We start from the raw sequence: 121,896 nt of genomic DNA, 5'->3' as shown, positions 1-121,896 counted from the left end.
CCACAGTCAAACATAGTAGGGGTTGTAGGGAGAGAAAGAGAGAAGGCAAGCAAGATTGATGTCTGCACCTTATAGAATTTGTTGCCAGAGTGAGAGGGGAATGGGAGGAGGACTTAACACCAGTGCATTATGAGGAGCAGGGAGGGGAACTGCTGTACAGAGAGAAAAGTCCATTAAGGGGGGGCTGAGGTAGGAGAGATGGGAGTAGGAGCATGACTGGCAGGTGGTGCAGGATGGAATAATGGGTTGAATGAAGTAGAGGGTAGGGGTTGGGCAGTTGGAGCCGCCACTGAGCTATACTGGATGCCAGGGGATAGGAGAGACAAACGATTTAGTATGTCACTCGCTGGCTGAGCCTAAGGTAGGACGCCGGGCACACCCAGAGCCAAGGTACCAGCAGCAGCATGGGAAGAAAGATTGGAATCCAGGGCCGAAGGCACAAGTATTGGGCGCTGGAAATAGAGGAAGAAAAGAAGGAAAAAAGCATAAAGCAGATCGTTGTAGGAGGGGTTAGATAATCCTGGGACCTGAAGCTCAGTGGCTTTGGGGATAGAAATCAGAAAATGTTGTGGAGGAACTGGAGCGTGAGCATGGGCTGGAGGATGAGCATCAGAATTACTGCAAGTTGCAGCAGCTGAATTAGTTTAATTAGTTTGGCTGTCTTCATCCCTCCCACACTTTCATTAAAAACACCATAATATCAATAGGATAAAGGTGAAATTAATTTGAACTTTACCAGTGATGAAGTTTACATATAAAATATTAAAAGGATTATCTTTCTACAAAGAAAATGTCCACACAGGTACTTCGAAGACACAAATATATTCAAGCCAAACATGGCAGGCATTGTATTTTCTTGTGTTTTGGTGGATTTTCAAGGAAAAAATTGATGGTTTAAATGTCTTTCTCAATAATGTGCTGCCAGTACCGGAATTACCAGTAACAATGAGACATCCAACAGGGATGAGGTCGGGAACCTGGTGGAGTGGTGCCCTGATATCAGCAAAACCGAAGAGCTGCTTGTCGATTTTAGAAAGCTGGGTGGAGACCACAACCCTATTCATATCAGAGGGTTAGCTGTAGAGATGGTTAGCAGCTTCAAGTTCCAGAGTACCTTCATTATTTCAATGATTTTATGTGATCCCAGCATGTAACTGGAGCTACAAAGAAGGCGCAATAGCGCCTTTACTTCCTCAGACAGCTGAAAGAGTGCAAGAGTTGGTCCAATTATGCAAACCTGTCCATCTCTTCCTGTGCCTTCTCAGAATCCCTAAGAAGAGAAACAATACTTGAACATTGTCTATCCTTCAGAAACTGATAAGGCAAGTTGTAGTTTTAGGAAATGCCTTATGTGGTACCAGATATCTTTTGAGTTCAAATTTGACCCTAATGAACCATGATGTTTGACAATTAATTATTGTGATACTCTGAGAATAACAAATTATTTCATTTTTTGGAATCAAATGATAAATACACTACCAGAGTGTATAAAATATTTATTGCCATGGATGCTGTAAGAGGACCAGGGGAAGGGCCATTTATATTCTGTTTCCTGAAGCAGCTCACTTGTGCCTCATTGTTTTGCCACATAGATCTTTTCCAACAGTGGGTCAGCTGGTTATCCTTGGCGACCGTCTTGCCTAGGTCTATATCGAGTATATCCAGTGTTTCGTAACGGAAATACCAGTTATAAATGACCCTTCCCCTGGTCCTCTTACAATGCCTAAAACCACAGAATGTATTTCTGCTCTTACTACAGATAAGGGTCAACTGTATCTCTCATCTATGAGCTTAACATGGCTCTGAAACCCACTAGGTATATACGGCTACTCAAGAGCACAACTGTTCAGGTTAGCTATTCCCTGCAACAAACTGCCTAACATATTATTGAAGACAATCCCCTACAATCCACCTAAAAACAACTTGATACTTGATTGTAAGTTAATCAATAGCATTATTAGGTGCCAACTGGTGCTGCCAGAGCTCACTGCAGACACTGCAGACTGCAGGCACTCCTCAACAATATCTATCAATATTTGCATTATACTGGAGCTTCAGTCTAGATTGTCTTGAAAGACCCCAACAATAGTTTTAAGCTAAAGATAGATCTGGCATAATCCTAATTTAATCAAGAATGATCCACCAATGGTGAGGTGGAAGGCTGGTAAATGCGCAGCAGGGTCTGCAACCAATTGGTGATTACTATTGAGCGTCAATCTTCCTGCCACATAGACTGTCATGTCCTGGCTTGGCACTGTTGAACAATGTGGATGTGGATGGACGAAACTGGCAGAGTAAAAATGATTACAAAAGTAAAAACAATTGAACAGAAGTAGCTTCTGAAGCAGCTTGCCAATTTCAGTCTTGCTCTTAATGCTGCATGTGGAAGCAATACGTCTCAAGATAAACTGCTTGAACAGTGTGTACTACTGTGTATTGACTGGCTCCATACTGGGGTAAAGGTTAAGGGTTTTAAAGTTAAAATAAGTTGTCAATTATTTTTTAGACCAACTGAGAGCATGAGTGGAACAAAGGCAAAAAGACACCAGGCCCTCCAGGTACAGGACTTGGTGAAGGCATCTATTCCCCTTGCTAACGTGCTGTGATTTTTATTGTGTGTGTCTTGGCTTTTATAAAGCAGTACTCAATTGAGGTTAATGCCTAAGCCAACTGTGTATGCTTCAAACTAGCTTCTGTCCATTCATTACATAATTCAGCTACCTCTTAGTATTGGCATGAGGAAGATTAATTGTACTAGAGATGTCTTGCTGGTATTGGGCTGAAGGTACCATGTCTTAAGAGTGTCTACCTCCTGTTCTGCATCCTCACTCAGTGAACCTGTAAGCCTCAGCTGATATGTGTAGATGAATGATTGAGAGTGGGATGGTAAAAGTAATTACTGTCTAAATCAAAAAAGGTTGGGCTATAACAACCTTGAGGTAATACATTCTACAATTTTGTCCCTGCAATTATCGTCTTAACCATATGCACAATGAATAATCTGTAATTGTAATTGTAATTTCAATTACAGATAGTTAATAATTAAAGCTTCCTATGTTTTAAAAGCTAACTTGTTGTATTTATATTTAGATATAGTCACTCAATGGTGCAAATGTTCAACTTTGATTAGTCCGAACCTGGATAATGCAATAGTCTTATGGCAACTAGATAATGACTATAATAATGATTATGGCACATGACCAAAGCACATATCCAAGTCAACCAAGAAATGGCTAAAGAAAAGGAAGATCAAAGTCTTGGAATGGCCCAGTCAGAGCCCAGACCTCAATCCCATAGAAAACCTGTGGAATGACCGCAAGAGGGCTGTTCACAGGAGATCCCCTGGCAATTTAAAGGAGCTTGAACTTTTTTGCAAGGAAGAGTGGGATAAAATTGCAATGTCCAAGTATTCACAAATACTTACTGCTGTAATAAATGCAAAAGTTGCTTCCACAAAGTATTAGTTGGGGGTTGTGTGCACACTTATGCAACCAGGGTGTTGTAGGTTTTTTTTATTTCAATTCTTTTTCCTAATAATTATGTATTTGTTTTTCTGTTGAATTTTGTTGGTTGCAAGGTCACATTTAAGATGGAAAAACATGTCATGTCTAACATGATTTATCTTGAATTCTACGTCACAAAAACCTGCAATTTCAGTAAGGGTGTGTAGACATTTTATATCCACTGTATATAAAATCCCTTTGTCATTCATCACCATGGTGAAAGGAAAAGAACTCACAAATGAAAAGAATAAAATGACTGTTGACCTTCATAAATCAGGTAATGGGTTTAAAAAATAAATATACCTCTCACTACTGTAAGGACAACAATTACTGAGTTTAAAACCACTGGGACAATGGTAAACTTGACTAGTGTAGTGTAGGAAACAAGTGTTTTTGTCCCATGACTGTGAGAAGTATGGTTTGGGAGACAAAGATCCAAAGGCCACAGTTGAAGAATTATAGAACATCCTGTGATTACCAAGTACAGACTACGTAAAAATCTGTCCATGAAAATTACATATAATAATGTCTGTAACACTTCTGTTGTAAAAATAATTTTTAAAACTATGACTTCACAACAACTCTTGGTGCTGTTAAATTTAAGCTAACCTTCAATTTTGTGAAGCTTATTGCCACTTATCACTAAGAAATGATGATGAATTTCATCATAATTTCCTTGGTATTGCAAATGTTTACTTTACCTGGTATATCTCATTTTGTACATCTAAAAAGATAAATTAGATTCTTGTTAAATGCAAAACAATGTATACTGGTAAACACTGCAATGCATGAATGCATCAGCACTAAATGAGTCAAGGCAAAAAATAAATTAGCAATATACAAATATATATGGTGTTTTGATCATTTGTTCTACATGTGTATTCAAAGTAAAGAATGTAAAAAAAAACACAAAAAATGATCTCCGGGTGTACAAGTTTACTAGTTCATTTATAAAGATAATTAACAAGATCAATATTGAACACAGATTAAGGCAACTGCATAGAGAGGTATGCAGTAATATGTAAAGTCATTTACAGTCAAGTGCTACACTGCTGTTCAAATGCTAGTGGTCCTTCATTTCTCAGTTATGGGTACTTCAGAGGTCTTCCGGGCAGAAGTAGTATCTTACAGGTGGTCCAGGCAAGTCTTCATCTCCATTGGATTCAGGTGCAAAAGATACGGTCAAATCTACATACCTCTTCTCGGATGATGGCTTGATGAGTTTTTGCATTCTGTAGAAACGTATTCATTAAAAGATGCAGCAATGCATTTGTGATCTAGAGACACCCTGAGACTGAAATATTTTTTTCTGCTAGTAGACTCCTGTCATTAACAGTGAAAGAAGATTAAGATTGAATGATAATCTATCTGAAAACAGTCTATAAAGACTTATGAGTCAATTAAATTGTTGTTTAATGAATTTCTTATTAATGTTGAGAATATAATGGCAAGTTGATCCCCAAGGTTATTACTCTAATACTTGGATTTTATTAAAGTCATCCTAAAAGTGCACATGAGAAAAGTAGGAACACAGACTTGTTTATCTGAGAGACAATAAAATTATTGTTTCATGAACAGTTCATAAAAAGTCACTAAAAATAGCAAATGAGCTCTAGAACCAATAGCTTAAGAAAATACAATGACTACATGAGGACCAAAAGTTATATGAAGCTTGCCACAAATAATGTAAGATCTGTATGTTTCAGTGAAGATGTTCTACTTACGTGAGTTTAAGTCTCTTGTTGTGTCCTGGCATTACTGGAACATAAAGCATCTTAACACCGTGCACGACCATGGTTGGTTCTATACCATATTTTTCCTGAAAAAAAAGTACTTATCATGATAGATTAACAGGATAAGAAACTACACATCCTTGGTTACTGAACAGCAAAATACTAGTAGCTGTACCTCTAAGCTAAATAAAGCTGGACTTGTGAATACTTGGTGAGTCCTTTTGTAAACCTGGACTTAGATGACAGAAAAAGTCATCTAGTCAGATTGGATTAGCCTGGTGAAGCTGTTTGATGCCATGCAGCATGCCCTGGGGAACTGCAGGACTGCTTTACAAGAACCTGACATCTCTCTCAAAGTTGTACATACCATTCTGAGAATGACATTACTAGGACTTACAGTGAATATAAAATGTTTACACACCCTTATTGAAATTGCAGGTTTCTGTGATGTAAAGCCTGAAATCAAGATGAATCTTGTCAGACATATTTCCATCTTTAATGTGACCTTGCAACCAACAAAATTCAAGAGAAAAACAAATAGATAATTACTAAGAAAAATAATTGAAATGAAAAAACCTACAACGCCCTGATTGCATAAGTGTGCACACCCCCCACCAACTAATACTTTGTGGAAGCACCTTTTGCATTACAGCAGAAAGTCTTTGTAATCAACTTCGCACACCTGGACGCTGACTCTCATTGGGCCATTCTAAGACTTTGATCTTCCTTTTCTGAAGCCATTCCTTGGTTGACTTGGATGTGTGGTTTGGATTGTTATCATGTTGGAAGGTGAAATTCCTCTTCATATTCCACTTTCTGAGGCCAGCAGGTTTTGTGCCAAAATATCTTGATACAACTTTGGATGACTGGTTAACTCTGAACACAGCTATAGCCCCTATTATCAAAGGGTGTGCACACTTATGCAACCAGGGTGTTATAGGTTTTTTTCCATTTAAATTATTTTTCCTAATAATTATCTATTTGTTTCTCTCTTCGATTTTGTTGGTTGCAAGGCTACATTAAAGATGGAAAAATGTCTGACATGATTTATCTTGATTTTTGGCTTTACATCAGAAAAAAAGTGTAGACTTTTTATATCCACTGTAGGTAAACATGCACCTGTAAATACTAATGACCAAGGCCTAATTGATAAACAAATAGCACAGGATAACAACTTTTCTAAGGAAATACATTATCAATAACTGGTTAATGCTGTGCTTTCCATATCCTGTTATAAATTAAATACATTTTACTTTGGAAAGAATGTAGTATTGGCTTTTATTGTTATAAATAATAGACATCTAGAAGTTGGTATCTGTAAGTGGTTCTTTTACCTGCCACTCATCAAATAACTTTTATTACAGAAAACCAGTGCTGGGAATACTATACTGGTTTTAATGTCCATTTTAGAGAGGATTTTTGACTATGCTGCTCTCTACAATTATTGCTCTGGACAACAGGGGCTTTGAGTACATCTTGATTGTCTCCACTACAGTAATGCATTCAATGAATAACAATGAAAATGGTTAATTTTTGAATATTTGTGTGAAAATGGCATTTAACCAGTTCATAGTAACATGTCCATGTTCTGCTCACTATACGTGAAATAACTGTGCAGATTCCTAATCAGGCATCTTGTACTGTGACTGAAAGAATCATGTTCCTTCAGCTTGTCCTTCTTAAATCCTAGAGTATGTTTTGTCTCTTTTCTCTGGACTTTCTTGATACCTTTGAGTGGAAATCAGAATGATAGGCAGTACCTCAGATATGTTCGAATTTATGCTTGGTATGGTTTCAACATAACTTCTCTTGACTTTATATTCTACATTCATTTTCTATATAACCAAGAACTCTGACTTTTTCATTTCATTGACACATCACAACCTATACATTTTAGGAAGATTAACAGGCTCCCTTCCTTCCAAGTTTTAATTTAACACAGTAGATAAAAGACAATGCTTACGCTGGAAGTCCTGCTCTTATTAAACAAGAATAAAGCAAAAAAATGAAAAAAGAGGTCTTACCTTCACAGCATTAAAGAAGTCAGAAAGGGTAAAGTCTTCTTTTCCATAAATTGTCCATCGGTCCCAGATTGAGAAATAAATGTGTTCTCTGTAAAAAAATTAGAACTTTTTCATTACATGTATAATTCAGGCACGGGAACTGTAGACATGAAAAGTTAAAAAATACTATAAGACCTTAGTGCTAAAAATCGAAATTCTGGATTTTCTTTAACCCTAGCTTGGTCTGAACCACAATTGTTGAGAACTTCATTTAAATATCTTTTTCATATAACTGAAAAATAAGGAACATTGTTACATTAGACAAATTATAGTTTTTAACGTTTTTTTTTCATGATTTAATGGCCTTCTGAATGAAAGAAATGGAAGGCTTTGTAGAGGAGATAAATACACAACAAAGCATGAAAGCTACAGTATAACACTGTAGTTTGTTAACTACATTACTTCCATAATCAAAGCTCTCGGTAGTAGGTTTGATGTCCAGTTCTTTGTATACATTATTTCATTTTAAACTTGTGAACATCAACAATTTAGTTTTAAATTTGTTATTTTTGTGTAGGAAAACATTTAATCAATAAACTTATTTTTATGCTTAAACTGTTCTTATTAAAGACACGATGAAACAAAGGCAAACAATCATAAGTTTTGTGTTTTACTAACACAAAACCACGAAACACTGCACAGATTCCCTTAGAACCTTAGTAGTAACTGCTAATCAGCATAATACATATACTATGCTACAAAAATTCTGGGAAGAATTTACTTTCTGTATATCATTAATTATCTCAAACAGAATGCTCCTACCTAATTTTTGTCCGTTTCAATTCTGCAGGTTCTGTGAGCACTATGATTGGAATTGCTAGATTGAAAAAACAGTTCTTGAAAGAGTCAAAGCAGTGTCCTCCAACAATTTTAATTATCTCTAAAGCCACCTAGAAAACAGGATAAAGAAAAAACATCCTAAAATTACGAGAAATACAAAGTGCAAGAACATATAAGATGCGAATTACAGTGTTTGAAGAAGGTACCTTGTAAAAGTTTTGGGTGTCTATAATGACAATATTTTTTATGTTCCAGACACATGGAGAAGCAATAAGAAAGCAAGCAATGTTAAGATACAATGTACTGCTAGAATAATGCCTTAAGGCCTCACTTGGAATATGGTGTATAATTTAAATCTCTGTTATAAAAAGGTACTGTTGCCCTGAAATCACTCCAGAAAAGAGTGACATTAAAATCCTTCACTGAAAGGCTAAGTTAATTGAGTCTAAAACAGAGAAGACTATGAAAGGACCCAATTCAACAACACTCAAAGGCACTGACAATGTCAACTCATTGGACTTATTCAGGATCAGCACTGAGCACAAGATGAAATTACAAGGGAGTGCATTTAACTCAAAACAGGAAGCAATTAGTTTTATATAAATGGTGGTGGGACTCTGGAACAACTACAAAATGTAAATCAATATTCTAAAATGAAAACTGGTTACACTACATCATGAATGCAGTCACTGAACATTGGAAAAACAGTGCAGTTGCTTAACCTATCTTAACATAAACTGTAAGGGCATTACACTAGTTATGGTGTGGAATAATATTTTGAATGCATAATTTTTAAAAATATTATCAAACCACAAGCAAGAGATTTTGTAACCAAATGTGCTCATAAAACAAGAGATGAGAATACTACATTACAGTCCATGAAACAGCTCTTGATCTTCATACTAACCAATCCTGACACGGCTGCAGTAGCTGTTGCTATGGCAGGAATGATCTTGCCAGCTATTCTCTTTGTCTTCAACCTATCGGCTGGCTCAATGTTATACATTCTGGCTCTCAGGTTGGAAGCAGCTGTGATGAAATCAATGTGTCCATTGCTGTCATCATCCTTCTCAAAAAACACTGGTTTAATGTGGAGATGATCTGAAAAATTAGAAAAAAATTTCACCTCAATGAAAATTTGCCTAAAGAAGACAGATGATTGAAGAAGATTCTGAACTCTGAAATATGTTTTGGTACAGTATATGTTTAATGCATGTGTTTTCAAACTGAGACATTCAGGATATTTTTGTAGCCTACTTGTAGTAACTGTTTGTGGCTGTCTTTTATGTTTTTAAATAAAGCATTATTTTTATTTTTAACGTAGTCCTTATGTTATTAAGGCACTCATACATGCATATAGGATAGGGTAATTCAGAGATGAACTTGCACAACGTGTTCGGACTGTGGAAGGAAATCAGATGTCCACATGTGCACATCCCCGTGTGAGGATGCATTAAACAAACAAATGCCACATTGAAACTGCATTAACAACAGTTGTAAATGACATTCTGTTAGCTACTGACGTGGAGAATGCAACAGTTCTTGTGGTTCTAGATATTAGTGCTGCCTTTGACACGGTTGACCACTCTGTTTTGTTACACAGGTTTGAGTTTGACGTTGGTTTATGTGGAACCATCCTTAAGTGTTTACTTCATATTTAACTAATCGTTAGGGTTTTTTTTTCTCTTTACTAAGGAGTTTTTGGTTCCTCTCCTTCGTTGTCTTCTGGTCTTTTCTGTTCTGTATTCACATGTATGGTCACTTACATTGTTAAGCGCCTTGGGGCAACCTTGTTGTGAATAAATTGAATTGAATTGAATGATCATGTCATGTAAACATTTTTTTTCTTTTTTAGCCATTTGCAAAAGTACAATATGTGAAATGTGTGTTGAAGTTGCACCACCCATACAGAAACACTCTTATACTTGTGCCATTTCTTTTCATTAGAATGGTTTGCATGAAGTCATGGCATTTTCTCTTATATTATTATAATTATAATTACTTTAGGAGGATCTGTAGAATTTTGTTTTCACTTTAACATTGTGTTGATCAATGGCAAAAATGTAAATACCATTTACCATTTAAATACATTATCATTCCATATTGTAAAGCAATAAAATGTCCAAGGAGGGGGGGTGAACAGTTTTGTTAGCTACTGTATTTAAGTTTGACTACATATGAAGCATTTACTGACATAAATGTGCTGAAATTTCTAAGTAAATCCTAAAGGTATAATATAGCAATATTAATTAAATTATACTATGTACTATGTTGTGATTGACAAAGAATTACTTAAAGTGCCCACCTGCCAGTGTTGATGGTTGGATATCACAGTCACCAGAGAAAAATGTTTTTGTAAACCTCTGGTCTCGATTGTCTGCTTCTTCAGCTCAGTTAGAGAAACTTTTACAATTTTCTTTGAAAGATCATTTGAGATTCTGACACCATGTTTACATCTCCCTAAACATCTCTCTACACCATATACACTAGAAAAGTAGAGCATTTTGGGCAGGTGCAATATTGGATATTTTATTTAAAACCAGGGCCTGATTTGTTTAAAACTAATAAAAGCTTAAATGTGCTATAACAGGCAAATGGGTGTGGCACCCCAGATCTATAATTTCTAGAACCAAATACTGAATCTTAGTTTTAAAAAGACAATGAAGATAATTTTTACCACAGTTTTTTCTTTTACTGACGGAATTAGAGAGAAAATGTGTGTATACATGTGCGGAATGTAGGAACTGCCACAGATTACATCAAGTATATAATACCTTTTGTGACAGCATGAGAAGAGATGACATCCTCCAGCTGAGAGATAGCTTCCTGTTCTTCTTCACTGCTTACCACAAGCTTCGTCTGCTCTGGCTTCCTGGCATTTTCATCTATTTCAATTTTCTGTTGAAAAATTTTGACAAAAAGCGATAAAAGAAGACAGTGATGGTAAAATGTAGCCACAATTCTCATGAAATAGGAGTTACACATAGCCTCCTATTTTATATTACAGGAAATGTTTTAACATTTTCTTTTGATTCTTGATATTTGCATGTAAAACAACCAACTTAAAAATCACAAGAGGCCACTAAGAGCTTACAGTATGTTTTTAAAACAAGTTAAAATTTAACATTTCCACTAACTGGCACTTCCACATACTGCCAAAGATAAGAATTTGTTTCTTGGTTTCAAATTCTAAATTCTAGGAGATCAAAATGAATAGTAAAAGCAAGTTTCACCTCTTATTCCTACAAAAAATACATTTGAAATAGCAGTACTGAAGAATTTCTGAAGATATGAATGTGTTGCTCCACATCAGATGTCTGTTAAATGCCTAGTAAGGTGTTTGTTCCAGCCTGCACTATCAAAAATGAGCAGTGGGGAAACTTAAGTGGAAAAGGGATTATGGTAAATGATTCAGTTGTTCCACATAGTACACTGCATTACATTTAACAACTTGACCTCTTTTACTTTGCAAGATTGTGACAGGAGGCACTTTTGGAAGGCAAGTCCAGGCAGTGCAGTAGCCCAATTATGGTGGATTGGAGAGGTCCTCAGAGAGAGCTATCTCAGGTCCCAAACTGGGGAAGGCCAAAATACTGATGCAAGGGCATCTGGATGTAATGTGAAGACCCTAAAGCACTGAGTCTCTTTTCTTTTTCAGCATATTTAGGTAGAAGAACTATAGCCACCAGCTCACCCCGTTAAGTTCTCCTCCACTACTAGGCTAAAAATGTGACTATGTGTTATATGAGCATTCAGGAAAAGACCACTGTCTGGCCCTTATCAAGGAGCAGGCAACCTGTAGAGCTGTTTGGCTCATGAGTGTTGATCGCTGCAAACTATATCACACAAGTCAGATGGCTTTTCAGAGAGATCTTGCAGGACAGATGATTGGCAGACTGTCAGGAGACCAGCAGTGATTCTTAGTTGCATAGCCTGTGATCCTCACACATTATTCTATCTTGAGGTGTGACTCCATGGTCCTATACTGGGATAAATCTTTTGTTAGGACAGTGCTAGACCAGCACTGCATTGTCACCAGACCAACCACATGCCTACTGGAGTTGTGAGTGGAGGGGGGGGGATACCTGAAAAGGACTAGACAGGACTAGGATCAGAAAACAAAAACTGGATGGCAGATGGAATGGAAGCAATCAAAAGCAGCAACCAAGTTCTAGTTCCAATCCATAAAAGACCAGTAAGGATCTGGGATCTGTTGCTGGCATGCAGCGAGGGATTGCCACCATTAACTCCTGACTCATGAAGTCCATATCATTTTAGACACAACAATGGATAATATGACCCTGCTAGTCTTAAACCTGTTTCTTTTGAGGAAGCATATCAGTGAGAAATAGTATTATTTTACTCAATGGCAACATTTCAAAATGAACAAGATCAAAAGGCTGCTTCATTGAAAGTTAAAGGGTATTGGTCGTTTTGATTCTGTTCTAAACTGAAAAAATAAATTATTTAAAAGACCTTGAGAAACGTACTTTTTCTGCAGGCTTGTATTCTGGAATCGTTACGCCTGAAATGATCCGGATGATGGTTTCTGGTGATAGATCCTATTGATCAAATGAGAAAAGGAAAACATCTTTAGAAATTTTTCAGGAAAAGAAAAGCTGTGATACAGGCAGGCCATAAGTTTATGTCTGAGGCACTGGAAATCCATATAATTCACAAACAAATGCTAACAGTTATGGGCAGTTATAATGTGTGACCATCTTAAATCAAGACATTTTGCCCAATAGAGAATCATTTAGGGAGATATCTCTAAGAAAACACTCAGCATTTCTCATGTCATTCAAATGAGGAATATGTGCTACTCATCTCATACCGTAATACCTAAATTATTGAAGATGTTTATACAAATGTTCAATTTTGCTGTGTACAACTGAAATTTGTATTTCAGATCAGAAGATAAATATGAACAGATTTTATTTTTATTTCTGGATATTTTTGTGCATACTGTACAAGTGAATCCATGTTAAAACAAAAATGTTTTTCTGTACAATCCCCCAATTTCAGGTCAGCAACAGTATTGGGAAAAAATAATTTTCTTTTGGTTAAACTAGTTTCAAGTCAGTACTTGGACTTATACCTCTTTCAAGCAATGTCTCTTTTAAGACTGTCACCCATCAACATCACCAGACTCTTGATACATTCCTGCTTTGCCAACCCTTAACTGCAGCCCCTTTCGTTTGTGGTGTTTACTGATTTTAGTTTCATTTTCAACAAAGTAAATGAATGCTTTCATGATTCAAATCAGGAGACTGACTTTCTAAAGTTCTACTTCTTGTTGAATTGGAATTCTAAAGTTTCCACTTTCTGTTGATGAACTCCTAGGTTAAGAGTGTAGTATGGTTTGGTTCATTGTCTTGATGCTGGGTGAACCGGTAAAACTTTTATTGCATATGAGCTGAAATGATGTTTTTGTACACTTCAGAATTAATTCTGCTGCCATCATCTCTTACATTATCAATAAAGACTAGTGAGACAGTTCAAAAAGGCAGCCATGAATGACAGTATCTTTACCATACCATACTACCAATTATTTTAGAACTTTTGTGGCTCACCTTTGTACTTCTTTGCATGTTTTAACCTGACCTTTCTGTTTCTAGTGCTAATGACAGGTTTGTATCTTGCAGTGTAGTCTTTGTAATTCTCATGGTGAAGTGCAGTGAATTAAGATACTTTCACCTCTGCACTCAGGAGATTACAATCTACAGTATGTGTTACTGTATGTGTATAATCTATCCATCTGCTTGTTTGTCTGTGTGCATCATAATATTTCTATGCCAGTTTCTGCCTGTCAGGAGATTCTCTGCAATATATTTGACTGCTATTTGAGGGTTTTTCTTAACAGCTCTAATGATTTTTCCTTCATAAACTGTTGTTGTCTTCCTAGCAAGACTTGGTCTTTGCGGATTGCTTACTATCCACAAATCTCTTCTTAGTAATAGAAGAGTAATTTGTGTGTTGTACGTTTTGTTTTGTTGTGTGTAGTGTAGTTTGTGTCATTGTAATAAATATTTGTTTTACCAAGTATGACTGGATTATTACTCCTATCAACAAAGCTATGCCAGATAAAGAATTCACATGCCTCTAATTATACCAACTGCTCGGGTATTATCTGAAAAGGCACTTACCCTGTACAAGTTGGGGGTTATGAATAATAATTTTACTTACTGACTAAATCGCTAGGTCAATTCCTGATTTTCAACATTTTTTGTAACCCCCCATTTGTAACAATATAACAGGCATACACTGTATGTGAAAATCAAATTGGTGTATTGGTTCCTTTCTAAATTGAGACCAAGGGGCACTCATTGATTTCTGAAGGAACAACCTAACATGATCAGGAAATTAAGTTTTCACAATGAAACAATTAAAATTAAATTACTGGTTTTATAAGTACGATACTATAATAATCATCAAGTACATCTAGTTGGTCATTTTTAATTACTGTATTTCAGTGGTAAAATAAACCATACCCCTTAAGACAATAGCAAATGTAATTTCGATTTAACTGTTTATCACCTAATATTGTGAGTCATACACTACAAGTGTTGTTGGGTACACAGTACTACTAAAAAGAGTTAACTACTTCTGGTTTAATTATTTCAAAATTGTTTTAGAATTTGTATCTGGTTTAATCTCTTTTTTGGGTTAAATTATGGCCATAACATTCACTTAAGTTTTTCCTAAAGGTACATACACGCCCATTAATATAAGAACTAATAAAACAAATTAGTGAGTACAAACCAGCATCTTTAACACGAGATATAGTTTTTCTGAATTAAATGCATAACACAGAGCTATTTATCAAAGGAATGATCATAATTCATGAAGAAGATATTTAGATATTGTAAAAATATTTTTTTCTGTGTCCCTTTACAAAACTGGAATGTCTACATGAAATTAAATTTGGAATTATATGTGGGCAAGACATTGAGTATCACATTACGATAAACTGTTCCACCTAGGCAAACTTTGTTAGTAAGAGCACATGTGATATGTCATGTACAAGATTAAAACCTAAAACCTCCCAAGTCTTACAGCCAACAGCAGGGAGAACAGGTGCAAAAATACTTCAGAGCAGGCTAGTTCTTGACCTTTCTACATATTAGCGAATATCCAAACTATCACAACTCAAGAATACAAATCTAAACAAACAGCAAAATATCATACATTACTAAACATAATGTAATAAATCATGATAACATTTTAGGCTAACAAGAACACTGGTTTTTAAAGTGTCGCTCTACTGTTAAATTTCCCACTTTCTTTAAAGGGGAACTGCAGTCCTTTTTCTCAGACTGGGTATTAAATCTTGGTAACAAAATAAATTCATTAATAGTATATAAAAAATTATGAGCACAAAATCATGAATTTTGTGAAAGTTCTATAAATCCCCATGTTTTTGCAAACATCTAGTTTTGTCACTGGTGAGAGCAAGAGATGGCGCAAATTGTGATGTGAAGCGGACCTTTGTGCTCACTAGTCACTGTAATGACTTTACATTACTGGTTGTGCAGCACCCATTTCACTACAGAAACATTCAAATGCAATCTGCATGCAGAGATAAGTAGTATTTGTTTTCTGACCCATTTCGAAAGTAGAGAGCAATATTGCTATTGGATTGAAAGAGATGTGTTCACAAACCTGCTTGTTTACAGCGTAATAAGGCTGCTTTGTTTTGAAATCACAGAATATGGCATTGAGCATACCTACAAATTTTGTCTATTTTGTGATCTACAAGTTACTGTGAACATTTTACTTTTATTGTGGTTTGAAATGCACTCATCAATGTTGATTCTTTCTAACCCTGAAATATAAAAAAGTGTATCTGACACCATGGTTTATAAACTTTTTAATGCGTGAAAATTAGTGTTATGACAACCAGCTTTTACCATGTAGAAATGAATGCCATATAGATGCTTACCTTTTCTGCATGTGGGATGTTATACATCTCTGCAAACAGTCTTGCTGCACTAACAATAAAACTGAAGTGCCTTGAGGGACAGAAAGTATTACAGAGCTCAACAAATATTTAAAATATGACAAGCACTTATAATTCTGCTGTGGTGATTCTTTAAAGTTTAAAACAATATAGTCTTCATACAATACAATTCCATTCCACAAATACAGATTAAATTTGTTAATATGCTATTATTATGCTAAACATTGTATTTAAAATTGGTTGTCCATTAGGGTAAAGGAGCCCCATCAGCCCCACTACATAATAGATCAGGTGAAGAAGCAGGACTTTACCAATTGATTTGGGGTGGAAATTTAGGTACATGAGATTGAGGCCAGTGTGAAACAAAAAGGGCAGCTCTGCTCTTTATGAGCTATAATATATTTAGAGACCAAGTAGTTTGGACCTCGGTTTACCATTCCACTGAAGCACAGTACCTCCAAAAGCACACTGCCCCATCATCATATTGATTTGGAAATTCAACTCCAGACAGAAGACCATCTACTAGTCCACCAATGCCTATTACAATAGCAACTGGATTTTAGATGTCTTATAACCAGGTCCAGTCTTGGTTAGCTCCTGAGAGCAAATAGAAGTCACAAGTTCTTTTATTCACAGGTTCCCTCATTTACAATGTTATGTAAAAATGGAAATGAATGTAGTGTGTGGATTTCAATCAACTGGAAAAAGCAGGTTCTTAATATTGACAGAAATTACAACTTAAATACATTGTTCCAATTCCTGGCTTGTGTATCTCTAACAAAGTTATAAATGAAGTACATGCATTCCCTATTTAGAATGCTGGGTACACAATTACTGAAGTTTTCTGATATGATAGAAGTTACTTACAGAGGATCTTTGAAGTCAAAATCTATCGGAGAAGGTGGCCGTTTGGGAGATTGCCAGAATAAACCTAAGAAAAGAAAAACATATTACTAATCATGTCCAATTAAAAGTAGATTCCCACTCAAACCTCAGACATCTTTCAATGCGAAAAATAAAAAAATATATAATTTTATGTGTGGATGTAATGAAATTACTTTCAATGAAAATTCACAAAAATATTTAAAACAATAATTACCGATATATTTTGTTTGTATTTAATTTATACACTAGAAAAATGGGATGCATAAGAAGAACTTCAAGGAAACAGATCTTCAAATTTCTTTTTCACTAACCTTAACCCTTTAAGTGTACTATATTCTACTGAGCAAATGCTGCCATTTTAATGACCCCTTGCATTTTAAAGCAATTAATTTGGGTATGTAATGCAAATCATACATCATATTAATTGCTTCTATAACAGGTTACCTTCAGTAAAATAGTCATGCAAGAATGTCTTAAATGTAATTAGGCAACCTTCAACATTCAAACACATGATGGTTAATGTGTTTGACCCATGTCAGCTTTTTCAGATCCCTATTTACTGCTGTGGAATTAGGGTATTAAGGTTTAAAGTACAAATAGACAGCCAACACTGCCTTTGTCTGAACTTCTCAGGAGACGGCAAGGCAAACCTATGCTGATTTATCACACCTCAAATCCCTGTTTATGAAAGGTAAAAATAAAAACCACCTATCTGTGTACAGAATAGCTAATTAAAGGGATTATATCACTGCACAAGCATTCATAGACTGGTTTACCTTTAGTAGTAATGCTACTTGAATTCAAATAATTTAGTCTAAAAGTTACAGTGGTAGTCACCACCCTCTTTCAAAATTTGTACCTTTTGTTGTATGAAAACAAAAACAATTAAATTAGGCTTGTTCCATTTTTATTTAAACACAGTAACCCACTTCAGCCAAGTGAAAATAAAATTCTAAAACCTTCTGAAAATTAATTAATATAACAACAGTAAAATACTGTACCTTATTTGGAAAAGTGAACACCCTCCTTACAATTGCTTTTGTAAACTTGCTCAGGTATAACCATCTTACAGATCACACAACAAACTAACTGGCTCCACCTGTGATCAATTGTGGTGATTTTGAGTTCAGAATAAAAGCAGCTGTTTCTAGAGGATTCCAGTGATTGGAAGTGCATTTCAAAGCAAAGAATCCACTATGGGTGGAAAGGTGCTTTCAAAAGAACTTTGAGATAAAGTTGTGAAAAAGCACAAGTCAAAAATTACAAAGGCTTTAAGTATCCCATGGAGCACACCCAAGACCATCATTAAGAAGTGGAAGGCATATGGCATTACCCAGACCTTGCCTAGATCAGGCTATCCCTTCAAACTGGATGACCGAGCAAGAAGGAGACTGATCAGAGAGGCTACCAAGATGGCATATTTGAACGAACTACAGGCCTTAATGACAACGACTGGTCATTGTGTGCATGTGACAACAATATCACAAGTGCTCCACAAATCTGGCCTGTATGGGAGGGTGGCAAGAAAAAAGCCAATCCTTAAAAAAAGCCACATCAAGTCGCATCATTTGTGTTATGCCAAAAATCACCTTAAAGATGCTGTGGTCAGATGAGATCAAAATCGAACTTTTGGCTGGAATGCAAAAGGGTACGTCTGGCGAAAACCTAATACATCTTACCATCTAAAGAACACCATTCCTACAGTGAGGCATGGTGGTGGCAGCATCCTGCTGTGGGGGTGTTTCTCTTCAGCTGGGACTGGGATAGAAGTAAAGATGGATGGTGCAAAATACAGGCACATTCTTGAACAAAACCTGCAGCCCTCAGCCAGGAAGTTGAAAATGGGAAGATAGTTCACTGTTCAACATGACCTTTCAACATGATAATGACCCAAAGCACACCGCCAAAGCAACCATACAGTGGCTGAAGGACAGGAAGGTGAATGTGCTTGAGTGGCCTAGTCAGAGCCCTGACCTAAATCCCATAGAGAATCTTTGTAATGACATGAAGAGGGCAGTCCATTAATGGTCACCTCACAATTTGACTGAGCTTGAACAATTCTGAAAGATGGAATGGGCAAATATTCCTCCCTCTAGGTGTGCAAAGTTGGTAGAGATGTATCCAAACAGACTCAAGGCTGTGATTACCTCAGGGAAGTGTTCTCTTATCCAACTTCTTACAATTTGTAAATGAAAATGTCTTCTTTTTGGACTTTAGGGCAACAAAAGGTGAACATTTTGAAAGGGAGTGGCGACTTTCTACAGCCACTGTATGTTTATCCTAGATAATGCCCCAGTTAACATGTTTATTGTAATTTTATTTACAGGATCTGTATTATACTTTATTTCTTTTATCAACAACGTAAAACAAGTTAAGTAAATATGTTAAGTTGGGAAACCAGATTACATGTTGTCTTGCGTGTGTGCATCACAGATTCTCTAAATGATAATCTGCCTTATATAGTATGAAAGGCTGTGTCCTTATATGCACACTTGCGGTCCTGCGCCCTTCAAGATGCATGTTCTTGCATAGTCTGCAAGGGCTTACGGTGTCCCATTTCTAAATTTGTGTTTCAACAATGGTGCTCACGAGCACCCCCAATGAGCCCTTCTCTGAAGTCCACATAAAGGGAATTGCCCATAGTTCTATGCGGAATAATGATGTTGTATCCCATCAAAGCAGAGAGAAGTTGCCATGAAGAATAAAATATTCATTTTCATTCAAATTTAACTTTTTTTACAGTTTTAAAACTCATAATATTTAATGTAAAAATTAATTAGGCTACTTTAGATTCATACTGTATGCAATCTTGGTACAAAGTTTTGACATAAAGCCTATATTTGGTGACCTCATTTCGAGTGATATTTGTTTACCTGCAGAGTATTTTATACATTAAATATTTAATAGTACATTAATTTAACAGTACAAAGCTCTGAGGTATTGCCAAGTTTACCTTATTTAGTTTACTTTGATGGAACATGAATGAACGTGTTATGTTCCTCATACTGTCATTTTTGTACTGGGAGATGACATGAAATGCCTTTAGTAGTACAAAGTTTTGAATAAACGGAGAGTGGTATCGCCAAGTTTTCCTTTGTTTACTTCACCTGTTTTGAGTCGAGCCTGCTCAACATGAATGAACATGTCACAACTTTTTGCAAGGATAGACAAGATTAAATTAATTTTCATCAAACTTCGAAAGGAGAATGAAAAATTCTTCATTATCTGCTGGCATGCACTTAGCCACTGAAAAAGAAGCATCAACAGACAGCATTTTTAACCTTAAGCCGTCTAACCAGCAAGTGCCGTTATGCGAGGGTGTCCCATTAATCTTTTATTGATAATGATGCATCCTTGAATACTCACGCATTTTAAGTCCACACTCGTGCTACGTCACAGAAGTGTGGACTTGGAGGACTTATGAGTTTTTACTTAGGGCACAGTATGAGAATTGGGATACAGCATAAATATCAGTAGAACCTTGCTGTTTGTAGGTGATCCCTGTTCTTGCAAAGCCCTATAACCTCAATGTAATAGTGTGCAGGCAGTTATTACTGTAGAGCTTAAAAGATAATAGTGAACACCTATCAGTCTTAGGAACAAACTCACAAGACAAGCAAATAAATCAAATTTTAGTTAATAAGGACTAATCCTAATAGATTGTAGCCCTTTACATTTAACCCAATAATGTATAATTAAAACATATTTGTAAAAATGGTTTGACAATATAAGTAGCTGAGAAAAAATATACAAACTATTTCAAATTGATGTAAAATGATGTTAAGTCTTGTAATGCTTCTTTATGCGGAATAAGATAAAAAACTTCATCCATTTTGTGACCTCAGCAAAAATTTTCAAGTCATTTTGCAATGTGTGCAGTCTTGTATTTAACAGTGCTTAAGTGATCAATACCTGTTTTCTAGATTTTTATTTCTTCCTCCCGTAATACTTTTACTAGACAAATATCAGAATACTAAACATATTCAAACTGCTCATTTGCAAAAACTGTTGATGAAACTCCTTGTTAATCCTGTGGGATTTTGTTTATCTCTGAAACTTTAGCTTATCTCAAGGCTGTAAGGGAGGTAAGGCACCGTCTGGAATGCTGGTCAGACAACTTAAACTTCTCTTAATGGCTGATTGTTCTGAACATGATCTTAACCATAGCGCTGTCAAATTCTTTTTAACCATGGTACATCCCTACTATTGAGGTGTTCCCTGAATGCATACAATAAAGCCTATCTGTTTTCACTCTCATCATGGAGCAAGAACTCTTCTGTTACAACACTGTGTATAATTCTAAATAGTTAAATTACGCAAAATATACCAACTGTTCTCCCATGAATGGGACATCAGGCCATTACAACATGGTATTTTAACCCTGAACCTGGAGGACACTGTTTTGTCAGGAAGCCAGTCCAGGGATTCCAGGACAGGAGTAATGTGATCACTTGCACTAGACTTGGTCAGGATTCTGGCTGCCGAATTTAGGACATACTGCAGTTTGTTCAATGTAGAATTAGATACCCCAGCGAGCAGAGCATAACAGTAGTCAATTCAGGAGAACACAAACGTGCTGATCAGCTTTTCAGCCACAGTTAGTGATAAAGATAGTGATATTCCTGTGGTGAAAAAAAGTTGTTTTGACAAGATGCTGCACGTGTGGGTCGATTGTTAAGCCAGAATTGAATATCACCCCAAGGTTTTTCAATTTAGACTGAAGCTCAAGTACAGAACCATCTACAGACAGGGTTACAGGACTGGCTTTACAACGTTGATGGAGGTGCCAATAAGCATGACTTCATTCTTGTCACAGTTAAGATTAAGTAAATTTTGAGTCATTAAAGTTTTATGTCAGAGATGCAATCAGATAGAATAGAGACTGCCACATCAGTGTCAGGTTTGATATGGATGTATATCTGAGTATTATCAGCATAAAAAATGATAGCTGTGTCCATGTGAACTTAAAAGCTGACGAAGTGGAAACATGTAGCCCCGAGGAACACCAGACTTAACAAAACCAATTTCAGACCTATACCCATTAAAATAGACAAAATGACAGCGATAAGTGAGGTAAGACTTGAACCATTTGAGAGCAGAAACTCCAAACACAGTCTCAAAATGAGAAACTATGCCATGGTCAACAGTGTCAAAAGCAGTACTGAGATCAAGAGGGATGAGTACAGAAAGAGAACCAGAATCAGAAGCTCGTGACTTTGACCAGGGCAGTTTCTGTGTTGTGAAGTTGATGGAAGACAGATTGGAGGGGTTCAAAAAAGTTGACACGGGGGTAATGGCAGCAGTTTTGAGGACCACTGGTACAACGCCAGTGCTCAAGGATTCATTTATAATATTGAGGACAATGGGAAAGAGAGAAGAGAATCAGGACTGAAATAAAGTGGTGGGAATGAGATCTAAAACAGATGTGGTAGGTTTCATGTGTGTAACTAGTTTATTGAGTGATTTTGAGTCAGGAAGAGGGTACAAGAAAAGTTGGATAAGGAGGGAGGAGGTATGGAAATTATATGAGCAGTGGAGAGAATGTGATGTCAGATGTTGGCGATCTTGGAGCTAAAGAAATCTAAGAATGTGTTGCAAAGTTGCGATGAGGCAGGTTGTTGATGGTGGCGAAAAGATGTCTGGGTTTGTTATTGTAATTTTCAATGATGTGAGAGAAGTAGGTGGATCTAGCAGACACTATTGTAACCATATATTCAGACAAGCAATCTCTCCAAGCCTGATAATGTACATGTACCACTTTGATGTGAACTGAAAAAAGTTAAACATCTGGAAGCAGTACTGCCCTGCTTTCAAGTGAATAGCACATATCCACAACAGCAAAAGGTTAACTTCCAGGATCTTAAAAGAATCTTCAGGATTCTAAAATAATACCATTTAATATTCTCATGTTGCTATTAGCTATGACTGTGCTGTTATACTTACTCCCATCCTTCAGCTTTGTATCAAGAGGAAACGAATGCAGCAACTGAACTGCCTGAAATCAAGAAATATAATGAAATTGTACATGATCAAAACACACAAAACCAGCCACAAAATTTAAATATTTTTAAACAAAAAATATTATTGCATGTTATGCTAGATCCTAGGATTCAGTTCCACTATACATTATTGCACAAGCACCTATTCAAGAAAATGAGTCAAAAATACTAAATTGACAGAAGGCTAGGGAGGGATAAAGGGCTTAAAATCAGTTATATCTGGGAATACAGCATAGTAGAAAATGAATGAGGGATCCAAACATATCAGTCTTCAAATGTATTAATTCCCTTGATGAACTGCAGTGAAACGTTGATTTATCATGAAAATCCAGGCTGACAATTTTCAGTTTTACTATGAAAAACCTAAAGACTTGTACTCCACTATATATTTTGGTAAGGGCCAATTTCCAATTGGCTCTTACCAATCATGGCCTCCTAATAATCCCCTTCTATGAATTGACTACATTACTCTGCTCTCCTCCCCACTGATAGCTGATGTGTGGTGAGCGTTCTGGCGCACTATGGCTGCCGTCGCATCATCCAGGTGGATGCTGCACATTGGTGGTGGAGAGGAGTACCCATTACCTGTAAAGCGCTTTGAGTGGAGTGTCCAGAAAAGCGCTATATAAGTGTAAGCAATTATTATTATAATTATTATTTATTGATTATTCAAAGAGTAGAGTGTAATAAAGTGTGTCCCTGCTATGAATTTATAGGACAGTCCGTAAGTATTTAGACAGTGACACAATTTTTGTTGTTTTGGCTCTGTACTCCAGCACATTGGATTTGAAATGAAACAATGACTATTAGGTTAAAGTGCAGATTGTCAGTTGTAATTCGAGGATAATTATGTCCATATTGGGTGAACCATACAAGAATCACAACCCTTTTTATATGTAGTCCTCCTAATTCAGGGGACCAAAAGTAATTGGATATTTGGCTGATCAGTTGTTTCTTGACCAGCTGTGTGTCATTGCATCGTTAGTTCATGCACAAGAGAGCTAACAAAAGGTCTAGAGTTGATTCTAGATGTGGCATTTGCATCTGAAGTCTGTTCCTGTCGTCTCTCAACATAAGGACCAAAGAAGTGTCAACGCCAGTGAAGCAGGCCATCATGAGGTTGAAAAATCAGAATAAATCAATCAGAGACATAGCCAAAATATTTGGTGAGTCAAAATCAACTGTTTGGTACATTAAGAAGCAAGAACGCACTGGTGAGCTTAGCAATAGCAAACGAGCTGGTAGACCATGGAAGTCCGCGGTAGTGGATGACCGAAGAATAACTTTCAATTGTGAAGAAAAACCCTTTTCGACTGTTGAACAGATCAAGAACACTCTGCAGGATGTAGGTATAGATGTGTCAAACACCACCATAAACAGAAGAATACAACAGCATAACCTCAGACCGCAAACCACAGGCAAGCCTCAGGAACAGAAAGGCAAGGTTACAGTACATAAAAAAGCGTGGGACAAAGTCTTATTGACAGATGAGACAAAGATTAACCTGTACCAGAGTGATGGAAAGTGTGGAGAAAAAAAAGGAACTGCTCATGACCCAAAACATACCTCCTCATCTGTGAAATATGGTGAAGGTACTGTCATGGCTTGGGCATATATGGCTGCCAGTGGAACTGGCTTACTTGTCTATATTGATAATGTGATTGCTGACGGCAAATCTGCTAAGATCAAACCAACCTCAAAACTCATTAGACGGCACTTCACCTTGCAGCAGGAATGACCCCAAACATACTACTAAAGCAACTCTGGAGTTATTCAGGGCCAAAATGTGGAATGTTCTTGACTGGCCAATTCAATCACCCGACCTGAATCCCATTGAGCATGCATTTCACTTACTGAAGAGAAGACTGAAGGCTTAAAGCCCTTGAAACAAGCAGGAACTGAAAATGGCTGCATTACAGGCATGGTAGAGCATCACCAGGAAAGATACCCAGCGTCTGGTGATGTCTATGGGTCGCAGACTTCAAGCAGTCATCGACTGCAAAGGATTTGCAACCAAGTACTAAACATGACAATTTTATTTAAGATTATGCTAATGTGTCCAGTTACTTTTGGTCTCCTGAAATGGGGGGACCACATATAAAAAGGGCTACAATTCCTATATGGTTCACCCACGTAAACATAGATGTAAATACCCTTGAATTAAAGCTGACATTCTTGCACTTTAACCTCAGTCATTGTTTAATTTCAAATCCAAAATGCTGGAGTACAGAGCCAATAGCAAAACAACAAAAATTGGGTCGCTGTCCAAATACTTACAGACTGCATTGTATGTTCTCTGAAAAATTAAGACCAACCATGACATAATAACTACTACTTTTGAAATTAGGTAACCAGGGTATCACCATTATAAGTTGCCCCAATATAAATTTCCCGCACTAATGGTTAAAATGTTCTGCACTTTAGTACTTGATTTTTTGACTGGCTTTCACTTTGAAAATATGTTGTATCTTGTGTTTTGTATAGCTAGCGATGAACATAAGCACAAACCATTTTATTCATGTGTAGTGTATCCAAATGTGTCTTGAATGTAAGAAGCAAAGCGACATTAAAAATCAAGCACAACTTGTCAACTTCACAAGGTAAGACCATATGATTTTGTAATTAAAATAGGCTAAAGCAATAAAATGTGAAAACTGAATTTGAATTTGAATTAATTTGCACTGAACTACATACCACTCAGCAGCTGAGATCTGGGAAATATCCCCGCTGTACTTGTCAAGTATATACTCACTATACTTACAGGAGTACCAAACATTTAATTCATCATCACTGCAAAATACAGTAGTTCTGACATTCTGCTTACATAGCACTGTATTTGCAGCTGGGAATTTACATTGGTTGAATCTCTGAAGCACAACTTGTCCTGCTGCCTATTTCTCAATAACACAAGCACCTCAGCAACACTGTTTAATCTGCACAATTACTGTACAAAATGTATAAACAAATAAATTCAGTAAACAATAAGAGATTATATAATTTTAATACAAGAAAATGATATTCTAATTATATTACTGTCACTTCAGTAGGTAAAATCTGTCCAAATCTTGACCATATCTGTTTTGCAATGTCATTGTATGAAGGGGCTAGTGGCTATAAGAGGCATTATTCAGCAGATTCAGACAAGACAGCAGGCCTTGTCTAGACCACATTACTCAGAAAGCTGTAGGGAAAGAGCTACTGCCCATGGTCTCCTGATCAGTTTATTTAAAAAGTAGAAAGTCTTCCAACTATTGGATATATCTGCTGTTCAGAGGACAGAGAGCAGATCCTCTGTATGAGGGTTCACTAGGGAGACAGAGTAACTCACTCAGGAACAATAACTGTTAACAACTTTGGAAGATTTCTGAAGTTAGTCTTGGAGAGAAATAAAACTGTATGATTGAGAGTCTTGTGAAGATTCCCAGAAAGAGACTGGGTTCGGAAGAGTCTGTTTTGGAAACCAGTAAGCCACTTAGCAGTTCATTTTTGCATAAAGAGGGATTGGGAGAATTCAGTTAGCTGCTAAAAAAACAGCAAGTATTTTATTTTTTGGTTTTGCATTCCCTGACCATTTTTAATCCACATGGATATGATTGTTGTGTCTGTACTGACCTGCCCTTATCTAAGCATCCAGATACAGCAACTGGGACATGGGTCACAGGACATAGATCACTGTTTTCATGCAACCTTGAAATTATTCTTGAACTAAACTAACTTGCCATTGTAGGTAGCCATTGGGAACAATACCGGGATAATACAATGACAAAAGCAAATTTAATCAGTTTTTCTACGCTTCAAGTTAATCTACAAAAGCACATACAAAATAATAGGCTACAGGTTTTCATGTTCAGCTAACACAGAATACAAAACACTCCATTTGCTGAACTTCATTAGAAATATATAGCACAGAATCAATGAAAAGTTTGTTAGTGGTGGCAAATGCATGTAAAAATACTTTTAGTGTAAATTTAATCTTTATTTAAAGCTGTTGTCCAAGGTTTATTATTCCTTTCAATCTGGTCCATTGTGAAATTACCTTGCCACTTCTGATTTATTCATTTGAAGGGAAAATGCAGCCCCAATTTCTCAAACCAGTTATTAAATCTTGGTAACTAAATAAATTCATTGACATTATAGAAAAACAATTTTGACTATTTTGTGATGTAAAATGTGCAGAAATGAAAAATATGAAAATAGAGTTGCGGTTCTCCTTTAATTTGACATTATTTGATATCTAACTATATAAGCATTGCTTATAAGATCAAATTACACAATCATGTCAAAACATATCTATGGATATCTGTTTCTTCAATGGAACGCAAAAAACACTAAAACATTTGTGTTCTGAATGATTTTAATCACTTGATTTTACTCTGTTACAATTTACAGTATGTTCTTCACTTTACATAATATAAATTGAGCAGGAGGGCTGTAAAATAGAATATTTAATACCTCCATCATATCTAGAAAATAAAGATAATATGACATGGAAAAGCTTTTAACACTCCAAAACAATAAATTAAAAAAACAACTTACCTTTCTTTTAAAATATTTTTCAAATTTTAATCTAGCCAGTGTAACACAACTTGCCCAACTCATTGGTCTTCGGCTTAGTAACTTGATTACTTGAAAAGACCCATCTAAGGTTTCTTGTGACTTCATTCTCTGAGAAAAATTGACACCAAAGAGAAAGTTATTTTTGGACAGATGGTAAATACAGCAAATGTCTACAAATCTCACTATGTTGCAACTAATGCTGCATAAAGCATTATATCGTACAAGTATAGTGATATCATTACAGTTATATTACTGTCGTAATATACTATCGTACCTTACATAAGTTACAGATGCAGCCATTCAAAATGCGCGGGCGATACCGCATTATTTTGCGGTACGCTGTACGCAGTCTACCACGAGTTACCGGTAAATACCACTAGCAAAATAATAGTATCCGGAATTTCCGCAAGGTGGAGCTAATAAAGCTCAAGCTCTCATGTTTGAGCTGTCGCCATCAAAGTCTTTAACGAAGATATTACTAATAGTATTAATAATGAATGACCTTGGACAAGCTGTAAGTGTAAACTCAAAGTATTGCCCTGGTCCACATTCTTTTTTTCATTGACAGTCTTTGTAAAAGTAACACCACAGCATTTCGCAATCACGCATTTGTTTCCAATCATGCAAAGTACAGTAATTTTTGAGAATCGATTCACCATGCCTTTCACATGCTCATAAAAGAGATTGATTTAGGAACATAAACATATTACCGTATGCAAACTGTACTGTATACAGTATGTATATGTATATTTAATGTCTTTACTGTGCCCATTGTAGTATTGAATATTCTTATGGAATTTTACCACTGAAGGGAAATCTTAGTAGCTGAGCATAAAAAGAATAGGAGCATACTGCAACGCGTGTGAAGGCCATAAACGATATTAATTTTGGAACATAAACATACAGTATATGGCTGGTCTCGGTACTTTAAAGAAAACATACACGAAACATGGTTTCATTATGACCAGAATCGGTCTTGAGATATTTTTAACTTGATTTAGAGTATTTGAGAGGTATGTCTTGACACCGATATTACGTAAATACTGCTCACGTATATGTTTCTAGGTTTATGTTATGCATTTCATACGGTCAAATTACTTTTGAGCAACTGATAAGAAGCGCGAAACGGTATGCCCAGGGCGTTTTAGTTTTCGTTTTGTTTTAATGCAGTGCAGTAGATTGATTAGAGATATCAAGTACATACAAGTCATTTTTTAAATGTTGTAGTTCGTCTTGTAAAAATGTTAACATTATCTGTCAACAATTACACAGGTTCTGTTTCCATATTCCGGATTTTGGTTACGTAATATTATTTTCTAATTTCACGTTGTGAATATATGATTTGGGCAAACAGAGCCGTAAAGTACAATAGTAAACCAAACATGGTTTACATAAGACATTTTTCCAAGAAAGTTTATAATAATACGATGTATAGTTGATATCTGAGCCTAAATATAAAGAAAAAGCATTTTTAGAGAGCAATCACGCGTGTTTATGTAGAAAAAGCGATTAGGTTTATGAGCAATCGAATTACCTATTCGCTTAAAACGCTATATAAAATAAAGTTTATTTAAAGATGAATGATAAGTGTCGCAGTTTAAATAATTTTCGTAGTAGGGCTTGGACAGATTCCAAGTGCATTTTTGCAATTTACGTTGCATTGTCCAATGTGCTGCTGTAATACAGTTTAGAATACAGTAAGTCTAAACTGTATCAGCTTTATTTATGGGTTGCAATTTAGAAAAAGTCAAAAACCGCACTCAAAATGCAATTTAGAGCTTTCTGGAAAGAGGAGACACCCAAATTATAATGTAACATGCCACTGTTTGTGCATGAACAAAGTTATACTGCAATTTTCCTTAGATACGTGATTAAAAAAAATACATTTTTTGAATCCCCGGCGGAACACATTCCATAAGAATCAGCGCTTTTATACAGTATATCACCTTTAAACACATATATTTAAACACGCGTTTACGATTTAAATCAAAACGCGATTCAAATCAATATAAATGTTTATTTTGTAACGCATAGGTGACTATTCATTGTTATTAAAAAGACTTAAATTCGATCATGTTGTGATATTTAGAAATATAAATTTGTTTGGTGCGAGTGAGGTTTTATTTAATCTCTGACCAAGGGAAACGTTTCATTTTTTCAAAGAAATGTTTGTTAAAAAATAAAGTCATAGTTCCATGGGATTCAATCACAGGCCGTGTGACATGGGAGTCAGGAACCTAACACACAGCGCCACCGGCGCGGTCACATGCTGAGTGCTGAAAAAGCACTACAGAAACATTATCGACAGACAATGTACAGATTTGATAAAGCTATAAAATAATGTAATTAGGCACAGAACAAGTTTACAGCACAGTACAATAATAAATGCTGACCATGACTTTAGAAGCATAAATTACCTTACACTCAATTTAAACACAAGCTGTCTTTAGCCCTCTAAGCTGGTTCATACAGAAATGTAGAGAACCAGGCTCAGAACACACAGCTTCATTAGCGAATACATATGCAGGACAACTGGAGAAGATGTTTTATATTGGATGGATTTTTAGAAACATCCCATCAGTGACATCACTGAAGTCAACTCCTAGGTAACAGTCGTGTGGATAGTTTCACAAGAATCAGACAAAGGTTTAAGCATCGCTTGTTCAAGATAAAACTGCAAAAAAAAACCCAACAACCCATAATGTACTTCTTTGCGGCTCTGTTTGCCCAAATCATATATTCACAACGTGAAATTAGAAAATAATATTACGTAACCAAAATCCGCAATATGGAAACAGAACCGGTGTAATTGGTTGACAGATGATGTTAACATTTTTACAAGACGAACTACAACATTTAAAAAATGACTTGTATATACTTGATATCTCTAATCAATCTACTGCACTGCATTAAAACAAAACGAAAACTAAAACGCCCTGGGCATACCGTTTCGCACTTCTTATCAGTTGCTCAAAAGTAATTTGACCGTATGAAATGCATAACATAAACCTAGAAACATATACGTGAGCAGTATTTACGTAATATCGGTGTCAAGACATATCTCTCAAATACTGTAAATCAAGTTAAAAATATCTCAAGACCGATTCTGGTCATAATGAAACCATGTTTCGTGTATGTTTTCTTTAAAGTACCAAGACCAGCCATATACTGTATGTTTATGTTCCAAAATTAATATCGTTTATGGCCTTCACACGCGTTGCAGTATGCTCCTATTCTTTTTATGCTCAGGCACTAAGCTTTCCTTTCAGTGGTAAAATTCCATATGAATATTCAATACTACAACGGGCACAGTAAAGACGTTTACTGTAAATCTTTCTACGACAGACCAACGGACCACGAGTGCCCCTGTCGGTCAACCAATCACGTACCGCGGTACCCCGCGTCATCTTGCGTCAAAATGCGCGATGCCGTAGCCAATTACCTCCGGTACCTGTCTGTACCGCGCACTTTGAATGGCTGCATCTGTATATACAAAGAATGCTCTTAAATGCGTGAGGTGTCACTCAGTATACTGTGTTAGACAATGCAGTATCACAGACAACATCACGTCATGGTTTTTTTTTCAAATAATCTGATGCATGACTGTAGTACTGTGTAAAACTTCCAGGTGACACAGTGAATCCTTAAATTACAGCAGCTGTATGTGGTAGTCAGATTGGTACAATATTAAATGTTTATTAACCCACAACTCCAAATGAGAAACTGTATGTCACGATACTGTATAACTCGAACAGAATTATTATATACATACAGTATATAGAATTATTAGTAATTAGTAAAACTACATGCTGGGAGGAGGCTATTCCTGTTCCGTTATAAATAGATCCTTTAAAAAAAAACTTTAAACTATTTTAGAAATGTAAAATTAATAATTGACACTCAAAATCTAAAAGTATTTTAAATATTTGTCTATTGTTTTTGTTTCCTCATGTCAGAGCAAGTAGTCAAAATATATAATAAAGCTGGAGGGGGTTCTACAAGACAGCATGATTGAAAGGCTTGTTTTAACTTTCAGATTCACAAGTCTTTAAATCGTTTAACAGTATGAGGTAGGGCTGGGCAATATGACCTCAAATCAATATCACCATCATTTCACACATTTACCTCGATAATAATAAATTAGCGATAATATTTTTAAATTATATGTTTACATTATAAGCTGAAAGATCATGTTTTAATTATGCAAAACTATTTAAGCTGCACACACCTCATCTTATCTCAATGTCTTACAAATAATTTAAGACGTACAGATGCAGCCATTCAAAATGCGCGGTAAAAACCCGCGGTACGGTAACCTACCCACAAGCCACCGCGGGGCACCGGAGGGTACCGCAGGGCAAGTGATTGGCTGGCCAAAATGACCGACAGGGGCACTCGTGGTGCATTGGTTGGTAGTGCAAAGATTTAATCATTTAATGTCTTTACTGTGTACATTTTAATTCGCTTAGTTTTGAATATTTATATGGATTTTACCACTAAAGGGAAATTTTAGTAGCTGAGCATAAAAGGAAGAGGAGCATAACGCATCTGAAGGTCATAAACGATATTAATTTAGGAACATAAACATTACTGTATGTATGTAAACTGTACTGTGTATGGCTGGTCTTGGTAGTTTAAAGAAAAAAATACACACCAGTCTTCCATTTCTCCCTAAACATTTTAAGCATGAAAGTTTTATGAAACGGTACCCAAATATGCGATTGCTGTATAGAATGAATTTTAATTTAAAAAAATTATTTAACACGAACATTAAGCTGTTTACATCTTCCGCCTGAGAACAGTCACCCGTTGCTACCCAACGCAGAATGGTGATTGGCTGACACCATCTGACACCCCTCTGATTGGAGAAAAAAGACGTGCTGGTTTGTAAACATACTGTACCAGGAAGAGGATTTCTTTCTATTCAAAACGTGTATTTTAAAAGTTTAAGAAGTAAAAACCTTACAGCGTACACAGATTTCTAAACTGATCAGGATCGTTATCTTTGTCTTATGCATAATAATGTTCACCGCACTGTCCAGCAAATTAATAATAAACTTTATTTTATATAGCTTTTTAAACGAATAAGTAATTAGATTGCTCATAAACCTAATCACTTGCTTTTTCTTTTTATTTAGGCTCAGATTTCAACTATAGATCGTATTATTAATAACCATAATAACAACCAACCAACAAAAACAACCATATAAACATAATACCAACCAAAAACATAGATAACAACCACAATACAAAATCAAATAATCAAACCATTTTACTCTCGCAAAGTCCTCCAATTATCATAATCCCAACCCTTATGCAAAACCAAACCTTCCTCCCATCCCAGTTTATCCTGTTTATCATAAACAAAATCCACCTCAATTTTCAACATAAAGCATTACACAAAATCAATACCTCAACACTCCATACTCAACAACGATAATTCACAAACAGCCAGAACATGTAACTACACATTCCCAAACATACCTAATTTCCATAGCCCTGCCCCTTATGCAAAACCAATTACAACCGCCAGGGGAGAGAGAGAACAGGGGAGGGATGTTGTTTTTATTTTCAAATAAATTTTAGCAAAGTCATGTATTTTAAAAATCTTAAGATTTTTATATTTATGTCTTTATTTAGTGGTTTCATTAGTGACAAAGGCTAAACTTTCTTGGAAAAATGTCTTTTATGTAAACCATGTTTGCTATTACTTCATTCAGGGCTAAAATATGTTCATTGTCTTCTAATGAAAGAAGGGTTCCTTTCGCCGTAGTCGGGAGCCTAGCCTTTAACTAGTAAGTACTGTATTTACTGGGTTTTTGAGGGGGGGGGGGGGGGGTGTCTTTCGCTGGAAATCTCGCCTCCTACTTTGAAAATACCTGTGAAACCGGTTCAATTCGTCACAGCCAGCACTCCTACAACAGTACAACAGTAGGGTTGTACTTGCAGTGTATACAGTACACGCGTTATGCTCTTTGTTAATGTCTGTGAAGTTTTATTTAATCTCTGAGCCATACTGATTCTTCTGGAAGCCAGTTTCCGCCAGGGAGTAAAAAAAAAACACACTGTGGTATTCTCTCCAATGCAGTGCAGTTAAAAACATACCTCTGATGCTGCTCCTAAATGAATATCGTTTATGACCATCAGAAGCTTTATGCTCCTTTTCTTTTTTCCAGTGGATTGAACAGGGAGAGGCATTTCATGATGTACTTTTCTCTGATGAAACAACAGTGGCTCTGGAACAGTTTTCAACCAAGTCGTTTTATAAAAAGGGGAGATATGTACACGTTACTGAAGCTAAAAGTTTAGCCTTTGTCACTAATGTAAACACTAAATAAAGACATATAGAAATCCCTACGTTACAGACTGTATATGGCTGGTATTGGTAGTTTAAAGAAAAAATACACACCAGTATTCCACTTTCTCCCTAAACATTTGAAGCATCAGAGTCTTACATGTGGTTATTTCGAAAACGTTTGTACGTGCTCCTTCTTACCATTTTACTGTTTACTGTTACTGACCATATTAAGTTTAAGTGCCTGTGGGCACTTTTCCTGTCCGTGGGGGGTGGACTGTCTTTCATTAGAAGGTTAGTCTGTTCTACTCTGAGAATGTAGAGGGGGTGGAAAGTGCCCGCGGTCATTTAATTAGTATTAAAATCTTAGTTATCTTTCTAGTTCACAGGTTTGCATGCATAATTTAATTTTGAAAGCCACTTGAGACATCAGGTACTACTGTTGTATTTATGAAAAAGAAACAAAACAAAAAACATACTAACAACTGTGCCATCCTACTCCTTAGTTAATACATTTTATTATTCATAAACAGTTAACATTGTTAGCAAAATATTTTGAATTATATTTAACCCTATTTTTTCTTTAGTTTTGTATTTAACTTATTATATGATAGTCAGACTTAATGTATATTAATGTATATTTGAACAATGAAAATATATTTTTACAAGATTTTACATTAAGCACTTAAAATTAATATGGTTAATAATAGTAAACTGTAACATGCTGTAACAAGATCGGTTAAACTGCGAAGAAAATCCTTTCAGAGAAAATGTTTCAGGTGTGAAGAACATAGATCTCCAATGCAGGGTGTTCCCACACACCCTGCCCCCACTACCATTAGAATATACACAAACATTTTAGCGTTTCATTCTGAGCAGAAGACCCTCACACCTGAAGAGTGCTGGCTGTGACGAATTAAACCGGTTTTACAGGTTTCAATCACAGACCATGTGACATGGGACTCAGCAAAGTAACACACAGCGCCACTGGATTTGATAATACTGTACCTAACCAAAATCCGCAATATGGAAACAGAACCTGTGTAATTGTTGATAGATGATGTACTCGTAACATTTTTTCAAGACGAACTACAACATTTAAAAAATGACTTGTATGTACTTGATATCTCTAATCAATCCACGGGTTCCAGCACAAAACGAAACTAAAACGCATATTTCGCGCTTCTTATTAGTTGCTCAAAAGTAATTTGACCGTATGAAATGCATAATATAAACCTAGAAACATATACGTGAGCAGTACTGAAGCACTGTAGTATCGGTGTTAAGACATACCTCTCAAATACTGTAAATCAAGTTAAAAATATCTCAAGACCGATTCTGGTCGTAATGAAACCATGTTTCGTGTATGTTTTCTTTTTCATCTTGAAATAACTCATTTCTAAATACCTTTTTTACTGTTAACATCTTGTAGCAACTTTGCGACAAAATATACACTCTGACAGTTCATCCTGCTACCAACATTAAATAAAACAAATCTTAAGATTTCTATATTTATGTCTTCATTTAGTGGTTTCATTCGAAGCTTACAATGTTTAGGGAGAAATGGAATACTGGTGTGTATTTTTTTCTTTAAAGTACCGAGACCAGCCATATACTGTATGTTTATGTTAAGATTTCCCTTCAGTGGTAAAATTAGATATGAATATTCAATACTTAAACGGGCACAGTTAAGACATTAAATATACATATACATATTGTATACAGTACAGTTTCCATACGGTAATATGTTTATGTTACGCGATTAAAAAATAAATAAATAAAACTGAAAGGTCCAGCACCAGCTGGATTCGAACACACAACCTGCCAGTTGGTAGTCACGCACCTAGACCAGTAGGCTACAAGACAGCTCGCATAAGCAGGCAGGCGAAACAGCCCTACACAGCCCTGCCGCAGTACACGGATATAATCATACCGTTATTAAATTCTTGAGATACGCGATTCCATATTATATTCCCTTTTAATCAAATTCTAAAAGTATGCTTGTTGACTCCGGTATCACGTTAGTTAAAGACTTCGAAGCTTACAATGTTTAGGGAGAAATGGAATACTGGTGTGTATTTTTTTCTTTTCATGATAGGTGTCGCATTTTAAATCATTTTCGTAGTTAGAAATTATGAAACGCCCTGTTAAAAGCAAGGAAGTTTTTATGCCCGTTGAAGTAAAACAAAATGCCTGACAAAGTATGGCTTGGACAGATTCCAAGTGCTTGTACAAATGTGCTAAAGAAATTATACTTTGAGTATACAGCTTGTCCAAAGTCATCCAAGTTATGTTTAGACTTTTACTTTAGAATTTTAAAATGTGTATAACAGTATGTTAATTATTAAATTAATTAGATCAGTTCCACAACTTTTTTACAACAATACCAGCAAGTAAAGTTTTCTTATTAAGGATTTGTAGAAATGAATAAAACATTATATCTTTTTATGAAGTTACCATGTCAAAATAACTGAGTTAAAGACTTTCATGCATAAAATGTGTAGGAAGAAGGTGGAGTACCGTTGTGTACTTTTTATATTTAGCTACCACTACCATCTACCTTATGTATATTAGGTTTATATTATGTATGAGACCGTATGGCTTTAAAGCCACTACAGTACAGTATGTGTGAAATATATTTTTCATAATCAAAACTGATTACTTAGTGCAGAAATTTGCATTACATTAGGTACATTAAGTATATCTTACATTATACTTCTGTTTTTATTTTCAGCTACCAAAAGTTCCCTTTAAATGTTAAATTCCATATTAATATTGCATATTAAGCAGATTTAAACATGCACATTAAAGAGATTAAATGAAGCAATCATTTCACTGACATCTAACACAGCACAAATGCCATCATCTTTGGCCAGTGAATTGCATAACTCAACTTGCCGGGTTACAGGTTACACATTTGGAAGACGTACAGCATGTTCTTAGTGGCTGCATCTGTAAAAAGCTATAGAAAACTGTTTTATACAGCTCACACTTTATTTGCATAAAAACCAGGTGCTTTTTCTTTCTTACTTCTCCTTACACCAGGCACACAAGTGTTTTTTCTTTAAATGCAGAACACATAAAACTCTTATGTATTCAAGAAACACAAATATTTTTTCTGATTATTTACCAAGTACTTCTATAATTGCAAGTAACACTAAATTTTCTATAGCTTAATGTTATGGTTTCAATGTTCTTCTTACCTGTAATACTTCTTCTACAGATGAATATGTCTGCCAAAATTTGTTGTAGATTGAAGGCTTGTGTGTAAAAGCACTTTCAAACTGCACAGAGAAAATGGGCTTTAGTTAGAAGCTCTTTTAACAATGAGGCTTAGGTAGTGGACAAAAATTCAAACAACAATATAAAGTCATTTCATGAGGCATCACTACATGTGGCCAGTACAGCCTATAGGTATACAGTCTACTAATGTCTGGAATTCTGTACGGGGGTTGCAACACTGTTGTTCCATGGGCAATTCATGCCAAGTTCAAAGAAGTGTCAAGTATCATTACAGGATATCCCATAAATACTTGTTTGGGTTCTGTTGTGTTCTTTAAACATGACAACCAATCTGAAGACTTGCATAGGTAACCCTTTTGTTCAGGTAGAAATAAAAAGTGCAGTCCATGCAGAAAAAAACAGATGTTTGAAAGTCATAATTATTTTATTTAAATCAACTACATGTGTCTTAGATACAAAACAAGAATTATAAATCATATAATAGCTTCTCTGGTGTAAAATCTCCTGAAGACAGCTAAAGAGCTAAAGAAAACAAAAGGGAAAGGCATAAAGCAGCCAAAGTTGTTCACCAAAGGTTTAAATTACTTTATCTACCCTAACTCAGAACTTAAATGGGTCTTAGCCTAAACCCTACCCACTGGCATGCAAAAAGTTCAGGAAATTATTTTAAATTGGTGTCTGGCATATTAGACTCTTGCATTAGACAAACAAGCAAGCACTGCTCACCATTTTTTTCTTTTTAGGATTTTTATTCATGGGATTCAGAGATAAATACTTAAATATTTGACCATGGTAATGTGAAAATAAAAATCACAGCATCACAGATCACACATGCTTTGTGGATTTGGATAATGTCATCCTGGAAGACATCACTCCCAGCAGAAAAGAACTGTTACAACATGGGGTGAACATGATCACTCAGAGTAGTGCCATAGAGTAGCGATTAGCATTGACTTTAATTTCTAAGGAATGAGTACACTCACACCACACCAGGAAAATGCCCTCAAAACACTGCAGAACAACCATAACCCTTCACTTTCGGAGCCCAGCTCTCAAAACTGTAAAGTTTTTTATGATACAAAACAGTTGTAGGTTTGTTAGAACATAGTGAACAATCAATTAGGTAGCTGCGTCAGCATGCGTAGGCTGCAAAGTAATAAGTAAAGGTTTATTCCATGCAGAAAAGAGAAGAAACCTGAGGAAGACTCCACAGCTGAAATGCTGTGTCTCTTTTCATCATGGAATAAACTTTTACTTGTTGCATGGTGAAGAATAATTATTCTTCATTATCATTATCACATTTCTCCACGCTCAGCAGTTCACTGCCTCTGCTTTTAGCATCAGCTGACATGCGAATTTGCATTGCCAGGTGTGAAAAGCATTATGTGGACTGTAACCTGACTGTAAACTCCACTCTGCGTAGTTCTCAGAGGACTGTTTGAGGACACTGGCTGCTCTCACAGCAGGTTGAAATCTGTAGTTGATTAGTTGATTATAATTACAATAGTAATCCCTCTTTTAACATCACTGAGCTTTGCTCTTGTAGCCATGCTAGGTAACCATTATCTGTCCCAGCCTTTTTATATATCATCCTAAGCATGCTGGTATATAATTTGTTTAGTTAGCAAATAAGCCACACTTGTGTGGAAGATCTTGCTTTCATTATTCATTTACCTAGCTATTTCCATTTTTGTTCACTACCTGTAGCCCTTTAAAACACCATGTGAGGGGAGAAGCTCACCTTGTCTCTTGCCCACTGTATTGTGTGTTCTATGACTGCAGGAAAGGATTTCAATGTACAGAATGGTACCTCTTCTTCAGGAGGATCTCGCTGAAAATAAAATCATTAAATAACTTTCACAAAAATAAAATATTTTACAAATTTCATAAACATAACACATTTTGTTAATAATAATCACAAACCTCCCTTTTCAGAAGCTAAGGTACTTATCTGAAAAATCTCTAAGCTAAACATACTTAGAAATGTGAGAATTAGCTTTATCATGACCTCAACAATAATGTAGAAGGAACTGTGTGGAGCTCCATCAGTACAGAGGCTACAGAGGAGCTCAAGGTCAAGCTGTAGGGTTTTCTCCAGGCATAAAAAGAGAGAGCCTGAGGGCATAAATATGAGGAAAATAGGTGGGCAGGAAAAATGAAAGAAAACAAAAGAGATTAATTATCAGGGGAAGTGTTGATTTGTAAATGAAAAGATTGAAAATTAGATCAGTTGATTACAGACCATGGGATGGGGGGGGGGAGGATAAAAATCAGGATGTCCTCCTTTCACAGAAATTGTTTAATCCTACTGAAAGCCACAAACACATTAACGTGCTCTTGATTGGGAGCAGTAAGACTCTGAAAGTGAAGGAAACTATATGGATCCAAACATACAGAAAACTACAGATGAAAAAGGCCATAGAACAAATATAGAAAAAGAACAAAGCTAAAGGAAGTAACAAATTTTACTGAGAAAAAGTCTGATTCATTCCGGAATGATGAATCTATTTCTGGCAGTGGCTCATTCAGTGGGTTTGACAATGGATTTGTCTTTATAGGTAGGATTTGGAGAAGGAGGGTAAGAGGGGTTGTTTTGTTCTAGTTTCTGATTGCTTGTTTTAAAAAAAAAGAAATATTAAAAAAAGAAACCGAGGCAGACCTTTGCAGAGATAAAAACTACAAAGACATAAAAATCACACTTGATTCTGTGAAGTAAGAAGAGTGGTCATTAGCTGATTTATATTGTTACAGCCTTAGGTGACTGAGAAGTGTCTCTTAGATTTTAGATAAAGTTTGTGACATTCGAAAGAGTAAACACTTCTAACTGCAAAGCAGAGAGGATGTTTGCTGAGGTCTGGGGAGTCCCTGGAGTAGAAACAATTTTAAGGTTTACCTTAGTATACTAAGGTAAGTTGTGGGTTAATGATTGTCAAGGAGCAGTACAGACACACACAGTATAAGATCACATTAAGAACACAGAAGAAGAGGAGAAGGAAGAAGAAAAAGAAGAAGCTGGAAGAGAAGAGACAAGAGTCCAGAGGAGTTGGAACTTGAAGATTGTGCCAGTCAAGAGCCCCTACTTATGATCATCCAAACAAAACCTGACCTGAGCTAAGTATCTGAACCTTGTTAGAGAGAGCATACTGTTATGTTTTTGTAGGGAACTTGGGTTTCCTGGATAAGAGAGCATTTTTATGGCTCCCAGTCTGGGGTTTTCTGGGTGACCAGAATGTTAGGCCTCTGAAACACCTTGTTTGTAAGTACTGTACATAGAGTAACTGGTGTGCTGTATGTTTTGTTGTGCGTAGTGTAGTTTGTGTCTTGTCATTGTAATAAATATTTGTTTAACCAAGTGTGCCCGGATTATTACTCCTTTCAACAAAGCTGTCCAGAGAATGAAGAATTCAGGTGACTCTAATTATACCAACCACTTGGGTATATCGTTAGAAATCGCTTACAAGTTGGGGGTTATGAATAGTTATTTCACTTATTGACTAAACCGCTCAGTCAAATGATTTTCACCATTTTTTAACCCCCAATTTGTAACAAGAGATTTCTATAGTGTCCATTCCATAAAGCAGAGACATTGTTTAAAAGATAAAATCAAAATCATTTATTACAATGTGCTTTAAGAATGATTCAGAATATTTTAACATAAATGGTATGATAAAACAGACCTTTCCAAGCTCACAGTCCAACATTTTACCTTGAGCCAGTCTTCTTCCCCTTTCCCTAATTTAAGTGGCAGGATAAATCCCGTAAGGAATGAAATGCGACTAGATGAGCATAATGCCCTCTAAGTGATCCTTAGAATGTCAGAAAGATCACGCTTGTGTTTGAGAAGCTGGCCTCAAAGGTCCAGTTTCTGTGTATTTTCGCCCGGACAAGTCAATTCCTCTTATCTTGCACTGTTAACAATGGTTTCTTTGCAGCAATTCTTCCTGGTAGGTCAGCTTCACGCAACCTCCTCTGAACAGTTGATGTCAAAACATCTGTACTTCTAGTTGCATTGAGTTCAGCTTGTATTTCGGGGCAGTTATTTGCCAGTTTTGCAGACTTGTGGCTCTAATGAATGTATTCTCTGATTCTGAGGTCACCTTTGGCCTGCCTGATCTTTTTAGTTCTATACAGTATATAGACTGGTACTGTATATTTACAAGTGATGCAGTGAGTTCTGATGCAAGGGAAAGTGCCTGGTGTGGATGATTGCTGAGGACAGTCAAGGGTGCGGTGAACAAGGTTATGCAGACTAGGTGTTTGGCGATATGAGATGGTGGGGCGGTCAGAAAAAAGGGTACCAGTGGAGGGATCATCCCGTAAGATGGGGAAGTTGTCATTGATGGTCCTGGGGATAGAAATGGTGGTAGGAAAGCACCAATTGAATGTATTTGTGAGGCCAGGAGTTCCTAATTGAGTTGATGACTCAAGGGTGTTTTTGGCTTGGGAAAGGGCCCTGTCAAAAACATGGGTGGGGCATTCTCTGTTAATGAAAAAAGAGTGCATTTTGAGGGCTTGGTTTTGGAAATCCATGTCATCACTCCAAAGTTGTTGGGTTTCCTCTGTCTCTCACAACCGAAGAAGGTTCCACATCCTGTTTCTTTTCTTGTTTTCAGCATAAAATACATCTTTACTTTTTCCCTTGCATTCAAAACTTGCCTAAAAACAGGTAAAAGTTAACTCTACTTTTACCTGTTATGACTGTTTGACCTGTTCAAACTGCACAGCAAAACCCTGTAACGTGGAAAAAAATCTACAACCAACCGCGTTACATGTTTGGCTGGTCAAAATGGCAGACAGGTGGCACTTGTGGTGCATTAGTTCTTTGTGAAACAATTACTTCTTTAAATCTCTCTCCTGCATATGTTTAAATACACTTAATATGATATATTAATAAGGAAATTTACAACTAAAGGGAAAGTTGGTAGGTGAGCATAAAACAAGAGCACAACATATCTGAACATCATAAACTATATTAATTTTGAAATATAAATATGTAATAAAAACTGTATATGGCTGGTAGTGGTAGTTTAAATAAAAAATACAAAACAGTATCCCACTTTCTTTATAAATATTTTATGCATCAGAGTCTTTCACACAGTCACTTACTGTGGTTATTTTGGAAAAGTTTTGATGTGCTGCTCCTGACAATATTAAGTTTATATTTTTTATAAAAAGCTTTATAAAAGCTATAATGTTTTAACCAAGTATTAATGAATACTTGTTCTCGTTATCGCACAAAAAATGTATACTGTTTTGAATCTGCTTAATAGGGAATATAAAATGGAATCATATATCTAAAGAAATGAATAATGAATAATTTAAGGATCTCAATGTCACATATTTTTATAGTTCAAAGTATTACCGTATTCAATTTTCTTTGTAAACATCTGCATTGACTTCTTGGACTTGCTAGCAATTATGTTGGAAACATTTCAAACTGTTTCAGCAATCTCACCGAGCACCTGATTGGTATGCTGGATTAGGTGCCTGCCTATTAACCGGGAGGTCAGTGTTCAAATCCCAGTCAAGGCATGTGATTTTCTTGCAACAAGAAACACCATTTGAAAATAATAAAGTAGTGAATATTATGTACAATATATTATTTTTTTACTGTATAGTTTTAAACAGCTTGTGAGAAATAATAATAATAATAATAATAATAATAATAATAATAAACTTTATTTTATATAGCGCCTTTAAAGGTGGCTTCTCAAAGCGCTTTACAGGATGACAATAACAATAAATAAGAAGACTACAACAATAAATAAGAAAATTTCACAAGACAGGACACAATTATAATTACAACAATACAACAATAACAATAGAGGAGACCGTGGAAGATGGTATTAAGAAGAGCAGAGGGGTGAAGAATGGAACCAGTTAAGTAAAGGCTTTTCTGAAAAGGAGGGTTTTGAGTCTGGATTTGAAGGAGTTTAGAGAAGGTGACTCTCTAATATCCTTGGGCAAGGAGTTCCAGAGCTTGGGGGCATAGCAGGAGAAGGCCCTGTCGCCCATACAATGTAGACGGGCTTGGGGGACAGTAAGGAGGGCAGAATTTGAAGAGCGGAGGTTGCGAGGTGGGGAGTAGGGCGATAAAAGTTCAGACAGGTATTGAGGTGCCAAGCCATGTAAAGCCTTGTAGGTGAGCATGAGGATTTTAAAGTCTACGCGGAATTTGACCGGAAGCCAGTGCAAGGACTCCAGGATAGGAGTAATGTGAAAATACATTTATTTGTACTGTACCAAAGTGTACCTCGGTCACAGCACTTTACAGTACATACTATGACAGCTTCATTTCATTGTCAATTGCAACAGTATAAGCAGCAATTTAGTTAAAAGGAAAATGTCAAAACATTTCCAAAATAACCATAAGACGTTTTGTATATTACTTCATAGAAAAAGTTAATGTAAAACACATTATTTATTACTGTGTTTATTTCATTTTAGGGTTTTATATTTACTTTTATAATGTAGAGACCCCATTATTCCTAAGGGGCAAGCAGATTCGAAGACCTTTTCATACTATTTTTTACTTATTTTTGATTTGTGATATGCAAACGCATATTTAATTAAATGCTTGTATTGATTCACAATCTGACAATGCAAGACAGAACAAAAACATTCGTAAAATCACACTCCCGAATGTCCCACACTGCACTCAACAATCTTTGGAAGAACAAGAAAAAGTCTGTTAATAAAATAATTGCAACTTTGTTCAGTCAGCTCTTCCTCCCAGAACTTGTTAATCGCTCTGATGAGTTCTTCCTGTCGGTTTTGCCTTTTTTCAAATATAGTCTTTCAGTGAATGACAGACCATCTTTGGATTTAAATCTGGGGATTCAGCTCTAGTTTTCACCCAGTTTACTCGTGATTTTTTCTCATAATCTTTGCTTTATCGTTTATACAGTACGCCTATTCCAGGGACAACATTTCATTGTCATTAACTACGCTGAGAGAGCATGCAGATTCCAACACACTTCACGACAGCTGAAGTGTGCAATAACCTGCTTTTATGAAGTACAGTATGTAATCTTTATAATGTAAGAACAAGCACGTTATTACCACAACGTACTGTAAGTTACCAAGTTAAAGTCTTTGATGCATCATTAAAATATTTATGAAGAAGGTTGAGGGTTGTGTACTTCTGTCCAACTGAGCAATCTTGCTTTTATAAAAATACCTTTCAAAGTTAATTTTTAACATGCTGTAATACACTTAAAATTATTAAAATTTACACCGCAAATTCTGTAATTGGAAAAAAGATTATCCCTCAGCATTAACTGGGATTTGAAACCGGGCGTTTTCTGGCAACAGCCCAGATGTTGCACATGAGACTAAGTTTTCCAACTGGTGGTTTTGCAAGTTATTTCACCATATTTAAAAAAACATGCAGTATGATGTGGTACATGCAACGCGGTTAACCGCCACATCCCTCGCATTTTGAATGGTTGGATCTGTACCACATTTTAGCTGTCAAGCCATCTTCATGTGTCTTTTTTTAGTGTGGAATTAACCATTAGTTATTAAGATACATGGATGCAGTTCCCTGCTCAAATGTCAATACTTACATGGCTATTATAAGACTCTGTCATGTCTGGTACAATGACTTCTGTGTGTCCCTTTGTTCCCATGGTCCCTGAATCCAGGAGTGGCTTCCGGTTTGATAAACATCGGCTATAAAGAAAAAAAGAGCATGTACAGTACTGTGAGCTTGGCTATTTTAGAATATGAATATGGTATGAGGTTTGCTCTTTCTTGTTTTAATGGTTCATTACTTAAAATTGTAAGCAATAAATATGTTGCTATATTCACAAAAAAAGTCTATACAATACTGCTACTCGAGAGATATAATATAATACCAAACTACGGCTATATACAGCTACAGTTGCCGATTACAGCTTTTCATGACATATAGTTATTAAAGTTTTTTATGCGCTTGTTACTCTGTACAGTATTAATATTGTTTTAAGTTTTACAGAATTTGTTTATTTATTAAAATAAACCTTTTTTTTTGCTACTTTTACACTATGACAAAATGTTCTTTCAGACAAGAGGTCACGGTGCTAATCATTTTGATACAGTAGGGATTTGTAATAGAGTAGTAGGGTAAACATCCATAGCACATACTATACTGTAGTTTCACAACTACTTGTGTTCTAATGACAGTCAAACATAGAATGGGAAGAGTTGGAAGTTCAAAGCAGTATTAGCAGGATACCACTATATCACAATTCTGCCTCATAAAATCAATCAATACAATGCATAAACAGGAGCAATACAAATTCAATAAAATGTAAAGAAACCAGCACAGGAAACATTCAAGTGAACTATTATCCAAATAATGCCAACACATCAGAATTTTGATTCACTTCAATCTTTCTCATGATCATAACGAAATATCTTGATTATATGGATACAAAGAATGTTAGCTGACAGAAAAAATCCTCCTTGTCCTGGAGGTGGAGAGTACTCAATACATATGGTTTACCTGTCCACATATCTTCTTGCCTCCACGTTATCTAGTGCTGTCACTACAACATCTATTCTGTTGTAGAATTCATCACTGTAAATACTTTCAGTCGCAGGACACACTTTGTTGAGATGAGCATTGATTTTTAACTGTGGGTTAATATCCAATGTTGCTGTTGCAGCAGTGGAGCTTTTAGGATACTGCAGAAACACAAGAGAAAACAAGCTGAATTTGGATTGCTTTTGAAATCATTAGAATTTCACAAAATTCAGACTGAAATTCGGATTCTGCTGTTTTTTGTTTCTCAAACTCATACATTCTAAACTACTAGAGCTAGTAGTGAGAACAGTGCCTCAACCTTAGAAATATTATTTTCTGATTTAAAGACAACTTAAAACCATGTGTTTTTAGGATGATTACCAGTTTGAGAGACACCCATTCACTTATACCTGTACAAGAAGACTGTATGAGAGTGAAGAATGAAGTGTTATTTTTGTGCTTTTACAATACAAACATCCTGTTTGTTCAGAGCTTGAACAACACAATGATTTATTAAAAGCAAATTTCCTAACAAATAATGTTTCTACAGCAATGTTCTCCAATCTAATGTTACTACTACCAGTATTATTTACTACTACTGACTAGCCTATACCAGGGTCTTGGTCTTGCTTGTCTGCCATTATGAGTACCAATGGATCCTTCTACAGCGTCATCCTTTGCCTACAACTCATTCTACAGGTATGCAAATTGTATTGGGTGTTTTAGCTGAACTGTGGCTGGATTTTTCTTTCATGGTCCTGTGGCTTTGCTGCTTTGGGAGACTTTTTTTCCCTCCCTTAGTCTCCTTTACCATAAGTGAAGAGCTGTGCTAACTCTACAACCACAGATCCAGGCCTTGGTGACATCCTGTGCATCACTGGACTTAAGGAGAAAGTTTTTGTGTAGAAACCTTTGAGATTAGTAATAACAGTATTTCCCCTTATGGAATAATTTCTGAGTTCCTGTACTGTGGCATGATCTGTAGGAGCTAGGCCTTACTAAGGACACCTCTATTTTTAACTAGTGGATTTATGCATACTCTATCTTTTCAGTTAGCCACAGGGTCTTGAAGCCCTGACATACCAAACCCTCTTCAAAATACACAAAACCATAACTCCTTCTTCTCTCCCTAGTTCTTTGAAATAATTAATTTCTGACACAATTTATCAATGCAGCAATCAGTTTTTCTACTATGTTCCTCTACCCCCAGATCCTAGCTATTCAGTTTGGCTTTTCCTAATTGAGAAAAGGGTACCCATGGAAAGAATGCTCATTAGAGATGGCTAGATGAGACTGTAGGGAGAGCTAGTTTTGCTTCTCCATATACATCTAACAACTATCAAAACTTCCCATGCCTATAAGGACATTCCTACTAACGTCTGGGAAAATATCATACACCTTAAACAGTGGAATATTAATTGGGAGGGCAAAATATGCTTCTCTCCACATAGTTTTCCTTTTTGTACAAATAACCACATGTGAAAAACTGGTCGAACCACATAAGTCAACAGGTAAGCACTGACATTACGTTGTTAACATCCACCATCCAAACAAACTGTCCTTATCAAGACATTGACCTAACCCAATAAGGAACAGTACTAAGTGATATCCACTGCACCCTCAAAAAGAATGCCCGCACCATTTTCAAACAGAAGACCAGAATTAGATGAGCGAATGTTGCTGAAGGGGGTAGAACGATAGTTTTTCAGACAGGCACAGCAGCGCCAAGCCACGCAGAGCTTTGTAAGTAAGCGTTAGTATTTTAGAAATGAAACAAACCCTGAGAGAAAGCCAGTGCAAGGACTCCAGGATAGTAGTAATATGATCACTTGCACTAGACCTGGTCAGCATTTTGGCTGCCAAATTCTGGACATACTGTAGTTTGTTCAATGTGGATTTAGATACCACTGTGAGTAGGGCTTTGCAGTAGTTAATATGAGGAAAAAAAGGTGTTGATTAGCTTTTCATCAACAACATAGGATGCAGTCTGGCGAACTTTCATATGTTTTGACAATATGTTGCAATTGTCAATTGTCAAGCCTGGATCAAATGTCACCCCTAGTTCTTCAATTTTGATTGAAACTCAAGTAAATTACCATGTACAGATAGGGTTACTGCATTTGTTTTACATAGTTGACAGGAGTGTCAAGAAGCAAGATTTCAGTTTTTGTTCAGATTAAATAAATTTTAAGTCATCCATGTAATTATGTCAGAGATGCAATTAGAATGAGCAGAGACAGCTACATCAGTGTCAGGTTTGGAATGTACTGAGACACATTTAAAACACAACAAACACTTTTGCGTCGAAAAATCATTTTTTTCCAGTTTTAATGCCTGTCAGTTTATAACTGTCATTAACCTCAACAGTTTCCTGTTATTAACATGTGATCAATTTTGATACGGAACGTAAACCATCAGCAAACTGAGTGCTGGTTAGGAAAGGAATAACACAAGCTCTTCTCTTTTAATTGGCTTTCTCTTCTCAAGCCTTCATTTATGTCTGCATGGCTGCTATATTTTCAGTTAAACCACTCTCAATCATGTGAAACATGAACCTTTTTTCCCCAATTTTCTTCACAAGACCCCTTTACTAGTAAACCACACTTATATTTCTTTGCCACAGAGGTGGCAGAGTGAAGATTCAATAATTATTAAACCTTAATTTATATTCAGGTGTATTCACTCCACAATTCAGATGTAAGAAAACAAGTGCATGTTGCTTTTGTGAACAGATATCAAAATTACCTGTATATGATGCGGTCTGAAAAGAAACTGCCTGTTCAGGTTTGACTTTTCAATTAAATCTGGATCTGTAATAAACAGCTGAACAATAAACAATTATAGCATTAACAAAGAACCTTTTTCAAAACCATGGCTTACCATCTAATAAAAGACATGCTTTTATGTACTGCACCTGAGTGACTAATGAGAAACACTTTTCATTATACTATGCACCTAAGTTTATTGACAATAAAGTTGAACTGAATTGAGTTTATCAACTATAAATACCTCAAAAAGATTTTATCTGAAGATCATCTCCTCCTTGAAGATTCTTCTGCAAAATGTAATCTAAATCTAAAATACATTAACTATTTGGTAAGGTCTGAAGTATTAGATCTTAATGGTATTTTAAATAAAATAAGATTTCAATAGCATCAATGGTTCTTTGGAGTGCCCTAAATATATACTATTTCCAGATACTTCCACACCAGAACTGACTGGAGGACCCATCTGTTTTCAGAAAAAAAGACCCCAGTCCCCTTCACACCTCTCCAGAACTGCTGGCAACACCGGCACCAAGAAGAGCAAAGTTCTTCAGCATTTCACAGCCAATTGCACCACAGCCCACCTGAAAGACCGGACATAGGAAATTTTGCTAAAGACTGATCAACAGAACTTAACAGTGCATTTGCTTGGGATTCTTATGAAGCAACCCTCCTAAGTAACCCACTTTCTAAAGAATGGCTAAACAGCATTATTTTTCACACTCCCTACAAACAGAATATAAGTGCAAAACCTAATAAGAATATATTTTTTAAAAAGACAGGATTAACACTTCCATGGAAAACTGACTTTCTAAATCAAGTAAAGAATTGCAAGTAGATAAAGAAACATACTGTAAATGACTAAGGCTGACATAATATTGTGAAGAGTATAGCCTCACCAAATGTACTGAAGAAGTAATCATTTCAGTTCCAGTATTGCTATTCTTTGTTTCTGCCCAGGTAACTCCTTGCTCTCAATTTGCAAAATAAAAACTACGTTTAAACACTACAGCTGTGTATCTAGGATGGTACGTGAAGATGTGCTTTGTGCATGCTGATTATTATTGGCTCTGCTGTATATTTGTATTGTACGAGTCTTTTAATTGTATGAGCTCAGCAAACCAAATTCTATGCAACTAGTTGTTATGCCAAGTAAGTAATAATATATTAAGTATTAAAGTACTAATATAAAGTAATTAAACTTATTTCCATCCTAATGCACAATACTTACCAAAAATGTTCTCAATCTATGCAGTTTTTGGCACATGGTTTCTCCAATGCAAGCACGCAAGGCATCATATCGATCTCCTCTGCCCAAAAAGTAACAGGCCCCAATCATAAATTGGATTTTTGACAATCTGATACAGCTTGTGCTGTTTCTTGTTTGTATGCAATGTCTGTTACTGGTATTTCATTAAGATCAGTCTGAGTAATGCTGAAACAAAAATATATGCAAATAAACTAAAAAAAACCTTTGCTATCCTTTTGCACATCGTAAGAAAGAGTCTTTGTAAATCCAAACAAAAAACATACATGCATGTACAGAAGATCAGAAGCACTCTTGGGGTCATTTACTGTCTATCATGCATTGTGAATGAATTGCAGGGCAGATTTTCTAGACATTTGCTGAAACAGTGCAGACCACAGAAGAAATGTAGAATGGTTCTGACACATTCAGAGTTTTGGACCAAGTATGATAACTGATGACATTCCCAAGCATACTGGGTAAATCAAAGAGACTCACTGGCCACATAATTAGGGAAAGGAATAAAAGAAGAAACTGTTACACATACAGAACAGACCTTCTAGTTAATTTATCAGAAAGCCAGTATCCAAGGCTTTTGTGTCATGTGCTGTATAACATTTAACCAGGCACGTAGCCTTACCACAGTTTCACGACTTCTGAAGTTTCTGAATTTCACTGAGTGTATGGAGATGTATTATACCACATCAAAGTGATAGCTAATATGGAGCTATTGTAAAATTATTTTAAAAACTACTTCCTGAAATTAACAACATTTCTGCTGAAAATGAATTGTTTCAGAGCTCAAATGGAAATGGTACCTAGACTTTTTGACTGAATTCATCTATACCTATAAGGCAATGGGAAAACCGATATACAATAAATATTTACCTATTTATACCTATATACCAATTAAATATTTACCGCTGTTGTTGTTGACTTTCATTCTACCATGAGAAATATCCAAATATTAAAATATAATCTTAAAATGTCCACCATCTTTAGCAGTACATCTGTATGTGTGCAAACCTTCCCAAGAATGAAATTGCTTAAATATTGGATGAGGTCTGGAAGCAGAGATAATTTAAATATTTTCTAAAACTGGCCTGCTCCTGATCACACAGCAGCAAACCTAAGAGATTTGGCCATACCTAGAATTTCAACACTTCAAGGTTTAGGGTGTGAGAGAAGTCTTCTATGGGGCAAATCTTTCAACAGTGTTTTGTGAAATCAGACAAAAAAAGAATAAATATATGTGATAAATATGGAAGACAGACATATTTTAAAATAATAGCTCACTTGGGGTGGAACTCATCTAAAGAAAGAGAATCCAGGACTTTCACCACTTCAACAGCATCCAGATAGAACTGCAGACCCAGGAAAAGGAAAAAATTAAATCAAAATGGAGACAAAAGGGAAAAAGATTGTGGGGAAAAAAACATAGTAAAAATGAAGCTTACTGCTGTTATCTATACCGAAGTGTATGACAAAGCCAGGCTATACTGAATTTCCTAAATATATAAGTAGTCTATTTTAAGAAAAGAATATCTAAATCTGATTGGGAAATCATATGGCATGTGCATAGATCAGTAAACTAGTCTGATTCATGAATACAATCAAAGTCGTGGGATCAGTTTTAGATACACAATACTCCACATTGTTGTTTACATCCTCCAATTGTTTCCCGTTTGCTGATGTCTTAGATTTAGGTTGATTAGATCATGGATATGTACGTTCTGCATTTGTGGTGTTAATTTTCTGTTACGTTATGTACATTTAACCTTGCCTATTCTTTCCTATTTAAAAAACAAAACTCTGCTAATTATGAAACAAAGCAATCTGATCTAAGTAGAGCATCTTTTTGTCAACTGTACTGTATAATACTATATTAAGCATGAAGACATCTACAACAGATTTATAAAGTTATCAGGAAATAAAATACTGAATACATTAAAAAAATGTTTTTTATTCTCTGACAGCTCTGCTGATTAGGGAACAGTAGATTAGAGTAGTAAACCAATCTCGTGTGGCCCAAGCTTTGAGGAAGAATGTATTCTTCTGTCTCACTCTCTTCATCTGTTTTGTGTATCCTCTCAACCTTCTTTTCCTCTTTCTTCACTGTATTTCTCATCCTTTCTCTGTATTTATGCTGTGATCTATCACTACTGAATGTTTTCTTTCTTTCGTGATCCTAATGATTTACCATGAACTTAATGTGAGAAAATAATTAGAACCACCCTATGTTTCTACTACATTTTCACTAAATGTGTTGAATGTATTTAAGTTATTTATTACACGTCTTTACTCAACTCTAGTTATTAATATGTTTTGTACATTTCTCTATCGTCCACTATTCGATTCAATTTTGATCGTCATGACGTGTAGGTCCTTCACTATTGTGTTTTCTAAATTTGTTGACAAAAAATAGTTTGCACAAAGTAAAAACAGTATTGAAAACCTACGGTTTCTGTTGCTGTCCATCAATATCCTCAATGTCTATCTTCAAATAGAATTAGCAGTTCTAACTGGACAGTGTCTTTCTGGACCATTTGGGGAATGCTGGGAAGCAATGCTGGGCATGAGACAAGAAGGACCTACCCACTGCTGCAGGGGAGAGAACTTCCCTGTTAGTGCTTTCAGGACCTCCTGACTGGCTATCCCCCCCAGGGCAGCTGACAAAGGGGGAAGGGAGCCCCTTGCTGTGCGCGACAGCCATTTTACAAGCTCCTCATTGATGCTGGCCTAGCAACAGGAACATTACAAGCTATCAGATTTAGGACCTTTGTATTCTGCATATCCTAAAACTTCATGAATTCTAAATTATGAAAAATACCACTGGAACATAAGAAATGCTAAATACCTATGACTGACAGGGACCACTGTTTTATTCCAATAAAATAATATTATTAAATTATAATTTAAAATTATTTTACTTATTAAAACACTTATTTCACTAATTTAAACTGCACGATATTCTGATGGCACCTGATTTAGCTGAAATGCTGTCACATATTTCCAGATACAAATTTAAGAGTTGCTACTGTATATGACCTTCTTTACTCTTATTTTGCAACATTAAAAGTTTAGATATTCTGTTCAAAATCAAGTGGTAATATTAATACTAGTCCTATGAAGGAATAAGTCTCCGCTGAACCCTGTTTCCATCCAGGGTGAGGACATAGAGGGCGTACATTCCTACAAGTACTTAGGGGTACACCTGGATGATAAGCTGGAGTGGTCTGGTAACACTGATGCCCTGTACAAGAAAGGTCAGAGCCAACTATTTTCTTAGGAGACTCAGGTCCTTTGGTGTGTGTGTGGAACACTGCTACACATTTTTTATGAATCAGTGGTGGCGGCAGCCATCTTCTACACTGTGGTGTGCTGGGGCAGCAGCATCATGACAAAAGATGCAAATAGGCTCAATAAACTCATCAAGAAGGCTGGCACTGTGCTGGGGAGGAGCCTTGACCCCATGGAGGTGGTGGCTGAGAGGAGAATGCTGACCAAGCTCACAGCCATCATGAACAACACCTCTCATCCGCTTCATGGGACTGTTACTGAGCAGCAGAGCACATTTAGCAATAGACTGCTCCAGCTACGGTGTTCAAGGGAACGTTTCCGCAGGTCTTTCCTCCCGGCGGCTGTCAGGGTGTATAACGCTGCCCTAGGCTAGGACTTTTAGCCCTTCATTTGCTCCTCTATGGACAGCATGTTTACTCCATTGTACTTTTTGGACAATCAGTCTGTATAAACATATGCACATTTTGCACATATTTTATTGTTTTTACAGTAACTATGATCAGCACATTTTGCACACACCTATGTATTTATTTATTTTTATTTATCTTGTTTATCTTTTGTTTTATAACTATTCTGATGTCTGTTTTGCTTGTCTTGGGCTGGACTGCTGTAACACATCAATTTCCCTATGGGATTAATAAAGTATTATCTATCTATGAATACAGTCCAAAATGACAATGGATATACTACAGATGATAAATGTAATAAACTGTAATAAATAATACTTACTTTGTTCACTAATGATCTGTTCACTTCTTCTGTCAGCTTTATTAATACTTCAGCATCTTGAAGACTCCTAATACATACAGTTTTGAAGTTATTAATATCATGAGGCTCTGATGAACATTTAATAAATTAAATTTTTACATATTTATAAAGTAGAATTAAACATACAAATCAAACCTTGTTGGACTCTAGAATCCAACAAATACATTTTATTGTGGTACAATACGGAATCAAAATGTATTTAATTGGGATTTTTTGTCATTCATGAACACAAACTACTCTTATGTCAAACAGACAATCACAGGATCATATGATGATCATATATATGATCATTTATATCATATACAACAGTGACTAACTGTAATTCCTTGTATGGCATGATGTGGCATTCCTTGTTTGTAGGTAGTTTAAATAGTTTCATTCACTACCAAGTTAAACATTATAGCATCCCAGTGAAGCACACTAGATATGTGTGAGCAACATTTGGCAGTTTACACCAAAAAAAGTGCAACACAATTACTTATGTTGCATCCATGTGGAGCCCATGTCTGGAGACTTTAAAAAACAATATATTTCTGAAGTGCATGTATGCATGTAGTTATAAGATGATAATGTTATATAATCTAATGTTATATATTACATTAAGACTAACTCCTTTCATTGAAGTTCAGTCTTTCAAAAGTTGTTACTTCCTAAATAACCGCATTTTCACTTTGTAACATCTGTAGAACTCTTAGGTTATAAATTATAAGATCGTTACTCATTCATTTTCCTTTCAAGGCTACATCCATGATCAAAAGGCTGTTTTTCCTGGTGAGTACCATGGCCGCCCAAAGCAAATCTTAGAAACATAAGGTGCAAGGCAACACTACACCTAGGACAGCACATCCTAAACAGCTTGCCTTAGGAAGTTGGGATGCAGCAACTGGAGCAAACCCAAGCAAACAAATTATGAATACAACAAACCAGACAAGATGCAACCCCTGACATTGCAATTAGTGGTGCAACCAAAATTCATTTTTTTAATTATTGTGCTGCCAGGCAGACAGGGATTTTGGATCATGCCAAAAAGGTAGAACAGGACGGTCTCTGTTTCTAGGCTAGCCGATGTGAAGGATGAGGTATGACAATTTCATTGGAAGATTTTGAATGATAGTTTATACAATTTTTGTATAATAAGGATTTAGAAGACTGAAATTTTACCCGATGCCTGGCAACCTCTTATTCTTCTCTTGAAATGCGTCTAAGGCTATTAAAGCTGCATGTATCTGCAATGGTGCCTATTAAAACAAAGAGATGAAAAAAGTCACTCGGTGGTAGATGCTTTCTTCCCAAATATTGTTGTGTTAATAGAAGATGAATTAATACAGATTTATTCTGATATACTGCTTTATAGTGATATCTTTTGGAATTCCTGTTTATTTACACATTTGTTAAAAGAGGAAGTCCCCTTTTTGTTGTTGTTTCAACATAGTCTTTTTGGTAAAACATTTCATACTATTTGAAATCAGGAGAAAGTTCTAGTCAGCAAAGGAATATTTTGTGCTATTTGTGCAATTGTCTGTTTCTTTTTTATGACTTAGTTTGCTTTTATTCGTACAGAAACCTTTGTTTTCAACCTAACCTTATTCCTTAAAGCTATCTTCAGACAACTGCTTAGGATAAAATGTCAGTATATTTTGTCAGTTATATTTTCTTTACACAGATTAATTTAACTAACAATTCAAATATTGGTCTCTTCTTTTAGTTGAGTACTCATTTAGAAAGATTTCTTTGTGGACCCATTATTGTGAACCTTATTCAACTTTAAATCTTTTGAGACAAAGTAATTTATAACCAGAGACATTATCATAAAAGTACATTGTATCTGAAGAAACATAAACTAGGAAAAATGACACGAAAAATAAAAGGCTTTTGAGAGATCGTTAATAGACAAAAGCACACATAAAATTGCCAAGTTAAATGTTAATTCAAAATAAAATGTAAAATTTTATGTAAAAAAACATACAAGTTTCCAGATGCAGCAGCAAATAATGGTATACAATATTTGACTCCATGGTTAAGGAGGGGTTGACAAATTAAGCAAAAGATGAATAATGGAAAATCTTACTGTAATTAAACAATGTAATGAATTTACCATTTATCTGCATTGAATAAGGGTGAAAAGGTATGTAGCATGTTCACCTCTTTTAAGTGTTTTTTAGAAAAAACATGTCCAAAAAACAGTCCATAGGATAGCTTCAGAAAGTATTTGGACCCCTCCACTTTTTCCACACTTTGTTGTTGTTTGACTTATTTCAAAATGGAAAGAATTGATTCTTTTTTGCAATCATTCAACACACAATACCCCATAATGATAAAGTGAAAACATGTTTTAGGAATTTTTGCAAATTTATTAAAAATAAAAAACTGAAATCTTCCATTTACATAAGTAATCAGACCCTTTATTCAGTACTTTGTAGCAGTGCCTTTAGCAGCGATTACAGGTGTTATTCTTCTTGAGTATGCTTCTACCTGCTTTGCACACCTGGATTTGGACAGTTTCTCTCCATCTTCCTTGCAGATCCTCTAAAGCTGTCAGACTGGATGGGAACTGTCAGTGAACTGCAATCTTCAGGTCTCTCCACAGAATTTCTATGGGGTTCAAGTCAAGGCTTTGCTGGGCCACTCAAGGACATTCGGAGACTTGTTCCGAAGCCAATCCAGTGTTGTCTTGGCTTTGTGCTTTGATCGTTGTCATGCTGAAAGGTGAATCTTCGCCCTAGTTCAAGGTTGTGCGCACTCTGGAGCAGGTTTTCTTCAAGGACCTCTCTGTAATTGGCTCCTTTTTTTCCCTCAATCCTGACCAGTTTCCCAGTCCCTGCCACTGAGAAGCATCTCCACAGCATGATGCTGCCACCACTGTGCTTCACCATATGGATGGTATTTGCCAGGTGAGTAGTACCTGGTTTTCGCCAGACATTGGGTTTGGCATTCAAGCCAAATAATTCAATTTTTGTCTCATCAGACCAGAGAATCTTTACCCTCATGCTCTCAGAGTCCTTTAAGTGCTGTTTGACAAACTCCAAGCGGGCTGTCATATGCCTTTTGCTCAGGAGTGGCTTCCGTCTAGCCACTCTACCACAGACACCTGATTGATGGAGCGCTGCAAAGATGGTTGTCCTTCCAACCGGTTCTCCTATCTTTACACTGGAATTCTGAAGCTCTGCTAGAGTGACCATTGGGTTCTTGGTCACCACCCTGACCAAGGCCCTTCTTACCCGAATACCCAATTTGGCCGGATGGCCAGCTCTAGGAAGAGTCTTGGTGGTTCCAAACGTCTTCCATTTGACAATGATGGAGGCCACCTTCAATGCATTACCAATTTTTTATACCCTGTTCCAAATCTATGCATTGACACAATCCTATCTTGGAGGTCTACAGAAAGTTCCTTGGACTTCATGGCTTGGTTTTTACTCTGGCATGCACTGTGAACTGTGGGACCTTATAAAGACAGGTGTGTGCCTTTCTAAATCGTGTCCAATCAAGTAAATTGGACTACAATCAAATTATAGAGACATCTCAAAGATGATCAAAAGAAATAGAATGCATATGAGCTCAATCTGTTGTGTAATAGTAAAGCATCTGCATCTGAACACTTATGTAAATGAGAGATTTCAGTTTTTTATTTTTAATAAATTTGCAAAAATTCCTAAAAACATGTTTTCACTTTGTCATTATGGGGTATTGTGTGTCGATTGATGGCAAAAAGGAGTCAATTCAATCCATTTTGAAATACATCCGCAACACAAGTGTGGAAGAGAAGGGTTCTGAAAACTTTCTGAAGGCACTGTGTATCTTTAGCTAAATAATCTGTCAATGTAACAAAATTCATAAATCTAAACTGACTGTAGTATTATAATGATTACTAATGCTTACTACCTTTCTTTACATGGCTATCTTTTATTTGTGAGTGCTTAATATTTTAAAGAGCTAACAATCTTCATGTTAATCTACATATGCAGTGCCTACATAAAGTCCACACATCCTTTACAAAGTAACACATTTTGTGGCCTAATAGTCACAATGACACAATGAATCAGAAATATTTTTACCTTCATTTACACATTTTAACAAAAAACTTCCATGTGAACAACAAACACTCAAACACTCTGAAAATTAATTATATATGAAAATATAGAATTATGGGTTAGTTATGTGTACATACCCTGTATTAATGCTTGAAATATAACCATATTGGATATATATTTGATAGGTCTAAACAGTACAAATATAGCACAACTACTGTAGATTTGGTAATATTTGTCCATTCCTCCTTAAAGAACTTCGAGCTCAGTCAAGTTGCAAAGGGACCACTGATGGACTGTAATCCTTAAGCTATTCCTTAAATTCCTTCATTCTTCGAATTCTTTCATTCTGAAACGTTTTCCTCAAAGACTATTCTGTACTTTGTTCCATTGATTTTCATTGTATCCTGACTTGTGCCCTAGTCCTTGCCAATGAGGAACATCCTAGTAACATGATATAACATTACCATTCTTGACAGTAGGGATGGTGTTCTTTGTGCTATGTATATATATATATGAAACAACATTTTCTGGAATGAGAATAGTATAGTTATTGCTTATGTACTCTCACAAAAAGTTGTCAATTTGTTTTAAGCCCTCTGACCAGCAATACAGCTTGTGTAGGGAGGCATTGCAACTTGCCAATCACACGAAAGCTCATTATGTGCACTTTTACTCAACAAGGTACAGGTGGAACAATGCCCGATCAGGTCACCTTTAAAAAGGCCTTTATTCAAAGCTTAGGTCACTGCAAGAAAAAGGCCACACTTAATCAGTTTTCTTTCTTGAATGTCACCAGAAGCAAGAAAGAAAGCCATTGGCATACTGCAGGCAGGCACGTCATGTGCCAGAACTGGCAGACACTTTGGAGTAAGCTGCTCCACTGTTTCCTTTAGGTAAGGTGCTACCCAAATATCATACAGATGCAGCCATTCAAAACAAGCGGGGTATGCTGTGGCACAACGCGTTGTATGTGTCGCAGTATACCACAATTACCATATGCAAATTAGATTTGAATTAGATTGTTAATAGAATCCGGAATCACCTTGTAAAACTGGCAGGTGGAGCTGTCACCAGAAAACATCCGGTTTTCTGGTGATATTATGTAAACTGTACTGTACATTCCTGGTCTTGGAAGTTTAAAGAAATAATACACACCAGTATTCCATTTCTCCCTAAACATTTTAAGCATCAAAGTCTTATATGTGGTTATTTCTGAAATCGGTATGCTTTTGTTTAATCCAATAACGAGCATATTCGCAGAAAAGCTTAAAATTGTCACTTTTCACAAAGTATATAAATGTACAGTAATATAGTCAAAAGGAGCACGTAAAAACGTTTCCGAAATAACCACATGTAAGACTTTGATGCTTAAAATGTTTAGGGAGAAATGGCATATTGGTGTGTATTTTTTTTTTATTTAAACTACCAATACCAGCAATATACAGTTTACATTATATGTTTATGTTCTTAAATTAATATCGTTTATGAGCATATTAAAGGCATGGTGAATCGGAGATTCTCAAAACTTACTTTGTATGATTGGAAACGAATATGTGATCGATCAACGAAAAGCTGTGGTGTTCCTTTTTGTCAATGAAAAAATAGTAATTCTTTGGGTGATAAAGGGAAATACTTTTGAGTTTACAGCTTGTCCAAGGTCATTCATTATTAATACTATTAGTAATATCTTCGGTAAAGACTTCGATGCATAAAATATTTCTGCATAATTAAAATATTTATGATAAAGGTAGGTTGTGTACTTTTGCCCAACTGAGCAATCTTGCTTTCATAAAATATACCAACTTTGTAATGTATGATGATTAACATGCTGTAATACACAGTTTAAATTTAAAAGCTCAAATGCTGGAAATGAGAGGTTAAGCTTTATTAGCTCCTCCTGGCGGTTTTACAAGGTGATTCCAGATACTATTAACAATCTAATTTGCGGTATGACGCGTTATACCACATTTTGATGCGACACACCCACTGCATTATCCCGCAGCATACCCTGCTTGATTTTGAATGGCTGCATCTGTATATACCTCACACCTGAAGAAGGCTCCACGGCCAAAACGTGTTTCCTTTCTGTTCAGCATGGAATGAACCCGTTAACTGTTCCTTTGCAGTCTACGTATGCTGACACAGCTACCTTACACCATATATATATTTATATAGTATGTTGATCATTCTACAGTTCATGCACAGTGTTACACAGTGTTGTATTCATATTATTTCTTATATTTATTATTAACTTTCCTGTTTAAACTGTTTTACTGTCTGACTGCAAGCCAGTACAAACGCACTGGAGAAATTACATTCCTGAATGTAATTAAATGTCACTCACTGCGTTCTACAATCTTTGGGAGAACATGAAAAAGTCTCTTAATAAAATTATTACAACTTTGTTCGGTCATCACCTCTTCCAAAAACCTGTTAATTGCTGTGATGATTTCTTGCTTTGTACCATCTTCCAAATATAGCCTTTGAGGGAGTGTGAAAGGACAATAATATCATGATGATGTGATGATGCAATAATAAAGCAGGCCTCCTATTATAAGTTATATATTCAATATATATACAGTCATGTGAAAAAAGAAAGTATACCCTCTTTCAATTCAATGGTTTAACATATCAGGGCATAAATAACAATCATCTGGTCCGCACCTGCTTCTATAATTAGACAAATCTAACCTCAGATAACTGACAACACAACAGATTTTACTACAGTATGTCATTATTTATTCAACAAAAAGTAAGCCAAAATGCAGAAACCATGTGGGAAAAATTAAGTACACCCTTACTGCTTCCATAGGAATTAAGAAGGTAAGTAGCAGCCAGGTGCTGCTAATCAAATGCGCTTGATTAGTTGATCATCAGGAAGTGTGACCACCTCTATAAAAGCAGAATTTTGGCAGTTTGATGGTCTGGAGCATTCAGGTGTGTGTTAACACCATGTCAAGGAGAAGAGACATCAGCAATTGCAAATTGCAAATAATGGCCTAGTCAAAGTCCAGACCTCAACCCCATTGAGATGCTGCGGTTAGTGATTTTTTTTTAAAACCACTAACATCAAAACAGGAGCTGGAGTAGTTGCTGCTGCAGTTCATAGCCTCACAATATCCTGCAAATGCACTGGATCTGCAACACTGCTCGCTTTTGACTGGATAGTTAACACCTGTCTCAGTCTGTCTGGGGGATGGGGTTGGGTCTGAAGTTACTGTCTCTCTTTCTCAATTTGATATCGGATGTCAGGACACAGTACTGCTATGAGCTTAAGAGACTGTGAATATTTCACATACTGTAATATAGAAAATTAATAAAACATCAATATAGAATACACATTAATTAGATTTAATAATTAGATAATTATTTTATTTATATAAGATTTTAATTATACAAATATATTAGACATAGTGACATTAAAATCTTGGTATTCAAAAGACCACTTTAAAACTTTTGAGTAGTCATTTGAATGACTTTTTTTGTGTTCTGCAACTTGCTTAGTCTTTTGGTAAGGTGCATTAGTAACCAGGAGACAGACAGTGCCAGGAAGTCGTCCTGTGGTATTCAAGGTATTTGGGAGTTTCTAAGCTAAAGCTGTATCAGTGGCTATTTGGAATGTGTACTGAATACTAAAAGCCACACCCAGTTTTGATTTAAATTATTATAAATAATAATTAATTTTAATTATTCTTAAATTAATATTGTTAATGATGTTCAGAGAAGTTATTATACTTTGGTTATTTTTAGCCATCAATTTCCCTTTAGTTCCATGATTTCCATATTAATATAAAAAGTCTACAGCTTTTTTACAATGAAAACGAGCAGTCATTAAAAGGGTTAAAATATTATAGCTTTTTATAAAATATCTAAACTTTATAAAATTAGAAAGAGCACATTAACATTTTTTCCAAAATAACCACAATAAGTGACTGAGAGACTTTGATGCAGAAAATATTTATGAAGAAGGTGGAATACCGTTGTGTACTTTATAAGTAGCTACCATTACCAGCTATATGTATGTATATTAGGTAGACTATATATATGCAAGGGAACAAGTAATAGGTTTATTCCATGCTGAAAAAAAGAAGAAAGAAAACGCAACGTTTCGGCCATGGAGCCTTCTTCAGGTGTGAGCAGTGAGCTTCCTACGCATGTTGACACAGCTACCTACCTGAACTATATATATATATTTATTCATAAATTAATATTGTTTATGACATTCAGAGATGTTGTTTTTTTTATTTTCAGCTACCAAAACTTTCCTTTAGTTACATAATTCCAATTTAATTTTGTATATTAAGTAGATTTAAATATGCACAGTAGAGAAACAAGCAATCAATTCACTAACATCTAACGCACCACAAGAGCCATTGATCACCTTTGGCCAATGAATCTCACACTATACTGCGCTGTAGTACTGCAAATAATACAGTGGTAATAAGAATTAACACACATTCCGAGTGGCTGCATCTGTAATACAAGTGTACATGTAAGATGCCTGAACAGCGATCACTGAAACAAACAGTGCTGTTGCTTCCAACAGTCACAAACTAGACAAACCACTCAGTGATTATGGATAGCTGACAGCATAATAAATGTATTGTTACACTTCTGTAAGTGTTTTAGAAGCACCAGAGTTTATTTGTCTTCCTCTTTGAAAGTCCTGTTAATTTATACAAATTCCAACACTGTTGACCCAGTAGTAATCTTGGGGCCTTCCCCCCCCATTATTCTATTATTTATTAAAAAATAATATTCAGTACTGGTGAAAGTGAAAAATGACATTTAAGTTATTTCAAACAGCTGATGTAGTCTTTACAATTTAAATTAATAATTCCGTACCATATTTTACAGTCAACCCTTCAAAATACTTAAAATAAAGACAAAATTAAAACACCATATGCATTACTGGATTTATCTGGGCTAAGATAATACACTGCTAGTTACCACTGGACAGATTATATCCTCATTAGGAAACAAACAAAAAGTTCTCTCACCTCAGGCTTGCTTAAATCAGGGGCGAGAATATTTGGATCTAAAAGCTGCTTCTCCATGTTTTCCTGAAACGGATAAATTGAAAACAAAATAAAAGACATACTTCTGACATAGCTTAAGGCCACAAGTCTCTTGGTGTGCAATTAAATTACTAAATTAGAACTGGAAATATGAGAAAACATTTTCCATGGTTTCTTGAAGAAAAGCAAAGAAGAAGTTGTACCATGCGCTGTCAGTGGACTGCATTAAATTAAGACTTAACTGCCTTCAAAGATCATTCTGACATACAGTTGAGAGCACTTAAAACATACTGAAATATAATTTCCAAATATATTTGTACATCTACAGTATATAGGTGCTGATGCACCTAGGGGTGTGCTACATTTCTAAGTGGGTCATTGATTTTGTCAATGTTTTACACTGCACCACGATGACCGCAGACAGAAGGCAGTGTGATGTCATGTCTGGAACTAGGCACAGGTGTGTGTCCTGTTCCAGACCACATACAATTTGGGCACCCCTGGTCGCATTGCATGCTTCACTGAATCTCTAAGTGAAAAGAACTTAACACAACCTCTGCAGGATACAAACTTAAATATGACATATTTCTGCACATTCTAATGCACAATTACTCTATTTGCTGAATTTAACAGATTGAAAATAAAACAGAAGGATAAAAACAGAAGGACTGGCCCAAGAAACATGAAAAGCATTTTCACAGTGTTTGGTTCCAAACAGCTTCTAAATCAGGTACAAAGAATAGGAGGCAGAAACACCTTAGATTGATGTTTCCTCATTTGTGCGCCAGGTAGTTAAGAGATGGATGTAAAAATCACTTTTCTAGGCCTCCAACATTATCCACAGTAGCCTCAGTGCTTTGAAAAAATGAATATACTTGAGTGGTGTCATTGTTGTTGAAAAATAACTTTTATTTATACGAACACCACATAAGAGCCATGTGAAAAATCTAGAACAGTTCATTTAGAGCTCATCATTTTCCTACAAGCCAAGATATTCTATCACAGTCAGTTTTGAAACATTACGGTGTATTTGCTTCCACAATGTTGCGCAATCCCATTTCATGTATGCATTAAATGCTCTCATTAAATTTATATTTAAAGATAAGACTACATTACATGTAATTTAATGCATTCATAAAAACGTTTTAGTTTGCGGTATTAAAGTACTTTCTAATATCACTGTGGAGCTTACTTAAATATTAAAGTTTAAATTGTGTATATCTTTTTCACCCTCAGCAATGTTTTCTTTTAGTAATTTTTATAAGTTTTTTAATAAGATAATAATAACTAATAACTAATAACTTATTTTATTTATATTTTTATTAATATTTATGCAGTCTTTTTTTGCAAAACCATTTCCGACTCTTTTAGACATTCATCAATCAGTCCTAGATTAATCATGTTCTCGATTTTCAAAATGCACTGCATATTACAAGTATTTTATATCCCATTGCCTGTACTTGTGTTCTCTCAACAGCGTGCTATGCAAATCCCAATTCTATCTAATCAAAATATGTCTGAAATAAAACAATTTACTTTGCAATAATGGTTTGGATTGAAAAGGGCAGTCAAATTTGGACTTATGACCATTTGATATGAGAGATCGAACAACCCAATTATTGCAATAGTATTCAAGTGGTTATTAGGTGATGGGACACTATCTTCCTATTGATAATTTGTTTTAGAAATCATTTATACAATAAATACTGTAGATTGAAGTATTTTGGGGTATTTGTTTATGTAGTGTCTGTGCTAAACTGGAATACCAGACCCTAGTAAAAGGCATTCTGACAAATAAAAGTCTGAAAGATGGATTACATCAGGAATTATACAAACTTGGTGTTATTAATATTTTTTCCAAAAATGGGAAATTATCTGAAATTTCTAATAAATGGATAACTAAATATCTTAAACATCTAAATCAAATTTAATCAACATAAATTAGAATAGGTTACAATAGAATCTTCAAGATTAAAATACCTTAAAGGACTGTAGGCACTGTCAAAGCAATTTACTTCAATGTAATGCTAAATGACTGATGATATACTTACAAAGCAGTACATCATTGGTGTTTTTATCTGAAGTACTATTCCTCCATGGACATATGGCTGCAAACTAGACGTGTCTCCTATTGCAAAGGTATAGGGGGACAGGACTGAAAAAAAAAATAATCAGGTTTAGAATAATAATGAACAAATTTCATTTGATATATTTCATATTAGATAGACTTTTTTTAAGCTCTACAATGTAAAAAAATTAAATAGCAAGGTATTAGTTGAAATCCAATTACCTGGTTATTAATACAAAATCAAAAACAGAAATGCTTTGTGTGTTTGTGCACAAAGTCAAGGTAATGTTTTCTAACTTACTTAATAACTGCATTAATGATAACCACATAACGTCTAGGAGATGATGCATAGAAAATACATCACAAATAAATTAATAATACACAGTGCAACATCTTTAGGTCTGTAATTCAAAGTCATTTTAAAAAGGTTGTTTGTACATGGTCATTAACAAATAATTCCCCCATGGAAGGGAATGAAGCTTTAGAATAGCTTACAGACCATTCAACAAATGCAAGAGCTTTTTTTTAAATAATCAGATGCAGGAATGCACAACTTTGTAAAACCACCAGGTGGCACAGTGAATGGTTAATGTGGAGAGTGGAAGAGGTCCGGACTTAACACAAAACACCTGGGTTCGAATACCAGCTAATGCCGACCCTTTTGGGAATAATTTCTGTCCCTTAATATTTTTTTAAAAATCATAAAATTTAATTTGTAAGCTATATTATCGTTTTAATTATTTTTTCACAGTATGCAAAATATTAAAAATAAAGGTAGGGCTGTTTTAGAAAGCAAGATTACTCAGCAGGCTATATAAAAATAGCTTATTGCTTTAGCCCATTATGAATGGGTACACATTTGCATTAAAATGGTGTGTATTTGTCTTACTGCTAATTTAAATATGAATAGAAAAAGATACTTTTATTTTATATTTTGCTTTATATAGTGTATTATATAATTTAATATACATAATACTAAATTTAAGAGTGAATAAACAAAATCACAACAGTAAAAAATTGTTGATTATCCTGCACAGCTGCAGTGTAGCTGAAAAAAAAAAGATTGCTTTATGTTGGGAACCAAAGCAGCACAAACACTATTTTTTTCAGCACAAACGGAGCACACTGTTAATACTAAGTAAAATAAATTACTTATTTCCTGCATCAGTTTTAGATCATTTTAGCACATTCTTCACTGCTTCAACTTGCTGACGTTTAAGAACTGTGACTTGGGGTCCTGCGCTGGACTACTCCTGTGAATACTTGTGGCTTCAGCTCTGATAAATTAACTCAGCTAAAAAATTAATAAGTCTCCAAGAGGAGACGTTCAGCATAGTAAATAAGAAAAACTTGTTGATAAATTGTTGATAAATTCTGTCAATTAACTGTTAGTCTTGAAATGATGACTAACCTAATCCTACGTGGATTTATGATAGATCGCTGGAAAAGGTTCGTGATTAATGCTTCATTCACTTTTTCCATTGCTTTCTATAGTGGCTTGGCCAAAATTTGACTACGTTAGCAACAGTAAGAAGGAGCAGGGCCCTGGGTAGCTCCATAGTAGGTCCTAATACATACTCTATCCCACTCTAGCTAGTAAATAGGTTAAAAATTTATTATAAACCTTGGAGATCCAGTTGATTAAAGGACAAAGATGCATTAAAATACATCTGTCTACTACAGCTCTTGAAAATTTAAAACACTTACATGTTGGGGATTATGAAAATGTATTTTACTTATTGACTAAACCATCTGGTCAATTCCTGATTTTCACAAATTTCATGAGCCTCCATTTGTAACATCATTTTATGTACTGTATCAAACAATTTTTATTAATCACTACCGCAGCATTCTTAGTACATGATTTATTTTAGAAGGTGTTATCGTTTTAATTCATTCAATCCTGCCCCATAATGTAAAAGATGCCCCCATCTAGTAACATCAGATTTGACATTATTTAATATTTCTTTACGAGTTATGTCACAAGTTTAATTGTTATTTGATTTTATTCGCAACCCAAAGTACTGTTCTCCTTTTTCAGTTGTACTGGACATACAATCTACTATAGAAATGTGACAAATTAAGAGGAAGAAATTGACCTGTCCCAATATACCTTATATCCAGATATTTAACCAAAGCTATTAATAATTTCAACTGCCTCTGAAAAGGATTTATATATGTCTGAAAGATATAATATTACATTATCTGCATATAATGAAATCGTATTCGTTTTCCGATAAACCTCTATACCTTTAAACTCTGCTGATGCTCTCATTTCACAAGCTAAGGGTCTCTATGGCTCAACTAAAAAGCAATGGGAGAAAGGACATCGCTGTTTGGACTTCTGTGAAAACTGAAAGAACTGCATGAGCAATTATTGATGCAAATGGCCTAGTACATAACTTTTGAATCAATTTAATAATTAGGACCACATCCATATAATTTTAGTACATTAGAAAGGTATCTCCATTCTGTCAAAAGCCTTTTCTGTATCAACTGTGCATACAGCAGGCAGCGATTTAGCAAGACTACCATAATGCATCAGGTCATAAATCCTGTCTGATCTTGATGTATTAACTTTGGTAGAAATGTATATAATCTGGTTGCCAATATCTTTGCCAGAATCTTATTGTCCATATTTATTTAACTAATTGGATGATAACTACAACACATAAAAAAGGATCTTTCCCTTTTTATGTATTAATGCTATCAAGGATTCCATGAATGATAAGGAAGGAGTAGCTGTTAACCACGTATCACTAAATGACTGCAAGAGAAGTAGGCTAAGGTCTAGCTGGAAAGTTTGGTAAAACTCAGCAGTGAAGCCATCTGGTCCAGGCGACTTATTAGGTGCAAAAGAAGTAATGGCTTCCCTAATGTCTATTATAGCTATATCTTCTTCAATAATATTCCTTCCAAGTGCAGACCATTTTGAGAAATCTGTATCAGCCAGGTAGTTCTGGATGTACTAGAGACTTCAGATTTATATTATTTTGCATAACAATTTAAAAAAGCCGAATTCCTATCTGATCTTTGGCGATCATTCCATCAGCCTTGGTAATACTATATATACTATAATTACATGTCATACGTTTCTTCAGCCTGGCTGCCAAGATTTTCCTTGCCTTTTCTACATCTTGACAATACCTTATCTGGGCCCTATTTATAACAAACTATTTTAACTCTCAGTAACTCATTATACTTTAGCTAGAGAGAAATCGGAGTACTCCAATCTTGATCATTACATTTCTGAAAAATGTCTGTAAAGCATTAATCTGAAACAACAATTCTAATTCCTTAGATTCTCTTTGCTTTTCGGAATAGCTGGCTATTCTAATAAATTTTCACATGACATCTGAGGGTCACTCAGTGTTTTCATTAGGAAAAGATTTACGATTGATAACATTTGTAATATACACTTCTAGATGTTTTTAATAAATTCATCCTAGAACGTGATTATTAACTCCAACTCCCATAATATGTTTTCCTGTGTCTTCCTCACCTCCCCCCCCCACCCCACACTTCCTGTATTCCCTCTCACTAAAATTCAGTATGGCCCTTACCATAGTGGACCGATTTTGTTCTCACCTTCTCACACTAAACTGAAACAAAACATTAATAATTGGGAAAAAAAATGACAGACTTAAGTGCATTAAAAAAACTAGTCACTGCCACATAGGGAAGTTTGTTTTTTTTAAAGAGCAGTAAAAGAATATCCTGATGCGAGTTAAATTTTCCTTACAGCCAAGTTGTAATTCTGGTATCTCAAAAGAGCTTGTCATTAAAATATAATTTATCTATATTAAAGCTGCATTTCAATGCTCTGCTCTCAACCGTTTCATAATAGGGTACAGCTTCTTTCTCCTAGTTACTACCTCCTCTGGAAACTGATGATTTATGGGAAAGTTAATCCTTTTCAATACTCTCCCCTCCTCCATCACCATCATCTTCATTTTATAATGCTAGAACCATGCAACATTTAGCTACTTCTGAATGTACTTGAAGTTCAATTTCACGTTTATTTGCCATTCCAGCCATATACAAGTATACAGTGGAACGAAATATCGTTCCTTCTAGTCCACGGTGCAAATACAGACAGGACACTGACAGAATTGTAGACAAGATACACATAGTGCAGACAGTTCAAATTACAAGGCAAATACACAACACACTGGGTGGATTTAAACCCTGTTTCTGGAATGGGAGTGGGTGCAAGTAGATTCCAGGGTGTTGAGGAGCCTGACAGCCTGTGGGAAGAAGCTGTTACAGAGTCCGGTGGAGCTACCCCATAGTCATCTAGGGTCATCTACTATACTGGAGGTCCTGTGTAAGCAGCGTATTTGATAGGCGACACAAATGGAAGGGAGGGAGGCTCCAATGATCTTTTCAGCTTTTTCCACAATTCGTTGCAGGGTCTTGAGGTCTGAAGTACTGTAATTCCCAAACCAAACAGTGATACAGCTGGTCAGGGTGCTCTCAATGGTGCTTCTGTAGAAAGCGGTATGAATGGGCGGGAGAAGGTTTGCCCTCCTCAGTCGCTGCAGGAAATGGAGACGCTGCTATGTTTTTTTTGGCTAGGGAGGTGGTATTGAAGAACCAAGTGAGGTCATCAGTAATGTGTACACCAAAAAACCTGGTGCTTCTAGCTGTCTCCACAGGGGATCCATTGATGTACAGTGGGGAGTGCTCAGCGTGGATCCGCCCGAAGTCAATTAACCTCTTTTGTTTACATGAAGAGATAGGTAGTTGTTTGTTTCACCAGTCCACTAGTTGCTCCAACTCCTCTCTGTATGGTGACTCATCGTTGTTGCTAATGAGGCCCACCATTGTCCTGTCATCGGCAAACTTGATGATTCAGTTTGAACTGTGCTTGGCAGCACAGTCATGAGTCATCGATGTGAACAGCAGTGGATTGACCACACAGCCTTGGGGGGTTCCAGTGCTCATAATGATGCTGCTGGAGAAGTTCTTACCGATCCGGACTGCCTGAGGTCTCTCGGTCTGAAAGTCCAGAATCCAGTCACAGAAGGAGGTGTTAAGGTTCAGCAAGCTCAATTTTTTTTTGTCAGCTTCTGGGGGATGATTGTATTAAATGCTGAACTGAAGTCAACGAACAGCATTCTTACATAAGAGTCTTTCTTTTTTAGGTGGGACAGGACCAGGTGAAGGGCAAGAGATACAGCATAGTAAGTAGAACGGTTGAGGGTCCAGAGGGGTAGGGAGTCTTGACTTTATGTAGCTCATGACTAGCCTCTTGAAGCACTTCATGATAATTGGTGTGAGTGCCACAGGGCGATGGTCATTGAGGCAGGACACGGGTGACTTCTTCAGCACTGGTATAATAGTGGTGGATTTGAAGCATACGGGGATGACTGCCTGGCACAAGGAGATATTAAAAATATCTTTGAGGACGTTAGCTAGGTTTCTTGCACATTCCTTGAGCATGTGACCAGGTATATTATCAGGTCCAGCAGCCTTGCGTGGATTAACTTTGGCTAGTGTTTTCCTCATCAGCTGCGGACTGGCAAAGCACCTGAGGAAGTGTGGTTTTCCTTGCAGGCTTAACATTCATTGCCTCAAACTGTGCATAGAAGTTGTTCAGCACATCTGGGAGAGAGGCATCACCATCACTAACACGTGGGGTAGTCCTGTAATCAGTAATGGCCTGGATGCCCTGCCACATGTGCCGCATATCTCTGGTATCCAGGAAGTGGCAATGGATTTTTCATGCATAGGTGCACTTTGCCTCCCTGATGGCAAGGGACAGGTTGGCCCTCGCAGTCCTGAGGGCTGCCTTGTTGCCTGATCTGAATGCAGCATCACGGGTTCTTAGCAGTGCATGGACCTCTGCAGTCAGCCATGGCTTCTGGTTGGCCCGTGTGATGGATTTGGAAACAGTGATGTCATCTACACACTTGCTGATGTAGCCAGTCACAGATGTTGCACAATCCTCTAAGTTGATGAGATCCTCATAGGTAGCAGCCTCTCTGAACATATTCCAGTCTTTGTGCTCAAAACAGTCTTGTAATGCTGACATGGCTCCATCTGGCCATACTCTGATCTCTTTCAAAACCGGGTTGGCACGGTCTTGAGCAGCGGTCTGTATGCTGGGATAACAGATGTAGTCAGAGTAGTCCATGGGTGGCGGGGAACAGTCTTGCATGTGTCACGGATGTTTGTATAAACTAAGTCTAGTATGTTCACTCCTCTAGTTGCAAAGTTAACATTGATAAAATTTAGGCAGAACTTTCATAAAATCTGTGTGATTGAAGTCGCCGGCAACAATGAAAAAGCCGTCGGGATGAGCAGCTTGCAGATCACTGATGGCCCCATAAAGGACTCGTAGTGCCTCTTTGGAGTCAGCGCTGGGCAGGATGTACACAGCCACAATAATAACCGTAGTAAATTTCCCTGATTAATAGCAGGGCCAACATTTAACCGTAATAAATTCCACTAGCGGTGAGCAGTAATTAGAGACTACTGCAGCATTTCCGCACCGTTTGCTGTTTATATAAACACACAAACCTCCGCAAGACTTACAGGTTTCCGAAACTTTCCTGTCCGCACAAGGAAGTCAGTCCATCTAGATGATTGGCCGTATCCAAAATATTGCCCTTTAATCATGTTTCAGTAAAAATAAAGATGCAGCACTCCATCTCTCACTGAGCAGCCCGTTGCAGTCTTAGGTAGTCCAGCTTGTTCTCCAGAGAACAGACGATGCAAAGAAAAATTGACAGGAGAGCGGTCTGTTAGGGTAAGCTTTTAGCCTGCAAAAGATTCCAGCCCTCTTGCCTCGTTTCTGTTTTCTTTCACACCGCTTTTCCTGCCTCCTCATTTGAACACCTGCAACAGGTTGCGCCGCTGTCCCAGGACCTGATCCTCTCAGTAAGCCAAGGCTACTTAGCTTCTCCATCAGAATATTCAGCAAGTAGTCCTTGCATTGTTTTTCAATTTCCAGCAGGGTCAGGCGAGCGTAATCGTTTGAAAACATTGGACAAGAGACATCATTTAACACTGGGACAACATTTTGGGTAATTTTTTCCAGACCCATATCTGCCTCTGCATCCGTGCATGCCGCCATCTTAGCCTGTGATGTTCCATCTTATTTCAGACCTCCTACTCCTTATACGATCCACCCATTCAAAGCTTATTTTATCAACCAGATCTTCTGTTAACCATAACTAATCTTTCATAAATGTTTTTACCAACTCCTCAGTTTGTATGCGTTTCTTTTTTTCCTGTACTCCCATTATAATATTTCTTCTCATACATCTACACTGCAAGTCCAGAAGAAGTCCTTCAGTCGTGTGTTTTCATCTTGCAGTTCTTCTGTTACTTGAGTGAGCACAGCAACTTTTTTCACCAAGCGTTTTATTCTCTATCCGGACTTCTTCAATCAGTGTATTATTGAGGGTTGCTGCCTCTTCTAATTCACCAATGTCGCTAACAACATTTTGTAGCAGATCCAACATATACGAACTGCTGACAAGCCTTTATCGTCTTTGTCCTCTTCAGACTCACTTGAACTTAGTATGTGCATGGGGCCTTTAGCTTTCCAAAAACAGTCAATAAACTCTTCAAGGTCAATGAGAAAACTTATTTCTATTAATACCCATTTTGATCTAATCACTTAGGCAGTGACTTCACTGCACATTTTTGGCGCAAAATCCGAAGTAGAGTAGTAGAAAATTGGGCCATTTTCACTTGCCCAAATTTGTTTATGACCTCCAGAGACATTATACTTCCGTTATTTTTATTTTCAGCTACGAAAAATTATCTTTATTTACATAACTCTATATTAATGTTCCGGAAGGTTGTGTACTTCTGTCCAACTGAGCAATTTTGCTATTATAAAATATACCGACTTTGTAATGTTTATTGATTAACATGCTGTAATACACAGTTTAAAATTATTAAAAGTCTAAAGAGTATACAATTTAAATTCTTAATTGGAAAAAGATTGTCCCTCATCAGTGACCAGGATTCAAAACTGGGCGTTTTCTGGTGACAGCTCCAATGCTGTAGATGAAACGTTAAGCTTTATTAGCTCCACTTGGCGGTTTTACAAGGTGATTCCAGATATTATCATCATAACATGTGGTATGACGCATTATGATGCGTTGTGATACTCCATGCCTACCGCGTTTTTGGCGCAGTGTACTTTGCGCATTTTAAATGGATGGATCTGTATATAATCACACAGTGGATTTCTCATTTCATAAAGATAATCAAGGGCAAAAAAACAGCTATCCACAAAAGAGAAAATATATAAAGTATAGAATGAAAATACTACAATGCTGGATTTTTTGTGTTTCTGCACAAGTTCATCAGAAGCTGACGATTTGTAGTAATGAAGGCAAACGTTCTAAATTTTAATTTCTGTTGTACATAAGAAACAAATATGCAAATGAGACAAGGACAGTTCCGCTTATCTAACTCTTTTGGATTTTAGTAGCTAATTAAACAGAGTATCTCATTCAGCCATTTCTTGAGAGAAGTGATGAAAGGAAAGGTAATTTGTTCCTTAAAAAATGACTTGCAAACCCATGTCACCATACATGAATCATGTTACATAAATATCAACTTTTTATGAATTTTGCAGATGTGAAAACATGTTGCCCTTATCACAGCAAACATCCACTAAAGAGAACATGTTTACTTTTACATTTTTTACACTTAAAAACACTGTCTCCATACCTGTAATCTGGTGAATTGTTCCGTTTAACTCCGACATGCCATTAACTTCCCGGAAAGTGATGCACTGTCCGGTCTGAAGCCCGTGAGTCTTGCTGTCCATGCATGTCACTACACCAGGATTACCCTAAAAGCAGAAGGGGTTTTGAAATAAAAAATCTCTCTTAACTCCACATATTGTACATCACCTGAATGTGTAATACTCCTGCTGCATAGAAATCTCTTTGGCTTCTTTCAAGAAACAGCCACCATGACACTTTTTATAAACAGACAGAGGCATTTGTAAAAAATTACATATACTACAAAAAGTCTGACTCTGGCAGTTATTTAAAATTAACTTCAGATAGTAGACCATAAGGAAAGAAACATGTGAAGAGGTTGTAGAACGATGATTTACTCAAAATCATTAACAATAGTCATACCATAGAGAGTAATATTATGGTGTTAATACCACTTGGAACAATTTACACATTTATACTTAGCTAAATCTAATACACCTACAAGAATAATAAATGCCAATATCGCAGATAACAGGATGTACAAAAGATGTGAGTGTTTGAAGAGCCTGGAGTGTTATGTCAGACAGCTTGTCAATGGTACACATTCAGCTGCAGCAGAGCTGAACTATACTTGTCGGAAAATTGTGCATAAAACTTCTTGATTAGTTATTTGCAACATTTATCAGCTGCCATATGATACTTTCCAATTGACAGCTTTCCCAGAAACTTTACAAAGTCAGGAGCATACAAATCCATCCATTCTTTTTCTAGCCAATTAATCCAATTCAGGGTCGCAAGGGAGCCAGAACCCATAATGGTCGCAATGCAGGGTACATCCTGGATGGAATACCATCCCATTGCAGGGCAGACGTAAAAATGCAGAGGCAAAAGCAGACTCACATACAGACATCCAGAAACACACTCGCATACCAGGATCAATTCTCCCAGAAGCCAATTAACCTACAAGTATTTTTTAAGCTGTGGGAGGAAACTCACACAAACACAGGAAGAACATATACAGTATATAATACCTGATGTCTGGAAATAAAGCCAGGACCCCAGCTATGCCACCACGCTACCCCAAGTTATTATTTGTTGAGATAGTAAGGCACACAAAAACAGTCTTCTGAGTACAAATCCCTCACTGTCATGTGACTATTCCTTTAGAACAATACCAAGACCCACTGCCAGTAAGAATGGCTGGTGTCAGTCTGACCAACTAAACATACAATATGGTTCCTAGACTTTCATGCTTGTGTAGCAATACTTATTAATGAGACAGAATTAAGTGTTGCTGTGCTTTCCTAAATGAGGCCCCATCTCTCTCTCATTTCTGCAGTGCACCCACAGAGAAGCTATTCATGCAGTTCTGATTTAGGGTGTTTTCTCTCAGATAAGGAGCAGATCCCAAGTGGGGATCCGCCCAGCCATGCTTGGCTATCATGATCAATAGTTATTCCTGGCGCCTATCTGCCTGTGAGATTCTTGACAACATCTGGATTGTGGTCCTAGATGTCAGAGGTCATTGTGACTCATCTCTCACCTTGACCAACCAATCAGGAACCTGTAGGGCGTGGTAACCTCACGTGGGTCTGCCCGCGAAACTTTCGACCAGTCACCATCTATCTTGGTCCTGGTTCAAAAGACACTGCACGGCTCAGAAACTTTGCTTCTATGGCCACTTTTCACACCCTCAGAGACAATCACATGATGGCTGGTGTTGTGTGTATAGGGGACTGGAACCTTGTTTCAGCAAAGTGTTGGCCCGGAGAATGCCCATACGTAAATTGCTAGCCAACGGGGACGCTTCACTTGATCACAGGAGTATACGTTTGGACTCTTGTCAACAAACTGAATAAGTTTTTATTCAGCAACAGCACTACACCGGAAGCAAACCGAGTTTCTTCCCCCTAGAGACAACGCTTATTGAACACCGCAGTGATCGGACGCAGCCGCTAGCTGGTCTTTGGTGCCCGTGCCGGGAAATACATATCCATATCTGGATAAGTAAATCCAATGTTCTGCATTGCATCTCGAGATTTCAATTGTTACCTCAACACAAGTTGATATCAATTCAATTCAACTGAGTAATGTATTTACTATTGAGTAGCTAACGTAGACTGATTAACGATACTATAGCCGAATGGTATACTGAAGCATAATCTTTGCATCTCTTTGTGTTTTTTATCTCTTTGTGATTATATACCTTACACTTTGATAACCCTCACAGTAAGATCTGCCACCTGTATCCAGCAGACTGTTATGTTTTATGCACAATTTATGTATTAATAAATGTATCTCATTTATTGAATCCATGTGTGTGCGTCACTGATTGATCAATTCTCTAAAAGCCATAACGAACCATCTCGTGATTGCTGCTACAATTAAACTATCCCAGTAAATTCACAAAACCCCCACACTTGGATATGTTATTGAGTTTTTGAAAAATACTACAGTATTCCCTAAAGGCAATGAACATCTAGCATCTTGAGTAATGAGATGAGAAATTGACAAGTGATACTGTAGAGAGCCTGCTACAGCCACAGAACATCATGCAAGTGTGCTATAGAAAAGAAAGGTCAAAACCATCTCCATTGAGAAAATAAACAGAAGTACCAAAGAGGTAAGTAAGATGCTGTGTGGTGGAGTCACAGAGTTGAAGTGACTCTCGCCGAGATATAATAATGAAAAACTGTTGGAAGACAGTTGAGACCATAAATATAGGGCAAGGATTTGGAGCTAAAAACAACAAACTGATTACAGAGATGGATCTTTTAATATCATGCAGAAATCATCAAAGTCAAATTTTACTATAAATAAAAAAAGAGCTACTGGACTATAAAACATATGCTGCTTAAGAGCTGAATAATACCGGGAGAAGGACTTAAGTAAAAGAGAACAGAAGAGAAGGCAAGAAAGCAGCAACAACAGCCAGTAATTAAAACCCAAAATATGAAACCTTACAGGAGAAACTAAGTATCAATTTAAAGCTACAATACTGCAGTAGAAATGTCAAGAAAATGTAAAAGGAATACAGGAATTAGCTAAAGCAGTATTATTGGAACAAGGAATTGTGGTAAAACAAACTAAACTAGGTGATAAGGCAAAAAAACAAACATGCTGGTGGAACAAAGATAGGAGGGGCTCAGAAGAAACAGAAGAATGCATTTTCTCTTACAACAGTTATATATTGTTTTATCCTGTTTGCTGTAATTTTATTTGCCATTTCTTCAATGTTTTAACTGTTGTAAGAGAAAATGCATTTATTATTGGTCAGGTTCGACATTGTCAATATTTAATTGAAAGACTATGAAATATTAATTTGAAATGTCTATGTAAAATTTGTTTACTTATGCTGCTAACTAAGGACAATGATAATAATAATAATAATAATCATTGCTTACACTTATAGAGCGCTTTTTCTGGACACTCCACTCAAAGCGCTTTACAGGTAATGGGGACTCCCCTCCACCACCACCAAATGTACAGCATCCACCTGGATGATGCGACGGCAGCCATAGTGCGCCAGAACGCTCCCCACACATCAGCTATCAGTGGGGAGGAGAGCAGAGTAATGTAGCCAATTCATAGAGGGGGATTATTAGGAGGCCATGATTGGTAAGGGCCAATGGAAAATTTGGCCAGGACGCCGGGGTTACACCCCTACTCTTTTTCGAGAAACACCCTGGGATTTTTAATGACCACAGAGAGTCAGGACCTCGGTTTTACGTCTCATCCGAAGGACGGCGCCTGTTTACAGTATAGTGTCCCCATCACTTTACTGGGGCATTAGGACCCACATGGACTGCAGGGTGAGCGCCCCCTGCTGGCCCCACTAACACCTTCCAGCAGCAACCTTAGTTTTTCCCAGGAGGTCTCCTATCCAGGTACTGGCCAGGCTCACACCTGCTTAGCTTCAGTGGGTTGCCAATTGCCAGTTGTGAGTTGCAGGGTGATATGGCTGCTGGCATAATAATTTCAAAAACAGCGGCAGGAATGGCAGGAATGTTTGTAAGAAGGGCAAACACAAAAAATATTGACATTTAAGGAAGACAAAATGAAGGCTCAAATAAGGAACAAGCAAGAAAAGATTTTGCAACAATTATATCTAGGTTCAACACTACACTAATGAAAGAAAGAACGTAAACAGGGTGTCAAAATAGTACATAGGTTAGAAGAAATGGCAGGAGGACGATTTAAAAAAAAAGATTGATGAACAATAATAAGACCAGCTTTTATAAAGGAAGAGCAATGTTGGGCAATAAAAAAAAAATAGAAGTTACAAGATAGAGTGTAAATGAGAATACTACAATGGGTAGTTGGAGTTACACAAAAAATAAGATAAAGAAGCAAAGATGTTAAGAACCTAGCTGGATCAGCAGGTACAGCTGAGAAAGCAGACAGTACAGACTGCATTTGGGTGGATATATACGCAGGAACAACAAAAGCCCAGCCAACCTGGCAGATACAGCTAATTCTGTGCCTGGAAAGCACCAGAGCCTGGACCATACAGATGAAGCCATTCAAAATGTGTGGTAAAACCCTGCACTGCGCAAAATTATCTGCAGAATAGCGCAGAACACCACAGCATGTGACTGGCTGGCCAAAATAACATTTTCTATGAATACTTGCTTGTTATCACAGTAAAAAAGCATTCATTTTAGAATTTGATTAATAGGGAATATAATATGTAATCGCTATCTAAAGAAATTAATAACGATATTTAAGGATTTATTTATTTTCATATATCTCAAAGGATTACCGTTTCTTGTTCTTACTGTCCCATTTCTTTGTAAACATCTGCCTCAATTTGACTCATTCACCCATGATTACTTGAAAACATTTTGCCTACCTTTTTCAGCTATGACATAAGTTGTCAAGCGGCACCTTGGTGTAATGGCTTTGGCATGTGACTCGCATGCTGGAGGCGGGGGGTTCAAACCCAGCACCCAGCATGAGTTTTCTTTTAACAAAAACATTTCTTTGAAAAATTTAAAAAGTAAATATGATGGACACTATTGGATGTTTAGGCATTTCTAAGTATCATAACATGTTCAAAGTTAAGTGATTTATTAATAACAACTATTAATTTCAAACTGCTTATATTTTAAAATTGTATTTTGTTCTGGGTGATTTGTCACTGTTTTCATACAGTTTATTAAACGTCTATGTTTGAGACAGGGTGTTCCAGACCTCTGTTTAACTTCTGAAGCTCCCTCTGTATTTCCTGTTTTCACACAGATAAGAATAAACTACATATGCAAATCTTTCACAGGCGGAAAGATGTACTGCGCTCAATAGCTCTTTTACTACACTACGCATTATGTTAAACTTTTAAGCATCAGTCGAAGGATTCTGAAGTCTGTTAAAATCGTAAAAAATGTTACCAAATAGTATTGGTGAAAATGTTACCTGTCCTGGATAAAGAGGTTAGAAAATAGGTGGATTTACACTTGTAAAAAAAGTTCTAATTTTAATGAAATATAGAAGATGATAATAAATTATCTGAAAGCTGGATTTATAGAGGAGACACGTTGAGTCTTTTCTTTTGAGCTTGGAAAGGACTTTATTGAAAAGCTTGGAATTTACTTTTACCTACTACAGTATATTTCTTTGCAGCCACTTTATGTAACGCAGCTCCCTATGTCTCACAAAGGCTTGGAGTGTTAGACCCTGCTTTGTTTGTTATGTAAAATAGACAGTCCTGCTGAGGGATGGGAACAAATTTTTAGTAGTATGCTCTGTTGTCATTGTTGCTCTTTAACATAAGTCAACCAGAAATCAAATGTCCTGTTTTTTCTTAATCGTTTTTCTGTACTGTATTTGAACTAGAACAAAGCATACAGTATGGTGTTGTATAGTTTTAAAGCCACTACGGTACAGCTTGTGGGAAATACATTTATTTGTCCTGCATCAAAGTTTAACTTGTTCAGAGCGTCCTACATTACAGACTCTGAGCGTTTTATTGCAACAGTTTCGACGGCAATGTAGTTAAAAGGAACATGTCAAACAGGCCGTTTTGTGTTCTTCCTAAGATTGTTGAGTGCAGTGGGGGACATTTGAGAATGTGATTTCACTAATGCTTTTGTTCTGCCTTGCATTGTCAGATTGTGAATGGTCAATGAAAGCGTTTAATTAAACACGCTTTTGCAATTTTAATCAAAAATAAAAATAGTATGAAAATGTCTTCTCGCCTTCCTTTTTATTAAGTGATAGACAAAAAAACAGGGCAATGTATTTTTCTGCAAACTAGTCAAAGAACTAAATAGGCAATTCAAAGCTCGAAGCCCAGCAGCAACAACAATAATAAATACAGTGTATATTTTCCTGTCATGGTACAAAATACAACAATGTAGAGTACACAATGTGGTTATATTCAGGAATGTTTGCAAAAAAAGCGAGAACTGTACAGTATCTGCTTTTGGGAACAAATTTGTTTTTCTAGCAGGTAATTGCTCACTTCTGCTGCCGGAGAGTGTTTTGGAATCTACATACTCTCCCTGCATAGTTATCGACAATGAAAATGTCTCTGGAATAGGCTCCTGCTCCCCAACAGGCAAAAGAGTGTGAACTGTGCTTAACACAAACTCTGCATAACAGAGTAAGCAAGGTGTAAAGTGACTTTCTGTTCAATTAAATAAAGCTACAGTACAGTAAAATTCTTCAAGCAATAATTTGCTGTTTGTCAAAATCAGCTACTTTGCAAGCAATACACAAGGTCTCAACAGGTACCTTTTGTCTCTCGTGTAAACTCAACAAAGGTTTATTTTTTATAATTCTAAAAAACCTGAACGATGTGTCTCCATTTCACACACGCTACAGACATGATTATATACAGATATATACTGATGTACAGATAGAGATATACAGATGCAGCCAATCCAAGTGCGCGGCAGACACGTACTGGAGGTAATTGGCTATGGCCTCGCGTGTCACAATGCAAAATACCGTGGTATGCGATTGGTTGACCGACTGGGGCACTCGTGGTGCATTGGTCGGTCATAGAAAGATTTAAATGTCTTTACTGTGCCTGTTTAAGTATTGAATATTTATATGGAATTTTACCACTGAAGGGAAATCTTAGTACCTGAGCATAAAAAGAATAGGAGCATACTGTAACGCATGTGAAGGCCATAAATGATATTAATTTTGGAACTTAAACATACAGTATATGGCTGGTCTCGGTACTTCAAAGAAAACATACACACCAGTATTCCATTTCTCCCTAAACATTTTAAGCATCGAAGTCTTTAACTAACGTGATACCGGAGTCAACAACCATACTTTCAGAATTTGATTAAAAGGGAATATAATATGGAATCCCGTATCTAAAAAAATTAATAACAATATAATTATACTCACTGCAACACAAGAATTGTACACGCTGTACGATGTTTGTTGATAATGTTTTGTAGGGCTTTTTCAGCGCTCCTCATGTGACCTTGCCAGTGGCGCTGTGGGTTAGGTTCTTGACTCCTACATCACCCTTTGCGTGTTCGAATCCGGCTGAAGCCATGACTAATTTTTTTAACAAACGTTTCCCTGGCTCAGAGATTAAATAAAACTTCACTCGCACCAAACACATTTATATTTCTAAATATAACAACATGGTCAAATTTAAGTCATTTTAATAACAATGAATAGTCACCTAGGCGTTACAATATAAATATTTATATTGATTTAAATCGCGTTTAAATCGCCTTTATTTAAAACCCATAAATAAAGCTGATACTGTTTAGACTTTTAATTATTTAAAACTGTATTACAGCAGCACAATGCACAATGCAACGTAAATCGCTATCTTTGTCTTCTGCGTAATAATGTTCACCTCTCTGTCCAGCAAATTAACAATAGTAATAATAATGAACTTTATTGTATATGGCGCCTTTAAAGCTGGCTCCTCAAAGCGCTTTACAGGATAAAAACAACAATACTGTTAGGCTGGGCAAACAATTTTTTTTAAAGAAATACAAAATGAGAGATAATGATGTGTTCCGGCTTAGATATTAACGAAGAGCATAAAACGTGGGCGGCCAGCGGGAGTGATGGCTGTGACGAATTAAACCGGTTTCACTGGTATTTTCAAAGTAGAAGGGGGCGAGATTTCCAGCGAAAGACACCTGCCCCCCTCCCAAACCACCCAGTAAGTACAGCACTTACTAGTTAAGAAAGCTAGGCTCCTCAAAGAAATCGCTTTAACATGCTAATACGTTGGTGTAACAGTCCGGGCGTGGCAAGCTTCTAATGTCAACCCGACTACGGTGAAAGGAACCCTTCTTTCATTGGAAGACAATGAACATATTCTAGCCCTAAATGAATTAATAGCAAACATGGTTTACATAAAATATGTTGGTTTTGCAGGGCAGGGCTATGGAAATGAGATCTATTTGGGAATGTGGAGTTACATGTTCTGGCTGTTTGTGAATTATCGTTGTTGAGTATGGAGTGTTGAGGCAAAATGCAATTTAGCGCTTTCTGGCAAGAGGAGACCCCCAAATTAATAATGTAACATGCTATTGTAATGCATGAACATAGTTACTGTATACTGTTATTTCTTTAGATACGCGATTCCATGTTATTTTTTAATCCCTGGCGGGATCGGGAGTCCATAAGAATTGAGTAATAGGTTTCATTGCGCTTAGACAGATCGTCTTTAAATCAATTGTTGATTTAAAGGTTGACAGTAAATGTTTATATTGTAACGCATACTGTACAGCCTCTATTTCTCTATAAAAATCTAAAAGATCGTTTGCGCAGCCTAAGAGGGGGCGAATGCACTACAATAGATTAGCATACTGTAGAGGAACACAGTATAGGGATCGATGATAAGAGGACTTTTGAAACCAAATTTAATATGTGCTTTTCTATGTTTATTGTCAATTGATTGTCCAAAATATTGCTATTCTAAGCAAGGAGTGCTTCACCCTGCCTGCTGTGGGAAGAGTTGGCTTATTCCTTCCCTGCCTCACCGAGGGCAGACCCTGCCAGGCCCTCTTCGACACCAGTTCGACCATCACCCTGCTGCAGCCTGGTGCCCTGCCGGGTAACGAGGCAGCCTGACCCCCAGGGCACTCACCGTGCACTTTGAGGCTGCGCGGGTGAAACACCCCTTCTACCTTGCCCCAGTCCGTGTGGACTGTATCCTTGGATTGGACTGGTTGCAGCAGGTAGGTGGTTGCTTTGACTTGGGCGTGAGGGACGGGGTGCTGCGCCGTGGGTGGTGGGTACCCTCCAGCGGCGAGGTCAGGTGGCAGTTTGTGGTGTTGCGGTCGCTCTGTGGGGGCGTTCTCCAAGCGGTGCACGGCCAGCCGGAGGCTGCCAAGCAGTGACCTCGCCGCTGGAGGGCACCTGCCGCCCCCGGCGCAGCACCCAGTCCCTCACCTCCAGCGCCCTGGAGGTCAGGCTGCCTTGGTGCCCGGCAGGATACCAGGCCGCAGCAGGGTGATGGTCGAACCAGTGTTGACGAGGGCCTGGCAGGGTCTGCCCTCGATGAGACAGGGAAGAAATAAGCCCCGCCTGTGGCCAACCCTTCCCACGACAGCAGGTGGGGTGAAGCGCTCCTTCTGGCTTTCCGGAGTGGGGGTAGAGTCGCTCAAGGGCGGCCTTCCCCTCTTTAGGCCACCCCGCTCCCATTTCCCGACGGCCTCCAGAGTCCCCGGAGCTCCAGCGCCCGGTACTCCCGTGCGAAGTGTCCCCTCTCCCCACAGCGGTGGCAGATGACCAGCCGTCATCGCTCACCCAGCATCGCCGCGCTGGGCGTCTCCTCCTCCCCATCTGATTCCCCGTGCACCCCTCCGTTGGTGCCCACCGGTCTCCTCGAATACGGCATCAGCCTGCTCAACCAAAGCCAGGGCCTGCTCCAAGAGGACTGGCGCGGCCAGCATCACGTGGCACTGCACCTTAGTCGGCGCCAGGGCCAAGAGGAACGCCTGGAACGCTATCTCCCGGTGGGCCTCCTCCGGGAGAGTAGGGTAACCCTGACGGGCTAAGTAGGCCACGTCTGCGGCTGTTACCTTCACTGTTACCTGGATACCTCTTTATTTAGAACTCACTCTTCCCCCAGCCCGTCTGGCTTCTTTTAATCCTTAATCCTTTTAATCCTGTGCCCAGATTGCAGCGGGTAAGATATTTTTCCCAAGAAAAAAAAGAGAATTCAAAAAAGAGAAATTTCACCAGAGCCCCTTTTTGTGTCTAATTTTTAGTTTAGAAGGATTCAAGCAGGATTTTGGATGAAAGGCAGCGACCTTAATCAAGCCCAAATCATAATTGAACCCATTCAGAGCCTACATTACATTTTAGCATTTCATTCTGAGCAGAAGACCCTCACACCCAAAGAAGGCTTGCGTTTTCTCCTCTTTTAAGCATGTGTACAATGCTGTAATAAAATTTAAAATAATTAAAAGTTTAAACAGTATCAACTAAACTCCATTAATATAAGTATCGAGTGGTATTAAATAAATACAGCTTTTTAGTATAGACTACACTTTTCTAAAATGTATTTAAAAAATAAAAATGATTAGTAATCTAATCTTTCCACGTTTGATCCCAAAATCACAAGATTTTGGTTTGTAATACAAACCAAAAATAGTCCGCAAACTCTCTCAAATTCCTCCAATTATCATAATACCACCCCATATGCAAAACCAAACCCTCCTCCCATCCCAGTTTATCCTCTTTATCATAAACAAAGTCCACCTCAATTTTCAACATAATGCATTACACAAAATCAATACCTCAACACTCCATACTCAACAATAATTCACAAACAGCCAGAACATGTAACTCCACATTCCCAAATAGACCTCATTTCCATAGCCCCGCCCCTTATGCAAAACCAACATCCCTCCCCTGTTCTCTCTCTCCACTGGCGTTTGTAATCGTTTTTATTTTTAAATAAATTTGAGCAAAGTCATGTATTTTAAAAATCTTGAGATTTCTATATTTATGTCTTTATTTAGTGGTTTCATTAGTGACAAGGCTAAACTTTCTTGGAAACATGTCTTTTATGTAAACCATGTTAGGGCTAGAATATGTTCATTGTCTTCCAATGAAAGAAGGGTTCCTTTCGCCGTAGTCGGGTTGACATTAGAAGCTTGCCACGCCCGGACTGTTACACCAACGCATTAGCATGTTAAAGCGATTTCTTTGAGGAGCCTAGCTTTCTTAACTAGTAAGTACTATACTTACTGGGTGGTTTAGGAGGGGGGGAGGTATCTTTCGCTGGAAATCTCGCCCCCTTCTACTTTGAAAATACCTGTGAAACCGGTTTAATTCGTCACAGCCATCACTCCCGCTGGCCGCCCACGTGTTATGCTCTTCATTAAAGTCTAAGCCGGAACACATCATTATATCTCATTTTGTATTTCTTTTAAAAAAATCGTTTGCCCAGCCTAACAGTATTGTTGTTATTGTTTTTATCCTGTAAAGCGCTTTGAGGAGCCAGCTTTAAAGGCGCCATATACAATAAAGTTCATTATTATTACTATTGTTAATTTGCTGGACAGAGAGGTGAACATTATTACGCAGAAGACAAAGATAGCGATTTACGTTGCATGCTGTAATACAGTTTTAAATAATTAAAAGTCTAAACAGTATCAGCTTTATTTATGGGTTTTAAATAAAGGCGATTTAAACGCGATTTAAATCAATATAAATGTTTATATTGTAACGCCTAGGTAACTATTCATTGTTATTAAAATGACTTAAATTTGATCATGTTGTGATATTTAGAAATATACATTTGTTTGGTGCGAGTGATGTTTTATTTAATCTCTGAGCCAGGGAAATGTTTTATTTTTTCAAAGAAATGTTTATTAAAAAAAAGAGTCATGGCTTCGGCCGGATTCGAACACCCAACGTGTGATGTAAGAGTCAGGAACCTAACCCACTGCGCCACTGGCAAGGTCACATGAGGAGCGCTGAAAAAGCCCTACAAAACATTATCAACAGACATCGTACAGCGTGTATGAGTATAATTATATCGTTATTAATTTCTTTAGATACACGATTCCATATTATATTCCCTTTTAATCAAATTCTAAAAGTATGCTTGTTGACTCCGGTATCACGTAAGTTAAAGACTCCAATGCTTAAAATGTTTAGGGAGAACTGGAATACTGGTGTGTATGTTTTCTTTAAAGTACCGACACCAGCCATATACTGTAAGTTCCAAAATTAATATTGTTTATGGCCTTCACACACGTTACAGTATGCTCCTATTCTTTTTATGCTCAGCTACTAAGATTTCCCTTCAGTGGTAAAATTCCATATGAATATTCAATACTACAACGGGCACAGTAAAGACATTAAATATACATATACATACTGTATACAGTACAGTTTGCATACAGTAATATGTTTATGTTCATAAATCAATCTCTTTTATGAGCAAGTGAAAGGCATGGTGAATCAGAGATTCTCAAAAATTACTGTACTTTATTTGAAACAAATGCGTGATTGCGAAATGCTGTGGTGTTACTTTTACAAAGACGGTCAATGAAAAAAAAGAATGTGGACCAGGGCAATACTTTGAGTTTACAGCTTGCCAAGGTCATTCATTTTTAATACTATTAGTAATATCTTCGTTAAAGACTTTGATGGCGACGGCTCAAACATGAGAGTTTGAGCTTTATTACCTCCACCTTGCGGAAATTCCGGATACTATTATTTTACTTGCAGTATTATAGGAGAATTTACGGTAACTCGCAGTAGACTGCGTAAAGCGCACCGCAAAATAATGCTGTATCACCCGCTTGTTTTGAATGGCTGCATCTGTAAAGTGCCTTGCTTTGTTTTCTTGCTTTGTGCTCGGTTTTGCTGTTTTCCGACTAGTCTTTCAGTGAAAGGCACAATAAACTGGAAACTCCAGCTGCATCACCAAACAGTGATTTGTTTGGTGATTCAGCTGGAGTTTCCAGTTTATTTTCTCTACTTTAAGCATTGCTGATGTGTTTCACTTCATGGATTTCCTTCTTTGAATTAAATAGCTGTTTTCACCCAAAACAAACAAGAAAAAGAGCATTTTCATAGAGCAATTACTTTGTGTTTACATAAAATAAGTGATCAGATTTATGAAGAATCTAATTTCTTATTTGTTTAACAGTGAAATTTCAGTTTCAAAAAGATCACACCAGAGACAGTAGTAGTTCTGCTTGTCATAGACATTCAGGAAAGGTGGGTGAATTAAGCAATGTGTAGTGCAATAATTTGGTGATCAGTAATAACAGCTTAAAAATCAAATCAAACTTTATACATCAAATGCACAACAAGACGGCATGCAGCAGTAATTGCTGACAATGCAATGTCTTTTCTACAAGCTTTGGGGTTACAAAGTTACAAAATAAACCTGCATAACAATAGCGCAATAAAAATTGAATAAAATGAAAATAAACTCAATATAAATAGAACTGCTATATGTCCAGGGTGTACATTACGTCCAATACATATAACCTGACCATTAAATAGAGCATGCTGGGAACTTCACAATTAAAGAGCTCTGTAATACAAGAAACAAAAGAGAAAAACTTAAGCTTTTATAAGGCTGAAACTAAAAGTCAGTTTAAAAAAAAATAAGGCAAATGAAAATTTGGGATGTTAAAGTGTTAGAGATGTAAATAAATGTGAAAATACAAAAAGGCACATGAGCAAAAAATTTTAGAATTGGAGCAGGTGTTATCTTGAAATAACCAAACAGAAAAAAGCCATGACCAGACAGTGAAGAAGAGGGATGCAGGAACACTTTCAAAACCTTAGATATACAAAACATCACAGAAAGCTGTTACAAAGGAACGTGTGAACCTGAAGCAGATGTAGCAGAGGGTTAAGGGCTAGAATAACCAGGTGCATTTCTGGTAGGGTTTAATATCTTATCATGAAGGTTTGATGGGATACAGAGTCTGAAAATTTGCACACATGAAAAACAGAGCAATTCAGTAAGAGAGCCCTTAAATGATTTAATAGCAAATATGGTTTCATGGAAGGCTTCTCAAACAGTTGGCCATCCAGGTAGATTGCCAGGGGAAAGCATTTGTAAATATATTTCGTTAAAGCAAGTCATTTTTTTTTGCAACACATAAAATACATTTTTCCAAGAAAGTAATTTAGCCTTTGTCACTAATGGAACTACTAAATAAAGATATAAATATAGAAATGTTTTGTTCAATTTTTATTCAGTGCTAAGAGCAGGATGAACAAAGGACTCAGCAGCTGTCAGGTTGATATAAGTGTATATTTTGTCACAGAGATGTGTGAAAGATGTTAACAGTGAAAACAGGTATTTATAAATGACACATTTCAAGAAGGAGGTTTTCAGAATAATTATAAATCAAGCAGGATAGGAAAAACACAGATATAGGTAGTTAGATTGATCAGATCCAGAGAAGTGGAAAGCCTGACTCCTTAAACCAGCACTATAAAATAATTGATCCTAAGTGAGATCATGCCATCTCATAGTGGGTTTCTATCGCTGTGTATACAGTAGTTACACAGTGCCTTTAGTTCCATCCATTTTCTAATCTCTTTATTCTTTACAGAATAGCTGGAGTCTATACCAGCTAGAAATGGATGCAAAGCAGAATACACCCTGGACGTAGTGTTAGCCCATCACAGAACAGACACAAACACACACTTAAACCAGGGTCAGTATTCCAATAAGCCAATTAACCTACCAATACGCTTTGGACTACAAGTTAGATTACCTGAAGAAAACCCACATGAACCCGGAGAGAACATGCAAACTTCACACATAAAATATCTCAGGAATTGAACCTAGGGCCTCAGCATGGTAAGATAGCAAAGCTTATCACTGCACCACCATAAAAAATGGATTGATATCTTAGTCATTATTCTAGTCCAAAGATTTCCATGCATAATTAAATTTTGAAAGCCTCTTAGGCATCTGGTGCTACTGTTGTAATTATGAAAAACATACAAAAGGCATGCTAACCACTGTGCCATCCGATTCCTTAGTTAATATTTAATTTTTATCATTTTTCTAAACAGTTAAGATTGTTAATCGTTGACTGTTAGCAAAAAAAATTAAATTATATTTACCCTATGTTTTCTTTATTAATTTTGATTTTAAAAAATTAACAAAAAATAATCCTTTCCCCCTCCATCATTTAATTTAAAGATTTCCATAAAGAAATCCTTAAACTAAAAAAACATCACGTGAATGATGCTGATGGACCGAGTTCAACTCCAGGCAGTGTACTGTATAGTATAGTTTAAACTTTTTTAAATTCCAAGTTCAATTGTTGGCTGATTACTGGCTGCTGAAATATGGATTAAGACAAAATATAGATTTTCTCAATTCAGATGTAAATCTGAAAGAGGCAGATCACGTTCACAGTAAGACATAATAGTGGACTATTTTTATGCATTTGGCTATATGAGAAACAAACCGAAAGTAATGCTCTTTGAACCGCCTGGGTGCAGCTTGCTACATTACAGTGTTCATTACCACTACAAGGATAATATAATTTTTTTTAAAAAGAAACGAATGTCAAAATGTTTCCAAAATGTCCACTTACGATACTTTAGCTGCTTAGTAACATGATCGTGTAACTATCAAGTGATATTAAATAACAACATTTATCTTTTTACAATAACATCAAGTGGTGTTCTTATTACATACTCAGAAAGGAATAAAACATTATAACTTTTCATGAAGTACAGAATATAAGCTTAATAATATTAGAACAAGTTACCAAGTTAAAGACTTTGATGTGTAAAATATTTATGTATTATTAAAATATTTATGAAGAAGGTGGAAGGTTGTGTACTTTTGTTCAACTGGGCAATCTTGCTTTTATAAAATATACCGACTTTTTAATGTTTAACATGCTGTAATACACACAGTTTAAAATTATTAAAAGTCTGAACAGTATACAAAACTTATATACATAAACAATATGTATATATTATAATGTAGCAGATAAGGCTTTATCTTTACATAATGCATTAAGGTGGTGAAATTCACAAAAAGATTGTATTCTCTTCTATGCAACAAAATGAGCATGAGTCATTTCACTGCCATCAGAGTGGTTCTCTGATGGAAAGGCATACATTAATTGCCTAAAACCCCTACCTATGAAAAAAAATTCCAGTCATACCTGTGTGATATTCTGCACAAAGACTTCCTTGGGCTCCTCTCCATTTGAGTCAGAAACTTCAAAAGCATCTCCAAAGTCACAGAACATGCGTGCACAGATCCCATACACATCACAGCTGATAAACTGTCAAAAAAATAAACAACTCTTATTAGTATATTACTAACTGGTATTTTAAGACTAAATTTGTCAGCTTCAAAGTGATGCAAACAATGTTTCTCTTTATTTTATCTTATTTTCCTGAGGAATAAATAAAAAAGGTGCTTCAATCTGCACTGCTGGCTTTGCATACCCATCATTAATATCCCAATTGTGTGATAAGATCTTTCAGCTAAAAAAGTTAGGGATTCAATAAAGTTGGACCAACTAACTGTGTAAATCTGCATCTTAAATTACACAGCATAAGGTCTTTGAAAAACATTTCCTCATTTTGAACTGTTACATTAGATCACTACATTGATTAATGATTTTGAAAAACAAATTTAATGCCCCTGGGTCAGACATTTAGGAATTAAGAAATGTTGGCAAAACTACTGGTGACAATCAGCAATAAGAAATGTGTTCAAAATATTACATATATGTACATGTAAGATTAAATAAACATTTCCCCAATACTTAGGAATCACACTTACTTTAATTGGTGGTTGCTGTGAGTGACAAAAAGCATTAACCCTCTTTTGCAGTTGTAGCCTGGCTTCTGTTAGAATCACACACTGAGAATTAAAAATAAAACTGTTACATTTTGTTTCTATTGTTTCAAATAAAGATGTTTTGGATTAACCACATTAGTCTAATGTAGTCTAACCAATATAGATCTAACTTCATCTTGTCTGTCGTATTTCCTAAGCAAACAATTTTCATTGTTAAAGCCTGGATGACCTGCACCTACAGTTATATGAAAGGTTTACAAAGTTAACGCAACCTCTGCAGGGTACAAACTTAAACATGACAGATTTAGGCACATTTAGCGCTCGCTCATTCTGAATGCCGACAAGGCACCGGATTTGAAACACTTCATAGAACACTTAATGCTTAACTCACTTTTTATGCTTGCCTACAATACAAATCATGGAATTCAAATGAGTTAAGCAGGGTGAATAGCCTCTTATTCATAAGCTTTTGTAATAACCTATTTTGCTTTAAACATTATTTTGCATTTAAACTATGGTTTGGTATTTTGCCTTTGTACTACAGGCAGTTTTGATTTTAATTCAGAAAAGAAAGAAATCCTTTTCCAGAACACAATGTTTATAAAACAATAAATTCAGGATATGCGATAAACTTTCTCTGGAGCATCAGACAACCGGAATTAATGTGAAAAATCATGTATCCTGGACATAGAGTAATGCAGTGTCTGCATCAGTCCTAAGCCACTTTGGTTAAGTTGGAGGTCTGTTAGTGTTCCTCTATCTTGCATACACTTCAAACAGGAGCTCTCACAAATCTTTGAAGATGTACGACACTGATTTTCTCAATGCCCATGAAGCACTTCAGGAGGCAGAGGCTTAAAACTATGAAATAAAAAAACATCACCAGGCATTTAATATTACGAATTCTCATGTAAGACTAAACAGGAGTAAGCATTCCTAGGTGAGAAAACATTAGCCGGAGAAGGCCAGAGACACAGATAGATTAAAAACAGGCTCCATTCCCTCATCTGCCCTAAGAAGTAGGTAGGACATACAACTTTAGCAGGCATTCAAGTAAACAACATAAACAGGGGGTGGATAAAATAATGGAAACACCTAACAATTGATATCAAGGACCTAATAAAGAGTAGGGCCACTCTTTGCCTTCAGAATAGCTTCAATCCTTCTTGGAATGGTGTCATACAAGTCCTAAACTGTGTGTAGTGGGATATTGCACCATTTTCAAGAAAAGCCTCCAGTTCTTTGAGGGATGAAGTAGGTGAAAATCTACTTCGCACTCAGCGCTCCAGAACATCCCATAAAGGTTCAATGCTGTTTAGATCTGGTACTTGGCGAGGCCATGAAAGGCATTTGACTTCATCCTGGTGTCCATGAAACCACTTTTGAATTATCATCCTGGAATATGGGAACATCATGAGGGAACAGTGTTTACACCATAGGGTGCACCTGGTCCTATAAAATGGCCTCATATTCCTTGGCCGTTTTACGACCATGCAGAGCAACCATCAGACCTAATGACTCCCACGAGATGGCTGCCAATACCATTAAGGATCCCCTACCATGTTTAACAGCTGGCAACAGCCATTATGGCTTGAAGACATTCTTTGGCTTTCTCCAAACGTAAACCATGGCCAGCAGCCATATCACCCTGCAACTCACAACTGGCAACCCACTGAAGCTAAGCAGGTGTGAGACTGGTCAGTACCTGGATGGGAGACTTCCTGGGAAAAACTAAGGTTGCTGCTGGAAGAGGTGTTAGTGAGGCCAGCAGGGGGCACTCACCCTGCGGTCCATGTGGGTCCTTATGCCCCAGTATAGTGATGGGGACACTTTACTGTAAACAGGCGCCATCCTTCAGATGAGACGTAAAACCGAGGTCCTGACTCTCTGTGTGATCATTAATAATCCCAGGGTGCTTCTCGAAAAGAGTAGGGGTGTAACCCCGGCGTCCTGGCCAAATTTCCCATTGGCCCTTACCAATCATGGCCTCCTAATAATCCCCATCTATGAATTGGCTTCATTACTCTGTTCTCCTCCCTGCTGATAGCTGATTAGGGCTCCAGGTTAGGGTTAGGGTTTTGTGCTCCTTACACCAGGTTGTGCATCTTTGTGCTTTGGCCTTTGATACAAGCGGTTTCCAAATGGCAGCCCTTCCATAAATTCCAGCTTTGTGAAGCTTAAGACATACAGTTTTTGTCAACACAGAGTCAGAGATGCCGATTCAATTTTGTGGTAATTTTTTTAGGACGTACTTTTGTGGCAGTGAGCAACTATCCTGTGAAGTGTCCGTCTATCCCGGTCGGTGAGCTTCGACTTGCGACCACTGTTCCTCTTTGCTAATGCAGTTTGTCCATGTTTGGCATATGTTGTCATTATTTTTGATACTGTTCCCCTTGACACATTAAATCATTTTGCAGTTTTTGTGACCGATGCACCTGCAATTTGGGCACCAATTATTTGGCCTCTTTGGAACTCTGTTAGTTGCTTATTATTGCTTTGAAAACCTACATATCAATGTCAGACCTCTTTTATAGCTGACAGATACTGGTAATTGGCAATCAACCTAATATGACTCACCTTTGCAGCTTCATATGTAATTCTGATTTAGTTACTTCAAAGTTAAACTTCTTTTTCATGTGGTATTTCCGTTATTTTGTCCACCACTTGTATATGCAACAAAAAACTTGTATTCAGTTGCTCAAACTTATTGTAAAGCTTTTGAATCAGTTTGCTGGGTAGTAACTCCTCAAAATAAAGCCTGTGTTATCTTCTCCACTACAATTTGGTGCTGTGAGCAGGGTGTAGAAGGAAGATGCCTAAAACCATGAGGGTACATTTTAATTACCATACTATAGATAGGGTTGATAGGAGGAATTTTTCTGGGATCGCAGGCACTAAAATAACAGAAACAACTGGTATCAGTACAAAGGAAAAGTAAACATTTAGGAAACCTATTTATAATGCAAGGCCTGGAATACGGTCCACCAGAAGGCACCAAGATCATAAACCCAATGGATCCACACCAGATAGTCACAAAGGAAAATAACACTTACATGGATATCTCAATAACTTTCAACCTGAAAGTCCACTCAGCTATGTGATATCCTTCATTAAAATCTACCAATCCACTGTGAACTTTGCTCTTTGGCTTTTCTTTTGACTACATTGAACACTATTCATCTTATAAAGAGCACCACCTTGTCCTCTAAAAAATCTCCTTTGAAGTTTAAACAGTCTCCATAGAGACAAAACTGGACCCAGGGCCCATGTACATAAAAGTCATAAGCTTCCTGTAAAAACCTTTCTTCAATGTATTTCTCAAGCAAAACTATTCACCTGATCAGTGATACAACACATGTAACCATTGGTATGAATATCACAATACATTCCCATTAAATGTACTTAATGGGGACTGTAAGAATGGGACATTGAGCAGAGACTTTCTATTAGAAATCATGGAAATAGGGATTAATTGGCACCAGAAGGACATCAAGTTTAACATATTTCTGAATGAGAATCATTGTATTTTAACAGTAATAGGGACCTGAACATGATGATGTAGGTTTACAGTAGGGTACATTCACATTTTCAGTGTGTAAACAGAATTATTACTGTAATAACCTATTATGTTGAGCACTTAAATTAATTTAACCTTAGCATTGTTGCCTCACAGCAATGAGGGCCTGGGTTCAATACATTTAGAATTTGAAAATGAACAATGAATGAGAGAGTTTGTGAAACACATTATGTGTATGCGAGACAGAAAACGTATGTGTGAAAAAAGGAGAGTAATGAACAACATTTTCAAATATTAAACTCATTAAAACATTAAACTTAAAATTTAAAGTTGTAATTTTAACAGTGTATCACATACATGTATACAGAAGATGAAACCATCAAACTGCAAAATACTTTTAAATTCAACTTTTATGTACAGTATAACACTACCTTAAATACTGTACATATGATAAATAAGGGAATTAATACTGAATAGAGTAAAATTACTCATATTTTAACTTATCTTGGAATGCAGTTTCCTTGTGCTTCTCAACATATCTCTGAATGTCTTAGGACGCTTTGCATTCAAAGGATGTAAAGTCGGGCATAGAAAAGACGTAAAATTTATATAAACGTTTTTTATAACGCATGCCGTTATAAATAATACAGGAATTATCTATGATAATTTTAATAGAAAAAGATATTGTCATTATTTTACTAAACATCATTTGTCATATTTTACAGTCTGGACTGTTTTTAAGGTGGAGTTTACATCCACTGGACATAAAGTGAGAGAAGATATGTAAAGTGGGGATCCCCTGTATTCCTTACAGTAGCTACCAACCATGACAGCAGTCTCAAAAAGTCCTACAGCCCAGTGAAAAATCAGGTGCCAGGTGATTTTATTATTCTGTCTATGCTTAACAAAAGCATTATGTGTTGCTGCAATATCTAGACTATAATGAATATCACATAGCCACCTTAACCTTAACATTGTTAATTGTTATCTACTTTTCATTTTGTACTCAATACAATTAAAACATACATAGCATTTCTATCGTTAAAGGTACGCGTTTGCTTCATTTCAATGTATTGAGCTCTACTTCAAAAATTCACTTTCTGATAATTTATTAATCACCAATTCACTACACAGGATACCCATAAAAGGACTGGAGGTATTTTACCAACACTTTTTGTGGAAGATTTTAGCCAATCGTACCCAAGGAAATCATACCAGAAGCAGCATTTAAATGATTTTGCTAAAGCAAGCATGAAGAAATAGATCATATCAACTCCATATTGTATTTAACTACTGGAGGAAAAATATCTGGGAAGGAGTCCAGCACATTGAAGCCCAAAGGTATCGAAACATCCTCAGCTGTGAGGGATAACTGATGAGTATCAAGAAAAAAAAATATAGTACATTTATGGTTTCCTATATCAAAGAGAAAATGGAGCTCTACATGCTTAAATTACAATGTACTGTAAAATATGATCTTGATAATATTGTATTATATTTGAATATAATTATTGGACCATGTCTGCACTCTGACAGAAGAACAGAATAAGCCAGCAGCCATAACACCCTGCAACTCACAACTGACAACCCACTGAAGCTAAGCAAATGTGAGCCTGATAAGTACTTGGATGGCAGACCTCCTCAGAAATTAGGTTGCTGCTGGAAGAGGTCTAAGTGGAACCAGTAGGGGTTAATGTTTTGGTGTAATCCTTTTAAACTTAAGAATCACAAGACACAAATTAAGATAAAATGTTGGTCCTCAACAAAAGCTTTAAAACACTAACTCACCTGAAATTGTTTCAAGAATGACAAATCAGTGGTTTCATCCAGAGTAGCATTTGATGTATTGACCTGAACATAAGGATTTAATTCTGCAATGCGGGGATAAACAGCCTCCACTCTGAAGAAAAAGATTTAAATATAAAACATTCCAAATTGTGCTGATTAATGACTAATTTTCAATTTTCAAGTATACAGTGAGCAGTACCGCAAACAGCTCCGTTCAGTAATTAACATATTATTTCTTATTTTTTTAATTATTCATAAAAAGACAAAAGAACTTCAACCTAAAATGATAGCATGGCATACACAATACATGTGTATGAAGGCATGGAAGAGCAGGCTGAACAAACTGCCCTTTAGGTGGGTAAATATCTGTAAATGTATGTAATCAGAAAATACAAAAATCATGTTACCCTTTTAAAGTTTATGCTTTACTTTCTGACTTGGACAAAGTTCTACATACAGTGCCTTGCGAAAGTATTCGGCCCCCTTGAACTTTTCAACCTTTTGCCACATTTCAGGCTTCAAACATAAAGATATAAATTTTTTATTTTATGTGAAGAATCACCAACAAGTGGGACACAATTGTGAAGTGGAACGAAATCTATTGGATTTTTGAAACTTTTTTAACTAATAAAAAAATGAAAAGTGGGGCGTGCAAAATTATTCGGCCCCCTTGCGTTAATACTTTGTAGAGCCACCTTTTGCTGCGATTACAGCTGCAAGTCGCTTGGGGTATGTCTCTATCAGTTTTGCACATCGAGAGACTGAAATTCTTGCCCATTCTTCCTTGCAAAACAGCTCGAGCTCAGTGAGGTTGGATGGAGAGCGTTTGTGAACAGCAGTTTTCAGCTCTTTCCACAGATTCTCGATTGGATTCAGGTCTGGACTTTGACTTGGCCATTCAAACACCTGGATACGTTTATTTGTGAACCATTCCTTTGTAGATTTTGCTGTATGTTTGGGATCGTTGTCTTGTTGGAAGATAAATCTCCGTCCCAGTTTCAGGTCTTTTGCAGACTCCAACAGGTTTTCATCCAGAACGGTCCTGTATTTGGCTGCATCCATCTTCCCCTCAATTTTAACCATCTTCCCTGTCCCTGCTGAAGAAAAGCAGGCCCAAACCATGATGCTGCCACCACCATGTTTGACAGTGGGGATGGTGTGTTGAGGGTGATGAGCTGTGTTGCTTTTACGCCAAACATATCGTTTTGCATTGTGGCCAAAAAGTTCGGTTTTGGTTTCATCTGACCAGAGCACCTTCTTCCACATGTTTGGGGTGTCTCCCAGGTGGCTTGTGGCAAACGTTAGACGAGACTTTTTATGGATATCTTTGAGAAATGGCTTTCTTCTTGCCACTCTTCCATAAAGGCCAGATTTGTGCAGTGTAAGACTGATTGTTGTCCTATGGACAGACTCTCCCACCTCAGCTGTAGTTCTCTGCAGTTCATCCAGAGTGATCATGGGCCTCTTGGCTGCATCTCTGATCAGTCTTCTCTTTGTCTGAGCTGAAAGTTTAGAGGGACGGCCAGGTCTTGGTAGATTTGCAGTGGTCTGATACTCCTTCCATTTCAAGATGATCGCTTGCACAGTGCTCCTTGGGATGTTTGAAGCTTGGGAAATCTTTTTGTATCCAAATCCGGCTTTAAACTTCTCCACAACAGTATTACGGACCTGCCTGGTGTGTTCCTTGGTCTTCATGATGCTCTCTGCGCTTTCAACAGAACCTTGAGACTATCACAGAGGAGGTGCATTTATACAGAGACTTGATTACACACAGGTGGATTCTATTTATCACCATCAGTCATTTAGGACAACATTGGATCATTCAGAGATCCTCGCTGAACTTCTGGAGTGAGTTTGCTGCACTGAAAGTAAAGGGGCCAAATAATTTTGCACGCCCCACTTTTCATTTTTTTATTAGTTAAAAAAGTTTCAAAAGTCCAATAGATTTCGTTCCACTTCACAATTGTGTCCCACTTGTTGGTGATTCTTCACATAAAATAAAAAATTTATATCTTTATGTTTGAAGCCTGAAATGTGGCAAAAGGTTGAAAAGTTCAAGGGGGCCGAATACTTTCGCAAGGCACTGTAGCTTTATGTAACCGTCAGATTGTCCCAAAATCACACCATTGTTATAATTTTTAGAGATTGTATGTGTATTAGACAGTGGTCCTAATTCAGGGTATAGGCAGTTACAGATGCAGCCATTCAAAATGCGCGGGTGATACCGCATTATTTTCCGGTACGCTGTACGCAGTCTACCGTGAGTTACCGGTAAATACCGCGAGTTACCGGTAAATACCGCTAGCAAAATAATAGTATCCAGAATTTCCGCAAGGTGGAGCTAATAAAGCTCAACCTCTCATGTTTGAGCTGTCGCCATCAAAGTCTTTAACGAAGATATTACTAATAGTATTAATAATGAATGACCTTGGACAAGCTGTAAGTGTAAACTCAAAGTATTGCCCTTGTCCACATTCCTTTTTTCATTGACCGTCTTTGTAAAAGTAACACCACAGCATTTCGCAATCACGCATTTATTTCCAATCCTCAAAAATTACTGTACTTTGCATGATCGATTCACCATGCCTTTCACAAGCTCATAAAAGAGATTGATTTAAGAACATAAACATATTACCGTATGAAAACTGTACTGTATACAGTATATATATGTATATTTAATGTCTTAACTGTGCCCGTTTAAGTATTGAATATTCATATGGAATTTTACCACTGAAGGGAAATCTTAGTAGTTGAGCATAAAAAGAATAGGAGCATACTGCAACGCGTGTGAAGGCCATAAACGATATTAAATTTTGGAACATAAACATACAGTATATGGCTGGTCTCGGTACTTTATAGAAAACATACGCGAAACATGGTTTCATTATGACCAGAATCGGTCTTGAGATATTTTTAACTTGATTTACAGTATTTGAGAGGTATGTCTTGACACTGATACTACGTAAATACTGCTCATGTATATGTTTCTAGGTTTACGGTATGCATTTCATACGGTCAAATTACTTTTGAGCAACTAATAAGAAGCGCGAAACGGTATGCCCAGGTCGTTTTAGTTTCGTTTTGTGCTGGGACTCTGCTTTAACAATGTCGCCGTGGATTGATTAGAGATATCAAGTACATACAAGTCATTTTTTAAATGTTGTAGTTCATCTTGTAAAAATGTTACGAGTACATCATCTATCAACAATTACACAGGTTCTGTTTCCATATTGCGGATTTTGGTTACGTAATATTATTTTCTAAATTTCATGTTGTGAATATATGATTTGGGCAAACAGAGCCGCAAAGAAGTACATTATGGGTTGTTGTTTTTTTTTTGCAGTTTTATCTAGAACAAGCGATGCTTAAACCTTTGTCTGATTCTTGTGAAACTATCCACACAACAGTTAAAGTACCTAGGAGTTGACTTCAGTGATGTCACTGATGGGATGTTTCTAAAAATCCATCCTCTGTAAAACGTCTTCTCTAGTTGTCCTGCATATGTATTCGCTAATGAAGCTGTGTGTTCTGAGCCTGGATCTCTACATTTCTGTATGAACCAGCTTAGAGGGCTAAAGACAGCTTGTGTTTAAATTGAGTGTAAGGTAATTATGCTTCTAAAGTCATGGTCAGCATTTCTTATTGTACAGTGCTGTAAACTTGTTCTGTGCCTAGTCACATTATTTTATAGCGTTTTTATAGCGTTATCAAATCTAGTGGCGCTGTGTGTTAAGTTTCCTGACTCCCATGTCACATGGTCTGTGATTGTATCCCATGGAACTATGACTATTTTTTAACAAACATTTCTTTGAAAAAATGAAACGTTTCCCTTGGTCAGAGATTAAATAAAACCTCACTCGCACCAAACAAATGTATATTTCTAAATACACAACATGATCGAATTTAAGTCTTTTTAATAACAATGAATAGTCACCTATGCGTTACAAAATAAACATTTATATTGATTCAAATCGCGTTTTGATTTAAATCGTAAACGCGTGTTTAAATATATGTGTTTAAAGGCGATATACTGTATAAAAGCGCTGATTCTTATGGAGTGTGTTCCGCCGGGGATTCAAAAAATGTATTTATTTTTAATCGCGTATCTAAGGAAAATTGCAGTATAACTTTGTTCATGCACAAACAGTGGCATGTTACATTATAATTTGGGTGTCTCCTCTTGCCAGAAAGCTCTAAATTGCATTTTGAGTAAGGTTTTTGACTTTTTCTAAATTGCAACCCATAAATAAAGCTGATACAGTTTAGACTTACTGTATTCTAAACTGTATTACAACAGCACATGCAACGTAAATTGCAAAAATGCACTTGGAATCTGTCCAAGCCCTCCTACTAAAATTATTTAAACTGCGACACTTATCATTCATCTCTAAATAAACTTTATTTTATATACCGTTTTAAGCGAATAGGTAATTAGATTGCTCATAAACCTAATCGCTTTTTCTACATAAACACAGCGTGATTGCTCTCTGAAAATGCTTTCCCTTTATATTAAGGCTCAGATTTCAACTATAGATCGTATTATTATAAACTTTCGTGGAATAATGTATTTTATGTAAACCATGTTATTGGTTGCTATTAATTCATTTAGGGCTAAAATACGTTCATTGTCTTCCAATCGAGTTGACATTGGAAGGTTGCCACTCCCGGACTGTTACACCAACGCATTCGCATGTTAAAGCGATTTCATTGAGGATCTTAAGATTTTTAAAATACATGACTTGACCAGGGGAGAGAGAGAACAGGGGAGGGGTGTTGGTTTTGCATAAGGGGCGGGGCTATGGAAATGAGGTCTGTTTGGGAATGTGGAGTTACATGTTCTGGCTGTTTGTGAATTATCGTTGTTGAGTATGGAGTGTTGAGGTATTGATTTTGTGTTATGCGTTATGTTGAAAATTTAGGTGGATTTTGTTTATGATAAAGGGGATAAACTGGGATGGGAGGACGGTTTGGTTTTGCATAAGGGGCGTGATTATGATAATTGGAATTTGCGAGAGTCTAATGGTTTGATATATTTGATTTTGTATTGTGGTCGTTATCTATGTTTTTGGTTGGTATTATGTTTATATGGTTGTTTTTGTTGGTTGGTTGTTATTATGGTTATTAATAATACGATCTATAGTTGAAATCTGAGCCTAAATAAAAAGAAAAAGCAAGTGATTAGGTTTATGAGCAATCTAATTACTTATTCGTTTAAAACGCTATATAAAATAAAGTTTATTATTAATTTGCTGGACAGTGCGGTGAACATTATTATGCATAAGACAAAGATAACGATCCTGATCAGTTTAGAATTCTATGTATGCTGTAAGGTTTTTACTTCTTAAACTTTAAAAATACGTTTCGAATAGAAAGAAATCCTCTTCCTGGTACAGTCGCATGAAGAGAGAGGCGAAACAGCTCTACACAGCCCTGTCGCAGTACACAAATATAATCATATCGTTATTAAATTCTTCAGATACGCGATTCCATATTATATTAGCAGAAAAGCTTAAAACTACCACTTTTTCACACGCTATTTCACGTTAGTTAAATTTAATTTATTTATATATTTATATCTCTGACCAAGGGAAATGTCTCATTTTTTCAAAGAAATGTTTGTTAAAAAAAGACTACGGTATCTCTTTAGTTAAAGACTTCGATGCTTAAAATGTTTAGGGAGAAATGGAATACTGGTGTGTATTTTTTACACTTTTTTTTACCGATACATACTCTTAGAGTTTGCTTAATTGGGAATATAATACAAAAATATAGTACTAAAAAAGGTACTACCACTTTTAAAGGTGATATGTAAAATAAAGTTTTTTATTATTGTTATAGAGAAACATGATCAGATTTTCCCTGGTTCAGAAAAAAAGATCTAAAGTGCTACACATAACTTTCTTAATTCGATGTATTTAAAGCAGCGAACTACTGTAGGTGCAACATAACATTCAGAAATACAACCGAGAATAGTTTTGTGGTGTTTGTTTAGATGAAACGTTCCTAAAACGTATAATGTAACAAAATTAAAGACGATTAAAATCTGTAATCTTTCCACTTGTACTGTATGTCATCGGAAAGTTTCTGCGTTGTGTAAGGATGGTATCAAAAAGCAATCTTAAGTGGTGAGAAAGCTGTGCTCAATGTATTTAAGGGACTTAAAAGTAAAAGGAGATGCTTCATATTGCTTGACTAATTTGAAAAACTAAGTTATAAATGCAGACACTCCCTTGGTTCCGCGCCAGGTGTAAATATCAAAATATACATTCGTCCCGGGCAGAGGCCGAAGAGCGCCCGGCTGGGGTGCGCGGGGAAGAGCAGGACAGGAATGAAAGGCGGGGTTTAGGAAGGCGTACAGTCTGGACAGGTATAGATTACACTTTTCTAAAACGTATTTGAAAAATAAAAACGATTACAATCTAATCCTTCCACGTTTGATCCCAAAATCCCAAGAAATGTAAATCTAAACGGGTAGAAAGCTATGCTGAAAGTTTATTAAGATACTTAGAAGACAAAGATACTGTATCTATTTATGTTGCATTAGCCTGATTATGATTAAAAAACACATATAATTAAACACGCGTTTGCGATTTAAATAAATATAAATGTTTATATTGTAACGCATACTGTCCAGCCTCCATTTCTCTATAAAAATTTACTCTATTACACACACACATACAATAGAAGCAGGAAGCAGAAGCAGGGACCGTTGTCAGAAGGGAAGAAGGTGACTATTCATTGTTATCAAAAATGACTTAGAATCGATCATGTTGTGATATTCTGAAATATAAAAGTCAATTGATTGTCCATAATATCGCTATTCTATTTTTTCGAAGAAATGTTTGTTAAAAGAAAAGTCCAGCACCAGCTGGATTTGAACACACAACCCGCGAGTTGGTAGTCGGGCACGTAGACCAGTAGGCTACAAGGGAAGTCGCATGAAGAGGGAGGCGAAACAGCCCTACACAGCCCTGTCGCAGTACACAAATATAATCATATCATTATTAAATTCTTTAGATACACGATTCCATATTATATTCCCTATTAATCAAATTCTAAAAGTATGCTTGTTGACTCCGGTATCTCTTTAGTTAAAGACTTCGATGCTTAAAATGTTTAGGGAGAAATGGAATACTGGTGTGTATTTTTTACTTTAAAGTACCAAGACCAGCCATATACTGTATGTTTATGTTCCAAAATGAATATCGTTTATGGCCTTCACACACGTTACAGTATTACAGTATCTACAACGGGCACAGTAAATACGTTTACTGTACTGTCTTTCTACGACAGACCAACGGACGAGTGCCCCTGTCGGTCAACCAATCACGTACCGCGGTACCCCGCGTCATCTTGCGTCACAATGCGCGATGCCGTAGCCAATTACCTCCGGTACGTGTCTGTACCGCTCACTTTGAATGGCTGCATCTGTATGTAAAGTCTACCCCAGGTGCTGAAAATAATTGTATTTAAAATCCTGATAAAATATCTACATATCTAGGCATAATTACTGCAAGATTTTTAGTTCTTAAAAAAAATACTTCAGACTTAGATTTGGAACTAGGAAAAGGTAGCCCAGGAGTGTCTCTAACACACTCAAAGCCCACAGTGCCAATCCTCACCTTGCCTTATTGCTCAGAACATCCTCTTCATGAATGAAGAAATTGGTACCAAGATCCCAAATCTCACACTTCTTTGCATCATGGACAGTCAATGCCTATAATTAAGTAGGATCACAAAGATTGCCACATCAGCATTTGGTTTTAAACCAATATCTTTTTAAAAGTGGAGAACTGGCTGTTATTTTAAAATGAAGTCTTAATGAAATAAGCAAACAACACATGCAATATTAGACAAGACAAAGTACTCTAAAGCCAAGTGTCTTAATTCTCAACAACAAAATCAAAAAAAATATTCTGTAGTTCTCATAATACCTGAAAGCCTTTAAAATACCTTATGAAATACCTGTACAATCATTTCTACAAGAAAGTCTTCATTCCTAGAACATGACTGAGGGTTTAGTTATATAACAGAATGTGAAATTGATTAGGTTATCATCAGTCTGGGTAAAAAATGGGAATACAGTAAAAAAAAAAAACGTTTACCTAAAGTAAAACTACTGCTTTGACTGTTGCTTGGAAATGACAACTTATTTCACTTCCATTAAAACGTTTACATTAGGTTTAGTGTTGTTCAGGTTTCTGCGATCTTTATACTGTACATGGTTTCATGTCCATTACCTACCACTTCCTGTACATATTCTTTAACATAATTATTATTTTTCCCCAGCACCAGCTTGAGGGCCAGGCTGCAGTTATTAGTTTCCTCTCCAGCTCAGGCTGAAGGGCAGTGTTATAGCGAAGTATTTTTCCTGCAGTCTTGCAGGAAGAGCTCTATTTTCCCCAAACGTGGGCTGTTATCTTTCATGTGAAATCTTGTGTGTGTGGGGTGTATCTCTGCCTGTGCTGGGGGCTGCCTAACGTGCCTAGAACCTATTGTCGGCCACCCAACGCTGCATCTCAATAAACAGCTATTTATATCTTCAAGGTGGTATCTTCATACTACTTACCCCATATCCTATTAAAATGCATTGACTAAATGGTTCATAGAATCTGCAATTTCTGAAACAATTCTCCAAGTACGCAATTTGCACATTATAGCAAAACTGATTGTACACAAAGACTACTCACTAAAAATATAAAACATGATAGGGTACACAGAGAACTATTAAATGAACTGCAGTACACTTTAAAACCATATATTACATGAAATATACTCAAATAGATATCGAGTCATGTTTGAATGCAATGCAAATTACATACCTTTACTCCTGCAAGTACAATATTTTTTGCTGAAAAAAAACATAAAAAATATTTACAATCCAATAAATATTTCTGATTTAAAACCTAAAGTCAAGATCTTTTATGATTTTAAAAAAATATATATTACCATATTGACTGCTAATTATGAAAATAAGCATAAATATTACATTACACCTTTATACTGGTAGGCATAGTTTAACAAATTTATTCTGTATTTACTGATTCTTAACATTAATATATATATATTGACATAAATGTTATACATAAATGTATAACAACATTTTACTTGCTTTTTATGGTCTAATATTGTAAAAGCTATTAATCTAAAAGTCAACAGTAATCTGGCAAAACTTCAGACATCCTAATAAGTATGTCAGTGAACACATACAGCAATTAACTTGGAAGGTAATTCAATAAACTGAAAGAGATTAAACGTGACAAAAAATAGGATACGCTTAACAAAAATGTACAGTATATGCATGTGTAAAACTTAATGTTATTTGCTGTAATGACTTAATATCCCAAGCACTTCTCCAGCTGTGAACAGGTATATGTTTCCACTTACTTTTTGACCTTGTACCTGCCATTTCAACCAGATTAACCCAACATTTTTCAGGGAAGCATCTTTTTTATGTTCTTTTTATCAAGGTAATACCCATTTAATGTAAATATCTAATTAGGTATTGCTGGTTACGTCTTTGCCTATAACACAACCTTTTATATCAAACATATTGTCATATTACTGATACAATTACTGCAAATATTCGTTTAAAAAAGTTCTTGAGTGACTTTTGACATTTATGATTTTAACAACCACATTTGTTACTAGAGCTGGATTGAAAAACGAACATGAAAATGTGGATTTTACAATTAATATCTAGTTCAGCTTGAAAACAAAAAAAACCAATACAAACCTCTACTATGTTATGTGACCTGAATAGATATGCAGTTAATACATTTCATTTAACGTGCAGCACACTCATCACTGCCCCTCTGCTAAGTAATCCAGTAAAACTCCTCTAAATCTCTTAATTTCACCTCTCCTTTCCTGCAAGTCTGGCTCACAGACCAAGTTACTGCTATTTTATTTCCAAATTTTATTTCAAGTACCCATCCATGACTCTGAGGCAACCCAAAAAGGTAACAGTTGCATTTCTTTTCTGGGCATCATAATGATATTCTATCTATCCATCTTCCATTCCAATTCAAGGTTGCAAGGTTGCAGGGGAGCTCATCTCATCAAGCAACAGGTGCAATGCAGGACACACCTTGGAGAGGATGCCAGTGCATCACAAAGTAAACATGGACACACACACACCCTTACACCACTGCCAGTATTCCCAGAAGACAATTAACCTACCAGGACATTTTTTGACTGTGGAAGAAAACTGGAGCACCCTGAGGAAACTCACATAACATGAGGAATCCATGTGAGAATATGCAACCTCCACACAGATAGCACCCCAGTCTGAAACTTAAACCAGGGACCCAGATTCTGTGAGGCAGCAATGCTAACCATTGTGCCACTTATCTAGCATTCCCTTTCAGACAAAATGCTATTATGATGTGTTGGTTAAACAGCAGAACCCTAGCTGTCACTAGCAGGAGGGAAAACTGGTAGGGGTTATATGGATAATAAAAGGAACACCGAGGCAGTCTCCAAGGCCTTGGATCCCTTGAAGCATCAATAAAATCTGGTGTACAAGATACAGCTGGTGAGCCAGGCCATGGAAGTCTGAGCTTGCTGTTGGAAGTGGCAGGCCACGGAAGGCGGGGGTACACGTTAACCATTCGCACCAGTCCAAAACCACTGGAGGGTACTTGGCTTCTTATGCAAAGATTAATTGTAATAGTTGCTGGGAGGACACCCTGGGTTTACGAGATTATTGGAAACATTTGACAAATGCTGGGCCAAAAGTGACTGGTGACAAATGGAGATAATGTTGCGCTACTATGAGGGACCACCAACACCCATCCTAATGCATGCCACTAAACCTGATGACAAGGGAGCAGGTGAGTAGATATCAGACCATTGACAACATATTGATTCTCTCAGTGTTGCTATAACAAGTTGTGAACACTTGATGTATACCAGTACACGTAACTGCAGGAAAATGAAACTATGCATCTTGTGAGGCTGTAAAATACAGAACCATGTCCCCTGGCATCCAGTTCCACTGAGTACTATGTGCATAAACATTAAGAAAATCTGGATCACTTGTCACTTGCACAAACATTTTTTACTATAATCTACTTCCTTTATTTGACAGTGATGAGAATAAATTCACTGTTTATGTAACAGCCTCTAATTTTATTCAGGTCCTTTGGTCTTTAGTTTTGAAACTAAAAACTAAAGCAAAAGAAAGCAAGAATGAAAATGAACTCTAAATATCAACAGCATAAACGGAAAAATATTTAAGTACATCTAAATAATGCCCAGTACTAATCTCTTTTTACTTATTTTTTATCCTGTTTTGTGTTTTTAAATTTTGCCTCACGTCTGAGAAAGTTAAAGTTTATCTGCCATTTCTTCTCCAACTTACAAGTGTGGAAGGTTAATGTCACATAAAGTGTCTCAGTTGACCCATCCACATGAAACTCTCCAACTGCAATAGTAACTTAAAATACAGACTGGTCTGAAGAAAGCAGATCACAACCAGACGCCATGCAACAAGAAATCAAAAATCACTCAGGAGAAATTTAAACCTTAAAGGGGAACAGGAAATACCTCCTAGAGGCTATCGAAAGACAGATAAAAAATACTTAGTGCTCTGTTGTGAATACAGTTGGGTTATGTTTTTAGAAACTATGGCACATACAACCCTGAATGTCACACAAGTCTATAATTTTTATAGAAATACAAAAATCTTAAATGCACATCTAAATGTTATCCTAAATAAACTTTCAAGGGCATGAATACATTTGAAAGCATGTTCAAGTTTTCAGTAGTCAAATATGTAAAATAAATTCCAACTTAATTTGTCTTGATTTCAGGCTGTTAGACCACAAAATGAGTTACTTTGGACAGGTCTGTAGACTTTCTGCAGACACTGTATTAGCAATAAAAATGTTAATTGTGGGATGGCATGGTGGCACAGAAGATAGTGTTATGAAGTGTCTTTAAGAATCCAGACAAGATTAGTAACACCTGGCTAGTCTCATCATTTCCTTGGAGACTTCAACGCAAGGAGATTTTTGCTGAGATGTAGGGTTACAAGATTCAATAACCATGGTAATAGTAAAGTTTACCTTGGTTGATTTTAATTTAATTAAGTGCAGCGTAAATGATAAGTGTCCATCAACAGTCAAGGAAGACAGCATTAAACAAGCAGACAGGGAGAGAAAAGGCAGAAGGCAGGAGATCCTTATTAAGATCATCCAGAAAGACCAGACTGGCACTTTGAACCTTGTGGAGAGAACTTGCTATTCTCTTGCTGTTAGGATCTCCCATGTGAACGATCCGTCAGTTAAAAACAGCCTCTTCTGGTTCGTGGGTTAAGTCTTAGAACAGGCAAATAGTTTCCCATTCATATTGCAGTTATCTGGGTTTACAGAGAGAGATTTAACTGTAGATGTATTCTGTTTAGTTTAGAAGGCGGTTTTCTCTTATTTTGACCCTTGTTATATACGAGTTAAATACTTAATAGCAGTCTGGGGGTTTTCTGGGTATTTAAGACGTAGGTCTTCTGAATGCCTTGTGTGTAAAAAATTGTAAATAGTATTACTTGTACTTGTATTTTTCTGTTGTGTGTTGTTTAGTGTGTCACTGTTAATGAATATTTGTTTGAACAAAGGACTAATATGCCTCCAATACCAACTGGTCAGGTATATTTATGGTACAATAATTTACAAGATGGATTACATTTATAAGATTATTTTATTTTCTGATTAACCTGCTCAGTTATTTTCTGTTATTCACCCTTTTTACCCTCATTTGTAACAATAGCTTCCCAGCAACCCCAAACTGGACAAAGCAGTTAGAAAATGGATAGAAGTTTCTTGTGGATCCATATGCATCACTGCTTTAACCAACAGCTTAACCCAGTTTAAGATATTTAATCTTAATCTATCTTTGGCTTGGTCTATACAAAAGGTATGTATGAACATAAATCTTTAAACACTTATAAAATCCAACCAAACTGAGAGTATAATAAACGATGTTCATGTTCAAAGGGCTGAACATAAGGAAGGGTGTCTCTAATTCTGAATTGCTATGACCCCAACCTTTTATTTTGCAATGTTCCATTTGTCATTTTTCAATGTTAAATATATATATATATCACAATTTTTTATTATTTCCTTGTATTTAACAATTAAAATTAACATTATCTTGAACTGAGGTTCTTAATATGTAATTACTCAACATAAGGAATTAGTTGTTCAAAGACCAAAATGTTAAGTGCATTTTATGTCTCACCTTTGAAACAGCATTTCAGTTGGAAAATGCATTTCAAGGTAGAACCACAACTAGTTTATTATTTTTACTCTATTCCAGAACTTTGCTTCCCACACAATAGCAATTATTTTTGATTGATTTCAAATAGAATTACATGCAATACATATTCATATTCTCTCAACATAAGAAATCTTCCACATTTGTAACAAAACTTTTTTATTTCTATGACTTACCCATTTCAACTCCCAGACCTCCCATCCCACTGAGGAATACATGGGACTGGGCCATCTGCTGCATGGCACTGTCGCCAAGGACATATCTTTGACGACTAAAACAAATGAAAAGGAAGAAGTAGATACTTAAGATATGCAAATTACTTATTTCTGTAAATCAAATAGTGTCTGAACCTACCCATTTTCTAATGAAGATGGTATACTGCATGGTGCACAAAATGGAACCACACTGATCAGACAGATTTGCAAACTTACAAGAATGACTATTTTGCTTTCAATTTCAAAAGCCTTGCATCTCAAATAAGAATCACCCAACAGAGGACACTCACTGGACATCAGTCTACTTCCATTAAGTCAGAATAGAAAAATACACACTTTATAGTTTTCAGAAAAAGAAAAGTGGTTTAGAGTGTGGTTTGTAAATATGGAAAGCCTTTTCTTTGAGTAAAGTAGATTTTTTAATAAATTTTTTTAATAGACAAAGGCCAAGTTCAGACCAGAGCCACCGGGCCCAAACTCAACCTGGTTACCATAGCCTAAGAGGACTGAGAGCATGTGACTTCACCCTGGATGGAATTAATCCCAGCAATGTTCATCCCCACTTGTGCTGGGTGGATTGGAGCAACAGGGGTAAATTGCTTTATTCAAGGTGAAATAGCTCTTTTTATCCCAAGGCATGTAATTATGCACCAGCAACCATACAGTAGGCCTTGTGAAGGTCATGTTACATCACTAACTGAATTAAGGGGCAATTTAGGGAGGCCATACTGTGCAAGCCCAAACTGGAATTTAAACACGACGGTATGGTTTATATCCCTACTCTTATGAACAGTGTCATGGCATCTATAGTGACTAAGAAGTCAGCACCCAGGTTTAACATCTCATACAAGGAGATCACCTACTACACCTACAGACATTAATTAATCTGTCTTTTAGCTGTCACTTAATTAGCTGAAAACTTGCCTGTGTGAACTAAATCTCTTTTATAATGTTTTGATACATGCATTTTCTTTTCACTTTTCTTAAAATGCATTAATTTATTGATCTGCACCAATAAACATAATATTTAATGAATAATCCTATGATTAACCACAATTCCTATGCTGCTTACCTAATGATTGCCAAGATGAGATACCAACAGGAATGCCTAGAACCTAACAACTAAACTACAGGTTCAGGAACCTAGTTGTGTAGAACAACTCTAATCCCTGCATTAAATATGAATAACTGTAGGTTCCCCAATCCTGGCTCAACTTCTCATGTGTTGTACTAGCTGTTTGGTGATCATTAAATGCAATCAATAAATGTCTTCAGCTAAATGACTTCTCATTTGTAAGTTTTCCATTTTTTAATGTTCTAAATGAAAAATAGCTGCAACAAGTATACTAAACGTAAGATCATTACTCACATAACTAAATTACAATTATGTGATACAACAGCTTGTAAATATTCTTCTATAGTGCAAAATGAAATAGAATCTTTCAACAGCTTTAAGACACATGATGTATTCTTCAAAATACAAATACAATTTGGAAGTAATTTAGTTTGATAATTTAAATTAAAGAAAACATTATTCTTCATCTTAAAACAAAAATTACTGAAAATGAATTGAAGGTGCTTAATATGAACAACAAGGAACACAGAATACCTCATGATTAATTTAAATGCCACTGTATACGAAAAAAGTTTTGAGTCACTGACCTGTACAAAGAGTCATCGATTTCCATAGAGTCAGCTGCCATTCTTGGGATATGTTCCTCAAATTTTCTAAAAACATAAAAAACTGTAAAGACTTAAAATGAAAGGCAGAGGATTTTTAAATAAAGTTATTCTAAATCAAAATGTTAAACGGTTTAATTCCAATACATGTGAACATCCATATCCCTGCCTTCTGAAATTACAACTACTCAGCTAAACAAAACAGCATAAAGACAATTCTTGACACACTGCAAAACCACAAAGAGGTATTCTGGTAAGCTGACTATGCTGCTTTGTTTCAGCATTCACCCTTAGACATTTACATGTTTAAACCTTGCTACCTGAACCTCTTAGGAGCCGTGGTAACGTCAAGGGCGTCTAGCTCCTGACCGGAAGTCCTGGGTTCAATCGATGTAGCCTGCTCTAATTCCTTTCAAGGACCACTCAGCCTGCTATCCAAATGAGTACCGGGGGTTAAGCCTTCCGGGGATAATAGGCCGACCGGAGGATGATGCTGACAACATAACATCACCTCCACTTCCACTTCCACTTCCATTGTCGGACGGTCGAGGAAAAACAGTGACCCTTGTCGCCCCCATTCCCCCATGGGCCTTTATGGCCTGAAAAGGGGACCTACCCTACCCGAAGCTCAAAGTGACGTAATGTTCGTTCTGAAGGAAACACCAGTACGTGCGTTTGTATTAAAGAGTGTTATGTACTGGTAAATGCATATAAATTATCGGTTTGCATTATTTATACGTTGCACATCAGTACATATGGTACATATGGAAAATGGTTCATATAAAATGCAAGAACAGTGGTTAGAAAAGGTTCATTCCACCTTAATTCCATACAAAGCAACTAAATAAGCTTGTCAGAATAGTAGCAAGTCAATTATCCTTGCTATCAAAGGCTTGATTTATAAATTATTTCCATCTCATGGAATTGAAAAAAAATGTAAATAAATAAGTGTCCAGAAATACTACACACGATAATCAGTCGACCAGAAAAAATCATTTTATCTTCTGTTACTATGTTGCTGTATATATCCGTACAATATAATACAATATTGTGCGATTTGTACACAATATAATTGTTAATTAGTGCTAATTTTATAAACATTCATTAATGAATAATGTATGTAATACAAGGATAGCAAAAGGAAGAGGAACTCTCATGTTACGTTTACCACATTTTCGCTTTTTCCAAACAGCAGACTGAGTGCTTACTCACTCAATCCAGGCCTCAGACCCTGAAGGTTTTCATTAATTCAGTAGAAGAAGCTCCCTCAAAACGATTGACATATTTTCAGAAACGCACGCGACTTACTCATACTACAAAGATAATAAAAATGACCAAAACTGAAAATACTGTACTTTAAATAAATTTGAACTTACCTGTCAGTGTGTAAAGCCACAGACATTAAGCGACGCGAACTGGCTTCCTATTGGCTGCACCTTTCAAAATAAAAGTCTCTTCAGGACATGCCTCATGGGAAAAAAATCTCGGACAAGGTAATGTCACATTTATAGCAAAACAGTAATTTGTACTTCCTCAAAACTGGATGGAATGTTAAATTAAGCCGTTCTTCATTCACTTTTGCGTCCTTGCTAATGCTTTTTGGAGTTTTTATAGTACTTCTTCTTTTCAAATTGACACAGAGCTGTGCAGTGCTGGGCAGGGAAAAGTCTCATTCCTGACCAAACAAAAATGTGTCCTTCCAAAAGTGGCTGGAAACTATTGTAAAGACCAACAGCTAATAGAAAATCACCTTGGCTTTGTTAGATAAGTGTCTTTGCCAGTGCTACTGAGGTTTATAGAATACTTCCTGTCCCCAGATTAGGACAGTGCAGTGCAGTGCTGGACAGGGAAAAGTCTCAAATAGTCTCAAAATGTTTCCCATTATAGGGATGTTGTCATGTAATATTGCACACAGCATTACCCAAGGAAATTATTTATGATGTTAATCCCATTGATTTGAAACACACTGTTAGAATGCTTACAGTAGTGATGTAGACAAAGCCAGCAGCCATATCACTCTGCAAAGTTCAACTGGCAACCCACTGAAGCTAAGCAGGTGTGAGCCTGGGAGACCTCCTGGGAAAAACTAAGGTTGCTGCTTGAAGAGGTGTTAGTGGAGCCAGCAGGGGGCGTTCACCCTGCAGTCCATGTGGGTCCTAATGCCCCATTATAGTGACAGGGACACTATACTATAAACAGGTGCCGTCAGTTCAGATGAGACATAAAACCGAGATCCAGACTCTGTGGTCATTAAAAATCCCAGGGTGTTTCTCGAAAAGAGTAGGGGTGTAACATGACCTCCTAATAATCCCCATTTATGAATTGGCTTCATTACTATTTCTCCTCCCCACTGATAGCTGATGTGTGGTGAGCATTCTGGCGCACTATGGCTGGCGTCGCATCATCCAGGTGGATGCTGCACATTGGTGGTGGTGGAGGGGTATCCCCATTACCTGTAAAGCGCTTTGAGTGTAGTGTCCAGAAAAGCACTATATAAGTGTAAGCAATTATTATTATTATTATTATTATTATTATTATTATTATTATTATTATTATTATTATTATTACAGTAGTGATGTAGACATTTGTGTCAATTGTGTATTAAACTTATATGAATTGTGTATTAAAAAATACACTAATAGCTCTTTTAAAAATACCACCACTAAAATTGAAACGCTTTGAAGTAAAGATACATAGATGCAACTTAGGACAAAAACAAATTGTAGTATGAGTTCATTGCATGTGGTTCTGTCCCACCACATACAGTTGTGTCCATAGCTTTTATGAGTGAGGAAAACCCCCCAAAGTGCTGTATAGTGCAACTTTTAACAGCTATTAAAAGAGCAAGAAATAGACGTGAAGGTGTATTTACAGACCATTTCAAATTTGTAAGAACATGAAATCTGTGCGGACCTTATCTTTATTTACCTTGTTTAATCTTTTTTCATAAAGTGTAATTGTATTATAGTATGTATCCCTTATGATGTTATTAATAAATTATATGTACTCTTGTTTGTATTGTATCTATTTTTGTTGTTAAAATAAAGTTTTAAAAAATCGAATGAATGATTGGAACAAAGTTTTTGTTCTGGGTTACGAGTCTGACCGATCACATGTTCGAATTATTGACACGTGATTGTCAGAAGGCAAGAGCTTGTACTGTGTTCATGTTTTCAGAAATTCATTTTTATAAGGTGGACTCATATAAGATTATTAGGTCAATTGCATATACACCTGAATGTGAATTTATATTTATTTTTTTCTATATGACTATTGAGTTTAATTACTGTTTCCCAAAGCAGTTGATCACATTTGTTGTAAATACCCTGGTAAGGGAAATAAAAATATATTTGTATTGCTTAATAATATTATTTGCACAGCTTGAACCTTGGTATCAAACGGAAAGAAAAAACTGACGCACTATTTGAGATTATGTGGACTTTCTTAACTGGATTTTTATGGATTGGACTGATTTTTTTAAATCACACACATAAAATCAGGCGGCTAACAGGAGTTTTAGGCAATTATTCCACATGGGAAAAACAATTTTACACAGCAAACAAAAAGAAAAACACAAGAAAAAATTAGCAAATAACAAAATAACAAGAACCATAAGAAACTGATTAATTAGAACAGAGCAACAAATAAAACACATTATGATATGACATTATGTATTTTGGAACTTATTTGAAGGTGACTGTGTGTTGTGATCTAAATTAAGCAATGAATTGATAGGTTATTATTTAATGATTGATGGCTTTGTAACACTTTTTTATTCAAAACTGCATTTTCTAGCTAATATGGTTTGAGATGCAGTTTCCTCAAATTAATCCAAGGCTCAAAGTGATGTTAATGTTTCCATTTTATTAGACAACACAGATAAAGAAACTAACAGTTAAGCTGAAAAATGGCATTCAACCTCTCTAGGAACTGAGCTTCAGATGCCATTAATTATGATCCCACATTGTGGGTAGAATTAGAAGAACTTTATTTTTCCATGAGGAATGTAATTTATGCTGCTAGGCAATTTAAAGAACACAATCCCTCGATCATACAAATGCACTAAAAACACCCCTGATACATGTAGCATAAAAACACAATAGTTAAAAAAAGTTAAACTGTCCAATGTATTCTGTAGTTACCCACTAATATTAAAATAATAAAAACAGGTGAATTAATTATATGGTATCTGGTAAAAAGGGGGAAGTGCTTGAGTGATATGTCCATGAATCTATGATAGAGAATAGATATAAGGAAAACCTTAGAATTCAACATCATTATGGACGCAGACACAAAGCTCGAAAACCTTGTTTGATCTTCATAGGACGGACTGTATCCTGCTTCCAGATGGTAAAATACATACTGATTACAGAGGGGGTGAGTAGCATCTTGGACAATATCACTGCCCTTTTTATCTGTTCTCAGATAATATAGGTCTTTAAGACTACACTGTCTAATGTCCACTGTATTCCTACTGAAAGATACAGTTCTCTCCAATCTTTTCTGGTTGGATACTGGATTGTACTGCAATTAAGCAGAATCAACTAAATCAGCACATTGGTGCAGTGGTTGGTATTACTGCCTTGCAGCTGGGGTTTGATTCCCGGCATGCTATCGGTATGGAGTTTGTATGTTCTCCCTGTGTAATCATGTGTTTCCTCCAGGTACTCCGGTTTCCTCCCACAGTCCGAAAACACAATGGTAGATTAATTTGCTTGTGTGATTGTCCCTGGTGCGAGTGTTTGTGTCCCAGCAGGGTGTGTCCTATGAAGAGATAAGAGAGACACCTGGGAAGTGAGATAATATAATTTCTTGTTTTTGTATTTTTGCAAACTATGCAGTCTAGTGGCTTGAAGTTAGCTTTGCGCCCAAATATATAAAGATGCTGCTTGTCCTTGGTCAGTAAGATAAAGGACATGTATTTGGTAAGCTGGCTGTACACCCAGAACATGAAAAGAATTAACTGTTGTCCAGTCTGCAACTTAGATATAATTAATTGGCATGTGTTGCTGTCTTATCATTTGTTTAGAATATTTCATAGTAACCCTTTTTGTTTTAAGATATAAAGGACCATCTTCAGCTACTTATTTTTTTAGGTCTGGTGGTTGCAAGCCAGACTTCCATATGCATATGAAATAAAGAGACTTCTGCTTCACAGACACCTGAACTTTGTCATTTATATGACACAACACTGTCTTGCCCCAGTTGTTTGCTGGGATATGTTCTGGCTCCCCCGCGACTCTGAAATTGAAGAAGGAGTTAGAAAATTGAGAGAGAGAAGCTGAGCTAAATCAGCTAAAGGAATAATCAATTGTACACCATTATTGCAGTAAGAAACAGTAGTTTCTTCAAACACAGTTGTCTACAAAATTCCAAAATCTTTAGTAAATTAAATATTAGTCATTTTTTCCCTTATATTTGCACAGATGTTTAATAAATATTTATTGGTTGATAGTTAACAGATAAAATATCTGTCAACCATGGATCTGTCTGCATTACTGAGTCATGAACTGTTCGGCCTAGTCCATGAGCATCTCCTTCAGGATTCCAACTCTTGTGAACACCCAGTTCAGCTCCTCTGCAATCCTGCCAGTGGACATAGACAGAAGCAGGATTGTTCTAGGATACAGACTTGCATAATCAATGATAACCAAGACAAGACAGTACACAGAGTGGCTCCTTTCCAGCACATCAATAAAGATCATGTACCAATACACTCAAATGGAGTTTGAGTGGTAAAGCTATGAGTGAAACTGAAAGCACAACCCTCCAATTTCCCTCCAATGTCCTCTTGGGGAGGGCAATCTCAGGACAATTGCCAACAGGTAGACCTGCATCCCCCGTCTTCTCACTGGGCAAGACAGTTGGGAGACTATGCCCACTCTCTCTACATAGCTTTTTCAGTATATTGTAAATGTTACCTGTACCACGGTATATCAGCTTACTTCCCCAAGAATACTGTTTTGATCTAGATATTTTAATGATAGATTATCTGCGGAATTGCTAAGTGATGTAGTTAGTTACAATTTGTAGTTGTTTTGTAAAGTTTGTAGAAATGAGAGTATGCACTTCATGAAGCTCTGTATTGGACTGCATGTGTTGAACCTGACTGCTGCACTTTTTTTTACAGGAATAAATATTATTAATAATAAATGGTCCAATTGTTGAAGTAAATTAACTTCAATTTTTTTAATTTAATCACTTGAATTTTTAGGCTGCATTCACAAAGCTTTTCTACAAAATAATTGTTGCTTAATAATATGATGTATTTTGTTGCAATTGCTCTATAATTCTAATTGTTATGTATGACAAGGGTTGATTTTGTCAAGAACAATTGACATTTTTAAATTGTGTACATTAATTTACAGTGTATTTTCATTAATTTGCTATTTACATTAAACGCATAAGATCATGACATTGGAAATACAATATAATTCATACTTGGAAATTAATTTTCAATTGCACAAAATTCACAGACACGAACAGCGTAACTTGCAAGAGTTTCACACCTCCTCCCTAGTTGGCGCCAGCAAGAGCAATGAGCCTTATAGCCAGTTGCCGACGCACCTCTTTTTCAGCCACGCTTTTCGATTGTTTTGAACGCTCGGCCGCTAGTAGCGTAAAGCTAGCTAGACTAAGCGACACGAATGATCCGGAAGTGTATGTAAATAGCCGAATTTCAATCAAAATAAAAGTTCTTCAGCTACCACAGAGTATAGCAACAGTATGAGGAGTATAGCAACATTAAGCGAAGTGAGAAGCAACTGAAACACCTGCTTTGTTATTTCTTCGTGGTTAACTGTAATTCCTTGAACATTCTGCCAGAATTTGAGAGAGTCATTTTTTTAATTTTAAATCACCTCAATCAGTTTTTTAAACTATAACCAGGGACAAAAACATATTTTTTGCACCATCAAAACTGGTGAAACATACAATTTTAAGACAATAGCAAATCACCCTTCTTCATTCAGTTTTAAGTCTTTATTAATATTGTTGGTCTGTGTGGATCACCTCTAGAAAAACTGCAGTGCAGAATTGGATGGGGGAAATTTCTGCCTCTCCAAAGGTGGATGGAATCTATTACACAGACTCTCAGCTAATAGAAAATCAACTTGTTTTTGTCAGATAAGTGTCTCTGTCAAAACTGCCGGGGTTTATAGAGCAACTCCCATTCCCAGACTGGGACCGTGCAGTGATGGTGCAAGGAGTGGTCTAACTCCCCTCCCGACCAAACCAAAATTTGTGCGTCTCCAAAAATACCTCAGATCTATTCTACAGATCCTCAGCTAAAAGTACATCACCATGGTTTTGTCAGATAATTGTCTTTGCTAAAGCTGCTGGGGTTTATAGAGCACCTCCAATTCTCAGACTGGGAGCGTGCAGTGATGGACAGGGAGCTGTCTCACCCCCCTCCAGATCAAACATAAATTTGTGCATCTTCAAAAATGCCTCAGATCTATTCTAAAGACCCTCAGCTAATAGTACATAACAATGGTTTTGTGAGATAAGTGTCTTTGCTAAAGATGCTGGGGTTTATAGGATCGCTTGCTGTTCCCAGACTGGGACCGTGCAGTGATGGACAGGGAAAAGTGTAAACAACAACTGTGATCCCAACCAAAGTAATGCTGACACTGAAGATCATAGTATTGTGACCAAAACCATAGCTGTGACACGGAGTAACCATACAATAAAAATAGGTTCTTAGAGGCACATAGAGTGGATGACTGGCAATGTTTTGAAAAGGCAAAAACCATAATGCATCTGTAAACCCAACAGCCAAAAAAAACAAAGGTGGAGTGCAATGCTTGCAATGAGAGGTTTAACTTTGATTGGGTAGGTATGACACAGAATGACATTCTGATATTGAATCTGTAGGGTTTCTGTGTTGCTCAGAAAATTGTGATGTTAAAGCCACGGCATTAAAAACTGGGTTCAGTTACATGAACAAATGTGATGCAATCAGCAGTCTAATACATAATAAATCAGATGTTACCAGAAAAAAGTAAAATTGATGTATCACATAAGCATTGGTGCTCAAACAGAGCTGGATTATCTAATTTTGGGGGCTTATTGTGGTAAAACAGACAATAAACAGATGGTTTCCCAGGATAGGGAGGTCAAGCTAAATGGTGATACAGAAGTGTTAAGTAGTATTATATGTAGTGCATCCATCACCCAAGGAAATTGTTCCTCATGTCATTCCCTCCAAAAGTGAAATGCACAGCATGTGCAGAAGTGATGTCGATGGTATGAGAACACCCCTGAAATTAAAACATGAGCACAGTGGTAATTTTCCAAAACCAGCTAAAATAACCCAGGAAACTTTGCAGAGTCAGTATGTATATCTTTAGTGTCATAGTTAATTCCATGGGATTAGAAGACCTGTCTGCTCATATTTATGACACCTGCATTTTCATGGGTAGTAGATACAGTAACACACCTGTCACACAGTTTATTTCCAATCTCAGAAGTTGAGTGTCACAACTGAACACTAGCAGTGTCCCCACTGTTACAGGTGCTGAGGACTCAGCACTGTTGATTTTGGATGCATAGAGAATGTGAATTCTCCATTTCTTCACCATTTAAAAAATGTACATTAAGGCAATGGCAGATGTAAACAGACAGGAGAACAAAGAGCCCAATGACTATTTTGGTTCAAATTAAATTTCCTGTCGTCAATCCCAATATGGACAGACATACTAATGGGCAGATTTCAGCAATATGAAAAGATGGATGGACTACATACATTTCTGAGATAAAGTTCCAAATGAATGTGTGGGAAGGTTAGGAACTCTTTTCAAAGCACATGAAAGGGAATTTTGTGATAAGATAAGACTGAATTTGTGTAGAATAACTATGTCTCCTGCCCTTGTGGAAGAGGAGCAATGGAACAAGAAAAGACAATTCCACAAAATCTCAGGTATTCATTCCAATAATCCCCTATTGTCACGGATGTCGGAAAGGACGAACTGTGGAATGGCAGGAGAGCGTAAAAGACCCTATGCGTAGCAGCAAAACGGTGGTTAGCCCGGGCTCAGCTGTTCAGGAAATGCTGTATAGAAACCTATACCCTCAGGTAGCGGACGTGGGGCGACCTGGTGCTAGGCGGGTCTCTGGACATCCGAACATCAATGCTAACTGAAAACAAATGAAAGACCCAGAAATATATACTCCCAGAGAGAGAGAAACACCGGAAGGACAGCAAAACACCGGAAACAACAGAACAGAGTAGGAGCACACCTATCAATACAACCAATCATTTTTAGTCTAAATAATAAACGCAAAATTTATGGTCATCCAAATGATCACAACAAGCTACCTATCATTAAATTCTCAAAAACAGGTTGAAAAAAGCCCTAAACAAGTGCTGGTTAAATTTTGTCATGTAGTGTAATTAGAAAAGGCAATACAGACCAAAATAAATATGGAATTCTATTCCAAATGTTTAAAGATTTTGCCTGGCTGTTTACTGAATTTAGTCAAACCTGCCATCAACAATCCTAGCAGCTACTTTTCAAAGCCAGTGTTAGATGAGATATGCGAAGTGATATCGTCAATAGATTTCAAGAGAAATTGACCCAGCCAATTTAATAATTCCCCTTATGTCCTGGGTTGTTTGTGGCCAAGTAAACAGTACCTTTATTACTTCCCATGTAGACTTTTGCTAGAACTGTAGTTTCTTGCATACCAAAATTTGCTTGCACAGATAGCTGAGTTTTTCAAGAGTTAATCGACCCTCATACAAGTCTTTTCTAGAGAACATAGTCACACAGAATTGCTCAAAGAGTAAGCAAACAGTGGTCTGGAAGCAACGATTTAGCTCTTGTTCACAAGCTATTGTGATTCAGATTCCCAGAGCACATTCCAATGCAAACTGCAGTTGGAATTGGAAGGTGTTGGTAAAGTGCAATGTATTATTAAATCAACTATATGCCATGAAGGAAAGTCTATAAGTAGAGGTGGACATTATTGGGCGGTACTTTCATGCATTCGGTAGAAATTTAGATTTAAGGCAAATGATCAAAACATCACAACACAGAAAACACATAGCATAGACTAAACTAATGTTGTGTTTGTTTTCTAGAAATAAATGAGGCATCAGACAGAGACATATTTTGGTCAAACCATGTACTCACAGTTGAGAATGCCAATACTCATGAAACACAAAAAAACCTGGACCCACTGAACAGTTACATATAAACTCTACTGCATAGTAAAGAGGCACTGAAAAAGTCTTTGAATAGCTTGCAATCAGTGACAAAGAAACAGACAGCCTTACCTGTAACAATACACAAGACTTTCAAGACCCTTCTGGGAACTAAAGCTATTTACATTTCCAAAAATACCCATAGATGCCAAACCAGGTAAAATTGACATAGAATCTGAAATTAGAGAATTTCTCGCGAAACTTCCATCATCCAAAATTGAACTCCCAACCCATGGAGGTTTTCTTGCAGTTAAACAAAGTTTTTCCTCCCCCCTGTGCTGTGCAGAATTTATGTGTCCAAAGGATAATAGGCCAGACAGCTGAAGCAGCATTTGAATGCTGTCTGAGTAGTTCTACACTCAAAATAATAAAAGCTGATATGATTTAAGAGAACATCTGTAGTGTTTTGATACAGAACACCTGCAAGGCATCTTTACTTCCCAGTCTATCGGAATGCATGGGGGGAATCAATTATCAACTGGTATTATCAACATGTGAGCCATCATTTCCACATTACCGGATCAAATCAAAAAGGCTCCATACCATGTCTGTGGCAGAGCCACCTTCCCAGGAAAGACACATCACCACTGAAGGTCTATTCAATATTTTGGCCATTTCAATACACTCTAATAAATTTAATAAAGCAGAAAACCAAAGTTTGATAATATGTCTTACATTTACACCCCAAACAATTATCCCATAGACAGTAAGGAAAATATTGTGAAATTGACACTTTATTTCAAACCAGAAAGGATGATCCAGTGGAGAAGTGTTAACAATGCCCACATTGCAATAACATGCCCTTCAAGACAAGTCTAGTATCGGCCGCTAAATGGTCCCTACAAACCCCAGCAACATTGGCAAAGAACACTCATCTGGCAAAACCATGGTTATATACTATTAGTTGGGGGTCTGTAGAACAGATCTGAGTCACTTTTTGAGTAAGCACAAAGTTTGGTTTGGTTGAGAAGGGAATGAGTCCATCACTGCATGGTCCCAGTCTGGGAACAGCAAGTAGTCTTAGTAATCTCGGCAACTTTAG

General features: G+C 36.6%; 1 protein-coding gene across 5 annotated transcripts; it reads right to left on the bottom strand.

The window, feature by feature from the left end:
- Nucleotides 1–4,424: 4,424 nt before the first annotated feature.
- uba6 (ubiquitin like modifier activating enzyme 6) lies at nt 4,425–112,113 on the bottom strand. 5 transcript variants are annotated; one of them, XM_006629887.3, is made up of 33 exons: nt 112,024–112,113; nt 110,630–110,695; nt 108,929–109,023; nt 104,300–104,328; nt 103,100–103,194; nt 95,478–95,589; nt 90,155–90,235; nt 89,526–89,648; nt 73,418–73,541; nt 64,704–64,807; nt 62,635–62,697; nt 54,768–54,844; nt 53,568–53,634; nt 52,134–52,277; nt 50,835–50,902; nt 49,524–49,602; nt 48,796–48,876; nt 48,273–48,350; nt 45,507–45,688; nt 44,587–44,692; nt 38,760–38,849; nt 36,979–37,059; nt 27,460–27,588; nt 22,868–22,919; nt 16,907–16,970; nt 16,022–16,091; nt 12,570–12,641; nt 10,854–10,977; nt 8,987–9,180; nt 8,062–8,189; nt 7,261–7,348; nt 5,228–5,322; nt 4,425–4,735 (listed from the first exon to the last, which is right to left on the bottom strand). In XM_006629887.3, exons 1-33 carry the CDS (start codon nt 112,047–112,049, stop codon nt 4,600–4,602), a joined length of 3,123 nt encoding a protein of 1,040 aa, XP_006629950.3. In that variant the 5' UTR covers nt 112,050–112,113; the 3' UTR covers nt 4,425–4,599. The 5 variants fall into 5 exon arrangements, with proteins under 5 accessions (XP_006629950.3, XP_015200805.2, XP_015200808.2 ...); XM_015345319.2 differs by having other exon boundaries at nt 110,630–110,711; nt 112,024–112,083; XM_015345322.2 differs by lacking the exon at nt 52,134–52,277.
- Nucleotides 112,114–121,896: the final 9,783 nt, after the last annotated feature.

The sequence above is a fragment of the Lepisosteus oculatus genome, chromosome 1 (genome assembly GCF_040954835.1).
Source record: "Lepisosteus oculatus isolate fLepOcu1 chromosome 1, fLepOcu1.hap2, whole genome shotgun sequence".
In the NCBI taxonomy this organism is placed as follows: Eukaryota; Metazoa; Chordata; class Actinopteri; order Semionotiformes; family Lepisosteidae; genus Lepisosteus; species Lepisosteus oculatus.
Note: the sequence above shows the minus strand (reverse complement) of the source record. Positions and strands in the feature narration are given on the sequence as shown.

Bases quoted from the DNA above. Each gene is read 5' to 3' on its own strand.
- uba6 (XM_006629887.3), bottom strand. From the start codon at position 112,049: ATGTCTGTGGCTTTACACACTGACAG. The intron at 64,808-73,417 runs GTATGGAGACAG...TTTTTTTTTCAG, and splicing joins AACAATTCACCAGATTACAG to TCCTGTCCCCCTATACCTTT. The intron at 27,589-36,978 runs GTAAGAAGAACA...AATTTTTCTCAG, and splicing joins CTGTAGAAGAAGTATTACAG to AGAATGAAGTCACAAGAAAC.